The sequence below is a fragment of the Scomber scombrus genome, chromosome 6 (genome assembly GCF_963691925.1).
Source record: "Scomber scombrus chromosome 6, fScoSco1.1, whole genome shotgun sequence".
Taxonomy (NCBI): domain Eukaryota; kingdom Metazoa; phylum Chordata; class Actinopteri; order Scombriformes; family Scombridae; genus Scomber; species Scomber scombrus.
Window position 1 is genome coordinate 5879922 of NC_084975.1, and position 144179 is coordinate 6024100.

General features: G+C 38.9%; 4 protein-coding genes across 6 annotated transcripts in view; 3 read left to right on the plus strand and 1 right to left on the minus strand.

Moving 5' to 3' along the window:
- Window positions 1-13968: 13968 nt before the first annotated feature.
- slc6a15 (solute carrier family 6 member 15) lies at window positions 13969-37622 on the plus strand. Its single transcript, XM_062420265.1, has 11 exons — window positions 13969-14269; window positions 21182-21339; window positions 25068-25194; window positions 25351-25532; window positions 30262-30372; window positions 31903-32144; window positions 32365-32563; window positions 32958-33150; window positions 34652-34811; window positions 35416-35578; window positions 36532-37622. Exons 1-11 carry the CDS (start codon window positions 13969-13971, stop codon window positions 36910-36912), a joined length of 2217 nt encoding a protein of 738 aa, XP_062276249.1. The 3' UTR covers window positions 36913-37622.
- A 1062-nt stretch (window positions 37623-38684) lies between these two features.
- lrrk2 (leucine-rich repeat kinase 2) lies at window positions 38685-74418 on the minus strand. The gene is made up of 52 exons (XM_062420593.1): window positions 74283-74418; window positions 72878-72963; window positions 71672-71781; window positions 70687-70775; window positions 68717-68851; window positions 67274-67408; window positions 65416-65547; window positions 64712-64876; window positions 63913-64073; window positions 63748-63827; window positions 63031-63137; window positions 62645-62774; window positions 62047-62171; window positions 60919-61046; window positions 59668-59812; window positions 58997-59136; window positions 58262-58390; window positions 57585-57755; window positions 56238-56502; window positions 55853-56041; window positions 54896-55008; window positions 54583-54655; window positions 53879-54075; window positions 53535-53785; window positions 52377-52525; window positions 51742-51835; window positions 51422-51608; window positions 51148-51329; window positions 50730-50953; window positions 50285-50412; window positions 49474-49692; window positions 49188-49389; window positions 48520-48608; window positions 47863-48050; window positions 47503-47657; window positions 47243-47389; window positions 46845-47036; window positions 46518-46664; window positions 46266-46378; window positions 45967-46157; window positions 45691-45851; window positions 45259-45429; window positions 44664-44764; window positions 44215-44427; window positions 42916-43109; window positions 42722-42794; window positions 42329-42519; window positions 41738-41890; window positions 40815-41023; window positions 39635-39703; window positions 39400-39532; window positions 38685-38863 (listed from the first exon to the last, which is right to left on the minus strand). Exons 1-51 carry the CDS (start codon window positions 74416-74418, stop codon window positions 39408-39410), a joined length of 7659 nt encoding a protein of 2552 aa, XP_062276577.1. The 3' UTR covers window positions 38685-38863; window positions 39400-39407.
- Window positions 74419-78233: 3815 nt separating this feature from the next.
- LOC133981591 (proton myo-inositol cotransporter-like) lies at window positions 78234-89610 on the plus strand. 3 transcript variants are annotated; one of them, XM_062420364.1, is made up of 11 exons: window positions 78234-78346; window positions 78713-79182; window positions 80457-80616; window positions 82228-82436; window positions 82534-82642; window positions 82809-82972; window positions 83134-83248; window positions 83542-83667; window positions 84548-84666; window positions 85253-85405; window positions 87418-89610. In XM_062420364.1, exons 2-11 carry the CDS (start codon window positions 78741-78743, stop codon window positions 87642-87644), a joined length of 1824 nt encoding a protein of 607 aa, XP_062276348.1. In that variant the 5' UTR covers window positions 78234-78346; window positions 78713-78740; the 3' UTR covers window positions 87645-89610. The 3 variants fall into 3 exon arrangements, with proteins under 3 accessions (XP_062276348.1, XP_062276349.1, XP_062276347.1); XM_062420365.1 differs by having other exon boundaries at window positions 78244-78346; window positions 78716-79182; XM_062420363.1 differs by lacking the exon at window positions 78234-78346 and having other exon boundaries at window positions 78705-79182.
- A 3310-nt stretch (window positions 89611-92920) lies between these two features.
- kif21a (kinesin family member 21A) overlaps window positions 92921-144179 on the plus strand; it is a 60056-nt gene continuing 8797 nt past the window's right edge. Inside the window, exons 1-28 of the mRNA XM_062420807.1 lie at window positions 92921-92964; window positions 120388-120610; window positions 123880-124062; window positions 124654-124794; window positions 125266-125397; window positions 125616-125786; window positions 126615-126730; window positions 127374-127569; window positions 127678-127867; window positions 128052-128118; window positions 128759-128962; window positions 129545-129616; window positions 130774-130861; window positions 131202-131316; window positions 132515-132703; window positions 133252-133451; window positions 133895-134002; window positions 134136-134204; window positions 134531-134670; window positions 135129-135273; window positions 136359-136553; window positions 136941-137042; window positions 137653-137818; window positions 138382-138402; window positions 139227-139284; window positions 139966-140020; window positions 140119-140321; window positions 140972-141097. Of these exons, the coding sequence (XP_062276791.1) occupies window positions 92921-92964; window positions 120388-120610; window positions 123880-124062; window positions 124654-124794; window positions 125266-125397; window positions 125616-125786; window positions 126615-126730; window positions 127374-127569; window positions 127678-127867; window positions 128052-128118; window positions 128759-128962; window positions 129545-129616; window positions 130774-130861; window positions 131202-131316; window positions 132515-132703; window positions 133252-133451; window positions 133895-134002; window positions 134136-134204; window positions 134531-134670; window positions 135129-135273; window positions 136359-136553; window positions 136941-137042; window positions 137653-137818; window positions 138382-138402; window positions 139227-139284; window positions 139966-140020; window positions 140119-140321; window positions 140972-141097 (3719 nt within the window). The remainder of the gene's footprint in view (window positions 92965-120387; window positions 120611-123879; window positions 124063-124653; window positions 124795-125265; window positions 125398-125615; window positions 125787-126614; window positions 126731-127373; window positions 127570-127677; window positions 127868-128051; window positions 128119-128758; window positions 128963-129544; window positions 129617-130773; window positions 130862-131201; window positions 131317-132514; window positions 132704-133251; window positions 133452-133894; window positions 134003-134135; window positions 134205-134530; window positions 134671-135128; window positions 135274-136358; window positions 136554-136940; window positions 137043-137652; window positions 137819-138381; window positions 138403-139226; window positions 139285-139965; window positions 140021-140118; window positions 140322-140971; window positions 141098-144179) is intronic.

Consider the following 144179-nt stretch of genomic DNA (forward strand, 5'->3'; position numbering starts at 1 on the left):
GGTCTGGGAGGGGTAAACTCGTGACGGGAGCATGGCGTCGTGTTACCAAAGTCAGGTTCAGGCCATGAAGAATTCAACAGGTAGGCGAAGTAAGCCGCCATCTGTGACTTGCTCTGTGTTTACCACTGCAAAATCAAAACAACAGCACAGCATGGGGAACACCAGGTTCTTATTAGAGCCTATGAGAAAATCACCTGTTTCATTTCTGTTTCAAAAACCAAGGGTAAAGCTAACCCTAACGCTAACCCTAACCCCAACCTAACCTGGGATGTTTGGGATGTATCAACTTCCCAATAGAAAAAATGTTTAATCAATATGGTGAATTCATTGAAGTCTACGTTTCCGTGCCAACGATTGAGGACAAAAATCAAACCAAAACACCTACTCGCCACCACTTTCTCTAAATTAAGACCCTATTGAATTATAATGCCTCAGTCACCCACTGAGTTGTCACCCAGAGGACTTGATGATGCACAAGCGCCTTCTGAGACACACTGTGTTGTAAAAGGTTTAACCAGCTGGGAAAACACTGACTGAAATAGAGTCTACTATAGAAGATGTGAGGGGAAGAGGACAGCGCTGGAGACGAGGCACAGAAAGAGTCGCAGCGTGGCGAGGGACCACAAAGAAGTATTGAAGAGGTTTGAATGAATACAGGAAGAAAAATACATGTTTTTTAATACATATGTGTGACACTGATGAGATCTAGTTACTGTTAAATCCATAGCACATGATTTACAACCTTTTTCATCAAATCATCCAGTCACCCATCCTGGAAGAGGCCACTCTTGATCACGCTAGCAATGATTCATCACAGGACACAGTAAAGGACAACCACTCCAAATAATGATACATTTGCAGTGACCCTTCCAGCATTCAGGCCTGTACTGTTCTCTTGGTGTACACTACACATGCACAAAGTTGATACTACCATGAAGGACGACTCCCATTTCACCTTTTCCCACATGTGCAGACTAGCGCCTTTTGGTTTTGGCACCACTGAAATCTTCAAAGTGCATTTGCCTTCATAATTAGTCACCTCCTTTTCGTCTTATCTCAATACAACAGCCAGTTTGAGGTTTATTTTTATACATGTTGCAGGGTATAGTGGGATGATAATTTTATAATGAATTATAAGGTATCAGTAGGTTAAGTTGTTGCTTCTCTACTCACCTAATCAGGTTTTTAAAGATTGAAAGGTTTTGAAAAAGAGGCATAAATGTGTTCATAAATACATGAATTAATGAAATAAAGACATTTCTATCACAACCTTCAGACATTTTATGTGAAACTAAGCAACATAAATAACCCTGCCTAGATTATTGAGAGAACTATAAGTTTCTCTCAATAAAAACACAGTAATATGCAATAGCATGCATACAGCATACAGGTTTAATGGCACATTTATCTCCGACTTGATGCCAGTTTGGATTGTAATGATGTTTCATTTATTGATTTAATATCACAAAAGACAGAAAGTTACTGGTTTCAACATTATTCCAGATTTGTCTACTATACTACACCATAATGACCTGGTTTTAGATTATAAAGATTTTTAGTTGCAGTGAAAAATTATTCAATTATTCATTAATTAAGACTGTATTATCAGTATAATCTTTCATAAGCTCTGTTGGCCGTGAATATGTGAACTAATGTGAACTGCCCATTTATCAGGTGTTTCTGTTTGGTGAACTAAAGTAACCTTTCAAGATTAAAAGGTTTTTGTATCACCCCCCTCTTTGTCCTTCAGGCAAAGTGATCTTTTCAGACTTCACACATGGCTGACATCAGTTTGTCTCGTGAGAGTCATAATACTTATACCCCAGGAAGGAGGTTTTCCTCCAGCCAGTGATATCACCGATTCTTAGAAACCTGCACTCACGAGTCAGGACAACATCTATGACATCATTTATGGTGATGATTATGGCTTTTATCAAATCTGTAAGAGTGTGACCAGGAAACTAAAATAAACTAGAAACTAAAGCAGGACAGTCTTTCAGCTTGCTGATTTGAAATATATAATATATATATATACAAGTACATGAATATGAATATCAGCTGGTTGCGCAACAGATGACACAAACAGCCAAAATGATGACCCAAGCTATTAAGAAAAGATCAATCACCAGTGCTGCGAAATTAATCTGTATCCTGCGTTTGTTCAAAATGATAAAACCTTGCTTGGATTTAAGTGTAGGTGTGTAAATACTGAAGTTAGTATCTTACAAATGTTTTCAGCCTATGATGTAAGACAGTGTTATAAAGTACATTTTAATTAGAAATAAAATCATATAACCTTCCCTCTCTACTGGCAGCGTTCAGCAGTGACCATACAGCACACTACTATTAACTTCCTTATCTGTGACACTTGAGCCCCAGCTGATACCATCCAACTCAGAGATTACACTTTCTAGTTACAAGTTTACTTTCAGCAGTGAATGTTTGGGCTAAAAGTTAAATACATTATCTTTTGTAGAGGCAGATATGTGTGCATCATAGTAAAATGTGAGAATGAATGAAGAGAGACGAAAGGTCAATAGTCGTACCAGTTGGGGATGTTGCAACAAGCCTTTTTAAGGAGTTGTTTGTACCATATAGATATGCCCAAATGAGATCAGGGAGCCAACACTTATGAGAAAGTCGTTAGGCTTCCAGAAAACCGAATCTTGGCTGAAACACGCTGGGTCAGGTTGACCTGACACACACACAATAACAAATTACCCCGACACGCCAAACAGTAGTATAAAGAGTGTGAAGGGGGCGTAGGTCGAGGCTGCTCTTCACTGTTTCTTGGATGTTCGTTGTTGGTGTCTGCTATGTTTTCTACATCTTCAATAAAGTCCCAGTTGGCTGTTCGACGACTTCTGTTCTCAGTCTCTTACTTTAAAGGTTACTGAAGTTAAGTAATCAAGTAATTATCTTACACTTTAGGATCATTAGAATAAAGAGCACCATTCATAGAATTAACCAAGACACATAAAAATTGCTGTTTAAATGTAAAACAAAATAAAATACTATGACAATTCTTCATACATTTTGAGAGTTTATTAATTTATTTATTCCTCATACTGTAACTGTGCTTGTACTTAAAAACTATAAAAATAAATATGGGTGCTTAAATTCTTTTAACTTCTGCAATATGGGATCTCCGACAATATTGTTTTAGTTTGTTAAACAAACAAAAAATAATAATAATCCTGCAGAAGTGGGAAAACTAAAATTACCATAAAGAGGCAGATTTGCTCTGCAAGCAGAAATACTTGGAATTTGTTGATGTAAACCTCTAAGGGTGAAGCCAAATAACCAAATAACTACCAATGAGGGATTTTAGAGGGATTCATGATGTTTAAAACTGGAGTAAATAAGGATGGTTACCGCAATCCTGTTTTGAAATTATTATTTTCGGAATTCTATGCCTTCATTCGATAGCTGACAGGAAATGAGCGGAGAAAGAGATTGTGAATGACATGGAACGAAATCCCCAGGCTGGATGCAAACCAAGGATCTGGCAGTTCATGTTAAACTCCCCAGAAGTCCAGGCCTTAATAATTACCCCACTAGAGACACTGTTCTTCTTCTTTGGCTCCATGTGAAATGATTTTGCCTCTGAAGCCGCTCTGCCATTGAGAAATGTTCATAATCACTTAGAGCCACTGCTATCCTATTAGCCAAAGCTGCTGGCTGCTCTTCTCAGCTGCCGCTTTGTGACTTGACAAAAATCCCTTACCACAAAAACCCTGAATCACTCACAACCACCATAATACATAATGCCACAAATCCACCGCATCCAATTCTCAGGCAGTTAACCCGGGCTTGTCAGTTTCGTTGGTCAGCCTCAGCTGCTAGTTCTGCCTGTTCTGTTCCCCCTGTCCACTGCATCTTCAGTTAATATACAGCGAGGACAACCTGCTGTTGTTTGGACCACAGTAAAGGTGTCAGTTTTGGGCTACTGTTGGCAATCCCTGCTCTAACAATATACGTGCTAGACTAACATCCTCTCTCACTTCCCCTTTCCTTGCCCCCTGAAACTACGATCACTGAAAGGTGTTATTTGTCTGTCTGCATGTCATTCAAATTTAGTGAGTCCATATGTTCAAAATAGCATTATTCTTTCTACTGTTTGCAAAATGATTGAAAAGTGACTGTATTGACATTTTCAAGCGGTTTCATTTTCAAGTCCCTCAGTTGGTTGGTTCACCGCTTTGGTCAAATTGAAATGTCTCGACATTTACTGGAGAGATCGACATGAGATTCTGAACAGATATACATGGTCGCCAGAGGATCAAGTCTGCTGATTTTGGCGATACTTCCTGTAGTGCCACCTGCAGTGTCAACGTTTTTTTTATCCTATAAAATATCTCAAGATGTAGACTACTGGAAGGATTGACACATCATTTTGTACAGAACCACACTGTTCCCAAAAATGTATCTTAAAGACTTTGGTGAACCACTGACTTTTCCTTTAGGTTGATTTTTGTGGCTTTGATGTCTTGACAACTACTGGATTGCTATGAAATGTGGTACATGTCACCCCTTAGGATGAATTATAATAACTGTGGTGGTCCCTTAACTTTTCATGTAGCGCAATCATCTGTATAAAATGTTAATGTGTGCAGCGATTTGGTTGATAAAATATCTGCAAAACTAATGACACTTCCATCAGCCTCAGCTCTGCTTTGTGTTTAGTGCTATTTAGCTATAGCATGCTTACCAACTAAACTAAAAGGGTAAACATACCTGTGTAATATCAGCATTGTCATTATGAGCATATTAGCATTACACTGCTTTGCCTAACTTAAGTAAAGCCTAACAGCATCCAAAACATGGTTGTAGACTCTTGATACTTCCTTCTTTTGAAAATCTCATACAGGTTCTATACATGCAAAAATAATGAAACACATATCCCAGCCTAGGAGCGAACCACAGGAGCTCATTTTTTCAGACATACTGATCTGGAATCGGTGTGTCACTAATAGGACTTTTAAGGTATCGACCGATCGATACCAAGAAGGATCGAAACGTCTCCCATCAAACGATACCTGCAATCAATCCTTTTTGCACCCAGAGCTAGAAAATATTACTATTTATATGGACTTGCTCACAGCCAATCAATGCAAACTTTCTTTGATTTAATGCAACATGTGATTGGCCCACTGCCAAAGCAGCTAAGACCCGTCTTTGGTGGTGGCAGGCGGGGAGTTCCGGTCCTCTGAAATGATGCCAATGCAGAAGTAACTTAAAACTGCATTCTATCAAAAGGCCACCAGGGGGCGACCGTTTTGGTGTCAAAAGGACTTCTGTCTCTATACAAGTCAATGGAGAATTCACCAACTTCTAACTTGATTTCTAACCTCAGTAAACGTTTTCAAAATGTGTTTATGGTCTCAATCGCTAGTTTAAAGCCTTCTTCAATGCAGTATGATGTTCATTTGTGAAATTTTGGCCTCCCTGATTTTATATTTGACGATAAAGCAGGGTATGCATTAGGGCGTGGCTACGTCGTGATTGACAGGTTGATTGGTTCACAGGTTCAGGAGGGCGCTGCCCAGATCCGAAACTTTTTGCTTCCAAGCAGCAGTCCACAAACCAATGGGTGACGTCACAGATGTTACGTCCATTTTATATACAGTCTATGGGTGGTGGTGAAGTCGTGGTGAATTTGAGTTACTACGGTTAGCAGTTCAGCAGCCAAGATGCCACCTAAACGCTGTAAAGTGTGGCTACGCTACACGCCTGTTATACCAGGTAAAAGCAAGAGCACTAAATGTGTAATGGGTATCGAATGAAGTACTCAGTTGGTTTCAGTATCACTTTAAGGGTACTTGGATTGGTACTGGTATAGTAATTTTTTAACGATACCCAGCCATAGTCACTGATAGGGGCAAGGAAAGGTGGTAACCAATATCCCCAACCATATTTTTACAGCTTTACTAGTGTTCAACAATCTAGGGTGTAAGCTATTCCCTAAAGAGGTGGTTTAGGAAGTACAACATTATTCCTGGCTGGTGGCAGGTAGCTAAATAATTTACATGTTAACTACAGTGTCATCAGTCAAACAAAATATAAAATAATTAGCATAAGCTTTGGTTTTCTTTCGCTGCTCTCAGGGTTTCTGTGCCGCCCTGCTGATGAGATGGATGCTCTTAGCAGCAATCAATAAGTCTGCTACTTAGGCTGCTCTCACTCTCAGCTCCAGCAGAGAGGAAAAAAACTGCAGCGAGCGGGCAATATCCTGGACATTTTGTACAGTGAGGACAACTGGCTGTGTTCATGTCAAGAGCAGAGAGATGTACAATGTCTGAGATGTCTGAGATATCCGTCAACAGAGGAGTGGTGTAAAGAGCAGTGTTAAATGGCAATGAACTGGAAGTAATAGGATTTGCGTGAGCTTCAAATACACACTTTCTCTCTCTCTCTCACACACATCCACACACACACACACACACACACACACACACACACACACACACACACACACACACACACATACACACATTTCTGCCAGGCAAAGACCTCCTGATGACTACTGTGAGATTTCTGTGAATTATCCAAAAAAAGAATTAAGCACAGATTACCAAAGTACGCTCTTCCTTGGAAACTGGATTAACTTAAAAGAAGTCAAGAGCAAATTTATCATTGTAGATTATTTCTCCTATACTGAAGACAAAACATGTACATTTATCAAGATCATTTTGATAATGAAGTATTGAGAGTGCTCTTCTATCAGTTACTACAACACTTCTTTTAACCATTACATACTATTCAGGCTATTGTGTGTGTGTGTGTGTGTGTGTGTGTGTGTGTGTGTGTGTGTGTGTGTGTGTGTGTGTGTGTGTGTGTGTGTGTGTGTGTGTGTGTGTGTGTGTGTGTTTGTGTTTGTGTGTGTGTGTGTGTCTGTGTGTGTGTGTGTGTGTGTGTGTGTGTGTGTGTGTGTGTGTGTGTGTGTGTGTGTGTGTGTGTGTGTGTGTGTGTGTGTGTGTGTGTGTGTTCTCCTGGACCATAAAAAAGTGATTGTGAATGTCTTTTTTCCATAAGATGAATCAAACGTATTAATGATTGAAGGGGAATTTATAATGTGAAATGGTGTTGAGACTAATAATGAGTCAAAATATGAGCAGTTTGTAAGGGTTAATAGTTGCCTTTTACTTGATTTTATGTAGTTTTTATTATATTTAGTTACTGTTACTTTGTACTATTTGTATTATTATTTTACACTTGTATTACATATTATATTACATTGATGTTTTTTATTTCTTTCCCCCTTATTTCTGTCCTTTTTGGTTGTAAAGTACTTTGAACTGTATTTCTTGTATGAAAGGTGTCACAGTCTGTTCTGCTCTGCTGGTAAAATTCCATTCACCACACCCCTGCTCCGCTCCTGCTAATCAGCCACACCCATCCCATCAGTTAACTCTGTTCACCTGGGCTTCATCAGTAATCACCTTTTCACTCACTCTTGGCCAGATCGTCATTTGCATTTGCTTCATGCTAGACCTTCCAGCATTTATTCACGGACTGATTCCCTGGTTTCGACCCTGCTTGCTTTTGACTTCCTCTTCTCGTGTCTTCCCCGGTAAACGCACCAGCCTTCTGTCCCTGATCTTGAGTATCGCCTTTGTGCTACTGGCATAGTCTTACCTGCTCCCAACTCTGTCTTCGATGACCCTGAGCCCTGCCTGTTGCCCGGCACAATCTGACTATACCTGTTCAGTTACCTTGTGGACTATAAAGTAAAGATCATTTAAAACTGCTCACTGGTGTTCTGTGCTGCAATTGAGTCCTACCACCTCCACCCGTTACAAAAGGTGCTATACACATAAAGTTAGTAGTAGTAGTAGTAAAACTAAGTTTCTTTGTTTGTAACAAGTTAAAGATATGCAAAAGACGAGGAAAACCTAGAATCAGAAAATCATAGAAACAAAGTGAGGTATACATATATTACCTTTTATAGTGTCTCTACGTCCATATTGTCCTTAGATTTATCCAGATCCAGATATAACGGCATCCTCATAGTTTGCGTTAAAAGTGATTGATTTTTTCCCACTATCTACAAAAGCTCCTCAAATTTATCAAATGGAAATTTTACACATGCCACCACAAATGTATCCCTTAGGCTACTGTGTCCGTCTATTATTTAAGTTTGGTAGGTTTTGTGTTACACCAGTTTTTTCTATATTGCATTTTTGCAGGAAACCAGTATATTTTGCCAGATACAGGTCCCTTCTCCATACCAGTTCTCATATCAAACCAAGATACAACATGTTGCTGTCCACATAGGAATCTCATATACAAGGTTTCAATAAAGTTCAATAAGTAAACAAACCTAAACTCATTTTAAAATGCCACACAGTACTTGAAACACTAGTCAGGTGGCTGTATGGACATTAATACTTTTATCTGGCTGTAATCATTCCTCCTGTTCATGCTGATCATTAGAAGAGATTTCTGTATGTAAGGAGGGTTGTGGAGTTTGGACCCCATCACTTACATTGGATTTGTGTTAAGAAGCAGTCTTTTAATGGCCAGTATGAACAGGAGGAATGATTACAGCAATTAAAAAAAGTTAATTTAGGCACTTGACTATTTTATATTCAGATAGACCTTAAAAATGATTGTACACAAAAAGTGAAAGCAGCCTTTTTCTACGGAAGAATTTTGTGAAGGCAGCGCAACACAATAGCAGCTTGACATTGAAAAAGCATTGTGATTAAGGAGGTGAATGAGTCCTTTAACCCATTTCCCTCCACACAACCCAGTGTCAGTACTTTGAGTCATACTAAGATTTCCACTGTGAGATTTTAGTTCCCTTTTTTTTTACTTTACTTGACCAACTACTAACCCACATGTTCTTGTATGTGTCTAAACCTTGACCAAAGTCTGAGCTGTATGAAACTGTAACAGAAGATAAAGTGTGATCCATCATCCTGCTATTATTTCTATCATATAGAAAAATGCATCAGACATTCAAATTCACTCGTCATGGAATTACAAAACTCATCAAGCACCTAAACTGTGTCTTTGATACAGACTTGCACCTTAATGTATTTTTATTGCTGTTATACTCCAACATCGCTCTCATTGCATTGCTGAAGAAAGTATTCAGATTCTTTACTGAGGATGGAAACTGTTGAATGGGCAGCACTTCTATTTGAAGTGCTTTACAATGCGTCTCTCATTCACACACTACCATGGGAAGCATTGAAAGCAGGAGCAGGAGTTTTAGGGTCAGTAAGGACACTGTGAACTGTGACATGTGAACAGGAAGAGCCGGGGATCAAACGTGTGACTAGTGGAAGACCCACTCTGAGCCTCAGCTGTAAGAGCAGCAAGATACTCCACAAGAAGTCCAACAATCAAAGTTTTATACTTAAAATATAAAAAATAAAAGTTTATTATGCAGAAAATGATGAATTGGATTATTATTACTGATGCATTCATGTTCAAGTACAGCATTTTACTGTTTTTTTTTAGTGCATTTTAGTTTTTTTTAAATCTATTTTTTATATTCTGTTAAGTTTTAACATAATATTTATAAAACAATAAGGTTTTTTCATTGAAAGCATAATCTGTATCTAATAGAAGGTTTTCAATAAGTACCATATTTCCCCATGAAATGTAAAGTAGAAGTACAAAGACAGGAAATGGTACAAGTGACTCAAACATTTACTTATACAAGACTTGACTTTAAAAAAGGTGAAGGGGAAAAGACAAAAGCATGCAAAACACAAAAAAAACAAATGTTAAGCCAAAAACTTCTGATGTATCACTACACCTGTACTGTTAAATGGGATGATTCTGCAGGATTGGCAGTGTCGGTTGATTGGTCAGTCAGATGTCTCATCATTTAATGGATGGATTTTGTATAATAACGTTCCCCAGAGGATGAACCTCACTGACTTTCTTGACCTGAAGCGTCACCATGAGGTTGATGTTTTTGTCTTTTTTTTTAAATGTCTTTACAACCACTGCATGGATTGCCTTAATATTTAGTACAGACATCCATGGTGGTCAAATGATGGATCCTAATAACTTTGGAGTTCCCCTGAGTTTCCACGTTTAATGGTTTGGAGAGAAATATCTCAACAAATGTTTTATGGATTGTCATGAAATTTGTTGCACACAATCACGTCCCCCTAAAGATGAACTGTAATAACTTTGGTGATCCCCACAACTTTCCTTCAATGTCATTATGGGATTCAAATGTTCCCTTTGTTGTTGACTCAGCTGTGCTTAGTTCTAATTAACAAATGATAGTACAGTATGCAAACACGCCTTTAACTCCTTTTTTATTTTACTTTTTTTAAATTTCTTCTTCTATGGGTGGGTGTTGCAAATAAACATCCACTATAAACACTGTGATAGTTGCATTGGACAGCTGTCACAGCTTGTCTATGTATATTGTAAATGGTGCAATTAAATAAACCATAAATAAATATGATGATAAGCATGTTAGCTTTGCAATTGTGGCAATATTAGCATGCTGATTAAAACATTTAGCTCAAAGCAGTGCTGTGACTAAGTAAAGCCTCACTGTAGACTTTTAATATTGTTTATCATTAAAATGCGATCATAGTACATGTGATTTTGTCTCTGACGCCTGCCTATGGCCGTATATGCCTATTGCCTATGTGTTGTAGATTTGAACCTTATAGCTTAGATTTAATATGCACTTTAATAATATCAGTCAGATCAAAATGTTTACACTTTACACTTTAGACAGATGTGCCTCCTAAGGGCAATTATGATTTATTTTTGTTTTATAATAACACTTTTTGACAGTCTTTTGGGGCAAGTAGCCACCAGCTTACTGTGTTCTTTGTTTTATTCAAACTGTTGAGCTGACAATGCTTTTATAATATAAAGCTGCAGCTGTATTGTGATTTAATCTCTTTGTTTATGTGTTGTGTATACTATATTCTCCAGAGAGCTGCCAGTTTACACGTGTTTCACTGTATGAAATTGCACTAAACTCACATTTGCATACATGTCTTGACTTAAATAACATTTTTCCATTTATTTATTTTAACATTTATTTAGACTACAATGTTTAGTGGCATAATGGACCGGTGTAGGCTATTGTCTTGAATAAACTGTATGACCTGTATGTAGTCTATTCATAGCTACATTTCTCAGATGTTACATGTTTGAAGACATATCCTGTCTGGGGCTATATGTTAATTTCGTGTGCAATAGCCACAAAAGATTGCGCGATGTGGATGTGGTGCAAAATGCCAACCTTGAGCAAAACTTGACATTTTACATGTTTGAATCCTACATAGAGTCTGTGTTAAGTTCACAAAATGCTGTAAGAAAATATTTAAAAAATAATAATACTAATATACAAATAAATAAATACACAGTGTGTGAAATGAGCGTTTATAAACAGAGGCACATTGCATTCATCCATGAGCCAGCCCATCTCCTTGTTAGGGTTGTAGTAGTGGCGCATACCAAGTGTAACAGCAGGAGGGGGGGTGGATTGTAGAAAACAAAGAGGCAAATACCACGTAAATCATAAATAAACAAACACGTATGGCCCTCATTGTGAGATCATAGGAGCATGTTATATATATTAAGGGAGACTCGCCATGGTTAAGCAGCAGAAAAACGACCAGACACCGGTGCGTTGCAGAAGTTGCTCCCCTATATCTGCGTTTTTGTGCCCGACTGAGAGCTAGAGAAGTCACGGCGTTGGAGTCTGGAGCAGCACACTGGCCGGACTGGTCCACAGAGACGCAAGTGATAATGTCTGCCCCATGCATGTGCTCTCACAATTTTATTCCTTGAGACGAATCATCTCAGAAAAAAAGGACGACTATTACTCCACACCGGTGAGTACCTACTACACTGCATCCTCACTGGGGGCCATTATAGGCTTATTATAATAATGATGATAATAATAATAATAAAGAAGGCATGGCATGATGAATGAGCGTGTGCGTGCGTGTGTAGGCTATGTGCGTGCGTGTGTGTGTATATGTGTGTGTGTGTGGTTGGGCAGTGAATGATGAAATACTTCACACGGATGTCATGAAGACTGGGCGGGAGGGAGATTATTCATTTATGCGCATTAATTAGAGAGCAAATTGCGCACTGATGGAACAACGAGCCACATGGCACCGGTGTGACTTTTTGGGTTTATTTTTATTTATTTAATTATTATTATTTTGTATTATTATCTCCTTCTCCATCCGCGTGTTTTTGTATGGCACATCGTGGGCCCGTTGTTTGATTCATCATTCCTCTGACTCATGTGCAGACAGAGAAAGGAAAAGAAAATGGGAACGCATTTATTGTTTGTGGTTTTTCTTTTCTTCCTCCCCTCACACTTAGTCACCATCATCTTAAAACCCATCCATTACCCCCCACCCTCCCTCATTTCCATACAATAAAATGCCTTTTCGTGTGTCAAGGCTGCTGCAGTGAAGGTTACTCAGCATCAGCGGTCCTCCTTTTGGCTGCTATGTTGCGTTCACTGGATTATGAAACGTCGGCCTTTGCCTCATACAAACCAGGCTAATCTGGAAGCGGTAAAAGGAAATCTATTAATCGCTTTATCCTCTACATGTTGGTGTAAAGCGGGAGGCATATTGTATTTCTGCAACATAGTGGCACGGGTCCGGAATATTTCCTGGATATTTTTACACCGGTTGACACCTTTTTTTTGTCTTTGTTAGGGGAGAAACATTTAAGCGTAAAAAACGTGCGACAATGCAAGACGCCCTAAAGGATGCTGAAATGTGACAGACAGGGATGTTGCGCACCTAAGGATGGAGCGTCCCCACCCTTGAATCGTTTCCAATCCTATTTATAGTAGAAGTAGCAGTAAATATATGATAGTAGCGTCTTATAAAAGGAAAAAAAATAAAACTAGACTAGCATCACATGGCGTGTCCACCTCTTTTGTTTAATTTGTCAGCTTGTCTCCGCATGTCTCCTCGTGTTTATATGTTCATCTTTGAAAGTTGACACGCTTTAATATTTAAGGGCTTTCCCCATGCCGGAGAGCTGCAGAGAAAAAGGACTGTTTGGGTTTGTATGCAAATGGCCTCCTCCCTTTCAATTATTCAGAAGACTAGAAACGTGATATTCTCCATATCTCTCTACCTGTCAGTGTCCCAAGTCACTGTCCACAACCAGGCTAATAAATATAACAAAATGATCTCCATTCATTGATTTTTCTGCTGCATGCTCCCACCATGTGACTTCCATGTGAGAATTAAACCTACATCCCCGGGATAAACCATTATTCTCTATTTATGGATTTGTTTCCAGTCAGATAAAATGGGGAGGAATGAGAGGAGGGATTAAAAATGTGACTTTTTTTTATTTATTTTTTTTTTTAGAATAACCCAAAAACACGATTACAATCAGACAGAAATAGAAAAAAAGTTTGTTGTTCAGTTACTGTTTTGAGATACAGTTTGTAGTTTTAGCAGTTTTCTTGTTTTGTGTAAGGAAGTCGGAGTTTGCCTTTTGATTTGCGTTTCTGATGCAACAATAAGCCAATTTTTATCATCATTTCCTAAAGTTAACAAGATTTGTTTATGCAAAGTTAAGTCAGAGTAAAACCAGTCAGACAGAAACTTATGACAGGAAATTAGAGGCAAAGACGCTAAATGCAAACTGATGACTGGCCCTCTTAGCAACAACTCATCATATTAGTCTTCTCAATAAAAGATGACACAACCTTGTTAAGAAGTTTCACTTTTATGTGCTGTTTACTGACATCAGTATTTCCCTTTTTGTCCCACAGACATTTGGTGATAATGAAGAAATAAATCACTTCCTGATCACTCAACCTCTATAAACTGTTTCAAATCCCAACGGACCCTTGAACCCAAACGCCTTCAAACTCGCAGATTTGCACAGTGAAAGCTCAAAAAACTTTTCACAGACGCCGGCCCTGCCCTTCCAGCCCGCCAACCAAAAAGACGTTCCACCCCTCGACCTTGTTTGCTTTATCAAATGCCCAAAAACAGCAAGGCCGTCAAGAGAGAGCTTGACGACGATGTCACAGAGTCAGTCAAAGACCTGCTTTCCAACGAGGACGCCTGCGACGATTCCTTCAAGAAGAGCTCGCTGATCGTCAACAACCATGAAGGTGAGGGGAAAGAGTGCGACGTGGAGGAAGGGGGTTCGGATGGCGAGGAGGAGGAGCGCCCTGCCTGGAACAACAAGATCCAGTACATCCTGGCTCAGGTGGGCTTCTCTGTAGGCCTGGGCAACGTCTGGAGGTTCCCGTACCTGTGTCAGAAGAACGGAGGGGGTGAGTCACCATCAGCTCTCCTCTTTTACTGTTTCAAAGTGGCCACATCAGCTGGCACCCATACAATATAAATATAATGAAAGTCATAAGACATAGTTTCAGTTTTGGTGGATGACATTATTCATGATTAGAGCAAGATTGCTATTGGACAACAAGAAAATATAACACATTTTAGTAGTTTTCCAGAGTTTTTCCATTGTTTCCTTCAGTTATAATAAAACTGTGATTGCTGACATTGCTACAAGGAATTCCCATTGGGCAATAAGGATGAGCAGTAACCTTGTCAGATTACCTCAGCCACTTTATTTGGACATAAAACTGAACGCGAGCACACCTGAAATGTTGCTATTAACCCATAATTGCACAGGAAAACATGATGCGCACAACTGAGCCAAGTATGCTAGGTACAAGTTTGAACCGATTTGCCTTGAAGCTGTGATTGATATTTAAAACACAGTCTGGCTCCTATTTTTTATTTTATTTTTATCATTCGCTTCCCTTTTCTCTTCTAAATATATTCGACTAATCTGGAGGTTTGTTTGAAACCTGTCTGATCATCTCACTGCTCATTAATTGCCCCATTGGACTTTATTTTTAGCGATGTCACCATTTCCAAGCTCTCAGAAATAGACTTGAGTGTAATGTCATTATTATTACCAGTTGAAATTATGACCAGAAATGACACAAATCAGTAACCTGTGTCGCAATGAATTATCCTTTAAAGTCAATACAGAAGAATAGACTCCATAAATAACAAAATCAGTGACATTAGAAGCAACCTGCAGTAAATTAGAAAAAAAACATGCAGGTAGTTGTCAAACCAAGCGAGCTTAAAATATCATTTCATTTGCATTAAAACAGCACCAAATAAGCTGAAAAACAAAGGATTTCATCAGGATGTCAGACTCATGGGTGGGAGCAGGGATGAAACTAAAAAAAAAGATTAAAAAAGAAGACAGCTTTATATTTGTAGACACCAAAATCTGCATGTTTTATATGTTACTAAAAAGGAAAAATATAAGACTAAAGAAACCTTTCATGTGATATGCTTCTGTGACTGTGTGGAGGTATAGAGCTGGATCTCTTTAATATACACAAAAACACAGACATGTTCCAGGAATAGGAGAGTTCAACAGTAGTATAGTCTTCCTCTTTTTCTTTATTTCTAGCTCTGTAAAGCGTTTATTTGTCGCTCCTAACGTCACAAAATGATCACGCAGTTCTTGTGTGTTTACAATGTTTGGGGAGAAAGAATGTGAAAGTCAAAATTAGACACTATATATAGTCCTGCGTCTCTTGAATAAATATATATATATTTCAAAAATGATGTTATGAAATACATTTTTAAGAAACATTCAAAGATCAGCTACTTCAAAAAGTCTACATTTATCATCTAGTTACACTTTGACTCTCAGCTCTGAAATGTAAATCAACTATTGCATCATTTGTATTAATAATGAGTGCAGTTGGTTCAGTACTACCTGTATAGAGAAACAGGGTTCCTCCTATTATCAACCCGTCTGTCCAAACCAGACGGCTCACTTCACCTTCATCGACACAAGAGTCACATGACCGTCTGTGTCTGTCCCTGCGCTGTCTGCTACATTTCCTAAACATATAGTAGCAGCCGAATAGCTCTGCTGGCACCATACAGGAAATCAGCTCTGAGTGCGCTCGCGTCTAATAATAACAACAACATTGAGCTCACATGCGATCGCATTCAAACCACATTTCCCACAATGCACTGAAATGAGTGCAAGCTTCTCTCTGATTTGGACACGCTGCAGGGTTTATACTCTTAATGTACATGTGCGTCTCAGGAAGGTGATAAGGTGTCACGCTCCCCACCTGGAGATTAGGTAAAGCCATTGATTGCTTTGACAAAGCTGATTAAATGAAACCGTCTCAGACAGGTTGAACAGACAGATAAAACAATTAAAACCAATCTCTTCTTCTCTCAACTTGTTATTATTACATCCTATCACAGCATAGTATAATGATACAGTATTATTTAGGAATTATTTATGTAGGAGTCCAGTGTGTGGTTCTGTATCAAGGAGAGCTGAGCTATAATCCAATATGATCATTTATAGACTTTCAGTGTGTTGTGATTTTCATGTTGTATATCATTTATATAATTTACAACAATAATTCATTAAAAATCATTAAAGTGTTAATAGTTTACATATGGGAAGAGTCTGTAAAGTATAATAGTGGAACACAATTAATACCCTTAATTAGATTATTTTGCATACATCATATTATGATATGTGTCAATATCAGATTTCAACCACATCATTCAGCAGTTTTTAAATACAGTATGAATATCATCTTCCCAAAGTCTTTGTTTATACACTATGTACTGTTATTGTGTGTAACGTAGAGCTGCAGCAATTAGTCTATAAGTGAATTAATTGCCAACTTTTTTGATATTCAAATTTTATAAGGAAAAACAAAAGTCTCTAAAATGTGAATATTTTCTAGTTTCTTTAGTCATCTATGATAATAAACTAGATATCTGTAGGTTATGGATTGTTGGTTGGGACATAAGATGACTTAGGCTTTGGGAAACAGTGATTGGATATTTTATAAACCATTCAACTCATCAAGAAAGAAACTGACAGATTAATCAGTAAGGAAACTAACTTGTTAGTTGTAGCTCTAATCCTAGGTGGGATTGGCCATTTGAATGGTATGTTCACAAAATCTAGTTTAGAAAATACTTTGTTATTGTTTGTCAGGACATTTGCTCATGACAAAAAATGAACAGAAAGTTTTGTCAGTTAGTAGAAATACAAAACACAGTGATTATGGTCACAATGGTTAAATTAAAAAAAAGAGAGTTTCTCTGCACTCTGATTTTCTGCGATATTCCCACCTGCATGGTCTCCAGCAGACAAAGATCCATGTGAACAAAAAGCAAGCTACATTTACAGATAAAACTCCTTCTCATGTACTCTATGCATGTTTATTTTTGATCTACAGTACTAGTATAGCCTGTTTTTCTTGTTCACCTGGATGTTTCCCTGATTTGTAGGTCAAAAAGTTGCATTGATAAAACTTTCAGGAGCTTGCAGGTGTGAAGACAACCTCTCCCTTTTTCTGTTCTGCTACTTGTAACCAACTCATGCTGAATGTGCACACTTAGCCACCTTTTTACCTCATGGATAAATACTAATGTAGTAAAATACATTAAGATGTCTAGTAAAATAGGTCTACTTTCAATAACCGGTTTAACAGAGTTCAAGGGAAATGTGTTCAGTTCAGTTAATGTGGTTTCTTGGCAGATGTGACGTGTCATTGAAGAAGTCATAGTTGGCAGGTTGGTGGAGTGGACTTGGATGTGTTTATTTGCTTGTATTGAGCGTCTGTCATTGGCTATTTCTGGGGATAAATTTAAGACTTAGGATGACCTGTCCAATTGGAGATGAAAGCTGTGTCCTCAATTGGGGAAAAAAGCAGATTTTTTGGGCCAGTGCTCTAGGTTAGAGTAAAGGTTAGACAAGTTAGGTTAGGTTGATTCTCATCAGCTTGGATTCAGCTCCAGTAATGAACTCTCTTTTGACCCTGTCATGTTTTCAGGCCTGTTTTAAACAGCTCTGGTCACCCTGCTGTGTTCAACTGTAATTAGATTAAAACAGCAGCTCTGGGACTTTTGCGTGTGGGTGTGTGTGTGTGTGTGTGGGGGGGTGTGCGGTTGTGTGTGTGCATGCATGAGTGGGTTTTTTCATGTGAGCTTTATCTGCATCTTTTATCCACCCACACAAGGAACCTGTTTGTATCATGTGCTGTGTTTATACATGTGTGTATATACGTCATTGTATTCATCTGCTTGCTATATATTTCCTTTTACAGCTGTGTCAGTAGCACAGATGGGTCCTTTGTGCTCTGACAGCTGCTGTGCCTTTGTATAAGAAAAAAGTTGATTATATCTCTTAATTTGGTGATTACATTCTCGACTAATTTATTAAATGCTTTGTTTATAAAAATGTCAGGATGTAATGAAAAATGCAAAGTGAAAATGTACAATTAATTTCCTAGAGTGACATATTCATAGTTCTTGATTTAATTGTGAAAAACATCTAATCTTCACATTTTGAGAAGTTGGAGCCAGCAAATATATGGTATTTTTACTTAAATATAACGGATAAGTTCAATTTATGTAAGTTTTAAAACCGTTTACTTAAAAATGATGGTGAGGTTTTTAAGTGAATTACTTTTAGGTTACCAATGGAAATATTACAATAGCGCCAAAAACTGTCTGGTAAGCTTTCATTAGATGTCTGGTCACGTTCTCAAAAACCAAGTTGCATTCAAATGAATTAAACTGAATTACATATTTTTAAGTTCATTTGACTTCATTTGAATGCAACCTATGTAGCGTAAACACTGCCATGAAAATAACTGGTACTACACTTTACCTTGTTTTATGATCTGCAGAACCAATCACATTCCCATCAGCCTCAGCTATACTTTGTGTTCAGTGATAATAAGCAAATATTAGCCTGCAACAGTTTGTTTTTTTCTATATAACACACAGTAATGATGAGCACTGAACAATATAAAGGAGAATAGCTGAAAACCCCCTTAAAGGGCTTGCATAATGGCACTCTCCAAACAAACAAGGATAACAAACACACAATTACAATACAAGAATTCATGCAGGTATACAGCACATTATCATTTTCAGACTAAAAACATAGGCCTCCAATAAAAAAAATAGTAAAATAACCAAAAAATAGCAGTCACTTAGCCACCACAGTGTAATCATTAAACCTGCATGTTAGCATGGTGACTTGTTAGCATATTGATGTTAGCATTTAGCTAATTTTTATACTCATTTTGTTTTGTTTTTATCTCATACTTCTTACTTTAGTTTAACTTTCTTTGCCCAACTGATTAGCTAAAATCTTGCTCTGGTATGAAAAAAATGTATCTTCACACCTTCGACTCGCCTCTGCCCTTTAAAGAGTTGGTGAACTTTGTACATTTTAAAGAGCGTGTGTGCCAACATTCAACACCTGAGCCTGCACCTGGAACTTCTGGGCACCATTTTCACACTCAACACAGATTGCGTAACTTCATAAGAAATCTTGTCAGGAACCTGTCAACATTGTTTGTTTTTGTTTAAAAGTTCATTTCAATGACGATAAATCTCTAACAACATTTAAGATAATTGATAAGATTGCATTCTTATTGTAAATCTATATTATACGGGATGCATTAAAAGTCATCTACGCCACTTTTTAACTGTACATGTATTCCCAAAAGACACGGAAATTCTGACCTAGACAGGATAAACCACATATTTACCTTGTGGACTGTAAATGAAGTCGACTGTAAAACTATTTTAAGATGAGATAAAATACATTCTTATCAGGCTGTTTGCTCAGAGTGCCATCAAAGTGTTTGAATGTCCAAGGGAGACTGTCGAGGGTTTTGAAAAGACAATGGAGACCTGACGGGGGTTTTGATGCTGACTGATGTCAAAGCCTCTTCCCAGAATGAACTTTGTACTCAATGAACCAGAATTAGATGATTTAATATTAGAAACTAGTTACACACTTGCTCAAAAAAACAACACAGAGACACACACACACACACACACACACATCTTTACGTCCTGTCCAGTGACCACTCCCATCCAAACCCAAACCTGGGGAGGGACAGCGGGGCTCAGGAAAGGATCTGAATGAACGTCCTGCCAGATGAAACAATAAACGCTGTTGAAACAGGGATGAAACCAAAAACAATACACACATGACGGAAGTTTTGATGCTGTCATCAATGATTCATAGCAAACATTATAGTACGCTGCCCCGCCAGTGTTAACATTTGATGTTGTGGTTTAGCCCGTTTGAGGGGGAAAAAGTCACAAAGAGGGATTTTCATCATAGCATCACTGTTGTTGGAACAAAAGTCGACAGCGAAAAGTGTGTTTTTTAAGAGCGGAGCAGCTGCCTTTTACCTTTTTCTTTTTTTTTTTAAATGATGCAATGGTTTCTGACAGATTTCCACTATTGAGGGTCCCGAAACCTTCACACAGGAACTTTCATTTCATCTTCACACCGCCTCACATGTGTTACAGGAAATAAAAAAAAATATCTGTCGCCACTGAGCACATCTAACCACCGGCCATTTTCTCTGAACAAAGGGTTTTATGGTTCTCTCTTTCTCTTGTAGCCATCATGTGCCTGGTAGTCTCACCGCTCAGGGGTACTCTTGACTGTCACAAGAGATGTGCCCCCCCTGTATTTTATTGCACCACACTATTACAGCCTGTCTTAATGTTAGTCATTCACCCTAAAACCTTAATGCTAGAGAGGAATACCATCCTTGTAATGTGCAGCAAAGTAATCCCACTGTAATTTAGGTAATTTTAGACTTCAGTATCCCTGGTTTCCAGAATTATTTGATTGCACCACAAACACCACAGGAGACGTATTAGATGGAGATACAACTCAGCAGATGTGCATATAGTAATTTGTGTGGGGGTGTGTGTGTGTGTGTGTGTGTGTGTGCGTGTAAAACGGAGATAATGAAGCAGACTCAGGAGGCTGGTGTGTGTGTGTGTGTGTGTGTGTGTGTGTGTGTGTGTGTGTGTGTGTGTGTGTGTGTGTGTGTGTGTGTTTATGTGCTTTTCGACGAATGTGTCACCATCAGAGGGACATTAGGTAAAAGTATACTGTAGTCAAAGTTTAGGAAGCTGCTGGTTTGATTATTAGTGTTAATTTGTGTGCAGCATGAGGCAGATAGAGTGATTAAAACTCTGGTGTGTGTGTGTGTGTCCGTGTGTGTTGAGCCCACGTGGTCGTCTGAAATAGTCTCCCCTGACAGTTACCTGATAACACAGTTTCCCCTCCTTTGTTGACCCTCGTCTAACCTGCTGTCCGTTTTGTTGTGACTGTGCAGGAGCGTACCTGGTGCCCTATCTCATCCTGCTGATATTGATTGGCATCCCGCTGTTCTTCCTGGAGCTCGCCGTGGGACAGCGGATCCGCAGAGGCAGCATCGGGGTGTGGAACTACATCAGCCCTCGGCTGGGGGGCATCGGCTTCGCCAGCTGTATTGTGAGTATGACACTCGGGCCTGCATCTCATGTACCAGTACACAAGTAAAATTTGTATTAGATGTATTAAAATAGGACAACACAGGGTTGAAAGAATAATGAATACATGTGTCAAATAACAGTTACACTAAGATTTTAGGGTTTAATATCATAATATTTTGGGATATCATATTGTTTTCATAATATATCCATCATGGAAAACAGTACCAGTGTTGGCGCCTGGTTATGTTTTGAAATGGGAGAGCAAACTTGGAAAGATATATAATCAGCAGGAGGGTCAGGGGGTCCTTCCCAGAAAAAAAATATAATTTGAAACAAATTTCCTCGATTTCTACACCATCAAACCTCTTGGATGAAGCCAAGAAACAGCCACCTCCAGTAGTCTAGATTAGTTAGACTGAAAGTGCTATGAAAACCAAGAAGCATCAAGAACACTATATTATTGGGTGAATCAGGATAGAAAATGATGATCAGAAGAAGGGCTATTTCATATTTGAAATTTAAAAACATGCAGGTTTCAGGCTAGTAAGCCATCTTTAAGGTCAAACAAGGATAATTTATAAAAAAAAAAAAATAGCCTTACAACACATCACACTATGATTAGTATAATTAAAGCTGGTTAAATAATGTTACACCTGAGGGCTGCTATTCATAATAATCACAAAGCCATTTTAAAAGTCTAATAACTGCAGTACAAACACACTGGTGACTTATTTATTAAACTGGTTCTCGTTGTAGCTATTCCTCTAGCTGATGTAGTTGTAATGTTATACAGGAATCATAACTTCAAAGGCAGATCATTTTAACCAATAATATCAAATCAAGGGCTATTTTACTGCACGACTCAGAAGGTGAGTTTTACTCCTCGAGATTTAAAAGATCCATTTCAGTCAAGGACTCGACCTTACTGTAAAACCACCACTTACCGTAAAGTTGTACTGTATGAGAAAATGAGACAATAATCATAATAATGAAAGGACAGAGCGGAGCGGCTGGATGAAAGGAGAGATCATTGCACAGAGTGATTTTTCCCCCCTTTGATTTAAAAAAAAGTCCATCCAAAGTCTGACTAAAACTGAAAAGTACTCTAGAGAAGTCCAAATAAGTCATTTCCTAGCGATGAACATTTGTTAATTCAGACCAGTGGCAGCTGGTGCCAAAAGATTGAAGAAGAGAGGAGGAAAACCAACCAATGTCATGTTATTTTACACTAGTTAGCTCTTTATCTTTACTTCCTTATGTTTAAGTTGTATTGTTCTTATGTTCAAATGCAGGCTGTGCAGAGACCTTTGGGTGGGTTGGGAGGGGCAGGTGCTCTTGGTTAAAAAGGGGCACATAGACAAGACTTTAAAACAACATATACTTACATAATTTATAGCATAACCCTATATTCAAACAGACACAACAAACTGCATCATATTATATCATTGTCCCCGACCTGATGAAACTGAAAGGTGGCGACAGTTTTATATGCCAATAAAACAATTTGCTCTCAAAACAAAAAAAAAACCTAAGTGGTGAAAAGGCTGCTTCTTTAAAGACATTTAGCACATATTGTCTCTAAATAAAGAAGTGCTCATTTAAGCTCTGGAGGGGTTCAAATGTTTAATTTAACTTCAAATTTGTTACAGGCCTATTGTTCTATTGTGAAAACAGATTTAGTTTGTCACCAAAAACAGATAAGATGTCACATGATTTACGCGTTATGAGACCTAGACAGGATCCGTTGTGTTTTCTTAGTGTACAGAAATATATAAGTATCACAAGGTTTATAATCTGATATAGATCAGCGCTGATCAGAAAGACTGAACATTAAAAACATTCACAGGTCTAAAAGCGTTGTTTCACATCACCAAATATAAATGAGTGTATCAAATATATGACTTAGACACTCTTATCTAAATGTAGTACGTACAAAAAAATAGCCTACGAAGCTAACATGTTAACACTGCTATTACTCTGGCTACTTTTAGTGTTTAAAAAGTCTTAATTCTTGTGACTTCAAGCTTATTACTCAATTTACAGCTCAGCTAAAAAACAAACAAGAATGAGGAAATTCTCACAAGCAAACTTTCTGCACACTCATTCATGAGTCACAGGTGAATAAACAACCACTCATTTAAAAGGTTGATCAATCCCAAATGAGTCAGACTGTTTTCATGTGAGTCCAGACAGCTCAGTGTAATTTTTCAACAGGAAAACTACAAGAAGCACACTATATGATGTCTTTGCTGTGTTCCTGTTAAGGAGATAAAGTCACACAACAGCCACAGAGAGACAATGAATCATCAGAGTAAGAAATTAGCAACCAAAGAGACAGAAAGAGAGAAGCTGTTTGCCGCCGCCTGATGGAGATTTGAGAGCGGCTGTCATAGCTGTCAATCATAATAAACTTAAAAATAATAATAATACACTTTATTTATAGAGCACCTTTCATACAAGGCATGTAGCTCAAAGTGCTTTACAGATAAAAATACAATAATACAACATCAAATAAAAGGAATAAAAAAAGAGAAAGTAAAGTTTAGTAAAATTAGACAATTAAAAAATAAGTTAAAATGACATCAAATTAAATAAATATGTGTTCATCTGTGATTTAAAAATGTTCACAGAGCTCACATCTCTTATAGCTTTGGGTAGACTATTCCATAATTTTGGAGTATAATTAAAGAATACTGTGCCTCCTTTCTTCTTCTGGGCGTAATTGTGTATATTTAAAAACCCAGCTGTGGATGATGTGAGATCACGTGAGGGATTATAGAAAGACAGAGAGTCTGTGAGGTAGGCCGGTCCCAAAACCATTCAGAGCTTTAAAAACAATAAAATCTATTCTAAAAGACACTGGGAGCCAGAGAAGTGCAGCTAAAGCCAGAGTAATATGCTTATTTTTCAGCACAATCATGATACCTCCCTCCTTTTTAGATTGTCAAATAACTATTTAAAAACAAACTTATCAGAAAAAAGGCAATTGGACAAACATCAGCATGATAAAAAAAAACCTAAAATGATAGAAATCATCTTTGTTATTTTTTCAGCGTGTCCCATATACTAACATTGAGGGGGCGGGACTTATGACCTATACTGCAATCAGCCACCAGGGGGCGATCAATATTGTGACAATATTATAGGGATGACTATTGGTGATTTCACAAAATGAGATTTACGGTCATGAGAATTAATACGAGCCATGTCTGGTTTCAGCTAGCACAGAACAAAAAGTGCATTTGGAGAATTAAAACACATCAAATTCTGGGTCTCCGTTATCGTTTTGCAAACAACAAAATACCAAAGCACGATACCTCTGTCCTGAATAACTTCAGCACCAACTTTTAAGCAACTTTTAGCTTGTAAACTGGACGCTGCTTGTTTTAATTTCTCCTTCTAATTTCGTCCTTTTGACATCCTGACTTCCTGCAGGGCTGTAGTGCCCTCTACAGGATCATTTGAAAACTGCAATATTAACCCTACAATCGAATTTAAACATTTGCTGATAAGTTTTTGGGGGTCACATGTACATTGGTCATTCATGGACATTTCTATTATGTGAGTAAGGTGTTGTTTTTACAGTTTTTAAGGCTTCTTTGCAACACCTCGCCAAGAAAAAAGCCAGAAAATATAACATGAGAGAAATCAAGTATGAAAGGCACTGAGAATAGTACCAGAATAATATAATTCTGTGTTTTGGTTTATTTTTTGTGTCTGTAATTAACTTGCCTCTCTTGCCTGTAGGTGTGCTTCTTTGTGGCTCTCTACTACAATGTCATCATCAGCTGGAGTCTCTTCTACTTCTCCCAGTCCTTTCAGCAACCTCTGCCATGGCATGAGTGTCCACTCATCAAGAACAAGACCACCACATGTAAGATACAAACACATTAAGGCACATTTAGGGACCCGATTCATGGATCAAGTCTTTGGATCTGTCTACTGTTAAACCTTTAAATGAAAGGCTTGGATCCTGATTGTTCTATAAACCAGACACTGCTAGATAATTATATCATCGGTTTGTTTACAGATGTGGTGCCAGAGTGTGACAAGAGCTCGGCCACCACCTACTATTGGTACCGCGAGGCCTTGAACATCTCTAACAGCATCGCTGAGGGCGGAGGACTCAACTGGAAGATGACAGTGTGCCTGCTGGTTGCCTGGTCCATGGTGTGCCTCGCCATGATCAAGGGAATCCAGTCTTCTGGGAAGGTAATGAGAATTTAGTTCAAACTCATATAGGCACTGGTGTTTTCAAACTCATAGTTCGTTTGCTGGTACAAATCAGTGGATGAGTTGGGCGTGTGTTTTCCGTCTTGGCTCAGTTTCTTTTCACACAGAGAAAAAAAACAAGCACACCAAAATGTATCACTTCAAATCATGTGGGAATATTCACTCTGCTCATTGGTCAGGTGTCTCTGGACGGGGAGTTAAAACTTAAACACAGGCATAACGTTAATTAGTTGCACTAGTCCATGTCGGATCTCAATTCATTGTCTGGCTGGTTGCTAACAACTGTTGATTTCGTTCATCTGCATCCAAGTATGCAAAGCACTTTTGCCTATGGGAGGGTTAGGGTTATGGTTACTTGCAGAGTACGCTTCGTAGTTGGGTTGGATCATTTTCCCACCACCGATAAACTGCCACATAACACTTTTATGACATACCCAAGACAACATGCTCAAAGAGTCTCAGTCTCTGTTTTGATTTGCACTAGAGTCCGATTCAACCAGACAAAAAAAATGAAGGTCTGAAACGCCCCTCAGTCCCCTCAGTAGTTTCCTCCAGCCATTGCTCTTGCTCCTCAGTAGATTACAAATTGTTGAAATAAATTGGTAAAAAAGATATTTTGAAAAGTAGAAATGAGGCAGAGGAGGAGGAATTCATGAGAGGAAGAAAACAGAGAAAATTGTCTTACTCTAGTTGCCCTGTAATCCTGGCAGCTTGGCCGAAATAGATACTCAAATGTAACAGTTGTACTCTGAAAAATGGGGAACTGTGACAGAAATAAAAGGTCTTTACTTGCCAAGTGTTTTTTGGAAAATCCTCTCACACATAATTAGCTCACTTTAAGATGCAGGCCAACAGAGTGCCAGCTGTATGAATGCTTGGTCTAAAGACACTGATAAGTCAACACTGTAATGTGATTTTTTTCCTAATGATACAGTCTCAGATATGATCCCGGGAGCTGATGATCATGTGACATTGTGGGATTTTTCTGTCTCAGCTTACTTTAGCTTAGTTTAACAAAGCTGACAGTAGCGTGACTAGCATCCGGAAGGATTAGCCCACTGGCTAAAGGTTGGCGTCTGCTTGCAAACTCTCCCCGCTCCTCTCTTTTTTTTTTTTACAGGGAATCCTTATCATTCCACACTTTCGCATAATAACATATGACAAGCATTAGCCAGTGTACACCCGAGGTCAGAGTCAAGCCTGTGCTAATTGGAAAAATGGTCGAACTTTAATCTTCCAGGAGTAGCATAAGCTTTGATGCTGAAGCCATTTTTATTATCCCCACGTCCCATCCAAGGCCTCACTGGCCTACACTGTAAGGGTCAAAATGAACACAGCATATTTCAGTCATCATGTATATGCTGCATATATATATCACCTGACTCGGCTTTACAACACTTTATAGCGAGTTTCAGCTCATTGTTTAGCAGTCCCGGTGTAACTTTACTGTTTTGGTTCACTGTCAGCTCTCTCATAGTGCCATTTTTTAGAGATAAAGCTCTTAAAAGCCCACTGTACACTACCTGCTCAGCATCAAATGGCAGATACAGATACAGTTAGGGACTAGCTGGTAAACATAGTGGAGCATTTAGCAGCTAAGGAGCCACATATTTCCCTTAGTAGTTGGTAGAGACCAAAAACAGAGCTAAAAGAGAGTGAATTATAGCCTTACATTCTCCATGTGGACATAAACATGAATTCAAATGAATAATAATGTTGTACTCTAACTGCTAGATGTGGAAAAAAGCAGCTGTTTGCTAACAAGTTCAGCACATTAGCATAAAAGGTGATGTTGTAATGTTGTATTGACAGGTTAATTAGAATTTAAAATGAGTTAAATCAACATATGAGTTGAAAACTATCTTATTATTTGACTATAATACCTTGTAATGGTGTGGGAAATGTGGCTTACTTTCCCCACCTGTGATTCATACATTGTCCTCAGCTCAAGTCAAGTATCTAAAACAGCTGTGTGCCGTTCGCTTGAATCCACTGAGCCCTCGTCTTTTGTGCCGCGTTTACCACAACCGCCGAAGACAAAACAAGATGGATGCCTTTTAACAACAGAGACCCTTTAATCTAGGTCTGTGCCACAGTGATTTGCAGTGCTAGACAGTCTCATTTCCCCTGTGTGCCACATCTTGCTGTCTGAGAAGAAATGTCACTGATAACCACAATCGTTGTCACTATCGCTGCTGCCACTCTATCAGAGGCGTTATACTGGCACAGATGACGTTCAAGTCCGTATGTTGCTATCAGGAAAATACAATTATTTACTAAAACAAAGATATAATTGTTTATATATAAAAAAAGAAGAAATAACTCATACTTTTTTTTGTGAATGGCTAAACAGAAACCACCCAAGCCACCAGTTAATTGTACAGTTTGAGACAGATGGTTGCCCTCCAACTACCTGGTGTGTCTGGATGGCCCTTTTTTAAAGTTGGCCAGCGTAGGAATGGGCACAAACTTTCCCTCGAAGGGGGCCAGCTCGAAGTGTCTTTGAAGTTTAATCAGCACTGTGCAGCACAAAAGAATATTAATGCCCTCTCTCCACCCATGTTCACAAAAGCCTTTTTTCCAAGGAATATCCCTACCGTGATCTGCATTTCTCCCATTTATGTGTGTGTGGGTGGGCGTGAAAGGGATCAGACCATTTTGGTTACCATGGTTATACGCGCTCTTTTGGCTTGGCTTGATTGTCAAGAGTGTGGCAAAAGAAAGAAGAAAAAAAAAGAGGTGGGGAGCACACTTTTGGCATATGTGGGAGAGAGAGAGGAGTTGTCATGAATTTGGTATAATAAGAAGTGAAATTCATGGAAAGTAGCCAAAGAAAAGCGAACAAATCTCTTATGTCATGATGGAAAAACCAAACTTTTATAAGCTATCAGTTTATAAAGATAACTCAGAACATGACCTTTGCAAAAAGCACTTCCTATCTGCCCTGACACATAAAAGTTCCTTTCTGATAGAACATTAGACGGAGATTGCAAAGCACCAGATATCTGTTCCTCACTAAAAACAATAGCCTGTGTGGCTGAGCGCTGACCGAGGCCACGACTGGGAGATTCAATCAGAAGAGGGATCATAACGACGTCCAGAACCATAGCGAGGCAAACAAAAGAGAGAAAAAGAAATCTTATTTGAATTAAGACTGTTGACAATATCACAGTTTATTTACGGCATGCTGTCATTTTGTAAAATTCAACAAAACTTGCAAAAACTAAATTCTTTACAATGTTAAATTATGTATACTGTAGCCTTAAACAACATTTTCAAAGCTGATGAAATCAAGTTTTACTATTTTATAACTTTGTGCCTGTGCAGTTGTTGTTAGAGATCAAGCTTTAAATCAGTTTCAGTTTCATCTCTTTGATAATAAATATAAGAACTTTGTTTTCAATACAAAGCAGGGACATCCCCAGTCATCCCCAGTCTGAGTTTCTGTGAAGGTGAAACTACAATGTGGGGCAAACTTCTAACATTATATAAAAATGACAAAAGATAATTTGTGTTTATGTGAATCACAGGTTAGAAGTCTTTTTCTGTTTTTTTGGTTGCTTTGCAAATACTGGAAGAAAATCATTAAATTTTACGAACCTTGATTGAATCACCAAACATGAATGAATCTGCTTCAGGGTGAATTATCCCTTTCTCTCTCTTGGATGAGACATTACGCTGTCTTTTTTAAAGCTACATAAAGACCACCATGTAAGAGACGCCTCTGAATCACCAACTTTGCTCATGACTCAACCACAAGCTGTTCCCCTGTGGCTGCACACACACACCCCACTGCCAATCCTGCAAACCCACATGTCACAGCGTAGCGGCTGACTCAGGCCTTCAAGTACTGCTCTTACTCTCTAACTGCCACCTTGTCTACAAGGAGAAGGCCTCCAGTTAATGATGTGTAGTGTTGAACAAAAAAAAAAAAAAAAGACAGGAGGCCCACCGTCTGATTAGCGTTATAATGGGACAAAGGCTCTTGCGCAGGCCCAGCAGCTACCAGTCCTGGCATAGTTCCCTGCAGATAATGGCTACACAACTTTCATTGCACCTTAAAAGTCATCACTACTTTAAAATGTTTAGTCATTTTCACAGTCATGAAGAATGAAAATGCTTAAAATGTGTCTTCAACTTGCCTCTCAGCTGCAAACTTGATTCTTCACCGATATATTAAAGTGTAAATGAAACAACTGACTTTCAACCAAAACAAGATATCAGCAGCATTACACAGAACTGCTCAGCTTTCTACTTTTCTGCACGTTTCCTCTGAAATTATCATAATCAAAAGTGCACAGATAGGCAGACAGGAAGATGATGCTACTAAAGACACACACTTTCATCTGACAAGCATTGTTTTTCAGACAGGAACTGAACAGCAGTTAACTTTATCTCATAACCATAATGTTTCAACTCTGCACAGTAATCTTGAAACCAATAATATGTCTCTGTGAATGAGATTTAGTGTATCAAAAGCGGTCTTCTTAAGTCTGTGCTGGATTTGGTAAACCACAATCTGACTTATGTTGAAACTCGGTCAAAAGCATCAACAAAAAAGCCTCATCTCAATGCATATGTTGCATTTCTAGCATCAGAAACACATTTAGTTCTTATTGCTCTAAATGATCATGATTTAAGCATCTTCTCTAACTCTTCCTGATGGTTCCTGTTGGGAGTAAATAAAGATGTTCTGTTTTTCTTGCAGGTGATGTACTTCAGCTCCTTGTTCCCGTACGTCGTGTTGATTTGCTTCCTGGTTCGCGCTTTGCTCCTGAAGGGCTCCGTGGACGGGATTCGACACATGTTCACCCCCAAGGTACTGCACATTTCTAGTCAGCGTTTCTCTGTTTCGTCGGTTTAAGTACAAATTTAGAGCTTTGATGCTGTTTGGAGTCAAACTGCACCACCAACAAGGAAAAATGTGTTCTAGGTATTTATCCACAGGAGACATATCTTGATTGTAAAAAGATTATTTTCTTTATCAATTTGATGATTCTGTTCATAAAATGTTAGAAAATAGTGAAGAATGCTCAAGGTGATGCCTGCAAATGTCCTGTTTTGTCATCCAAAATATTAAGTTTACTATCATATATGGAAAAAATAGCTTAAGACTGACCAAAATGCTTAATTGATGATCAAAAAAAGTCATTTCTGTCAATAAACGTATCGATTCATTGTTTCAGTTTTACTTGACTGAGCAGTATCTGTCAGAAATGTACTGTAGAAATTCTCTTGAATGCACATTGTGCACTTATCACACAGCCACTGGTGAAATGAATCCATTTGCAGTTTAAAAAAAGGAAAAAAAAGGTGTCTGAACTCAAAAAAATGAATCTGCGCTGTAATAGGCTGACTTCTGAGCAGCAACAGGCCAATGGCTTCTCTGGCCGTGGAATCATGTCGGCAGCAGCCCCGCTCACCATGGAAACAGGAGTTACTGAGGCTTTATGTAACTAACCAGCCAAAGACGCTCATTCAGAGCAGAGTCTGTCTCTGGTGTCTGCTCCGTCTCGTCGGCTGACATCTTACGACTTCAAAACACACGTTCTGCCTCCATCTTCCACCTTGTACCTGCGGACATCAAAGTCCTGCTGCGTGTGTGTTCTGCTTTGTGTTCGGAGCAGGTCGAGACCTGCAAGATAGAAAATTACCACTTGGAAATTGTCAAGATACCAGCTGTCAGTTGGCTGAGAGTCTGCAGAGAAACAGAAATAAGATAGTGTGAAGCATATAAACTGTATAGAAACTGTTAATAAATGGCTCATAACACACGATAATGTAGTTCTCAGCAGATATAGGTGTTTATTAATATATTAACAATTATAACCCTTCCTTTGGGCATTCATTGGTTCAGAGCTGATTAATGAATGATAATATAGTGAAACACAGAAATATAATTAATATAAATAACAGAAATGTGACAGATATAACTTCATACTGCATTATAATATGTTATTAAAACCTTTCTTAAATGTTCGTTAGTGCTTATGATTGCTGTAGGAGGACTTAAAGTGTTACCCAAAAGTTTTTCTTAAAAATAAATATTAACTATCATTAAATCAATCAATTAGTGTCTATAAAATGTCAAAAAAATGTGCAAAATGTACACCAAAATTTTTTGAAAGCCAAAGATGTCATCTTCAAATTGCTTGTTTTATCTAACAAACCTCCATAACATTAAATTTACAATGGTAAAAATGTAGTAAAAAATTCAGCATGACATAAAAATCTTAACTCAAGGTCCACTTACTTGTATTTTCTGATATCCTGTGTATTAGTAGTATAACTTCAGTCATGAATCACACATGTAGACCGTTTTACTAAACTGAAACACATCTGTTTGCAGCTGGAGATCATGTTGGAGGCCAAAGTGTGGCGAGAGGCGGCCACGCAAGTCTTCTTCGCCCTGGGCCTCGGCTTCGGAGGCGTCATCGCCTTCTCCAGCTACAACAAGCGGGACAACAACTGCCACTTCGATGCCGTTTTGGTGTCTTTTATCAATTTCTTCACCTCTGTACTGGCCACGTTGGTGGTGTTTGCTGTGCTGGGCTTCAAAGCCAACATCATGAACAGCAAATGTGTCGCATTGTGAGTACAAGCTTCCTCTTACATTTAGGTACAGACAGCAACTGTGTTTCCTGTAGACCACCAAGTAGTGTTTTTATTATTTACTTAGAGCTGAAAATGATAGAAGGAGAGAAAGTAAATTTGGTCCAATGGGATTGTTTAGACTACTTTACTACTTCCAAAATGTCCAAAACATATTAAAGTTAATCTAATTAGTTTAACTTCTGCACATTTTTTTTAGAAACACCAACAAGATTGTGGATTTATTGGGGAATGGCATTGAAGAGAGCCTGATCCCCCACCACATAAACCTCACTCAGGTCAGTCAGGTTAGCTCTGAGGACTACAATCTGATGACAGAGATCATCAAAAGGGTGAAGGAGGACGATTACCAAAAACTGGGGCTGGAATCCTGCAGCATTGAGGCCGAGCTCAATAAGGTACGTTCAAAAGAACATTAAAAAATGTTATACACATGTACAAATATTATTTCCATTACCATTTCTCTGCCTAGCGCAGTGATTTCCAGGGTTTTACTGTCATCGTACTCTAAGCTAACCAGCTGCTAGTGATAGCCTTATATTTATCAGGCCACTCTAGTGCTTAGCTTTGTGGATTATGCCTGAACTGCTGAGAGGGTTTTAATGTTAAACAGACAGAATTGTTGAGTTTTTTTATGTTACTGCATGATTTTGGGAATTAGAAGTGATAGCTCATAACGTTTCTTAAAGTAGACTGACTCAAATAAAGGCCTTGTTCTCATCTCAGCTGAGGAAATGTTGGTTATTCGCTCATTTTTTAAGCTCTTCTTCTTCTTTTCTCTCCTCCCACCAGGCGGTCCAGGGCACAGGCTTGGCCTTCATTGCCTTCACAGAGGCCATGACCCACTTCCCAGCCTCGCCCTTCTGGTCTGTCATGTTCTTTCTCATGTTGGTGAACCTCGGCCTGGGCAGCATGTTCGGCACCATCGAGGGCATCCTCACTCCACTGATAGACACTTTCAAAGTCCGCAAGGAGTTTCTTACAGGTTAGAGAGACATTAAAGCAACAGGTTGAACCTTTAGCTCCTGGAAGTTAGTAACTAGTTTGCATTTTTAATGTAAGTAGGTCAGTTCTGTGAAAGGAATGGGATCACATGGGCCACAGAGGTCCCAACAAATTATTTTGGGAACAAAATGCGTAGAGAGTGATGCACCCGCCCAAAAGTGGGTGGGTGCAGGATTGCAAAAAACAATCTCCTGCAGACCTTTCTGTTGAATATATTGAGGTTAGTGTAGCTTAATCCCAGGATATTGATCAGGAAATAGACTGTTTAACTTCTCTAGAGATAAATGGGTTGCTTAATTTACATTTACATATTTAAAAAGTTGCTAATTAACATAGAAATTACGTTATAGCACATCAAGCTTCCAACACTGCCATGATACAATAACTGTATATTCCTTTAAAGAGTCAATTTAATGTTACAGTATTATGCTCACACATTTCTGAACAGAAGTGAAGACAGTCAACGTACCTTTACATAGAGGCATTTCAAAAAACACATAAATTAGCTTGTCTGAGTCAAGGTGAGCGTGGTAAAATCCCTAAAAAGTCCCCAAATGGGTGTTATTCCCAGAGGGAGGGGAGGGGATGAAAAGAAATGTGCCATAAAATGATTACAGACAAGCTGGACCAGAAGCAACCACATAACAGGTTTGATTAATGACACTCATGGCTCAGTCGCTGCCACAACGAGGAGCATGCTGTTCATCCTGCTGGTCTCTGGATGCTTTTCAATAGGTTCTGCTCCATTTAAACATCCTCAGTTTTAGTTCACTTTATGTCCACTTCTTTTACTGAGATTTATGCTGTGGAAAATAATTCATAAATCATGGGATGCTGTAGTGGAAGGGACCCCCTTACCCGCTGTATTTAGGAATGATAGAGGAAATGATATAGCAATGCAATATCTATTATCCAACACTGGATGTGACAGTCACTGAAATATATTCTGTCAATGTTTAGATACACAAAAGTCACATTTCTGTGCATTTCTGATTAAAGGACGGCGTCACAATTTTTCAAGTCTTTCTTAAAAACAATAGGCAGGTAACCATAATCATTTATCCTCTTCATATGGACCATTAGAAGAACCCTTCATAATGCATTTACAATGTGAGTGATGGGGGGTAAAAATCCAAAGTCCTCCTTTTGTGTAAAAAAGTATTTAAAATGTAAATGTATGTCCAAATGAGTCAAATCAAGTAGATATCTTTCCAAGTTAGTTTTTTTTAGTGCCAAAGTCCCTCTTTTTGTTACTATTCTTCCACCACAGCTCAACAGGGAAACACAAAGAGCTAATTTGATGCCAAAGCTACTATAAATGTGGCAGATATCCACTTGATATGACTAACTCAGACTGCTGAAGCCTTATTTAGGTACATAACTGTTATTTTAAGACAGACTTGCAAAACTGTGAACCCGTCCTTAAATTAAACAAATCCTGACGTTCAGTTACTAACCAACCGCCTGCTTCTCTCCTGCAGTGGGATGCTGTGTGTTGGCCTTCGCTATCGGTCTCCTGTTTGTCCAGCGCTCAGGGAACTACTTTGTGGCCATGTTCGACGACTATTCGGCTACTTTGCCTCTGCTCATAGTGGTCATACTGGAGAACGTGGCCGTCGCTTGGGTCTATGGGATTGACAAGTAAGAACACGTCATCATCTGCATATTGTCTCAACTTCTTATGAGTTACGTAACACTTATAACTTGTAAAAATGAGTAGATGATGAGTACATGTGCAGAATTTAGCCTTTAAATTGATCATTAAGGCTTTAAGCTGTCTAGAAAAACACTAATAAATCAAGCTTATACAGGAAATATTGTGTCATACAACCAAAATCAATAGTATTTTGACATATATTTTGATTATTGTGTTACAAAAAAAGAAAAAAACTGCAGCCATAGCATTAACATTTTGCATTTTTTGGCAGTTTTGTCTCAAATACCTCAAATATTTCTGTCAAGCACTACATATATAATTGATAGTTTTCACAAAAGAAGAAATTAATGATGTATAAATGCTTTAGAGTTTAGATTAATGCAAATATTGTAACCCCATTGCCACAATGCAGACAAAATGTTGTAATTTGGAACCACTAAGTTGGTATATTTAAACCATACTTTAAACAACAAATAATGGCCATCAGGTTAATGAAGCAGAAATAAAAACTATTGTGAATTCTTTACCACATACATCTGATCTTACCTCCTGCCGTGTCGCTCTGTTTTCACCCCCCAACTATCTCAGATTCTTTGAAGACCTGAAGGACATGCTTGGCTTTACGCCGTACCGTTTCTACTACTACATGTGGAAGTACATCACACCCACCCTGCTGCTGGTCCTCCTTTGCACCAGCTTAGTCCAGCTGACCATGACGCCGCCCAGCTACAGTGCCTGGATTCAGGAAGAGGTGAGTCAACATCTCAGGCTGGTCTCTCTCGGGACAGGGGATCAGTGGAAGTGAAAGTTCTCATACTTGGAACAAATAAAAAGCAGATTAAAGGGTTCAAAGTAAATGAGGCAGTAGATAAAGTTTTTACTGATAAACACATTTAGGGGTCTTTTAACCCTCGGACAATCAACAGGATGTGCGGTCGAAGTCGCAGATGTTTTTTGATCACATCAAGAGAAAAATAGAGCCATTCAAAAAGCTGCAGTAAGTGGAGCAAAGGTCGCTGCATGGTGTCTTTAATTTACCCAGTGAGGCTAATTAGGTTCACCTGCAGCTGACCAAAGCTTCACTCTGAGGTGGATTTAGTTTACCTGAGTAAACAGAATGATTGGCCGTCGTTTTTTCTTCAAGTCTAGTGCATGTAAACAGTTGCATACTACCTGCATATAGTAATGTAATAATGTATTAGTGAGGATGTAGCTGCAACTAATCATTATTTTCATTATCTGATGATTGTTTGACTCAGTTAATAGGTTGTCAATAAAATAAAATTGATAATTGCTAATTGTCAGCTAATTGGCAACAATGTCTCATTTTATCCAAAGTTTCCTGCAGTGTTTTATCACAAAAATTGGCTCCCTCACATGAATCTGACCATTTTTAATGTTTTAAGAAACATGATATTAAATGAATAACTTTGACAGAAGTACATATGCTCATTTTCACACATAGTTTGGGTTTTTTACCTACTAAACAAAAACTACCAAACTGATCTCAGGATGAGATGTGTCATGATGTGGAAGATGTTCCATCTCTGCTAAACACTTTTGTTCCAGGCTAGCTGAACTCTAAATTATCAGCACAAGGACATTCAAAAAGGACATTTCATCATTTAACACCAGTTACTTACTCACCAACGCATCCTTTCATCCTTCTTGGCCTCACTCTGTTTTCTTGTGTGTGTCCTTCAGGCCAAAGAGCAGAGACTAGGTTTCCCTACGTGGGGCATCGTAGTCTGCATCTCCCTGGTGGTGATGGCCATCATGCCTGTGCCTGTGGTCTTCGCCCTGCGCTACTTCAACGTCATTGACGAAAACACCAGTGGCCTTTCCACCGTCTCCTACAAGAAGGGTCGCATCATCAAGGAGACAGCCCGGCCGGGGGAGGATGACGACACCAGCCTGATTCAAGGCAAGTCGCCCAGCGAAGCGCCCTCACCGATGCCTGGCAACAGCATCTACCGCAAGCAGAGCGGCAGCGGCGGTCCTGATGCGGACACCGCACCCAATGGCCGTTACGGTATCGGTTACTTGATGGCCGACATGCCGGACATGCCCGAGTCGGACTTATAGACTGACAGAAATAGTAAGCCCTGCCCGGCCATACCGGCTGGCCACTCCTCCCTTCCACCCCTCTGCGTGCGTTTAGTTGGCCGTATCATCACTGTATATTTTATTGTACTGTATATTCTTTGTAGATATCGTAGCTGCTCTCTTATTTGTCGTCTCTGAACCTTATTTGACTGTCTACCTTAAAAAAAAACAAAAAAACAACAAAGGTGTGGGAATAAACGTCATACTTGTCTACAGCTTCACCCACTTGCTTGGCTGCGTCCCAAACTCATCTCTACCTCCTGCCCTCCGCTGCCTTTGCTCCCTCCTCCTTGTTGATTCCTGCAGGAGAGAAAAGGTGTAAGCAATAAGGTGGACACTCCACCAGGCCTACTTGAACAAGAATCAGCAAAGAGGAGACTGCAAAGAGGGGCGGAGCAGAGGGTCAAGAGATCATGTTGGGACTACACCTGTGTCTGTGCTGTAAAATATGGTAGTGTACTTTATGACCCATAACCGCTGGCCAACAAGTACTGAGATTAGCTGAAGTGTAGCTGCTCCAGATGACGTAACAATGCAAGACTGAATTCATTTTTCTTGTTTAAAGTACAGGTCAAGCCATTTCAAACAGTGAGAGGATGGCCTTGATAACAGCTCCCATGATTGTTTTAGACAAAAGTGTGCCTAAGTAATTTATATTTGTTTATAGAATACACAATGGACATTGTATATTTAAGGTATTCTGTGAATATAATATAAATATTATAAATATATTTATCTTAATAGTTTGGATATCAGATCATGTTTTTAAGGTTCAGACGTACTTCAAATCCTTAACTCCCATCTCTTTACTCCCACCTCATTTTTTTTAAACTAATGTGCTGTCCATGTTTGTGAGGACCGAGTCCTCCTTGTAAATATTTTTTTCCATGAAATGGCTTCAATGCAATGTCTTTTTTTCCCTGTTAAAGGTCAAAATTAAAGGTCAATTATGGTCCAAACCCTGACAATGATGTGTTTATTTTATCAGTTTTTTTTCTTGAGGTTTACTTTTTCTCAGGCCTTTTCTTGGGGGGGTTATTCCTAATTCATATGTTATCATTCCACAGATAAAAATATGGGAATATCTTAATATAAATAATTTAAATAGCCGAGTATTAAACCCCAAATACATAGATCTGATTGTAATTCAGTCATTTGTATTAAAAATAAAAACATAAATCACTATATATTTAATTTTACTCACAAACAGCCATCACACTTCCTCTATCTGTGTCCCTCATGTTGTTCTGTAATGAAAACTCAAACAAGAATGTAAACAGAGACATCAGCTCATAAAATAATATTTACTGACTTGTTCTGTATGACATCATTAACAACAGTAACATTAGGTAACACGACCTACAGACGTGTACAAAGCAGGCATCATACAGTTTGTGAAGTCCTGTGATCTGTTTACGGATGTGGAGTGAATGAGCTCAATGGTAAACACACAAACAAAGACGTGAGAATAAATAATCAAATATACAATTTTTAGAGGCTTCTTTTTTCCTCCTTTGGCTTTTCTTTCCAGTTTCTGGTTTTCTATCAAACTACAGGTAAACACATATCTGTATTCATTAGGAGCAGGAGGCCTTCCTGAACGTCTGAACTGCTCTCAGCCCTGATAAAAACACAAATTAGACCATCTGTGTCCCTTTTAGAATAAAAGTCTCTTAAAGATGTACTAAGATTGTCTTTATCTGGTCAAATATGGCACATTGTTTCATTGGAGTGAATCTTCAAACAATTCTCGATTTCTTGAAGTTTATCATTTCATTGTGACTTGCTCTCCCCTTCAGTTCTTGGTCTCCCAGGGTGGGTGAAATTAAAAAGTATGGCTGTCAGAAAATGAGGTAAAACGTCCCCTTCGATATGTTCTGCGGACATGATGATGATGCTCTGGAGAGTTGATCCCTTTTCGATGTAAATTCTGTAAAACAATATTTTTAAAAAACAGTAATTTTAACACTGTAAACTGTTCAGAAAATGAACTTCAAATTTAAAATGTAATACAATACACTCACATGATAGTTTATAAAGATACATGTGGCTAAAACTAACGGAGACATGCAATAAATCTTACCTTTATGAATGCTAGAAAGTTAAGAATAACCTGTTTAGTCTACTCTAAATGACATAAATGTGGTGAAGAATATATCATTTTACATATTACAGGTAAAACAGTAAGAAACACTTATAGTTAAAATTACCATCCATTCATAAATTGATCAATTTGACCTGGACAGATGTGATCACTATAAGCAGTTTCCTCCTACTACTGCAGGTGGATCAACTACTCATTACACAGTACAATACAATGGACAACTGTCCTGTAGTTTATGAGATGTTTTTTCTACCACTATAATAATATTTGGTGTATTAGGATTCAAGATTAAATAAAAGCCACTGATATGTTTTAAACATGCTTTCAAAGACAACACACATGAATTAAAAAAACAATCAGACCTGCAGGCTCAGTCTTGATGGATCTGCTCTCTCATTTGGGCCGTGATCTGCTCTCTCTTTTCGCAGTGTTTATTCAGGTCTTTGACCTCCATCGGCAGCGTGCTGTTCCACACCATCAGCACCGAATCCTCATCTGAGAGAGCGGAGACAAACCCAAGCTTCAGACGAAACTCACAAAGCAAGACAGCTGTTTTCATTAAAAGGAGTGAGGCACACAATGAAGCATCAGTCTCACCTAACTGATTCCTGTCTTGTGGGAGTCGTCTGCCCAAAACCAGCACCACATTCTTCCAGTTTAGTGTTTCTGTAGATGGAAATAGTGGAATACACTTGAGAGAGTTAATCGGGAAAGACATGCATGGATGGATGCAGCATTTAAACACATCAGACAATGAGAGAACAGAGGGAGAGGACGACATATTGATGGGAAATATGCAGACAAACTGTGAGCAGCATGGGGCGTTTTTTCACACATTTCTTCACACAAACAACCTAACAATGAATCACTGTGACAGAAGACAAAAGAAAAACCCAGCTGCACCATAATACAGTTTTATGTACTGACTCAACATCCTTCTGTTTTGCTTTTATCCATTATTTAAATTCCTAAGTGCTTCCACTGTTGCTACATATCCTTAATTAATCCAGGCTCAAATACTCGAGAAAAGAGGAAAAAATGTGCTGCTTTCTTTAGACAAAATGTTACATTATTCATTTGATCTCAAAGCTGTGATACAAAATGCAAACATAATGACTTAGTGTGTGCTGGAAATGTGTTATCAAGCGGCGCCTGAGCTTCATCATGTTCTGTAATCTTCATCATCACATACTAATCATTAGCACTAGTTTAATAATGTTCATTGTTGCTCTCTGGAAGGAAATACAGGTCCGTGAAAGCTCACACCTCCAGACCATTAAAAGTATAAACTCAATAACTATGCAACAGTGAATACTGTGTGTAATTAAGTCTGCAACTACTGCTCTTATTTATTACTGTAATTTTATATTCTCTTTTTTATTCATACTGTCTTTTTTGTGTCTCATTGTGTGTTGTTTTATGTATATTGTCTTTTGCTCTTTTTATGTGTTATTAGCCACTGGGGACATCATTTGTTGTGTTGCTGCATTGAATTGAATGTTGCATGTTAAAATGTACCTAAGACGGTGCTGTTGCAGTTTCCACCAGTTTTTTATACTTAATATGCAAATTCATGCAACACAATGGCTCAAAATCTGATGAAATCTTTCTTCACAGGGAGCCTGTAGTGTAAGAATGAGGTATCTGTCATAATACTGTAAATATGGGTCCTGAATGTTTCCACACATCGCCTCCAAAACACCTGCACACCTTGCACCACGATGGCAGGACACAGAAATTAAACAAATGAATATATGAGTCAAAGTTGAGCTCTGACCTATAAGTGCAGAAGCGATGCAGCGGATGGAGTCGCAGCGAGGGGCGATGACCTGCAGCGTCTGGTGTTTGGAGAGCTCCAGCAGGAGCAGGTGGCCCCCTCTAGTGCCGATCCAGAGAGTGGCAGCGCTCTGCACCAGCAGGGCCTTCACCCGAGCCCAGGAGGGAGCCGCTTCGGTGGGCAGCTCCACCTCACTGCCCTGCCTGCCTCTGCAGCCAGAGTCATGTCTGCAGGAGGAGGAGTAATTAATAAACTGCTGCTGTCAGACTCTGAAATACTGTAAGACTGAAAGAGCAAACGACAGAATACATTACAAAAAAAATTAATTACACTATTATTGTTCAGCAAAGACACACTCATAGTAATGACTATCCTGTTTGATTTATTTTAACATCATATTGGCAAGTAGTGACTGACTGAGGTGTTTAAGTGTGGTTTCTGCACTTTCCAAAGATAACAGAGTGGGGTTGTACATCTTTCACCTTTGAGTTTCTATTTATATTTACATTTCTGCACGTGGTTCTCTTTTATTCAGCCATAGTAGCTATTTCTGTTTAATATATTTAGACTATCTGGATGTGCTGTTTATTCAGAAGGCTAAAAACAATGTAAAACACATCACTTCCTGTGTGTTTTTGACTGTACATGTGCTTGTTTCATTCTCAGGAAACACCTGAATGTTCACATCAGTAAAATGGATGATTAAATTGGTGAGAGAAAGACCAAGGAAGATTTTTAGAAAGATGACAAACATTTTTACTCTAAAAATAACAAGAGATGATGGTCAATGTGACTTAAAGTTCAACTAGAGAACAAACTTGAATTCACACATCTGTCATCACAAGCAGATGATTGTCAACGGATCAATACCACCTCAAATATTTAACCAATATTCCTCTTTATGTGTGTGTGTGTGTGTGTACCTGATTATCTGAGCACAGTCGATGCAGTCCACCATCCTCTCACTCCTCTTGTCCCAAACCTCGACGGTCGCTGCCCCGACTTTGCTCAGGTACACGTATTGATCCACAACCATACGAGACACACACGCCTCCCCGCTGAGCGAGCGCTGCTGCCTGGAAGACACGAACACACACACACAACCCTGCTGTTATACCAGCAACAGTCATATATTATTTTGCTACTGCTTTCACAAGTTAGCACTCTCCAAAGACCTAATCATCACTTTGTAACTAGGATTCAAAATTAAACCCACACTTTGAGCCTTCACAAGTCCACAAATTATGCAAGGCAAGTTATTAAATTTTTAACAGGCATTTCCTTTATATCTATATTTTATTATCTAAAACTTTTTAAGGCAGGAAAAAAACTTCTGACAAGTAAAATACTCATTTGTCAGCCCCATCCTGCTAAAAGGCATGTAAATTACTTTATTTAATAGATGTGAGAGTTTATGAGGCTACTTTTGTGCGATAACGTTCCCAGGCTTTTTCCAAACCAGATAAACACAAACTTTTAGCTTTTACACATTTCCCTACATGACACGGACTCACTGGAAGATGAGGTTGGGTCTCGTGTCCATGGACTTGCTGACTTCGTAGTCGGCCGAAAAGGAGAGGATCTTGGTCCCGCAGCCGGCCCACAGAGACCTGCTGTCGAGCGAGTGCATGGACTGGCCCAGAAACATGACGGGCGTGTTGACGTTGCCCACGGTGAGAGTTTTGACCGGCTGTCCGTTCTCCAGCTGGAAGGAGAAGAACAAGAGGAAAATGAAGATCTAAACGGTTGCTGCTGCTCGTTTTATAAGAAAATTTGATGGACAGTTACAATTTAAGTCCCATACAATATGAATAACACCTGAAAACATGAATAATAAAAAATGATGACCAAAAAAATCCTTAGAAAGCAAACACACCTTGACCTAAGATTATATATCTTATATTTACCTTCAGTACAGAGTCTTCATAAATAGTGAGAATCCCATCTGCTGTTCCCACCAGCAAATAATTCTTTCTTTGGCTGGAAAGAAATGAAAAAGAGAAAAAGTGAAATATTAATGTCATTAATGCAAAACTATCCTAACCTTACATACTGTATAAAGTATGCACCAGTTTTTAGTGTTTTCAGCTACTGAACTTACGTGCGGCGAGCATGTACATGGAAGTACAGCGAGGTGACAGCATCCGTGACACTCTGCAGGTGGTGCGAAGTCGACTTGTCCAGAGTGCTCATCACCACTAAGGAGCCAGACTGGGTGCCTGCCACCAGCCAATCATGCGTGTCGTTCGGGATTTGGACGGTCAGAAGACACAGGACGGGACTGGTGTCTATCTCCTGTTGGAGGGAGACAGAGAAAAGGACCTGTGAGGTGTTCCTTCTGGTGCGTCTGTCTGATGCCATTTGTGATACTTAGAGGAACAGATATTGCTCCAGCCAGTCTCACAAATGTACTGTGTTTTGTTTGATTAGTCCAAAATCTTTGAGGCAGGTGGTTGCTTACAAGAATTTTGATTAAATCTTTATAATTAGTGATCCTACTGAGAATTAAATCCTCAACATGTACCAGTGATGGAGTGACGGATCAGTGACTCACTCATCTACAATTGAAACCAGTAAACCTAGAACAGCTGATACCATGTTTAACCAGCTCTACATAGAGTTTAAATATATATATAAACTTCTATCAAAGTATTTTTCTGATTGTTTCACTTGCTCCACATGGAAGTGTCTTTTGTCAGACGGATGTAACCGTTTACATAGTTCCCTTTAGTGTTGCTGTTTTCATTCACACCACAGCCATACCAGCATTTCCGTACAATGTTAGCAGGTCTTGAGGTGGGAAATTATTATTATTATTATGCGGTACACATTTTTGAATATTAATCCTTGCTCCCATTCACACATGACCCATTTCAGAGATATAATGCATGTGTGAAATGAGCTTATTATGATAATATATTAATACATCTGTTATTAAACACACTAGAATAGCCATGAAGAGAAGACAATGAACACTTATCTGTAAATATATGTTGCTGTTAGACTTAGATGTGGCCACTATCTACTATACTGCATGCACATCCGCATGGCTCAGAGAATAAATTATTATTTTTTGTGTGAGATTTTTAATACTTTAGACACACTTGTGCAGTTAAAGTCACTTGATTTAAATGTCAGAGAGAGACATGCAGAAGTGAATGTCTTGATGATCTTTTTCAATGAAACTAAAAGTTGTTTCACAGGAAGAGAAGCAAGGAAGTCGTCTAACCAGCTGTCATCTGATAGTTCCTCATACTTACATTACCCAACATAACAAAATGAAACAATGACAAACTACAATCTGGACTGATGCTAACATTAAGATGTGACTGTAACCAGTATGAATAATACAGAAGGTGAAATACAGAGATTATGAGCTACTTTAATTTTGGTTCAGTACCTGTGTAGTGACCACGTTGGTGTCCAGGTCCACAGCTGTGACGGAGCCCGTCCTCTGGCTGTTGCTGCCCCCTCCCAGCCAGGCTTTGTGACTGGATGAGGGGCCGTCGCCGCTACAGGAGCTCACTGTGAAGCAGTCAGCGTTGACCGCTCTGGGAACCACCAGCTCCCTCATCAGACACAACATCTCTCCTGAATTCAGCCTGTCAAACACCTGCACACATTACAGAAGACAGAACACCACTTAAAATGTGCTTGTTTGGGTCTAAAATAATGAAATATGCTCAGTTTAAAGCTGCTGGATGTATTGCTTGATTGGGGTCTGCCTCAGATGCTACCACTAGGGGGCGACCCACCGCAACTTGCTTCTTTGTGTCTTTCTAACTTGCTTAATAAAGATGAAATTAGCAGCACACATTGAACACACATGTAAAGTCTTCAGCTCCTAACCTGAGCAGAGGTGGGTCGATCCTGAGGTCTTTCTCTCAGACAGTCTTTCATCAGCGCTTGGAAGCCAGGCCAAGGTGAGCAGCCGTAGTGTTTTACTGGGTCTGGGAACGGGACAGTGGACATGTAAGTAGATTTGATATATACAGTACAGATAAAAATTCAGTATAACCAAAATCATCAAACTCATTTTCACAAATTCAGCATCAAATCTTTGGCTATCTAAAGAACAGAATTCCTATATTTTATTAATTAATAAGGGAGGTTTAAATATATCTAAATATAATGTTTAAAATAAACACATGAATAAGGTTTTGTCCTTTTATGATGCTATCTAAGGCTCCTACAGCGTTTGTTTAAAATATGAGCAAATGAAAAGTTTGATATCAGTATTTCACGAAAGACCAGCCTCTCATAAAATGATTGTAAGTAAAAGAACATCAGAAATACCACTTGGAAGAATAGTGGCTATCACCAGTTCTTGGTTTGATAAAATTGTCACACCACATTAAAATCATACAACAGAGTCCAGATCAGGTTCTACAGATTTTTAAATACATTCATGGTAATTAAAAAAAATGAATTCTTGAAGGATTACCTGGCAGCTTTCCCTGCACGGCGACCTCATCAAACTCACTGGGGAACTTCATGCCGTCACAGATGCGCTCGCCGCAGGTCAGGAGGTCGTAGAGAAGCAAACCAAAGGAAAACACATCGGCCTGCTGGTTGTAGATCACATTACCGCGGGCAACCTCTGGTGCCCGGAAACCTGCACGATACACAGAAACCAGTTTAGGAGGACACAATGGTAAATGTGGAAAATTGTATAATCTTTTGACCATACTTAATCTTGACAGATCGTTTTGTAAAGAAGCACATATACTGTATAACTTAAACTGAAAAATCTGATTTGTAAGAATAACCTAATCTACAGAATTACACTGGCCTACAGTTTAAGTGGAGGTCAGAAGTTTAATAACTGATAAACAGGATGATAATAAGGATGTGAATGCATTCAGGAAGCACTGACCTGGCGTGCCCTCGGAGCTCCTCACTCCCATGCTGCAGCAGTACTGAGCGATGCCGTAGTCCGTGATCTTGGCGATGATCTCGGAGTCGGTCTTCAGGTTGAACAGGAGGACGTTGTGGGGCTTCAGATCGCGGTAGATGATCATGGCTGAGTGAAGGTACCTGATCACACAGATTAATTGAAAATCTGGATCTCAATTTTGAATTTTGATGTTGAGAAAAAATATAGCTGGACGAACAAGATGACACAAGGATTGTAAATGCTTTATTCCTTTACCTGAGTCCCTCAGCCACATGCAGGGCGATCCTGTGTTGGAGCTTCCTGTTGAGGCTGCCGTTCTCGTGCTCGAAGAGAGAGTCCAGGGAGCCTCGCATAGCCAGCTCCATAACCAGGACCTGTGGAGCTGAGCCGGCTGCCAGCAGACCAACCAGGCTGGGGTGACGGAGACGACCCAACACCGCCAGCTCCTGGAAAAAAATGCCCAGCGAAAGAAAGTCAGTTAAAGATGGTAGCAGTAAAGGAACTACAAAACACACAACTATAAAGAACTTTTAGTTTCTTTTTTCCAGTTGTACCTGTCTAAGGAGCCTGTAGATGTAAAGCTCAGACGCATGCTTGTTGAATATCTTCACAGCCACCTCTTCATTTTTGTAGATGCCTCGATAGACAGTTCCAAAGCCACCGCCCCCTGTAAATAAAATTAATTTAACATAATGCCAACACATCACAAAAACACATGACCGACAAAAGCAGGGGACAAAAACATTCAATCAGTAATTTTAAAAAAGTTAATGAAATTATATTGCATAAAAATAAGATATACTTACCCAGTTGGTTCTCTAAAGATAGATCCACCTCCAGCTCCTCACTGTCCAGTATTGTTCCTCCAGGCTGGTCACTCAGTACCAGGTCAGGAGCGATCTGACTGATAGGAAGAGTGGAGCGATCGTCCTCTGGGTTCTTCAGCAGAAAGTCTGATGATGATAATCAATAATAATAGATAATAATTAAAATTATAGATTTCAGATAACATTTGAAATGCTAAAACTGAGAAAAACCAAACCAAACTCAATGTGTTTTGTGCTTAATTTTTTACAGATTTAACGCTTTGCAGAAATTAGGTGATATTTTTTTAAAGCTTGACATCAATGTACCGTCGTCAAAATGAGTAAAGAGGTCCTCCAACAACATCTTTTTCCTCTCCTGGCCATCCTCAAAGCTGTAATAAGCCCACTTCTTCAGCAGGGCTTCTCCACTGCCGTGCATGTCGGTGTTAAGAAGGCCGGGAAACCATTCCTCCAGCAGGGAGTCGATGTGATCCACCACCTGACCCAGCAACACCCGGCCTGGAGGAGAAGAGACAGAGGTTAACACTGGTGAGATGGAACAAAGAGCTTATATATACTGTAACATTGCATTTCTATTATATATGATCATTGAAAGAAAGGACTTCATTATATGATTGTTCTTCATTTGCTTCAGACTTCTATTATGTCACATGTATGTAGAATGACTTTTAGGGAACTTCTCAAACTCTTTAAAACTGCTTCACCTTTTCTTGAAGAAGGCACAGTTATCCTGACGAAGCAAGAAGGGCTCTCGTCCATTGTGGCAGACTCCACCAGACAGTAGGCCTCAGGAGACCAGCTCAGGTACACACCTCTCCTCCAATAGATCCGGTTTGGTCGAACAACTTTCTCTGTAAAACACAGTGTGAGATCAAATTTATTTATCACTTCTTTTTGCTCGAATCTTTAACTGAGAAATCACAATGATGAAAAAGGGACTCTGTCTACTATATGTCTATGTTACCTCGTCCATAGAGCAAATAAGAAGAGACCTCCAAGAGGCGGCTGATCTGGCGAGACCAGTAATCCATGGGGAAGTAGGGCATCTCGTACAGACGCACAATCACCTCTGAGTTCTCACAGTGAGGAAGCTCTATTATTGGTCTGTGTTTGGGCAAACTGTGGACAAAAAGTCTGATTTTAGTTTTGAATGTAATTAATCACCAATCAACACTTTTAATAGTTTCTATATTGATTTAATGAAATGTATCTTTGTAATCAACATGTACTGGCCGACATATCATAGTTACACACAACTATGATAAACGATTGTTCTTAATTTAACATGTGAGACAGACATCTGTAGCTGAAACTCTGAATATACCTGCTGGGTACGAGCAGCTGGTCCTCGCCAAAGGGTAGAGCGATCTGAAACTTCTCCAGCAGTTTAAAGAACTGCGTCAGGTGACTCTTGGGGAAACATTTGGTCTCAAACAGGAACTTTTCCACCACTGAGCGCTGAACGACTCCCTTAGGATGCTCCCAGAAGCCACCGCTCTTTAATGTCAGTTTCTGCACAGAAGACAGACAACACCTGCATCTGAGACACTCGACACAATCTGATCAAAGTGTTAAAGGGTTTTCAAGAGAATTTTTTTCACTGCTTTATTGAACGTATGGCTGAATATCTCAAAAGGGTAGAACAAACGTAAATGACCTGTGCTGTTGGAGAGTGATGCAGTTTTTTCACTGTAGTTTTGATACATCATCTATTTTGTGTTTGCATCAGCTGATGTTAGCTTGTACACAATCACACTTAACTGCATCATCTTAACAGGCTTTAGAGTTTCATTATCAAATCTTTGAACTTTGACACCATCATCAAAGTCCAAGAAAATCAAGCAAATCAAAAGTAGCAACAATAAATTTCTTAGTTCATATAGCACTGTAAGAGGCTTTCGTATTTTCAGCATCAGCCTCAAGCCTGAAACATGATCTGAAGCTGTTGCTTTGTCTGTGTGGGTGTGTCAGAAAAGGCTACCTGAGAGATGATGTTGCACAGCCACTGTGGGTCGATGAAGTACAGCTCCTGGAGCTGAAGTGCAGGATCATCAAAGTGCAGTAAAACTCCTGCAATGACAAAAACACAGCAAAGTTTGATCAGATATAATTCACACCCACTATATTTAGTGTTGATCCAAAAGGGCAATAACAGTCCTGAACATATTAGATGAATCCAAAACCTTTCAGTGTACTGTATAAGAGGTAAATGCCTTTAATGGAAGGCACAGGAAGATTTCAGTTCATGCAATGCTTAGACTCATCCTGATCTATGCCTGTTTTCTCTGCATACTTTGATTAGGTCAGGCTGTGAGTCAGAGGGAATACAGGTTATATTTAGGGCTGGGCAATTAATTGATACTATATTTATGCTGTAATATGAGACTAGATATTGTCTTAGATTTTGGATATTGTGATATGAAGTACGTGTTTTCTGTTCCTGGTTTTACAGGCTGCATTTAAGTAAAGTGATGTCATTTTCTGAACCAACCACACTGTTCTAGCTGCTTTATTATTTACCCACTTAGTAATTATATCCACATTACTGATGATTATTTATCATAAAATCTCATTGTGTAAATATAAATATACTTCTATGTGTCAGAAACTGGCACCAGCTTCCTTAAACAAGCTCTAACCACGACTGACCGGCTTCACTGAGGAAGTGGATGGCGTGGGGCAGCTCAGCTTCATCCAGCTGCAGCTGACTCTCCTGGATGAGCTGCAGCAGCTCATGGTGCCTGAGGACGGGGAACTCTGGAGGAACTCTGGTCCTCTCCTGGAGAACCCGGCGCTCCAGCTCCACATAGCTATCTGGAACCAGCTGACCCATCACAGGCTGGCCCTGGATCTGTGAGAGGAAGAGGAGGTGAGTTGAGACGTAAAGAAATGAAATGAAAGGAAACATTTAACCTGCTGGTTGTGCTCTGTCCACCTTGAAGCTGGTGACCTCCCTGGCGATGGCCTTGCGGAGCTTGGTCATGGCGTCCGAGTCTTCGAGGACAGAGACCATGTGGTAGTCCCTGATGGCCGGGAAGCCCTGGTGGTTCAACAGCTCCTCTCTGATCTTAGTCATACAGGCCTGCAGCTGCACGTCCTCGCTCACATCTGTGTGGGTTCCCACCAGGATGACCGGGGAGAGCGGAGCTACTGCCTGAAGTAAAGAAAAGTACAAACATCTTTATCATTAAGAAGTTTTTTAAGGATTTTTTTTTGGTTAATTTTTAAGATCTCAAGGATTTTGAACAATAATAAAACAAGTGACAAGGTATGTAGCCCAATGTTGTATCCTAAAATATATTTCTTTAAATGTTTATAACTTTTTTCCTTAAGACATGAAAGTAATACAAATACTACTACTACTACTAATAATAATAATAATAATGATAACTTAGATTAATACAGTGCCTTCCATGAGACCCAAGGATGCTTTACATAGCGGGCAAACACAATAAATATCAAATAAAAAACAGTGTTTTTTAATGTTGCATAATTTTGAGGTAGTTCAGGGTGAATGTGCTGTCTATAAAATGCCAGAAGATGATGCTGAAAACCAAAATGCAACCTTAAAAGTTTTGTTAACATGATTATTAAATAAATATGGTCACTTAGCATCCATTCTTATCTCTTATTTGTCCAAAATAGCAGCCGGCTAGAACTTAATACTTTCAATCCAGAAGCAGTACAGCCACATTTCTGCTGTCACTAAATCCACTAAATCATAACTACATGACTCTATGACTCACTTTGATGTTGAAGAGCCAGGGTTTGAGGGCGTCCACCTGACAGGCTCCTTTACTCAGGTTGTAAACCACCAGGTAGAGAGCTCTGGAAGTCAGGAAGTGAGGGTGAGAGCCACTGAACTCCTCTCCACCTGTGAAGTAAAGCATCAGCTGGGTGTAAAATCAAACCAACACAGCATGATAAATACTTACATGGCTCTCGCAAACACCCCATATACCATTTGCAATGCAACTGTTAAGATATATAAGTTTCAATATGTAAGATTTTCACCTTTAAACACTGAAATATCTGACTTGATAAAAAAAAATCCACAATCCAGTGATAAATTGACAAGAGGTCAAGTTGTCCTTTTAATTTAATTGTCCATTTGTCCATAAAACAAAGTCAACCACACTTGTGTACTTTGCTCTTTTTTTTTTTTTTTAATTCTGACTTTTGCCAACCAACCTGAGAAGTCCCAGACGTTCAGCACCATTTTCTTCTTGTCCCGTTCCCTGATGGTCCAATCCCGCACGTCAATCCCAACAGCGGTCTGCTTGGAGCTCAGCTGGGAGCGCTTCAGTTTCATCAGCTGTTGGATCAGGGTGGTCTTCCCGCTGCCAGCATTCCCTACCACGATGAGCTTCATCCGGTAGTACGGCACTGCTTTCTTCAGCCTCTGCTGCAGGAACCTGGGAGAGCCGGAGGAGAAAAGATGCTGCTTATTTATTTAATAACAATGAGCAGATGTTAGATTTATCCATTCTATTGCCTTTTATCCAAAATCAAAACTGAATGAACATAAATTACAGTGAAAATTGCACAAATTCAATTTGTGACGGGCTGGTATCCAAAGAGCATTTATTACTGAGGCAGAATTACTGACCTGACAATGTCTTTAGTCTTGCTGCCAATCAGTTTGAGGTCCAGCTGGAGTCGAAGGCCGTCCAGTGGCAGGTCCCATAGCCTGCTCAGCTTCCCCATCTCATCGGGGAAGGAGCGCAGGCCAGAATTACGACTCACATCCAGAGATGTCAGGCCTTCCAACAGACCGATCTGAGGAGGGATCTGAACACAGAGGATACAAAACAACCAAAGGGATTAATATGAAAATAGAAACATGTCTCATTTCCTATCAAGTGCTGTGAATTATACTTCACCTCAGTGAGTTTGTTGCCACTCAGGTGGAGTTTCTCTAGTCTGGCCCATTTGTAGATTGATCCACTCAGATCCAGAGTGTTGATACAGTTCTGACTGAACATCAGCTCTCTCAGGTTGCTGGACGCCCAGAAAGCCGGCACAGGCAGAACCGCGATGCTGTTGGTTCTCATATCCACTGATCGTAAGCTGGACAGATAAAAGCAGGAGAATCGTGTTCATATAATACAAGAAGTTACATTATTGCACGGCTAGAAACTTGACATTAAGTATTAGTCGTCAAATTTGTACATATTAAAAAAATCTAAATGTGAAAACTTACTTTGGGAGATCAAGTATCGCCTCTGGAACGTAAGTGAAGTTGTTGTTGGCTAGTTTAACTGTTGTGATCTTGGTTGGCAGATGTGACAGGGAGCCTGGAGAGAATGGTAAATATCCCTTAATGTCAAATTTTAATGCAGAAAATAATTATAAAAATGTAAATACGGTTTACATTTGGGTGAAAAATTCATCACTGACTTTGTAAACTATAAAATTTCAGTCTTCAAAGTTGAAGTGAATTAACGGGTATAATATATAAAGGTAGAGGTAGAAGATTTCTTGTCAATTTTCATTAAAAAATTGAAGAATTATTACACTTTTCCACATGACTGGCTTGTTGGAGGTGCAAGAATTAGATAAACCTTTCTACACTTGAAAAGGCTGTAAATGCTAATATAATCATCTGACTCTGATGTGTTTTGCAGTGATTTTATTTATGTTTAATTCAAATATTTCACATACTTCTTTGAGCATTAATCTTGATATTTTACTTTGTCTATCCGGTTTATCTTATTAAGGGTCATGTGGTGCTTGAGCCTGTCCCAGCAGACATGGTGTGAAAAGCAAGCAGAAGAACAAAGAACAAAGCTCTTTCAGTGCAGACGTTGAACCCAATAATCAATTTTTAATACTCACAGATTTTATTCGTGGATGCATTGAAGGTTTCCAGTTTGGGGCAGCCGGTCAGGAGGTCTGGAGAAATGTTCTCAATGTTGTTCTTGCTCACATCAAGCAGCTTGATCTCCGGCAGACACAGAGGGGTGCAGAGCTCAGTTATACTGTTACTGAAAAGGAAAAAAAAAAAAAGGATTATTATTTATTCATTATTCTGCAATGAGACACAAAATAACACTGGAATGTTTTTACTCATTTGGTATAAAGAATACAACAAACACCCACAGTGTGTTCGTGATTAATCAGCATATTAAAGACTATTCAAAGGGGAATGAGATGCGAATAACAACCGCTAACTTATGAGGTGGCCTTTTTTGTTAGTGAGCAGTATATCTAAAAACATGTTGATAGATGTTCATAAATTGTGTTGAATATTTAGGTCATGGACCAATGATGGAGGACCTTTTTTATGATTGTGAAAAATAGTGAACTTTTTTGCTTTTTTCTCATTCATTACTGCACATAATTTAATTTTTAACAAATCTAGCAAATTTATCCCATGACAACATCAACATTAAACTACAATTACTCTCCTGTCGAATTAACAAAGTTAAAAGATCATGAAGCTCTGGGGTACACTCTGTGGTCCTTGTGTGCGCTTTCTAATAACTTGTTTCAGAACTTATCTAATAGATCTGACCCATACAGAAAGAAGGTGCTGTTTACTATGATTTGGTTTTAAAGCAGCCAATAATCTAATTGTATTTTGTAGCTCAGGTCAGATGTCACAGTTCCAAAACTTCTTCTAGACAATAAAAGCCACTATACAGCGCTTTGTGTGTAGGAAATACCCGTCTAATCAGTGGAGACAAGCCGGACTGCAATAAACTGAGGAAATGAAATGTCAGAGTACAGAAAAATCTTCTTTTGTTGCTTTGTTGTTTTCATGGCAACAAGCCCATTAACAATGATAAGTGCAGCAGGGACAACAGTTTGAGTGCATTCGCCACCTTAATGCAAGGAGACCATTTCTTCTACAAACTGCATACCTAGATGCCTGAATGGGAAACACAAGGCTAAAGTGTGTATAGTTGTATTAAAGTATGAAGGACCTCTTTATTACCTTCACTAACATTTTCTCTGTTCATCATTAATCAACTCCTTTTCCCACAATCCTACCCTTCCATAAACAGCTCCTCCAGCTGATCCATGGCCCGGCCCAGCTCGTGGGGGAATGTGGTGATTTTGTTAAAAGACAGGTTTAGCTGCCGCAGTGAAGGGCAGGTGACAGCGGGGTCGAAGGTCAGCAGCGGGCCCACGCAGTTGCGAGAGACGTTCAGCATGCTCAGCGAGGGAAGAGCCAGCAGCTCCACAGGCAGCGACTGCAGCTGGTTTCCCTGCAGGTCCAGTCGTGTCAGACTCTTCAAATTCTGAGCCAAATAAAAATTAGAAATACTTAGTGAACATTTTGTTTTTGATAACTTTGTCCTCGATAACGTTTTGGCACAGATCAGATTTATTACCTGACACAGTGCAGAGGGAAACTCCAGAAGGCTGTTGTGGCTCAGGTCTAGGCGGAAGAGATGCCCCAGCTGCTGCTGGACAAAAATGTCATCCATCAGACAGGAGAGAGAGTCCAGTTCATTTCCTGACAGGTCCAGCAACCGGATCCTCTCTCTCTCTTTGGGGAGAGCAGCAGAGTTCTCACCAGTTACCAGAACTGAGGTTATACCAAAAAAACAGAAAACACACATCATCAGTCATCATTATTTCATGAAAGGGACGTTTTAATCACTTATTTATCCAAACCAAGCCAACATGTAATTATGAATGCAAAAAAGCTAAAGTTAAATTTATGAAAATTTGGTGACAAGTGCTGAAGTTTCAGTGCAGATCTATGATTCTTTTAAAGGATTCTGAAATTTTGGCAGAAATATAAGCTTAAAGTCTACAGTATACTTATCCTGATGTTTCCTACTACATTCAAAAACATGCCCTGCATTGCACTGCCTGATTAGAATATTATTTATAAAAGCTTTTAATCCATATAATTAAATGTGTATATAAACAGACAGAGAGTCTAAACATGTGGATAGCAGGCAGCAAACTCAGTTAACTGGCTGTCACTGATCAAATCTGTAGGTCATGTTAAATAAAAGCGTGTTTTTTTTTTTGCTGCACAATGTTTGACAGAAAGTTTAAATTGAATTGAGTGTGATGGAGTTACGTTTTTGATTGGAGCCAGTCCTTCCATATCTCTTGTGTACAGGCTCAGTGTGTTCATTCTCAGTTTGACCGCTCTGGAAATAAGAAAAGACACCAGAGAGAAACACTGATATTAAGAGACCAGGCAGACATTTAGACTGAGATTTAAAGTTCTACCATCAAGATAGGAAACTCAATGAGCTGATATTTACAGTAAATGACACCATGTTTTATGATTTTTATTTTAACTTTGTCAAACATTCAGATGAGATAACACTAACATAACACAAAATCTACAACCTGAGCTTGAATTAAGAAATGACAAAAGGTTTTACCTCTGCACTGGCATGTCTGCGACGTCCCTTCCTTTTGAAGGAGCTTCCCCTCAGCTCCTCTGAGGAGTTATTATGAGGCTTCGGAGACAGAGCTCCTGTCAGTGAATCACTCCCTACAAATACATAGAACAAGAGGACAAGTGGTTATTAATGCATCAAATTACAATATTTGGTACAGCTCCAAGACATATATTCTATCATCTTATTTATTTTTTAAATGTATTATTAGAGATATGAATTAATTGATTGATGTAAAATTATTTTCTTTTTTGTTTATTGCAACTCAACTACAAAGACAGATCCGTGTGAGGACGATCAGTGTGCAAACTGAACACTCACACACTCTGCTGTCATGATGGCCACACTCCACGGAAACCATGGAGGCAAATATACTTAATGAGCAAGTCTTTATAGTTACTGATAATTAATATATGTGCACCAAAATGTGTAATCTTAAAGCTACAGTCATTGTGGGATTACCAAAGTTTCACATTGAAGTAAACGGTTACGTGCCAAATGAACAAACTAGTGACTAAAGAAACATCACTTTACTAAATAAGAATAGACTGAAACTAATAATAAGTCAACAACATCTATAGCTAATCAATGTGACTTCTTTGATGTATAAACAGACAATGCACAAAGTTAATATGGATGACGAAAATGATTTGGATGCTAGTGTTTCAGCTATTAAAGGACAATAGACCTACAGTCTGAACTTAGTCTCCTCTGTGTGCACTGTAGTAGACTTACAGTGTTTGTCTGTGGTTCGGGTGTAAAATGTAATAAACTGTCCGCTCCAATTCAAGTCTAAAGTCATTTGCTGCCTGTGTTGGAACTGTGGCCTACATACATTTAATGTGGGTCATTTTTTAATTGAATTTAACTCCTCATTACTGTTTGACCTTTGTGAACATACAGCAGAATGAGGTCTATTCAACATTTCTGAAGCTTTACCGTCACTCTCCATGTCGTCGTTGAGGAACATGCTGTCGTCCATGGAGACGAAGCTGAAGCTGGAGTCGTCGCTCTCGTCAGAAATGTAGCCAGAGGTCAAACACGGGTCACCTAGAGACCTGGGCGGACCACCGGTGCTTTTAGGCCTCTGGAAAGACTGAATGTACTTTGCCAGATTCATACCTCTACCTTGGAGACAAAGAACAGGCATGAGGAAATTAACACAAGGGCTGAAAGCAACAATTCATCACTTTATTTTTTTATTCAGGATTTTTTAAATTAATTGAAATGTCAGAAATATCAAACAATGAAAGGTGACAGCTTCAAATTGCTTGTTCTGCCCAAAATCCAAAAGATATTTAATTAATATTGAGAGCTTCCTCACTGTTGTTGTAACGGAGACTGAATGTTCTGCTTCTTTCAGCCAGCAGGGGGCTGAGCCAAGTAGCTTCAAGACGCCCCAGTCGGAAGCCCCCCAGACAGAGGGCGCTGTTATTGAGGTCCAGACCAAGACGGCCCAGCAGCTGAATGACAGCAGGTCCGTCACCTCGCTTCACGCTCACAGCCAGAGCCCTGCGGAGGTGCTGCTCGTGGGCACCTTTGCTCAGCAGCAGCTCCACCAGTTCTAGTGGTCCTCCTTTCTCACAGACCTGGAAAACACATCACAAAGATCATGATGGACAAACTAAGAAAGATCTGCAACTCACGATTATTGTCACGATCAGTTATTCTATCTATTAACAGTGCAGGGTATTGAATAATTCATTTTTGGAAATGTGTCTGGTTAGATTTGTAATCTTGTTCACTTTTTTTTTGTTAAATCAGAAGATTTATATATTAAAAAAATCTGTCACTAGTAAACTGATTTATTCAGGCAAAATTTGTGTTCAGACATTTAATATCTTTTGGGGGATGAACAAAAGATTTTTTAAGAAAAGCTGAAGTGCAGGACTTTTGTCTCCCCCTTCTGGCAGGGAAAGTAATTACAAAAACACTATTCACACACGCTAACATCATAACCTCCACCATAGCCTACTCCATCCTAAATGTTGTGGCTGTAAAACAGTGAATAAATTGTTGAATGTCACACAACCCCAACAAAATTAGAATCTGATCAATTCTGTCTAATAACATTTGGAAAGTCTAGAAGAGCCTCACAACTGGTTCAACTGGTGGAAGTCTTTAGGGTGCATGCTCTGTCCATAGAGTTTGTGCAGTATCCAGCCAGAGCAGTTTAATATATTTATAATTAACCTGATTATACCATCACCAAAATCTGGGTCGTATCAGCACAAGTATCAAAAAAACATCCAGCCTTAGCTATAAAATGCCTAAGAAATATTGACAATAAAGCAAAACAGGATATTAAGTTTAAAATATAAATAGGGGAAAAGCAGCAAATCCTCACATTTGAGCAGCTGCAACCAGTAAATGTTTCTTTATTTATATGGGCTTGATAAATGAAAAACAACGTAATTCTGATTGAATTAAATTAACTAATTCATTCATCTTTTAATAGTTTCAAAATCACCCTCAAGTATTTAGTTTTAGTGATTCTAAGTATATCATGTGGAGTTAAGTCACATATGTAAACAGCTTGTTTTGACCTTTTCCCCTAAGAGAATTTAAGAGATTTTTGATGATATATAAAGCACCAGATTCAACAGGAATTTAACATGAACGTCTGGATTCTGTCGTTATTCCCGGTCAGTGAAGTTTCATGACCTCTGACCTGATAGATGAGAGAGTTTTTTTGTGTCTTCCTGTTGATATCAGCGCCGAGCTCAATCAGACACTCGGCCATCGTCGTGTCTCCGTCCTTGCAGGCTTTTTCCAGCATGCTGTAGTGTAGCTCGTGGTTGCACCACATTTTAGACAGAGCCAAGCACACCGACTTCCGCAGCTGAGAGAACAAACAGAGAGGGAGACGAAGAGATTAGAGAAGGCGGGAGGGGTCCGATACAAATCTGTTTATTAAATTAGGGTGAAGGTTCCCTGCTTTCTAGTAAGGCATTTTCAAGAAGGCGTTTAACATGTACACAAGTAGCCTAGAAGCTTAATCTGAGCAATTTTCAGGCATGTCTGGTATGTACTGCATGGTCCTTTTGTGCTGCATGTCCCTGTGTGTGTACAGAAATATACCCTGTGTTTCAACATGACTGCATGCTGAAAACTGATATTTCTATGAAGTTACATCATTTTTGAAAAAGAAAGCACATTTATGGCGACACATTACAATAGAAAAGACAATAATAGGATAAAAAAGCAGAGCTGTTTGTTGTTGGTTTTTAAAAAATAGCAATTAGGATGCAAACACTTTTATTTGAACTACAGATTTCATTTTTTAAGGGTGTAGATGATCTCTAAAACGAGGAGGAATTTGTGGTTTGCGTCACATATCTTCTTTACCTGGTTGTTGCTGTGGTCGGGAGTGTCCTCTTTGAGGTGCTGGAAGATCTGCCTGTCAAAGTCTTCTCTCTGCAGTTCAGCAGCTGCTCCTGAACAGGCGTCAAGCATCCTCAACGACACCTGAAAACACTGCAAGACACACACACAAGCAGTGATGGTTCGTGGGTTTAGAAGATCAGAGCTATAACCTGTAACAGTGAAGAGAAGTCAAGTTTTAATTCAAATCAATGTGTCTCAAAGGGTTTCCCTATATTCAAAGAGCACTGTGTTGGACAGAAGTGTGCACTGCCCGAGCTCTCTGGCCAGACTAATACCAATCAATCACATCTGCATTTTGTCTCAGAAGATGCCTGCTAGTTGGACTATTACTGTAAATGTCAAAAGCAAGCAATATGTGCAATATGACTTTTAATTTTGACATAATTTGCATTTGAGATTCTCGGCAGTTAAAGCCTTGTAGTTGGTCACCCTGTCTTACCGTCTGACTCTATAACAATTAAGTTTGTACAGGTTTAAGGGGAGAGTTGTGGTGTCTAGTCATCTACCCGTTGTCAATAATTAAATGCCAGGATAAGCAATTGATGATAAAAGATAAGAAACCAATATTTAACATGTATTGTGTTCTAACAGAAAGAAAAAAAAACTGCAACACTTCTTCTAACCAAAAAAAAGGATGCACTGCAGCAGTTATTACTTTTATTTATCACGCTCTATGAGAGCAACACTCAAGGATACCTTCAGAAGCATCTCAGAGTCTTCTCTGTACTGGATGAGTGAAGTGACTAAAACGGAGGCCAGAACAGGTACGATCATCCGCGACAGTTTCTTCTTGGATACGAGGTAGTTAAGTAGGGTCAGACCCCAATAGTGTATCTCTGGAAGAAGGTAGAGAGTTAGTAAAAGGACAAGCGGCCATCTCTCACAATGAAATCACATGAAATTACTGTTTTTTAAAATTGTTCAGACAGGTATACTAGAAGTGTATATTTAAGTTAGTGTGGAGTTATATAGTTTCATTATTCATTCTGTAAATAATCTGGGCTGAATGTAGGAATGTTCTAATAGCAGTAAAATAGCAGTGATACCAGAGTAAAGAAAGCTAGTAGCTGGTAGAGCACAAAGAGATCATTTCACTTACAGATAAGTAATCAGTAGACAGGGCTCTGAATGTGATAATAAGTCTCTGTTAATTACAATCAAATCTTCTTTTATGGCGTTAATGTAAAGATAGAGAAAAAGTGAAGCAATGACTAATGATATTACTGTTTTATCAGTGACATACTACTACTATACACTAGTCTAAAATCCTGGATTTTTTGTAAATTATGTTAGCTTATCTTTCCTCTACAATGCAACGATAAAATCAATGTCTTTAATTAAATAAAGGGCTGGAAATTACAGTGTACCTCGTTCCTGTGGGAACATCTGTAGTGTATGCAGGACTGTGTCTATCGCCCCCTGCTGGCAGAGCAGGTCCACTGCACCGGAGCAGTCAGCCAGAACAGACAGCACCCTCAAACCACACTTCTGGATGGTTGAGCTGCTGATGAACTACACACAGAGACAAACAACTTCAATGTCACTGATATTACTGGCACATGTAAAACATGAGTAACAGGATTTATTGCAGGGCTGTTGTATTGGAATATATTATCAGTTTTAGATAAATGTACTGAATAAACTGGCAACTGAGTTTATATTAATTGCTAAGTGCTATAAATATTTTTTAAGGATAAAGATTTAGGATCCAGTCTACGTGTCAACCAAGCACACAGCATACTGTAAATCATTGCTACATTAAAAAGTATAGATTTGACCCAGTTACAGCACAAAAACTAACACTGACTTAAAGTATTTAAACCTTGCAAGATAAAGTATGTAAAACAGATAATATTTTAGCTGGAATAAAGACAATGGCAGTAAGACTTCCTCTATCACCTTTAATTATTCTTTAAAGTCATTCATGGCTAATCATAAGCAATTTATGCAAAGCTACATACAGCTTGCTCTACATCATTTAAAATGCTTGTAATGTAGATGTCATAGTTCATGTTAACAGTGTTCTCATTTCTTTTGTTTGGTTTGTATCTCATTTGGGAACAAAACTTTCTGAATGGCAACAAAGGCAGTTTAAAGTTCTACAAAATTATAGTTCATCATTTGGTTTTGACTTCCCCGCTGACACGTCTTTGTTTACTGCTTCTACCATTTTCAGAGGCGGTTTCTGTCAGTGTTTATCAGCCTCCCCTCAGGGTACCAACAAACACATAGGGGGGAAGAAAAAGCAACATGCTCAACCATTCAACAGTAAGTCAATTGACAAATGTAATTACATCCTTCCGATGTTCTGGTCACAGAATACCCTACTGTATCATTTCTACAATGAATGGTTGAACTGTTTAATTTATGAATGTGAACTATACGGGTATTTGTGCACTGTCTGTTCTCTTTGTGTGCAAAAGAAGTCCAGTGGGGTTATTTTTCAAGCTCTACCCTTCTGTAATTCTTTATTTTTTTTATATTATATTAGCCAAATTTAAAATATACTTTCAAAACAAGATTTTTTAAAAAGAGGCTAAAGCAGTGGAATGACTGAAAGAAGATGAGGAGCATGAAAGATACACTTTGATGTTTTGGTAGTTGGGGTGTGTTCGTACCCTGTTGAGAACCTCCAGGTAGAGGGTATGAGCCCCCTCCACCACACACTGGTTCTTCAGGACTTTCAGGGACACGTCGGCCATGTCGGGGTCTGCCACTGAGACGCCATGCTCCCGTAAGCTCCTGTCTGGGAATTCACACACAGAACAAACACAAATGAAGACAAAGAAGCAGGCGAACACGCTGTATACACACAGACACAACTGCTCTGTTATCAGTCACTAATCTAATTAGGAGTGTTACAAGCGCAGTGCTGGGAGCAGAGGCAGAGTACACTATAACCTCATTTTGATAGAAACTTTGAACAAAACAAGCCACCCCACCGAACCAGATCTGCATTACACTGCTGAACAGAGAAAATGACTCTGCTATAGTGAAAGAGGACAGGGTTGAGATCTGAGGGTGTCCACCTGTGTTTGGAAGGTTTGCTGTGCTATATACACACTAAATAGGCTGTCATTATTTGGCATCATGAAGTTATGTCCAAGAACCGCTTATTTACACATTTAACAAACACACAGCAACATTTAAATTCATTCAGGTCCTGTTTATGTCCACTTAATGAATGTCAATCCAATACTCCCTCTTTTTTTTAGCTCTGTTTTGGTCTCCATCCACTCCTTAGAAAAATATTTGTCTTTTAAGTTGAAATATGTTCCACTTTATTCACCAGCTGACTGTTGTTTGATGCTGGGTATGTAGTGTTGTTTGCTGAAAACAGCTGTCTGCTGCAGCTGGAGATATGGCTGATGAGAGTGCTGAGAATAAAGTAGATAATGAGCTAAAAGAGACTAGAAAGCTCCAGAAAGTTGCAAAGCTGGGTGAAAATTATCTTTGACTTTGTCTCTACCAGCGACTCATTTTACATTATCCAGATATGTGACCAATTGATGGAGCCTTTGGCTGGGTGGCAGTGTCTGGTAACTCTTTCTAGAGAATAACAAACATGCAACTTTACATGAGCATAAATAGTCATCAGGAAGTAAAAGAAAATGAGAAGAAGAAGTCACTAAAATAACTAATCAGAAAAATCTTATCTGGCAGGTTACTTCTGGATCGTGCACTACAATAACAACACTAAGTAAAGATGCTGACAGGAATAAATGAGTAAAGACACTTAAATGTACCTGGGCAGAGGAAGACCAGGCTGGCCTGCAAAGCCTCCAGCTGCACCTCCGACTGGAAGTTGTGGACCTTCATGGAGATGAGGATCTGGCTCATGGCCATGGTCAGCTCATCCAGACTGGCCGTCCTACAGAAACAGAAAAGTCAACTTTATCCCAAAATAAATATGAATGTAATTGTCTTTGTATATTGAAATATGCAATTGTTGTACAATGTTTATTACATAATACTGAGAAATGCTTTGAAAAATAAAAACATGGAGGCTCCGCTGCTTGAACAGGAAGGCCACACATTTATTACTCTTCACTTTTCTGCAACAACACATCAATCGCTGCGCATCCACATACACTCACTTCTGTTCTACTTCTTAAAAAATAATGAGAAATAAACTGATGATAGAGCGGTAGAACGGAAGTGAGTGTATGTGGATGCATAGGAATTGACGCGCAATCAGAAAAGTAAAGAGTGAGATAAAAACTTAACTGAAAAGAAAAATACAAAGATTTATCATTTGAAAGAAATAACAAACTGCCCTCTGTCTGCCTGTGTTTCACATTTGGAGTGAATTTTTCTACACTTAGAAACCATGTTTGTCCTAACCTTCCCTGGAAGAGGAGGCCCAGCAGTTTGCAGGCGCTGATGGAAACCTCTTCTGAAGTCGAATGTCTCTTCATCATCTCCACTATGTTGACGTGGAGGCCACTGGACAGCAGCAGGGAACGCATCTTACCTGCAAGCAGAACAAACAGTGACTGCACTAACCAACAACACAGTACTGACAGCTGACTACATGACTTACTATCAAGGAAACATCATCCCTCCTCACTGCACTCTGTCTCTGATCAGTATACATAGTTATTATCAGTGTGCCTATTTTGGGGATTATTATTTTGCAGAAAAACATATTAAAGATGATAAGACTGACTAAATTTAGAGCCTGCTTATGTGAATCATTTCTGTGTGCAGGGATATTGCTGAAGACTCACCATTGTGTGTGATGAGTGTGGCGATGGCACAGGTAGCAGCTTTAAACACACTGGGAGAGGAGGAGTGGAGCAGCATGGCCGCCATTAACTGTCTGTGAACAGGAGTCCTGAAAGCAACCACACAGTATCCACACCATCATTACATTTCCTCATGTGACACTTTGATGCATTTCAGAAACATTCCTCATGACATGCATAGCTCGACATGCAGCATTCATGAATCCTAACATGTCATATTTCCACAGTTTTTTGATTATAAGAGAAGGCATTACCCCATTTGTTTTTCTGCTATGATTTTTATTGATTGCAACAAATTTCCACTAGCAGTGCAAAAAAGTGCTTAAAAGATGCAGTGTGTAGAATATAGTAGCATCTAGCAGAATGGACTTGGCTGACATGGTATATAATATTCATAAGTTTGTTTTAATTTGTGCAAAGTCACCTGAAAATAAAATCATTGGGTTTTTGTTACCTTAGAATGAGCCCATATTATATACAGATGGAGCAGATCTTCCATGGAGGCCCACCATGTTGCACCTCCATGTTTCTACAGTAGCCCAGAATGGACAAACCAAACACTGTATCTAGGAAGGGCTTTTTGCTTTTTTGCATGATTTGCAGTCAATCTGCAACGTCACCACCGGATGCCACTAAATCCTACACACTGCACCTTTAACAGTATTAAATATCTGTAGATAACATTGTTTCATTGTGTACCTCTCATCTTGCTCCTCCTCTGAGTGGTTCACTCCAGCTCCGTGCAGTAACAGATTGTGAATGGCCCAGCTTGCAGCTTCCTGAAGCAGTGACAGAATTTGATTATTCAAACAATACCAGTTAAATATTTGCTGTAGCTGGATGACTAGAAGAAGTTTGACTGACCTGAACTGCTGGCTCAGCAGCGTGGAGCTCCAGTGCTATACAGCAAATCTCCATCCAGCCGAGGCCCATGTCCTCCACTTCCTCTTTACCCCTATTCTCCTCCGCCTCTCCTTCTTCCAGACCCTGCTCGGCCACTGCTTTGTTCTGCACTATGGTTGCAGCTGATAGAGGGAGACAATATCATGTCATTACAAGACCTAATCTAACCTTTAAAAGCATTTCAGATGATGTTATGTGGGCTACATAAGGTGACTGTCAACTACTCACTGCATTTCTAAAACCACAATCATTGCTACCTCAATGATGCATTGATTGTGTGTGTAAGTATGTTATTGTTTAATATTGTAATATTGTTTATTACTGATCCATATGACAGCTAACAAAGTTTGCTTTGTTTTCTTGGTGACAAAGTCAAAAACTGAAAGTTTACACATTTTAAAACCACATCTTGATTCTGTCGAATGTGCAAATGTCCTATGTGGTGCCCCCCTGTGGTCACAGATAAAAAGACACTGTGTGAAAGATAATGTAATCACAGTAAAAGTTCAACACATAGGAGTGGGTTGAGTGAGTCGAGGCAATCAATCAACAAGTATGTTTAGTCTCTATACATAGATAATGTGCTGTTTTAGTAACCCAATATAATCTATCTTCTTGTGTATAATATTGCCATGTGTCGATGATAAGGTCAAGCCATTGTTCTGTTGTCTCTATCACTAATCCATCTGTGTGGACATAAATAAATTAGTTAAATATAGCATGTGTGAGTGTGTGCGTGTGTGTGTGTGTGTGTTCTCACTGAGGTCAGCCAGGCAGGACAGAGCGGCAGCTTGCAGCGTGGCGTTGTCGGGGAATGTCTGACAGGCCCTGACCGCAACCCTCTGGACGCCGTTCAACACCAGGATGTTGTAGTAGCTCTCTGCATGATGACACAAAACGAGCGCACCCTCATTCATACTGACCTCTTCAATCTCAATCTGTCAACACGTTAGCTTATCAGAAGGGATAAAACCCAAACATTAATGCATTGATAGTGAGGATTCATCGATTCCGCAAACAGTGTTATCATCTCTGACTGTCAATGAGTGAACTCCAAAGTTATTCATTGATATGAGGGTGCATTTGAGAGTTTTTACACTGGTTCTACTGAAGTAAACTAAAGAAATAGGTAACCAAAACATAATTTTGAATACTTAAACATTTTTAAGTATGACGTCTTGATACATACAACTTAAAACTTTAGATTGACCACCAAACCATGATCACTTCAACTTAAAACTTGCCTGCCAATTTATTGAATAACAAGTTAACTACAAGGAAATGCTGGGAAGAATTTTTTGGTATCGTGTAACCTTTTGATTGGTGGGAGAAACTCAATTTATCTACAAACAACACCACTGAATAATTATATTATTGCATTACATTGTAAAGTTGAATTAAGGTATTGAAATAGGCCATAAATATAACTATTTGTTGTCAGAAGAATGGACATCTGAGTCTGACCTGATGTAAACCTCTTGAACAGGCAGCAGGCCGTTTCCTGCAGCTCCTCCACCTCCGGGAAGGCGTCCATGGCTGTGATGAGTACGCTGTAGCACCGAGCGCCTCCCGACATCAAAATCTCCACGTTACTGCCTGAAGGAGAAAAGCTTATAAGCTCAAAGCAGCACAAGTTGGATTTGCATTTCAAATTCTCATCTTAATATTTTGGTTTAATCATTTTAGTCAGAAATCAAAGTATTCGCTGATATTTCAAGATTGTACATATCTAGAAATGTAAAAACGTATAGTCTGAATTACATAACGATCATAAGAATGGATGAGCAGCACAAACATACTTTTTCAGTGTCCTTAAATCAACAAAGAATAGGTGTTGGGGACAAAATAAAAAATAAAAAAGGGAAAATCTGCTTTTAAAAAAGGAAGAAAATCAGGAGGTCAGAGAAAGTCCTTCACAAATGAACGAGATTGATATCTCCAAATAGCCTGGAATCCCCCCATGACCGTGAGAAATCGTACATCTGTGAAAAAAAGGGCTTAAAGTGGAAAAAATGTTCATGACTGAAACTTAGTCATGTCCACTTTTCCACTTCTTCTTCATCTACAGCTCGGCTTTTCATGCATACATTCTCCAACTCATTAGAATTTCAGTGCTGGGCAAAGTGTCTGTTTCATCTGAAGAATTTTTTTTGTACCATCGTCATCATCATCATATGTCGGCACATCTTTCCTTGAAAAAATGTATGGTCTGATGTCTGATGTTGTGTAAGTGTGACAAGCTAAAATGGAAGATATGAGAGTTTAGAGCATTTAAAACTAATCTAATCTGTTAATCTGTCAGAATGCATCATCCAACCATAAAATTATTGATAAGTGATTGTGTTTCTCTCCACAGAAAACAAGGCTGCTGTTTTTAATGGGGCTAAACATATTTTTGTGGAAAGTAGCTGATACTTTCAAACTTTATTTTATGTGCGTAAGGCCACCAGTGACAAGAAAAGCAGTACAGAAATAACAAAAAAAGCATGGACATTTGTTTACTATCCTACTGTAAAATTTCCCGCTCACATATTTTGGACACATTTGGACTAAAACCCAAAGTAGGGGCCTTCCTGCGCTCTGATAATTGAATTTGTATTTCAAAAAATTTAAGATAAGAATAAATGTTCCTGGAAATGTTAGCGACTTCAACCCAATTATCTATTACATAACAATGTATTTGGATATCAAATACACAGTTATTCACTCATCAAGAGGGTATTTCAATGGAGATTTTACTATTTTCAACAAGCACACAAATAAATGCTCTGACACTGCAGCTGCCCGACTTTACACGTATTTGTTGCAGTTCAAATTATAATCTGATTTACATCAAGACTGTTTCAAAAAGGGTTACACTGACGTCAGGTTCTGGTAGCGAGGCTAGAAATAGACCATGTGAAATGGGGAGAAGGGTTGATGTTTAATCGGCTTCCTTCATGATCAGTGTGTAGCAATTATGAGTCTTTATATTATGAAGTTTTGATCCATGGAGGTTTTATATGTATAAAACCTTCCTCAAGCCAAGAAAAGTGATTTAAAAATCGGTGGCATCATCACACTGTAAAGTCTATGGGCTGACTGGGAACTCACAGGTGTGGCCAGCAGGGGAAACACCATTTTGCATATTCAGCGGGCTGCATAATGCAGAAGTAAACCTGGAAGCTACAAACTTTTTTTGGCATAAGTGACACCTAAGCAGTTCTCATAGGACTGAATGGAGGCCATTTTTGGGCCAGCTCTTATAATCCATGTATCAATAGTGCTCCAGTTCCTCTTTAGACTTCATATGTTTACTGGGGTGTTAATTGTTAATTCATACCAGGGCAAGCCAGTGGAAGCAGCACTTTCATGGCTTGCAGGAGCAGATCCGGACTGTCCGGGAAACTCTGGAGAGCCGTGAGAACCACAGCATGGTCCTGGTTCTCCACAAACTCTACGAGGTGGTCATCGCTCACTACACACACAGTAGACACAAGAAAGGACATTCAGCTACAGAAGTGTATGGTAACGTTCAAGTAAACCGATATAAAATGCTAAATGTTATACTAATAAATACTATTAATGTAATACTGATAAATGTTATACTACCGTTAGCATGAAATCGTGTCAGCGTGTTAATTTTCTGCACTTTTTAACACCAATATTAATGCAAACTGTGAAAAAGCTAGCATCCTCTCTTCTGAGTGTACACTGCTGGCCATTTGTGATAATGTAAAAGTTATGACTATTATATATTTATTTCATATATTGTATTTTTAAGCACTGTTAATATATGGTTTGTTAACTAAAGCTAATCTGATAAATTGCTGTTTGCTAGCAGGCTACATGCTAATGTTACATATAAAGAGAAGATAGCTACCTACAGTATATTTTGAGTTTGACCAAATTGATGGTGTCCTTTCATCATGTAATTATATGTAATCTTTATGCCAATGTGCACTTTCTCTTACTCGAGAACCACAAAGATTCAGGGCACAAAAAAGGCTTCAAATCAAGCAGTTTACAGAGTAGTGCATAATTGTAGGTGTATTATAGGTCACCATATAATAAGCCTGAAATACTCTCTCAGCTCAGTTTAGAGCAGACCTGAGCCTGAGAACAGTTTAAGTCAGTATCATAGATCACACATTTTCCAAAATCTGTACAGCAACAGAACCTCCTCTATGCTAAGACTCTCGATCCCAAAGTGTTATCAAACAGATACGACCTGAGCCACACGACCAGATTTGTCTAGACTAATCAAAGTTGATACATGTCTGATGATGTAGAGCTGACGCTGACAAATTTAATCCAAGATGTCCTAAAATGACCACAGTGCAAAGGAGAAGCCATTTTTGCTTGGAGTAACAACGTGGCCTTTTTCCTACTGCTGTTCTCAGGCCAAACTTAATATGTTTGGCTTGTATTGTACATTACAGCCCCTCAGGACCTATAAACTGTTATATACGTATTATACTAAAAGTCAGACAGTGCATGTGTGCCATAATTAAAATAAGTTTCATAGTTTGTGATGATGCAACTATAGAGAGCTAGAAGCATCTCAAATACACTGCTACACAACAGGGAATGCCTACAGTAGCATATTCAGACACGGACAGTACATAAGATAATATAAGATAAGATAAGATAATCCTTTATTAGTCGCACGATAAGGAAATTTACAGCGTCACAGCAGCAAAGTGAATAGTAAAAAATAACAACAAACATGTAATATACATATTACATGTTAGTATGCAGGAGGTTAGAGTGTGTATGTGATCACCTGTCTCCAGGAGTAACTGCAGAGCGCCACAGCCTTGGAACTGCACTTCTTCACTGGTGGGGAATGTCTTCATCGCCTGCACCACCAGGCCAAACACATCCTCCTCCTCCTCCAGCACCAGCAGAGGAACATTGTCTATGTGACAACGTACAAAAAATCAAAACAATGCAAACCATTGACTTGATCCAAGTTCTGATAAAAATCACTTATTTGAGCCTCACATCGAGGAATTGTAATTTTAGAGTCAACAAAGGAAAAGAGATGAAGAACAGAGCCACAAACTAATTATTATTTTCAACATATCCAATAACCATTTTGTCACATATAGATTACCTTCTGTATATTATCTTCAAACTTTTAGTTTAGTTTAGTTTTACAACTTCATATATGATAAGCATTGAATATCTCTTAACAAATGCAGATATGATTAATCAATCAATCAGTCAATCAATCAATCAATCAATCCCTTTTTATATAGCGCCAAATCACAACAAAAGTAATCTTTACACATAGAGCAGGTCTAGACTGTATTCTTAATTTAATTGAAATAGACCCAACATTCCCACATGAGCAAGCACTTTAGGTAAATTAGGTAAATATTTCTTCTGAATTATTGGCCACTGACATTGTACTTTAACAGACAAATTAGGGCAGTTTTCAAAGTATGTGATGCAGGGATGGGACCAAAAAGGAAAAAAAAGACATTGCAAAATCTCACAATATTTCCACTTGCAAACCATTATCAATACGCTGTCACCAAGTATCAATACATTTTTTAAATCATTGGACCACTCAGAGTTGACTCAGCTACTTTGGCGTACCACTACCAGAGCATCACTATCCTCCGCCTCCTTGTGGAGACGCTGAACAGACTGGTGACGATAAGATGAATGGCAATTGTATGTAACAACGGAGAAGAAATGCAAGCGAAATGACCATCAATGAGCAGCTGTTGTAAGATTCTCCATGTCCACACTGGACAAACAGAATCTGCTGAAGTTTTGACAGTCACTACAAAAAGATTCATGACCCTCTGTACAAGTTTCTGTGTGGTGCTTGTGTTGTAGTTGACCTAGCGGATCTACAACAAAAGGCTCTTCGGGGTGTGTGTGTGTGTGTGTGTCTGTGGGCGAGTGACGTAGCGGCTGCTCTTTATCTTGTTAATGTTTAGTCCACTGTCGTCACCCGTCAGCCCTGAATTTCTTGTAAACGAGCTCTGAAATATAGTAAGCAGTTAATTATCAGTGGGTCATGCGTTGTGGTTACTGCCATAATAAAGGAATAAATCTTTGGGTTATTAGCTTGACGTCACCTCTGCGTCTCTTTTAAGACATTTAAATGCTACCAGCAACTCTGTGTGAGGCACAAACTGATTTCCTGCCCTTTGAAATAATTGATATATTGTAAATTATTTCTTAGTGATATATCGTGTATAGCAGAATCGCATTTGTTGTGATGTATTGTAATCATAGGAAGAATATTGTGATAGTATAATGAGTTCATCTGTAAATCCCTCCCATAAGATACATGGCTTAGTTAAACTTTGCCCTTCTCAGAAGTTATACATCACAGCAAGCATCATGAAAAAATAGGTCATCACACCGGAGATCATAAATGAGAATAACCCCAGAGAGTACTTAAGGAAACAGATTGAAATGTTGGTCAAAAAATAAACTTCAGACAGACAGCTGCCTTTAAAAGGGGAACCCCCACTAACCAGACATGGAAAATAGAGCAGCATAAACTTATACGCATGGGCTGCAGTTCTTCTTGTTTTTTTGGCTTGATTTAATACATTTTTTTCTTTTACATTGATTTAATAGCAAAAAAAAAAGTAATCACATACACCTTTCTGTGGTTCTGCTGCCCTGATCAAATATTTCAAACTTATTTCACTCATTCCAGCATTATATCTTTTGCAAGAGTGATACATTTGTGCTTTATAACATAGCTCCTGTGTAGCAGTGTACCTGATCTTAGCAGGAGAGCCAGGGCTCGGAGTCCAACCATGGTCACTCTGCAGTCAGTCCTGAACTGAGACAATACCTTCAGGATCTGCCTGGAAAACACATCAGTACAAGCAAAAAAATCAACCACAGCTGTAGTCTGGACTAAGATCCAAGTGAAAGTTTTCCTGTCTGAGTACACACTGTACATAGCAAGTCTGACTATTTCAAACTTAAGGAAATGTAATTATGTGTTATATTTACATGTATATAATTAGTTACAGATTCTGATTTAGTAGCCTGCATTTTTATCATGTATATTATTTATTTAAACCAGTCAAAGCACTATCAGAAACTAGATACAGGTGTGAGTTGGGCTTTAGTAGAGAACTGAATAAACCAAATGGCATTATTGAATACAAAGTGCTTTGGACAAGATAAAGGAACTGAAAATGTGATAGGGAAAAGAAATGTTAAACTGACAATGCGTGAAACCACAATATAACCAGAACTGCTCCTGTTAATGAACAGGAAGTGATAACTGAAAACGAGAGCAGGCAAAATGATGCAGTACCACGTAAGAACCGAAATCTATTAAACAGAAAAACAGACTCTTTAAATTGAACCGTACTTTGTCCAAGTACAAAAAAGATTTTCCCATGTCCAACTCAAATGTGAAATGATGCTTTTGCATCTAGAAATTCTGAGCATGAGGATTGCAACTGGATTATATCCACTCTATATAAAGCTCATATTACACAAATTCACACAAATTATATTATAACCCCAGTTAGGGCCAAAATATGTGTCAAAGGTTTTAATGACATATATATGTGCATATATGTACATACTGAACGACTTCATGGCTTCTTTTGAACTTGAATGCCATGTAATCTGGATGACTATGTTGGTGTGATTATGTCATGTAACTTCATGTGACACAAGTCACTAGGGTGGTGTGACATAGTGCATTAAACGTAAAGCACCAAACAAGTAGGTCTTTACTTACTGGTGCACTCCCAGTACTTCCCAGTCCTTCGCGTCTTTCAGAGGTTTGGCCAGCTGGTCGAGCGTACCGGGGCATATTTCAATCAGCCGACACAGCAGCGACCAACCCACCTGTAGAAAGAAAGTTTGATATTAAACACTCAGTTAGATAGTTAGATAAAAGAAGAAAACATACAGAGCAAAGACACAGGCGCCATATCTTCTAAATGCTTTTGCAATTTTCACCTTAATATGCCAGAGATAATTTTCCATGCAACTTGCCCTGACTGCTGACCCAGAAATTAAATCACTTGACTCAGCTGAAAAGCATTCATCTTTCTCCACCAAAATGTTATGTAGCAGAAGAAAGATCAACTGACAAATACAAAGCACCCTATTGATCCTATCAGATCTTTGCTGTGATGCTTAAAAACAAATAAATTACTTGTATGCAGCTGTATTCATTATTTTAGTAGCATTATTTTAAAATATGTCATGACATATTTGACGTGGCAAATCGGGCTGTTTATTCAACATTAAAAAAAACACTGTTTTACCCAGATAACTGAGCTCAGCAATATCACAATTAAGTGGAAACCATTCTGATAAGCCAGAATGTCAAAAGTTCACTGGTTGTATATCCTCAAATGTGAGACTTTGCTGCTACTTTGTGACTTTAAACAATAATAAACTGAATATTGTGCTGACATATGGCGTAATGTAAGTCATCATAATGCCCAACCCATACATTATACTGCCTAGACTCCCAAAAAAACAAAAGCGAAAGCAAATGTTCAGAATATTTAGGATCAGATTTGTTTTATCTTTCAAACCAGTCTGTTATGGCTGAGCCTGATCCGAGTCTCACAATATGACTTTCAGTTTGGTGCTCTGCTGCAGCTTCACCTTTGATAAGCGGCAGTACAGAGCAGTCACGAGACATGATAAACATGCTGGATCAGGCATTGGCATGTCAGCTGTGAATGACTTTGAAACTACACAGAGCACAAACTGTCTTAGCAGGTGATGCTGTCGTACACACTGAAACATCTGTGTGACTAGTCTCCATTAACATCCAGCACCATGAAATCTGATGCTACAACAACTGTCAGTGAAGTGTTCTTTCTCTAATTCAGCACAGAGTTGAAGATGGTACATTTCCGACTGCTGTATGAAAAGAAGAAACAAACAAACTACACAATGAAGGGGTCCTAATGTCTTGCGGTACCTGCTGGACTCCTCTGCTGCTGATGTAGGATGAGAGCACCACCATGAGGGGGCTGTGGACATCTTTGTCCTCAAACAGTTCAGCTGCTGCAACAAAGAGCAATAGACATGACATGACTGGACAAGTTTGTTTTGAAGAAGGGGAGATGCATGCTTTCACACTTAATAACAAGGATCCCATTGTCAGTCTGGTTGTCTTTTGTTTGAACGCTGCTCATTCACAACAGTGATGAGACAACAGGATGATAAAAGTATGAGAAGAATTCAAATTATGGAAACTTGAACTGATAAATCTGTGCAGGTGAGAAAACAAACAGGAAGTATTCAAATCAAGCAAGACCACAATGTAAAAAAACTAAACTTCAAGCAGCGCTGTCTTATCACTTGAAGATTAGTTTCTTAATCAAGCTATAAGATGTCAGAAATAGTGGAGAAAAAGGCAAAAGTAATGTCATCAAATTGCCTGTTTTGTATGATCAACAGCCTTTGCCCTGCTTTCAAATTTTCAATTACATAGTAATCCATTAGTATAAGAGAAATTGAGTACAAAAAGTAAACAATGCATGATGATAGGTTAAATGTACTGTGTTAATACTATAAGTAATATTGTAAGTGCTATTAGGTGGTTTAAACTACAGTAATACATCAGTTTTCATACCATCATACTATGTCTTTACCAGCCAACTCTAACTACAGCAAGCTGACACATCTAGTGAAATGCACAATATGAAAGTATGACATTGCACAAAGTGAAAATAGTTAATGGTTAATTTCTAAAAAAAGTCCCTTACATAAGGAACCCGAGTTGATGAGTAAAAGCTTCTCTATTTTACAGTAAAAACCAAGTTACTCTAAAGCAGTAAAGTATATTTACTGTGTTGAAGTCTTCTACTTTACACAATACTACACTTTACTTAAGTGTACTCAAGATTAAAGTTGACATAGTTTGGTGTTTCTTCATACTTTTACTCCAATATATATTTCAGAGGGAAATACTCTACTTTCTACTCCTACTGTACATTTATCTGACATTGATTTTCATATAAAATAACCTACATGATCAGTCCCTTAAGTTAAGCTACCTTACCTACCTAGTTATAATTAAAAGGTAGTAATCAATAATAACAATGTAAAGTACAAACATAGTACTTATGATAAGTTTAGGAACACATATTAATACAATGAATGCAGCATTTTTAACTTGTAATAGAGTAGTTTATACTGTACATTAGCTAAAGGATTTCACTATTTCTTCCACCCACTACCAGTTATTAATACATGCCAACAGGAAAAGGGTTTATGAACTACAGCATCATGCACACACACACACACACACACACACACACACACACACACACACACACACACACACACACACACACACACAGGAACAATGTGTTTCCTACCACAGTCTGCGTGAGCCAGGAAAAGCAGGTCCTGGATGATTTGGATCAGCGTGCACAGTTGTCTGTCTTCCTGTGGGGTTTTCAGCCTCACCAGCAGCTTCTTCAGCCTTTCTTCTAATTCCTCTTGGTTAACCATGATCTTTGAAATACTGTTTTCCAGCTGACGACTTGACGTGCATTTATGGGTCAGTCAGTACACAGTCCTCTCAGAACCGACGAAAGGTTAGCCACACAGGAGAAGCAGCAGTAGAAGCAGCATGGGGGGAGACGAGTAGTGCTACTGTAACAACTAATAACATTACAACACATTATTAAACATTACTTATATGTCACCATGACTCACTGAGCTACATTACATCAAAGTGTCTGTGCTGTCAAAGCTGCCAGTGTGGCAGTTTCGGCTCTGTTTACATCACCCCAGTGCGCAGCAGCTTAAGCTAACTAACTTTCTCCTCTGACTCACAAACGTTCCTCTTTGTGGGAGTCGGTGGCTTTTTTTAGTTGTTTCTGTTTTGTGGTGAGGAGCAGCAGATCCCTCTCTGACAAGTCGTGTTCCTCCTTCCTTACAATCACATCATATGACTCCGGTCAGAGAGAGAGAGAGGGAAAAAAAGGAAAAGAAAAACACTCCTCGTTTGGCTGAAGAGGAAACAGGACACAGACACGCTGCGTTGGGTGGGAAGTTGTCATGGAGATTCAGACGTTATAGTAGAAAGTTGGTTAAATCGCTGAAATATTGTGTTTTTTAAAGCCCTAATTAGCATCTGTAGTGATTGATTTGAGCTGTAGAGTGAAATCTGTGCACTTCATAAACTCCCTCCCTCCCTCCCTCCCTCCTCTGGTGTCTCTGATGGCAGCCGATTTATAAAACATCGGGATTGACCCGGAATGGCGGCGCCGTATTTCATCCGAAAGATCAACACTTAAACATTTGTTAGCGAATAGAAAAGTGTAATTAACATGTAGATCAAATATTAAAACTTCTAGCCATTTCTTGAAAGGCATTTTTCAATTCGGCATGCATACATTTACACAAAACTACTAATAACTCAATAATATCTCAACTTTTTTTTCGGTTTATCCTGCTATGAGCGCAACCATATTTGTTTTGGGCTGCGCATCTATCGGTGTAACTACGGTATTTATTATTGACAGTATATGGCAGGGGGAGTCAAACTCATTTTAGTTTAAGGACCACATACAGCTATATTTAATCTCATGTCTCAAATCCACTGCATAATAACCTATAAATAATACGTAATATATAAAAAATGTACTATGACTTTTTTTATAATAAAACATCTATTAACAAAACAGATGAACAGGCCTTGAGGTGCCTTAAGAAAGAGGAGATAATTCGTCCCAAACATGTACAATTTTTTTGCAGACAGGGCTGGAAAGAGATATTGATAAATGTGTCCCTTAAATATGAATCAGGTTGCAAGGCCATTATCTGAAGTTTAATGTCCACAGGAAGATCAGAAGACTTGACTGAGAATGGCGAGCAAAAATAAGCCAGAATAGCAGTGTGTTTTAATGAAAATTTGGACTTAAAGTATTCTGTAATTTTAATACTTTGCAAAGTTATCCAGTGGGCCGGAGTGGATCCTTTGGTATATGTGTGACACACCTGGTATGGTATTTACAGTCAATGTGGAGGGTGGTTTTGCTATTACTTATTCATTTTCCATTCGGTAATAACAGTAGCAATGGTTTAATTACGTGTACAAATAATAAACTGAGTCAGATTTACACTCATATATTTGTGTGCATACTTGTATCTTATTAATCACTGCAAGAAAGTGATTTTTTTTTTGTTGAATGAAATTATGCTCTCAACTTGTCATTCAAATGAAGATTTGATATGTAAATGCATTGAGATAGATTACTCATACTGTCCATATTCTGACTCATAATTAGTCTTTACACAAGTTCACATTCATAAATTCACCATCAGTCATTAATAAATGGTTTATTAATCTTATGGAAAAAAGACATTCACAATCAGTATTTTATGGTGCAGGGGAACATTTTATAGAATATGATGAATACAACATGTTTGAATGCTGATTTAGATTTCTTTAAATAAACACAGGTAAAATTGTACATTTACATATATAAAAATGTGTATCAGCTGCATACATATGTTTTTAAATGCATTTAATTTCTATTTTTGTATAATTCTGTATACTGTGGACCACATTGGGAAAAGTCTGTCTAAAAAGAAATATGTATAGGGTGTTTTTACAGCTGTAAAATGGGAAAAGGGGTTAAACTTGACCCTGAACAGTATGTAAGGCTTAATGTCTGTTTAAAGTTTTGCATATTCCTGCTGTAGAACAAGACTGATAAGGTAAACTTAGTCTGCTGGGGAAGGCTTAATGGAGAGGTGAGGTGTGCATGTGGGCGTGTCCCTGCTTTCTAGCGGCAGTGTGTGTCATATGATCCATGAATGACAAACTTCCCGTTTATTGAAGAGAGGATACTAAACAGCAGCACAGCTCCAGAACAAGCTTTTTTAAAGAGGTACAGTTTGAGTTAAGCACAGGTAATGTCTGTTAGGTAATGCTTTTGTGTGTCGTTTTATGTTTAATACATTTTATGTGCGAGTGTTGAGTCGTATGATCAAACCTACCTCACAGCTGCAGCTCATATTTGCCTGTCAGCAGTTTTTTTAATGTGCATTTGAGGTTACGTGGCTATGTTTTTTTTTTTTTTGTCCTTTATATTCAATAACATGCTCTTACATATTTAACATTTGCCGAGGATTCACAAAATGCTGCAGATTTTGAACGGAGTTTGGTGCTGTGTTCTAGACAAATGTTAAGGTATCTTATACAGTTTAGATGCTCAAAATATATTTCTAAAAAAACTGATAAATTATTGATATACATCATATTTATTATGCTGTGTTATACATAAGGTCATTGTTTTCACATTACAAATCGTGGGCAGGACTTTCTTTTGGTTACACTATTGAAAACAGTTCTACAGTCAAATTAAAAACATATTTAACAAGTATGAAGAACAAAAGGAGGAAGCTTTTGCATGCAATAAAAACAAATTAATACATATGAGGTATAGGTCAAATACATAAACATAGGGGTACAGATTAAAAAACAAGACGTTTTAAAAGTTTTTAACAACATTTTCTAAATAGTTGGATTAAAAAGCAAACATTCGTGTCTATTTTTCTAATACATTAAATACTACTACCACAAGGTGTGAACATGTGACTAGTTCTTCTCCATAGAAAGTCTTTAATATAAATCCAAAATACATACAATGGGAACATAAGAGAGCAATTGTTTCTTTGTTTTAGACCACATCAACCACAGGAACATTTAATATCCAGTCTAAACCCTCCCAGAACAAGCTTTACATATAAAATGATGTTGTTATTTATTATTAATTACAATATAATCTGTAAATTGTAGATGAATTGCTTTCATTTTTATTTGGTTGATGCTGCATTCACGTGCTCCTCGGATGGTCCCGTTTCCCAAATTGGTATGTCAGCTCGGTATGTTCATAAGCTTTTAAGTCAAAAGTGGAAACAACATGGACGCTACAAAGAAGATGTTTTTATATTTTGACCCACACTTGTTGCTGGATGCACCACTGCATTCCTTAAAACAACAAAAAAATATCGCATTACCTGACTTAGTATCAGCCTTTTCTAACTAATCTAATCACTTAGCAGCAGCAACTAACGGTGACAACAACCTAATATCATATTACAAATGTATTAATAAAAATGGATTAATAAAAATGTTCTTGCCATTTATGACGTCAACTTTCTGCAAATTGTGTCCCCAAAAATGTTCACCGACCACCGAAGGTATTTCCCAGCCGGGCGGGGGGTATATCATTTTTCCGATTATTCCAACAACACATGAACGCCACAACATTTCCAGCTGGGCTGTTGAGTGACGTCACGTAAACATGGCCGCACGCTGGGCAGAATGATTGTGTTTGTGTCGCACTGAAGTAAATAATCCATTTAAAGCGGTTTAAACGCACCATTTAGGCATATTTTTGATGACATGACATTAAAAGCCGCTGTGAGTAACTAAAACGCGTATTTTTACACGTACAGCTGTTTAAAAAGACCTCGACGTGTTGTTGTTTTTCACTTGTTGAATTTTTCGAGCTGCTCTTTTTGAACACATTGGGGTCAGCTGGACAGTAATTGGATGTCTGATACTGAAAAGAATGCAACATCAATATCTCCTTTTGTTTAGACCCACTTATCTTCAACTCTGCCTTGTTTTGGGGGCGTTGCACCACGTATGACTGTATCTATGACACCATGCTGAAGGTGTCATGTGTCACCTTTAGAGTAAAAGAAATACCTGCTGCAAGAAGCTGCTGTCTTGTCACCTGACTGACTTCTGGTGAGCCTAACTCTTGCTTTCCCCTATGTCCAGCAGCCACGATGAGTACAGCTTGAAGCACATGGGCAACCTCATGAGCAGCAGGAGGCAGAAAGATGGAGAGGAGAGTCTCATTGGGCCCTCATCATCTGGGGATGCTGCCTCCAGTGAGGACATCCTGGATCGAGATCCCCCCACTCCGGTGTTCGTCTACGTGTTGGCGTTCTTCTCTGCCCTGGGAGGATTCCTCTTTGGGTATGACACTGGGGTGGTCTCGGGGGCTATGCTGCTCCTGAAGAAGGAGATGAACTTGAACACTTTGTGGCAGGAGCTGCTAGTTTCCAGCACGGTGGGAGCCGCCGCGCTCTCTGCCCTGAGCGGCGGCTCACTGAACGGATGGCTGGGACGCAAGATCTGCATCCTCATAGCCAGCTTCATTTTCAGTATTGGTGGTATTATCCTGAGTTTAGCTCCAGACAAGGTGGTCCTTCTGGTGGGCCGAGTCACAGTTGGTTTGGGTATAGGTGAGTAGGTGTCATGTTTTGAAGCTTCAGCCGCCCAAATGTGTCAAATCAAGTAGATATCTTTCATTGTTACAGTTTTTTTAGTGACTAAGTCGCTCTTTTTGTTACTATACTTCCACCACAGCTCAACAGGGAAACACAAAGAGGGGATCTGATGCTAAAAAGACTGTAAATGTGGCTGATATCCACTTGATATGACTAACTCAGATGCTGAAGCCTCATGTAAGCTTCACATCAACTTTAAATACATTTCTGAACAAAATGACTATGGATTTTGGCCCCCATCATATTCAATGAAAGCACATTTCAAAGGGATATTTTAACAGTCAGCATGAACAGGAGGAATGATAACAATTCTCTCTCACTGTTCGTATGGACACCTGACTGTTGTTTTAAGACAGACTTGGAAAAAATGTGTAACTGTCTTTTAATATGTCTCCAATTTGCCTGTAAATTCAGACCAGACCAATCGCCAATATTCTACTTTTCCTGTAGATTACAAATTCCTGCCATTTTAACATTCATGAAAATCATTGATAAGCAGATACAAAGTTCACTCCAAAGCAACCTCTGACCTGATCTGACCTGACCTTACCTGACCTGCTTTTCCAGTAAAACTATTGGCTGGTCTTTTCCTGAATGAAACAAAGGGCAGTGGATCATGTAAAAGAAAGACATTAGAAGTTTTTGCCCTGAGGTTGAAGGGTGTTTGCAAAGGAAGAAAATGTAAATGTTTTTGCTCGTACTCCAATTGGAGTTTCCTTGTTGTCTGCATTCAGTTAAATATGTTATTTTCACAACAAAAGGCAGAAAATATATTTTCTATCTTTAGGACATCTAATATCTAATGTGAAAGACTGTCTGTAGAATAGGTGTTAATAAGAAAGCTGTACAATGGGTAAGACTGTTGGTCAAAATCCCTGTTCTGTGTGTGTGTGTGTGTGTGTGTGTGTGTGTGTGTGTGTGTGTGTGTGTAATAAGCAGACTGGCTTGTAGGAGATTAGATGTGTTTTTAAAATTGATAATAATATGAATTCAACAGTAACAAGAAGCTGTTTTTGCATTGTGTCCATGCTTACAAAATCATTATGCTGTAGTTAAATTTACATGACAGTTAGAAAGCACTTTTAGTTTTGATTACATGGTTTGAAATTTGACATTATCAGTCAACCTAGCTGTACTTTCAAGCTATTGAATCATAATCTTAAAAAAACAAAACAGACTGTGTTTTTTTGTGTTATAGAAATATGACAACCTTTATGTTTTTTCCTCAGGTATTGCCTCTATGACGGTTCCTGTATACATCGCAGAGGTTTCCCCGTCTCACATGAGAGGTCAGCTGGTCACCATAAACTCCCTCTTCATCACTGGTGGCCAGTTCATTGCCAGTGTGATCGACGGAGCTTTCAGCTACATGAGCCACGACGGCTGGAGGTACGTGTTAGTTTTACACTGTCTTAAATGTGACAATGTTTATTTTAGTTCTGTTTGTCTAATGAATGAATGAATGCATTTACTTGTTCACATACAATTAAATTTGCTGTCTCTCATAAAAGAAACCTGTTTCCATTCACTCTGCTCAAACACACACTCACATACACACACACACACACACACACACACACACACACACACATACACACACACACACACACATTATAAGAATGATTGTTAAATAAGGTAAAATATAATAAAAAAGCGCATCAGTCCATGGTGATGCAATTAAGATTACTGTGGTGGTAGTGGGGGAAGGAGGAGGATTGATGGGTGAGAGTACAGTTTGTTCCTCAGTTTGGAGGTGCGGCATTTCAGGGCCCTGTAGCGTTTTATCTCGTTCTCTGTTTGTTTGTTTTTTAGGGGAAACCAGCAGAAGATGTTCCTCACTAATTAACTGAGGAAATTGAATCACTAAGCTGTAAAAGTTATCTATAAATACTGTGTATTAATGAAATCATCCCAGCAACAAATCAGCAGCTGCTCTTCAGAGATGCTGTTGTCCAACCTTTTGTTTGTGTGTGTTTCAGCTGTGGTGGGGCAGCTGCTCCATAAAACACCGCGTCAAACCCCCTGTTGCTATCAACAGAGGAAACTATGGGATAGAAATGTCAAAGATATACTTGAGGTCATTGAGAAACAGTGTTGCCATTATGTAGTTTGTCCACTGGAGGGCACTGGAGAGCTGATTTTTCTACAGTGTGATTTCAGTAATAACCACATGTAATGATCCTCATTAACAGGCCCACATTGAATCTGCGCCAACAGATTTCTGATGACACGTCCGCAGATTTTCCACCAAAAAAGACGTTACTTTTAAAACTCAAAAGTTTAAGGCTTGGTAAAAAGGAAAATTACTTTTCCCCACTTTTAATCCTGTGTCCATGTGTTAATTGCTTATTTATCTCTTATTATATGCCAAATGCGATAAAATCAGTATTTTTTACATTATTATGCCTTTTGCTGTAAAATAGTCTCAAATGTTTGTTCATAATGTGCTCAGACGCATTTACAAAAGTTCACCCAATCAAATGTGACTATGTGTAAGTAGCTGATCACACTTGACATATAAAACCGCACGTCACTATTTGTGAGTCATAGTAGCTATAATAGAGCAATTTGAACAAAGACAGGAAGAGATGTGTTTTGATATCAATGACAAAAAAACAATGTGGCTGAGCTCTAATTCACTTAAATCAATCTCTCTTATCTTAAATGAATGTTATCTATCGAATTACAAGCAAAGAAACGTAATGCAGGATTCTGCAGATTTTCATTCTGGATCATCACTGAAAACTAGAAAAAAAAGTCTGCAGATTAGGTCTGGGTCTGCTCATTAATAATGCTTGTTTATGTTAAAAATGTCAGGATTGGAGCCTAAAATCTAGACTTCAGTCCTGATCCTGCAGGTTGGCTCTAGACGTCCTTACTCATGTGTCTGTGCTGCCCCCATTTGTGATTTAATTTGTACAATGATGATGCAGCTTCAGCAATTACTCCGTGAATTCCCCAGTTTCCATTTTAAGAGTATTTCCTCATTTCGTACTATAGGTACATGCTGGGTCTGTCCGTTGTCCCGGCTGCACTGCAGTTTGTGGGCTTCTTCTTCCTGCCAGAGAGCCCCCGCTGGCTTCTTCAAAAGGGCCGGAGCCAAGAGGCCCGTCAGGTTCTCAGCAGGATCAGAGGAGGCCAGAATGTCGACGAGGAATACGACACCATCAGAACCAGCATCGAGGAAGAGGAGAAAGAGGCGGGTGGAGGTGAAACACTTGAGTGAAAACAGAAACAAGGTGAATGAGTAGTCAAACATTAGAGATTTAGGTTATTATTAAAGGTTTGGTTTTTTCCACCTTGTAGGAGGCGTTGTTATTCTACGCATCCTCAAGCATGGTCCGACTCGCAGGGCTCTCGTCGTTGGCTGTGGCCTCCAGATGTTTCAGCAGCTGTCTGGGATTAACACCGTCATGTAAGTCATCTATTAGTCTTGTAACAGTCTCCTCACAATTATCACTCACCTGTGATAAATCCATCTGTGTTTTTTGACCTATATAACTATAACAAAAAGCTTGTTATCCCAGAGTGATTTGTTGAGGTCTTGAAATTTAAATGAATTCCTCCTCGTCTATATCCAGGTACTACAGTGCAACCATTCTGCAGATGGCGGGTGTGAGGGATGACAAACAGGCAATCTGGTTGGCCGCTGCAACCTCTGCCACCAACTTTGTGTTCACCTTAGTCGGAGTCTGGCTTGTGGAGCGAGTCGGCCGCAGGAAGCTGACACTGGGCAGCCTTATAGGTTTGTGTTTTTGCAACACTGTTCTTGAGAATGATAGGATCTTTCATTTCCCTTTTTCCCCTGGTCTGTACAAGCTTCTTTTTTTATTAATCCTTATGCCAACAACACCTTTTTTTTCTTTATCAGAGCTTTATTCAGTGTGTTTATTTTCTCTGATGCAGGTACTGCTCTGAGTCTGTCTGTGTTGGCAGTCGGCTTCTTGCTTTCAGCCCAGAACTCACCATCCATTACCCTCCATCCGGTCGACCCTCACAACTCAACCTGCAGGCTATACGAGTAAGAAATGGCACATCAGCTACATACAGTCATTTTAACTTGTGTAGCTGCAGTTTATGATATTAATGACAAAAGCTGCTATAAAATGAATGTTTCAGATTCAAGAAGTCCCCAAATAGAGAGCCTGCATTAGTGAACATTGTTTTCATTCTTCATTATCTTCATTTTTATAAAAGGCTTCATTTACCACTGCTGACAAAATGCTATGTGTGCCTGTCTGCTGCTTAGTAAATAGTGTGTGAGTGTGTGTGACCTGCTGTGTGAGATGTTTTACATTCTGCTTTGCTCTTCAGATCCTGCGAATTCTGCATGCTGGACCCAGATTGTGGATTTTGTTATCGTGAAAACGGCACCAGAGTGTACGAGTCCTCCTGCATCTCCGTCAGTCAAGAGTCCATAGATCACGCAGCATGGGGAAGGTCAGATACTCGTTTTCTGCATGGTTGTGTGACGCAGAGTAAATAAGATATGTTAATGTCACATTACAAAATCCCCACATATCATCATCATCATCACATTTGCCTCTTATAAAATGTAGTCACAGTAAAAGCACAAGCGACACTTCTGTGCAGTGTAGTTAGATTATATCAAAAAAAAAATGTTTTAAAGAAGTGAAAGACACGTTCTCACTGTCAGTAACATTAACACTAAATAAGTAACATTTGCTTTGTTTTGACTGCAAACCAGATAATTTTTGCTGAAGTATTAAGAAAGAAATGATAAACAGATGGGGGATAAATGAAGGAGGAAATAAAAGAGTGGAAAAACATATCAAATGCAGATGCTTCAAGGGCTCTCTGAAAATGATGACAGTCACCAGTTCTCAACCCAATTGAAGACCTGTGTAGGATTTTGGACCAACATGTAAGATAATACTCACCACCACCATCTCCATAAGACCAAAATATATATAAACTTTCATCTTCAAATCTATTTAGTGATGTCTTTGATCATCTCAGATGCGGTATGTCCTTTTTTTGTGTCTAGCTATGTCTGTTTTTCTTTTGATCTGCCATACTCAGGTGTCACTTGCAAAATAGGTCTTGATCTCAATGAGATTAGCTGATTAAATAAACGTTGTGTATATATCTTGTGGAGAAATGGTGTTCATCACTTAAGTAGAGCACCACAGACTTGGTAAGGAAGCACTGAAGCTGCTCGCAGTGGCCTGACTCTACACTAAGACACTTCATGTTGATATTTCCTTTTAATTACTCACCCATCTGTGTGTTCATTAGCAAAACCTGAAGAGAAATGTGGGCTTCAGTTTCTCGCCTTTTTTTTTTTTATATCATCCAGGTGTTCCAACCTGACAGAGGCAGCAGGCGGCCCAATCTGGGCTTACAACTACTGTCCCACAACCTACTCCTGGATCGTCATGATGGGTCTCATCCTCTATCTGGCTTTTTTTGCTCCAGGTCTGAAACTACACTTTTTCATTTGTTTATATGATCTTATACATATTTTCTCATTTCCTTTAAATTGTAAATGAGTCATAATTTTAGATATTATGATAGAAACCATCTGTCATGGTTCTGATTAAACCTCCTGGGAAGGAAGGGAGGAAGAAGGAAGGAAGGAAGGAAGGGAGGAAGGAAAGGAGGAAGAAGGAAGGAAAGGAGGGAGGGAGGAAGCAAGGAAGAAGGAAGGAAGGAAGGAAAGGAGGGAGGAATGAAGGGAGGAAAGGAAAGAAGGAAGGACGGAGGAAATAAGGAAGGAAGGTCGGAGGGAGGGAGGAAAGAAGGAAGTAGGGAGGGAGAAAGGAAAAGAGGAAGGGAGGCAGGAAGGAAAGAAGGACAGAGGAAAGAAGGAAGGTAGGGGGGAGGACAGAAAGAGAGAAGGAGGGAGCGAGAAAGGACAGACGGAAGGAAGGAAGGGAGGAAGGAAAGAAGGAACAATGAAAACAGACAGGACCCGGGAGGACAACAGGAGGGTTAAAAATGTAATTAGTATCTGATGTTAAAAGATGATTACAAATTAACAAATGCCTCCTCTGCTGGTTAGGTATGGGAACCATGCCTTGGACAGTGAATTCAGAGATCTACCCACTTTGGGCACGCAGCACCGGCAACGCCTGTTCAGCCGGGGTCAACTGGAGTTTCAACGTCCTGGTGTCTCTGACCTTCCTTCACGTCACAGAGTATCTGACTTATTACGGTAAGACTTCATCAGGAGGTCAGATGATGGTAAATGCTTCAGATCGTAATGTGGTTTTACATGCGAGGTGTTTCAGTGACACCTTAAAACTTGCTCATAGCTGGTTTATCAGCTCATTTTTGGCTGATTTTTAAGTCTGGTTCTGCCATGTAATGTTTATGTATTTATTTCAACACAGAATTTAAGCAGTATATTTTAAGACATGGAATATGCAACACTGCTGGCTTCATATTCATCATTCTACTGCCTGTTTGGTAATATCCAACAGTGCACAAGCATCAAATCACAGGATCTTAAGTTCCTGTTTGCTTATATATTGTATTTGAAGTGATTTGCTGGATATTAATCAATTATTCTGCTGCTCAGATTATTATCTTGATTTCTGGAGGGTTTTTTTTAACCTCCTTTGGCGCGGTCACACCACAAGGGGAACGTAGTCTTTATAGACTCATTTGAATTGTCTCTTCCACTTTGTTTCATGGTGTATTAAACCGATTTTACAGTTTTACATAAATGTTACCAGGTCTGACCTTTGCATATAAGTAACGTAGCTTTTACAGTATTTAGACATGAGACTAAGATGTTAATTAATGCCACAAGATTAACGTAATGGGTACTTATCTTCAAGCAGCTATATAAAGCATCTTGTTCATAATCAAAGGGGAGTCCTCTTCTTTAGTCTGATCCTAAAATGTTGTTTTTTTACTCTTTATATAACCAGGCGTGGTCACTATAAACACCATCTTGTTTATAGCAACAGGACAGTGGAGAGAGAGAGATGAGATGCAAACGGTTCAATAAAGAAACCACTGTAGAGTTCAGCTCAGTCGAGGTATGCTTTTAATAGACCGGTGCGAAACTAAGTCAAAGCACATGAACACAGAATATGAAACAAAATATGTTTAATCACTCGGATTCAGTCGTTCAAACTGGAACATAAACTGTAGGTGTCAACTTGATGTGTGGGAAGGTGACTCCGAGGTCTCCGACAAATGTGTGTCAACAAATGCTACTGAGAAACACTCTGTTATTGTGTGTATGATCAGTATAGAAGTTCAAGGCTGTCAGTATCTAAAAAAAAGAAAAGCAGCGATTTAGTGTCATACTTCCACAAAGTTGGGACACATTTTTAAAAGAATAGTTAAATTAGATTCCTTAGAATATGAAATATCTTTCAATCTGAAGATAGATTTGTAGTTTTAAGTGGGCCTTGCTAATAATTATAAGAATAAGAATAAAAACTATAGGAATAGGAAAATATAGGGTACTTTTAAAAAAAAAGTTTCACAGCACTTCACAAGTTAACAAAATGCACAAATTGTAAAATAATAATGTTTTAAATGAGAGCAAATAAAAACTATTTGATGAGTAAAAAATATTTCAGTGTAGAAAAAAAGCAAGAATAGACAAACCATATTTAGTGGAGATTAAAGCAAGTCAAGGAAAAGTCAAATTCGAATGAAATCAGAAAGGCTCTCCGATAAAAGTATGTTTTAAAAAGGGACTTAAAAGAGATTACTGATTCAGCCGACCTGATTTCCTCGACTTCACTTAACATGCCATGTAAATGCCAATATTTCAAACTCCACACCTCAGTTTGTTATTCTACCTTTCTCTTAAAACCCCTCAGTCTCATCATAGCCCGAGCAGAGATAACTCTAACGACACCATTAATTTTCTTAAACCTTCGAGTAGCATTTGCCGGACAAATGAACTTCATGTGTAAAATTGTTCCATTTAAGAAAAAAAAAAAAGCAATATAGTCAAAAAGAAATTCAATTTGACTCTTTTAGTTAAAAAAAGCCCAGAGAAAGCATGTGCAGGTAAGGAAAAAAAGCCCAATTTGATGAACTACCCCAATTTCCCTCATACAGGGCAGACATGGCAACCATTGGAAAAGAAACCCAAACAGTTGTTGAATGTGCTCCGACATGACTCAGCCATTGGCAGCCCTGAACTTCCGTAACTCAGACCCTTTTTATAATAACAATGTCCACGTGTATCTCTTCCAGGTGCGTTCTTCATGTACACGGGTCTAGTGGTGTTGGGTATCCTTTTCGTCCAGGGCTGCCTGCCAGAGACGCAGGGTCTGCAGCTGGAAGACATCGAGAACCTGTTCACCGGTCCGCTCTGCTCTTGCGGAGCCTCTTCACCCAACGACAGTCGCCACGTCCATTACATCCGGGTAAAAGGCAGCAACTACCTCCCTTCTGACAACGATGCCTCCGATGTAGAGTAGTCCGGGAAGATTCTGTCCTTCCACTCTGTCTTTTTGGGTTTCATGACTTTTGACTGAGGAGTGGGAAGACTGGTGATGTGGAGAGGAGAAGTCTTTGGTGGTTGAGATCCAAAATGAGCAAAAAGTGATGTCTTGTGTGATGGATTGTAAGTGGCACTTTCCCCTCACTCAGGCGACTCTTTTCCTTCCTACCTGTCTCTCACTTTGGTTTGGTTTGGAGTTGGTTTGGTCTGCTTCTTCTCATTTCCAATCATCTTGTCTGTCATCATAAAAGGAAACATTGGAGTGAGACTTTCCAGGATGTGACTGAACAGTGGTGCTGGGATAATTACCGTCCGTAACTGGTAAAATGATAATATCACATGATGGTAATCTTTTAAAGGGAATTCCATTTAACAAAAGGATCATGTTTACTTTAAGGACATTTACTGATGAACTTTTTTTCCATTTCTTCATATCTAGCATTTTAAAGTTTTTAATCCACTGAGTTCAGAATCAGGGCGACCAGGTTCCTGACTCAGCATTTCTTCAGCCTTTCCAAACTGTCATGATAATTTTATTTCCATATTTAAAAAAAAAAAAAAAAAGACCTCTTTGCAGGATATATAAGCATACTCATCTACAAATTAACTATACCAGCAAGTCAGTGTTTGTATACAGGCCTTAATGTTCTGTAATTCATGAAGATGTCAGAAATAAGGGATCTACAATGCGGAGAAAAGACAGTTTCAGACACTTTCCCTGGGTTTTTTACCTTCTCTGGACATTAACATATGAGTACCTTTGGTAGTGGGTTAGACTCTTTCCAACACATTCCTGTCAAAATCACTACCATGGGTTTTAAATTTGACTCTGTGCTGGTGTAAAACAAATCAGTGGGTTGTGATTTGCTGCTATTGTGTACACAGTGGGAGATATTGCACTTTAAAAACCAAAAAGGTGTCTTTTTTTTTCTCAGAGAGATATTTATACAAATATGAGATTGTTATAACTAGCTACTCAAATCTGTACATTTTTTTTTAGCAAAGTTCAGAATCAAACTACGGAGCGATGGGGTCGGACAATGCCATAGCCTTTATAACTGTGAGTACTGCATTAAGGTAGTGTGCCAGTAACTTGTCTGCTCTGCTATATTGCTGAATATGCCTTTTGTTATTGTTCAATATAATGTCCTTGTTTCCACAGCTGAGATAATGGTGACCAACTAGCCCTGAACAACTTTGTACAGAGCACATTTCTGACACACTTTGACTATGTGCCAATTAGCTTTACAGTGACACATTCGGCATCTAAAACCGTAAGATATTAACTGTACTTATTAACAGTTTTTTAATGCTGTCTTTTTGCACATTTGCAGTTCCTTGTAATTGATTAGTGTTCATTTTTTGTAGGAGTGTTGTATTTAAGAACAAAATGTCTTGTTTCTAATAATGTAAGATTCCCACAAACATCAGGGAATGCCTCAACTCAATAGTTTTCTGATGTATGAAATGTTTAGAAATTGCACAAAAAAAACCTACATGATCCTGGAAACAAAATGAATCGGTGTGTATAACAATATTTTGTAGTTACAGATCCATTATAATTATCTAAGTAGTACTGTATATGTTGTGGAAAAACAGCAGTATGTGAGTAGTGATACCATCCAGCCACTAATCATGTAAATCATGCTCATTTTCAGCCTATTTGTGTAGTTTTGGAAAATATACAGTATAATCTTGGTGATGTATTCAAAATATTGAACATGGCACTGTCATATAAAAGGGTTTGATTTACACACAATTGGTCAGTAATGTCAAAGATATTCATAAGGATAATAAACAATCCATTTGATCCATTTTAACTTGATGATAAATGAGGTACTGTCATTTTCAGTTTATATATGAAATGTTTGTGATGTATATGAAGTTACAATCCATGTCTCTTTGATCATGTTGTGTTCATTGATCTGATCTTTAGGAAATAAACATGCAGACATTGAAGCAATCACATGGTGCCTGTTTGTATTAATGATGCAACACTTGTAGAGTTTGTTTGATGCAATGTTTAAATTCACTCAGTAGTTAAATTTAATAATGTACAAGCATAAGAGCGAACAGTAGTGAAATGGAAATATAACTCCCATGTTGGGTGTGCTGTGAGGTGATGATGATGATGATGATGATGATTAGTTTTTAAAGGTTTAGTTCACCCAAATTACAAAAAAACCCATTAGTGCTGCAACTAACTGTTACTTTCATGATCAAATTAATCTGCAATTTATTTGACCAATTAATTGATTCATATAATATTTTTGAATGAAATGTCAAAGTATTGCAAAAGTGAGTTATACTGTAATTTAAGGTGACGTCTTAAAATTGCTTGTTTTATCTGACCAACAAGATATTCAAGAAGAAGACAAGAGAAGTTTCAAATCCTAACGTGAGGAGTTTGAAAAAGGTAAATAAAACAATGAAATATCAAATGAATTCTCAGTTGGAGCGCTTCGGTGGCCGAGTGGTTACTGTGCATGCCACATAATCGCAGCATCCTTGGTTAGACTCCGGCAAGGGATGCTGCATGTCATTCCTCTCTCTCTCTCTCTCTTTCTCTCTCCCTGTTTCCTGTCGGCCTCTATGCCATGTGCTTTCAAATAAAGGCAAAAAAATAAAAAATTCCCAGTTAAATTTTTGTTGATTAACTAATCAACTAATCACTAATCAAGCCGATCAACTCAGCGCATAAGACTATATATAGGTTGGTGTTCAAAGAGAGCTTTATATCAGTAGATGCAGTCTATATGATTTAAAGTATAAATATAAATGCAGTTGCAAACCAAGACTTCAGCCAACAAGGAGGCTTTCTGACCACGAGGAGAAAAAAAACTGCTTTGATCATAATCATATTATTTAGGGTCGTTTTTATTTTCAGTGTGGATGTACATATTCTAACAACCTCTCCCAGTCAAAGTCACAGCCAGTGGAGCGTCTGTCTGTAGTGAAACCACCACACAGTCTTTGCCCAGTTTCACTATAAAATGAACTGACATGTGCCTAGTCATTAGTGGGCTTGCATGTGTTTTGCAATGCCTTCCTGTCCCAGTAACGTGATAGGCTTGTAACAGGACCCCTGTATTCATGGTGTTATAGCCCAGCAGGATGTGGTAGGGTGGAGTACAGGAGCTTTTTACACATAAACCAAATTCAAATATGTAGCTTCAGGAAAACTGAGTCCTGGCTTGTTCCGCTCTGTTACCTTTGGCTGTTGGATTGAAGAGACATGCCTGGCAGTTTTTGCCCTGGCAGGTTATAGTCACAGTACACCAGCTTACTTATATCAGATAAAACTGTATTTATGTGTAATCAGAGAAGCGTGATACCTCTGCTCTGTACATTCAGAACAAAACTGCCTTGTTCACACCTCAGACGCGTCTTCCCAAAAAGTCAGTTGTTTCCTGTACTTGAGATACAGAAGCAGCTGTCACAACACTTTATCATCCTCTGTAGACCTCTCCAATGCCCTCACACTATATCATGATGATTTATGACCACAAGGTGGCACTAATAGTTCACTTAAATGAGTCATTTGTGAAGGAGCATCATTTACTGAGGCCCATTGCTTCATATTATTGAACTAACCTGCAGATGTTTGTTCCAGTGGGCAACATGAGCAGATCCACTGCATCTTTTAACCCTCACATACTGTTCATATTCTAACCTGTCACAGTATTTCCTCTTAATTAGTCTCTATACTAAACTTCTGAGCCATAAATTAATCATAAAGATCTCATCAGGCACAAATAAACATGATTAATCCTTAATGAAGCTTTCAGGGAGAAGGGAAAGTTTATTTTTGTAGTTTTTTTTTTTAGAAAGAAACTATTAAAAAAACACAATATTATGGTCCAAAACAGGAGAACAAAACTATTTCAAATTATATTAAATGTGAAGAATGAACATTTATGAATGATGACTTTTGATTTGTTTGATAAATATGGGTCAAACGCACTGCAGTTCCTGTTTTGTATGTTCTGTGTCACATTAAGGGAAGCCATCACATTTCAGAAGAAAAAAGTATTTTTCCAGCTCTCAGATATAAAAATGGGTAAAATTTTGCCCTGAACAGTCTGTAAGGGTAAAGTTGTCACATGCACTTTATAGCAACTCCTGAGACCATATATTACTTTTGGCTGTGCAGTTTTCATATTAGACATAATAGAGTTTTTTTGTTTTGTTTGTATTTTACTGCTTCCAAACACATCTTTATAATGAGAAAATGTAACAATAATTATGATTCATGTGTGTGGGATGTGCCTCAGTATTTATCAAACTAATTATTGATTAATGACATTTGACGATTACACCAAAATCACAGTAACAGTCTGATTGAATGGTGTCATCTGCTCTAAATCTGTCCAAAGTGTAAACTAAACTAAAAGTACGTTTTTAAAATAGTAATACAAAAATGATGCCAAATAATGACTAAGTATATTAATAATATAATATTTTAAAAAGTGCTATTGAGACCTTATGTTACATTTAGTAGTACAATTTTCATATTAGACACATTAGACCGAAAAAAAACCTTGAAATAAAGACATATTAGACTGGAGTTTTTTTTTTTTTTTTTTTTTTTTTACTGCTTTCAAAAACAACTTTATAATGAAAAAAATAAACAATAATTATGATTCATGTATGTGGAATGTGCCAATGACATTTGATGATTACACCAAAATGAAGTATCTCTGTCCAATGCATAATGAATGGTGTCATCTGCCCTAAATCTGTCCCAAAACATCAGACTATTTTACTGTAATGTTTATTTATTTATTTTATTTACAAAATGTTCATTACCTTTTTGTCATGACGTCATCTCGCCGTCGTTTTCCAATGAGAGGGCGTGGCTTGCTGACGCATTGCGGCTCCCTCCCCGGTCCGTAAACGGAGCAAGGAGAGAGAGAGAGAGAGAGGCACAGTGCACGGTATAATGAATGTGTGTGTGCGTGTGCGTGTCCATGGCTCACCTAGCAGCAGCAGCAGCAGCAGCAGAAGCAGCAGCGTCAGTCTGCATGTGGGACAATTTTTTAGTGTTTGTTTTGAAATGGCGTCTCTGAAGGCGAGGTGAGCAGCTCCGTGGCTCGGTCCAGCTCGCCTGCCGGTGGGGTAGTCACATTACGCACTTTGTTTCCTCGCTGTTTTACCAAGGCAAGCTGCCAAAACAGAGAAATCCTGCTTTTTTTCCCTTCCTGGGTTTTTTTTTTTTTTTTTTTTAATATATCGATTATTGCATGAGGAATCATGATGATGGGACAGGATGAAAGCTCAGTCCGTGTGGCTCTGAGGTAAGTCTCCTAAAAATGTTCCTTTAATTCTCCATCCACCGGTAAATGCGTAGCTGCGTCTTAATTGCCCCGGTGCCACCTGTCAGTCTGTGCAGCGGGCCTAGCAAACACCTGCGGGTCCACAGCAGCATCTGCCCAGACACACACACACACACACACACACACACACACACACACACACACACACACACACACACACACAGTTCCTATAAATTATCAGCCTCATTTCATTTCAACACGCCGGTGACCCGTATCAGCCGAGCACCTCTCCATAGCTGCTGCGGGCTTTTCTGCACACATCCTCGGGTCTGTTTGTGGTGCACTTATGCAAAAAAAAAAAAAAAAAAAAGACCAGTTTTGCAATGTGTGATGTTCAATGTGTGTGCCTGGACATAGCTGGGGGGGAAAAACACATAGAGAGCATCACGCCCATTGCACAGGTGCGCACACATGGTGCTGGTTTTCTGCACACTGTGGCATGCTTCAGGAGGGATGATATCATCTATTGTAATGGCTGAGGTATCAGAGAAAGAAAGAGAGAAAGACAGCAAGAGAGGAGGGTGGGAGACAGACAATCAGCCTGTGTTTCTCTCTCTCTCTCTTTCTCTCTCTCTCTCCCAAAGCCAGGCCTCTTCCTCAAAGCCTCCTGCAGAAAGACAGCAAATCGATGAAAGGAGAGCTTCACTGACAGCCAGGTTTTCAAGGAAAGGACAGTGGAGCGTTCAGTGCAAGCTTCTGTAACACTGTCAAGTCTGCTCTTTGTAAGTTTGGACACATCAGTCTTAGCTCTTAATGATTCAAGCTTGTTATACTATCAATTCAGGCTTGTTAGCTTTTTTTTTCTTAGCAAAGAAGAGACAGAATTGGTCCTCCTTCAGTCCATACACTTAATGTGTGCCATTGTGCTGAAGTAGGCCGCTCCCACCCAGCTGGTGAGGTGGCACAGTGACAGTGGCATAATGGAAAAAAACAAAACATCCGTCACAGTTGTCTCTCCTCTCATCCAAAATGTCATTCAAGGCCATTTGCAGATCTTTTCTGATGGAAAATGACAGATAATGACTGTACTGTTGCACTCATCCTGTTTCTTTCCTCTAAAGTCTGTGTTTTCCATCTTTTTCATGCATGCATTTGCTCATATGTCCCTAATACTAATACTCACCATCATGTGCACTTGTTCACAAAAGTGCATCATCATTGTTTGTCCAGAGCTTCCTGATTCCATCTTTTGTTTGGTAGAGGGGAAAATCCATATTGTGATGCTGTTTTTAAAAAATACATATTGGTGATGACGAGTCAGGCATTTTTGGGGCTGCTTTATTGCTTGGTGGTGCATCTTTTTGTTGCTTCTAAAGAATAGTTGTTGAGACTTTTAGAGCAGAAAATGCTTATCTGAGGCAAATATAATTTAGAAATGCCAGATTTTGGTGTCATGTGTTAATAATTTAAGAGCCATGGCTTCTTCTTTTTAGAGATTTTGTCCCTTCAGTGAGGGAGAAATAATCAGAATCATCTTTAATGGCCAGGTTTGTCCAGACATACATGGATTTTGTCTCCAGTTTTGTGGCTCTTAATGTACTTATACAGAATCACTATGCTCTATAAGAGACAGAGGCACTAATTTTGACACTGACAATGTCAATAGATGTCCGTCTCTGTTTTGAGAAAAGGCCAAACATCTTCCTGGGAACTCTACAGAGTCAACAGGCCTGGAGCAGAGTAGAACATGCATGTTGAGGGAAGGTAATCCAAAGTGAATTACAGCAGCACTTAATTTGCAAATAAAGGTTCCCCCGAGGCAACCTGCACATCACAGATCAATTATATCTACCAGTGTAACTGAGTATCTAAAGGGAGGTTTAACTGAGCAGTAGTGTGCCTGTGCCTTTATGTTCAGTCCCTGTAAAACTGCACAGTAGGTGGAAAAAGCCTGCTGCAAGTTGATATACTGAGTGACCAGAAAAATAGAAACACCTGTACCAATGCAATGAATTGGCACTACAATGATAAAAGATACTGTTTTTGGGTAATTTGGAATGATTTGAGGCTTCATAGTGTTGTTGAACTCCACTGGATTGTAGAATATAATGTAGTTCAATACAACCTTAAAGCTGACAATGGAGCTGAGTCAACATCTGTTTCATTTGCTAATTTAATAAGTCTTGAGCCTGTGTTAAGTATTACAATTGGCATGTAAGTTTCCCATCATTATTTCCATTCAGGACGCCTGCTGTGAAGTTAAATTCCAAACTTTAATTATGGCCACTGATCTTGAAAAGTCATGCAAATGCATGCTTCCCCAAATTAGATGTAACCATGTGTTTTAAAATGAATGGCACTTCCTGAAAGAATGCAAATTGCAGTAAAAGTGAGGATGGCTTTCATCCAGTGAGAGATGAATGTTGGTTCTTGTTCCAGGAACTTAAAATACAACACTGACTTTAGCACGCTCTATTTTACTCTGTCATATTAAAACCACTTCATTTTCTAAAAGATACTCAGGAAATCACTCTCACTCATTTTCCCAATGAAATGCTGGTTTAATTGAAGCTTTAGACTTCTACCAGTCTAATCTAAAGTGATGAATGAATCAGGATATAAGGATATTTAAAGTCAGTGTTGTTTTATTGTAACTGAAACTGAATGCTGTTTACTTGTCGACACGTTGCTTTTAGGACGAGCCCTCGTGATGTGTTTGCCGCAGCGTGTTTCAACTACTACCAACTGGCAAAATAGTTTGACAAGACTGTTGACAAGTCTCACCACGCACGTGCATGGGCCAGCTCAAATTGGGTGTGACAGTCCCCTTCCCTCTCAGCTGCTTAAAGCTTCACTACACAGAAACGCTAGTGAGTCAACAAAATTCCTGAAATGTAAATTCAATGGAAAGAAAAAAAAGTGTCGAGCTTATCTTGGAAAACCAGTAACTCCACAAGGTGCTGTTTAAGCTTTACTGCCTGATCCATGATTGCATACTGCTTTAAGAAAGGGGTTTCTTTAAGGGGCCGAGGGGTCCGTTTGAGGTTGTTTGATCGCTTTTAAGACCCCACAGCTTCTCTGGACAAAGACCCTCCTGTTCATTCAAACTCCTGCAAAAGAACTCAAATCATTTGTTTTCAACGTGCATATGCGTCCGTCGTGCGTGTTTACTCAAGCGCAGAAAGGTTCAGCATTGAAAGAGTCACACAGTACACTTCCCCAGACTACAGTATATAGATTGTGCGCCGCTGTTGGTTTATTTGCACAGCGCAAGACGTCACAATAGTTCGTCTTAACATTGAGGGGAAGGGCTCATGTGGAAGTGAGGACTTGTTGAACCTGCCCGCTGAGGCGATTAAAGGCAATACCACAAACTAAAAAGCATCTATCATTTATTTTAAACAGTGGTGACAGATGAGCAGCGCGGATCAAAGTGAGAAGGAGTGACGCCGACTGTTTATTCCTGCTGTAATAAGTTTGTGGGCTGTAGTTTAGCTTCTGTTGCCAAGCTAATTAACTAACTTGCTAACAGGAAGTAGCCCACAAAATCCAAAGATGCATCCAATCAAGGAAAATCCACCTTTATTTTTATTTATTTGCCCCCCTGTAAAGGTTTCATGATGCTCAGCTGAGGGGCATAACACTGATAATGAAATTAAATAGGTCCCTAAACCTCTTAAGGCTTAAGTTACACGCATACTTTAATCTAATGACATAGAGGCATGCAGGAACTGGTATAAGTGGTCTAAGTCTAAAGCCCCGACTGTAGAGGCAGGGTTAACAGTGGTAGGAAGAAAAGGAAAAAAAAAAGCTTGTTATAATGAGCTGCAAGATTAGAGCAGATATTTACTATTATTACTTAATGACCAGACCAGACTGTAACTCAGCTGACGAGAGACAACAGCTGACAATAGCCGTTGGGGGTTTACAGTGCAAAAAGAAAGGCTGGGGGCCCTCTCGGCTGAAAGATCCGCTCTTTGGCCCTCAGCCAAAGAGCGGATAAGTGAGGTGCAGAGACTGAATGGTTAGAAAACTGCAGGAAAAACAGTTGTGAATAGAAAGTTAATTATGAAACATGAATGAGTTGTGTGCTAGAAGCAGTATTCAGCTAAGTATCCAGCATGTAGTGTGTTTATTAAGTGTTAAATGAAGACAAAAGCATCCTGCAAACAAATTACGTAGATGTTTTTCCAAAGTCTTTGCTAGGATTTATATTCAAAAGCTAGTCAGTTTGGTCGTATTTAGGGCAGAAAGTACCTAACAGGGGCAGGGTTAGTAGAGGACTGGCAGAGGACCAGTGGGAGCTCAGATATGGGACGTTCAGATGCGTTTTCGTCGCCCATAGCAGCACCATGCAAACACAAAAGCCCCGCCGGGTCTAAAGCCCTCTCCAGACTTTGTGCTTTGTTCACATCCACTGAGCCAAGTCAGTCTGTCAGGAGTCAGCCACTGACCCATAGTGCTGTGTGTGTGTGTGTGTGTGTGTGTGTTGCTGTATCAGTGTGTGTCGGTCACTAGCCGTTCTCCGTTCCCGGGCCACTCTCTCCACTGTAACTCTCAGCGGAGTGTAATTTTTATACCCGTCTGTATGTCATACTTTCACACTTTCACGCTTCTTTAACCCAGAATGCTTTGTGGGGAGGGTTTTCATGTCAGTCCATATGAAACACAATACACACAATACATGCAGTGGAGGAAAAAGTCAGAATGAATCTATGTATCACTGCATATCACTTGGAGGTTTTCCCAGAATTCCTGGGTTAGATAGTGAAGTTATATTTGAGAAAAGAAAAAAAAAAAAAAAAAAGTAGGCTATTACATATTTTCTGCATGACTGTCTGTTCATAGTTTGAGGGTGAAGGTATGTATTTAACACTTTATGCTGGCGTTACTTTGGAAGTGGAATGATATTAGGGCATGTTGGTACAGCAGCACTGTGTCAGTCTTTTAGGAAAGCTCTCTAACTACAAGATGAAGACTTGATTTGAGACTAAATCAATCCCTGATTACTATATAGAATGCTGTATTTACTTTCTGCCTTTTTATTTGAGCGTCTGAATTCAGAGTGTTTAAACTGATCAACTAGTGGCGTCAAAAAAATCCAACGATAGAACAAAAAAAGTGTCTTGTGTACCGCTTTCTGTTAGGAATCCGACAATCCAGTGCAGTGCAATTCATGGATGCTAAAATGACGAGGACGGTTAGCGACTGTCCAAAATTGCAGCTCAGTTTTTTAATAAACCGTTTATAATATAGGAAGTGATGTCGGACATGAACAGAGACTCTATGTAAGCAGCTTTTGTGAGGCTGTACTTACACACAGCAGTGCTTTGAGCTAAATGTGAAGTAGGTTTAGTAATGATAGACTCACAGGTCAGTCTCTCAATGCTTCACTCATTCATGTTCATACTGGGGCGGTTACATGCGGTTCTCTATAGAGGAGAGTGAAGAGGGGGGAAGCATCATTTCCGGTGAGCTGGGTCTTTAACAAAATGCACCGAGGCGTAGGTTTGTGAGCGGCTGTTCTTGCTGCTGTTCAAGTAACTACCGTGATCTTTGAAATCTGGTATCACGAGGCTATAGCAGGTATAATGTTTGCCATGTTTACTAAATATCACTAAACACAAAGTATAGCTGGTGAGAGGAGGTTATGTGGCTCAGGTTTGATTGGCAACACCTGGAAGTTGTCTGACATCCTCCTGATCATGATCCTCATACGTGCTATGACTCTATATATCCAGTTTTTGTTTTATAATAATAGATATTTATCATCATTAAATAGTCATTTTGTCACAGCGTAGTGATGGAAATGGGTCACTTCAGCTTGGAAAAATCTGTTTTTGATGCAGCCTGACTGTACTGTGAGGAAATAGTGTATTTTCTACTCTTAAAATGTCTTTCACAGCCACCGGGGAGTCTGGGTTATTCTTTGTTGCTTTGTCTGGAGCGTTGAGTTTTGGCTATAACTTTTGTGGTTTCCATACTAGATCTGCATCCTCGTGCCATGATCCACATTCTTTCATAAGAGAAACAGCCTGAAGGAAGCTCGCATTGTGTCGTATTACTTCTCCGCACTTGCTGTTTGTCTTTTTAAGTGATAGCCAAAGTGTTAAAGTGCTAGCCAAGTTACCCAAACGGAAGCTATGAATAACACCTCCTTTGCCTGCAGCACTAGCTGAACGAGGAGTGTATGTTTCCAACAAGGGAGCTGAAGCTCAGCAGAGGCTGGCTTTGAATAGACTCAGCTCATTACAGGGTAACATAACTGACCTGGCATCACTTTGTATTTTATGGTACTATAAGGGTTGCATTCAGGCTGCCAGCAAATGGGCTTTTATAGTGTTGCTATTAGATTAAAGTTGCTTATTGTGATCAACTTGCTCTTTACCTGTAATCAAGATGATGCTATCATAACAGCTTATAGTCCAACAGTCTAAAAAATGTTTAAACAATGTCCCTTTACAAGTTTCCTGTGCCCACCTTAATAATGATTGTATTGTTCAGGCAACATTATCATTATATTCAATTAACAGAAAAGTGATATAAAACAGATAAAAGCAGTAAATCCTAACTTTTCAGACGCAGGAGCCAATTAATGTATAAGATTCCTACTTGAAATGACTGAATGATACAAAATTGTCTAATTAACTGAATAATTAACCATTTTTTTCCCAGCTGTCTTAAGACATTAACTAGTAATTGAGGAAACTTTGTTAAGACTAAATAGTTAAAAAAGTGCTTCATAATGAGAAAATCATTAGTTTTGTGGTTGAGTTGTAGATAGATCTGCAGCAGCACTACAGACTTTCCCTCTCTCCTTTTCCCTGCAGCAGGAGTCCAATTATCAGATATTCAAATGATCTTTAGTAACTGACTTTGTTATGGTGACAGGCTGCATTGCAACACTGCACTGTAATTAGAGTGAAACCCAGATACATTTTCAGTGTTTCGCCGCCTTGACCCTCTTTCTAGACGGAAGGCTCCTCCATTCCAAGGCGACACTAAGCATAGCCTACACTTAGACTTAACTTGACCCAAAATAGCCTCCCGACCGGCCGCAGCATTGCTGGAAGACCTCAGTTATCTATATCACAACCTCTAAGGAGTCAGCACATTTCTGCCAGAAGCATCTGTACCGATGCAGAGTGTCTTCAACCGTGGAGCCACACGCACCACATGTGGACATGCTTATGACCCCCCCACACCCCCACCCCATTATATAGCACATAGAAACTTAGCTGGTCATGCAAAATAAATTGGATGTAATTATAGAGTGGCTAACATGTATACCACACCCATGCAGATATGTTGTTCACTCTGCTTCTGCTGGCTTTGTCTTCCCCCGGTACATTTTACTTCTTCTTCCTCATTGCTTCAGTCTTCACTCGAGTCTCCAACACGGCTCCGCTTGATGCCGGCCGTTTCCTCGCTGCGCAGATCTGTCCAGTTAAGGGCTCAGCTAAAATGGTTAAGGTCTAAATGTGGGACCGGTACTACAAATAGGATGTGGATGTAACTTAACTTCCATCATCAAACTGCCAGCAGTACGTCACAAATAGGACGTAGACAGTCACAAATAGCTCTGTTTGCATAGTGAGATGCCACCTTGTTATTTATGTCAAGAGGCTGTCTCTACAGTTAATAGGGAGGGATGTGTTTTCTCTGTAAAGTGAGCCACTGACTTTATAAATCAGACTGTGTCTCTCTGTCTGTCAAGTGATTGTGATTAAATGTGATATGTAAGGTTATATCTGTGATGATGACATCATTGGTGGTGATGGTGCATCTTTAGATTTCAATGAAATGTTTTCTATACCAAATGGAAACGGTAGAAAAACAGCAAATCCTCAAATTTGAGATGCTGGGACAAACAATCAAGCAGCATCTTTACTTGACAAATTAATTAAATTGTTAAATAATTAACAACATTTTGGCAGAGGGATTTTCTGTCAATAAGCTTATAATTTCAGCACTAATCTCAAATACCAATGACTCAATTTTTGGAAGAAATCTGGAGAAATGTTGGCACCATATTAGTGTTTGATGTGTTGAGCCATACTAGCAGCTCTGTGAGGCTGTGCTTAGTCACAGCACTGGTTTGAGCTAAATGCTAACATGCACACAGTGAAAAGATGGATAGTATTTAATAATTATAATTTAGGTATATATTCATTCAGGTAATAGTTACCAGGTTCATCATCTTAGTTTTACATGTAAGCATGCTAGCGTTTGTGTATTTGCTTTAGTACAGCTGAGGGTAAAGAAAATGTCATGAGATTTTCAGTGATCTGGCCATAAACCAAAGTATTGGATAAACGGAAATTTTGACCTCAGGATGAGCCAAATGGAAAGTTAGGGATCACCTAAGTTATTAGAATTATCCTCTAGAGACGTTGAATGTTTATAGCAAATGTCATATAATAGCGATCCGTCCAATAGTTGAGACATTTGGCTCTTAACCAGTTGAATGAAACCATCCCACCTGTAAGAGCCATAATATCAGTTGTGTCATTCACCATAAATTTGGCAAGTTGCTTTTCAAATGAGACTGGGTTTATGACTTTAATCAGAAGCTTTGAACGGTAGCCTTTTCATTTTGGGTACATTATTTTTGGGCTCGTGCACAAAAATATGGGGTTGCCTAGTAACGTGAAGCCACTTGGGGCTGCAGAGGAAAAGTCAGGGCATAACCAAAGTTATAGGAATGCATCATCTGCCAACCATGAATGCCTGTTCCAAATCTTGTGCCAATTCTTTGAAAATCTATCAGAAATTTCACAGGAATTCATTGAATAGATGTTGAGATATCTTAGTCTGAAACACAAATATCAACCTTGTGGAGGTGCTTGATATTAGAATAATAAATACCAATATTTCTGAGAAAGCACAGTCTGGACCAAAGTGGTGGACCAACCAACAAACTGACATTGCTATCCAACCATTCAGTTTTAATGAAACTTGGAGGGATGATGCTTTATGATACAATAGTGCACCTTTTTCACAGCAAGAAAAGCAAACGTTGGAACGATTAACATGAATGAATACTAGCGAAACATCACACACTACACCATAGTCATTGATTTGGTAAGACTAGTGGAGATTCTGCCATCATTAATGTTATTAATTACACCTGTGTGCCAAAAAATGGTCTGCTGACTCCTCTATTGGCTTGATTTCTGGAGGGCATGAACAACACTTGCAGATAAAGTCATGATCAATATTGTAGTACAGCAGCCTCTTCACACAGAGTAAAGTCGTCACACCTTCCTTCGTCAGACAGTCTCGCACCTAACTTGCAGGCTTGGATTAAACAGCGCTGAAGGCAGCATATGCAAATGAACCATCACCACCTGCAGTGTAGCAGCTGTCTTGAATCTGCATATTCATGAGGCGTTCGAGGAATTGGAATTTTTTTAGCTGCAGGTGTGAATGCTCGACGTGGGCGGTATCTTTGTTAAACCGTTGCGGTGTTGATTGGCCGCCCGCTGGCAAATAATGGTAAAAAAACCCCTAAAATCATATGTCTGATAGAAATGCAAATGGTTCAACTGCAGAGCCGAGCTGACTTCCACTCGTCCTTGGCGTGCGTGTTTACCTAACCTATTATCTGCTATCTGGTTGCCTTGAAAGCTACAGATGGCGGCTGGCTGATGTGCCCCCCCCACACACACACACACTCTCTCCACATTTCCAGCTCGCTTTTGTGTCGCTGGCCGGTGGTTGACACAGAGATGGGACTCCTGTGTCAACACCACATGGTTGAATGACACTGCAGTCCGGGCTTGACTCTGCGGTACGAGCAGTGAAGTTTATTTTCAATGGAAATTCCAGCAATGCACCCGAATACGTCAAACTTTTATTCTTTTCTCTACTTTTCTTTATCAAGGGGGGATGTTGTCGTTTAGTTTGGTGCGACCCATGTGGTCTTTTGTTCCTATATTTGAAGGTTTAAGATACAGTAACTTGATATCATTGTGTGGATGTATAGACTAAGGTCAGTGAACCAGCAGCATATTATAATAATACCCTTGTGGTTTGAGATTGTTATCTGTGCCACAGTACAAATAAAAAGTTGACTGGTTGTGGTTTCTGAAGGGGCCCCTTTACAATTTTTGTTATAACATGATATATATATATATATATATATTATTCAGAAACCACAACCAGTCAACTTTTTATTTAGATATTTTGTGGCAATTTTTCTGTTTTCAATCTTTACATTTCTACCTTCCTCTCCTAGAAACAGTTTTTTTGGGAGCTTTAGAAAACTTTTACAATACAGGGTTAAGAGTGCTGAGTAGGGGATGGAGGTTATCGACCCATCTATTCAACAGCAGTGGTGACCTAAAGGTTAGAGAAGCGAGCTTGTGACTGGAGGGTTGTTTGCCTTGATATCAGACAGAATTTGAACCTTCTTACACTCTATTTCCATCTTCAGTCTGACATTGGCTCCACTGTTACTGATTTCCATGTGATGGTGGTTGGGGGGGAATCGTTTTTCCACTAACAAATCACGAGAGACCAACATATCTGCCGGAAACTTACGTCATTTTAAGTCGACACTGATGGGTATCTATGACAACGTAAAACTAACTACGAGCAATTCTGGGTGATATTGAGACAACCTGCTGTCCATGTAAAACTAATGTGTTAATTTAGGGGGTTTTATTGAATTTAAGAATAATATTCAGCAGCCCAAACGTGACAGAGAGGCCATTAAGTGAACGTTTCCGAGATGTCGAGGTAATTCTTCCTCATAGGCACGGTGTCTGTTCTGTTAGGGTTTGCATCAGCTGGACTTGGTGCAGTGAGCAGATTCAAAAGTCTCAACACAGCCAAGAGAGTCGATCCCCAAACCAGCAGCATAACTCTGGGTGTGGATAGTGAAGTGCCTCCCTTCATTACCACCACTGAGGTGCCCTTGAGCCAAGGCCCTTAAGTATACTACTCCAGTGGCTGGAAGATCAGACTGTGGTTGTACTGGGCAGTTTGGAAGCTACCCAGTAAAACCACAGAGAGGCAGAAAGAGAGGCTTCCACTCAGTGTAACTTTCCTGAATGAATAAATAAAAGTAAAATATAATATAATAAAAAACAGCAGGTACATGATGCTTTTAAATGCTGAAGTAGTATACAAAACATACTGGAAAACATAATGAAGATGATGTACCATGATGAGAAAATGACATTTACAGACTGTGTTTTTGTTTCTGTTGTCTGAGAGGAATCAGTCATGAATGATATAGTTGGAAGATTTATGAAATATCATGAATGGGCAAACAAGAATATCTTGTTGTTTCCCTGAAAGTGCCCAGATGAATGTTAAAATATCACCTTCACACCAGCAGCAAAACCAACATCTGGATTGCTGTCGGTGGCGATGCAGTCTTTACAAAATATGATTTTCATAACATAAGAACACAAAACCATCGCAAAATCCAACATCTGCTAGAAATGATTTTAGTCATAATAAACATGTTGCTGTTTAATTTTCCTGCAGCATCAGCATCACTTTTTAATGTGCACAGATGAATCACCAGTAAGGAGTCACACAGGGATGTTTACCACTTTAAATGGTGACCACTGCTGGCTGTTGTTTTTAGGCTCTGCTGTTACATGAGATGCTTGACATCATTACATTGATAGATCTATATTAGTGGTGCCAGATAACTATAACGTTACAGTTTATTTGTTGGTCTAGATGATCCAGATTTAATTACACACCTCTGGTATTAGATATAACCTGCGTATGGATGGTGTGATTCCACTCCCAAAAAGGATGTAGCTTTCATAGCACACTCGTGTGTCCACAAATAAAGTTTGTACCAATTTTCATGGAAATCTGATGAAGACGGGTTTACAAAGAATCAATTTGTTTTTCAGAGTTTTATTCCATGTACACATACAGGACTCTAAATCTGGATTAGGCAGAGAGTCAAGGAGTGACGTCAAACACTCAGATATATAGTCACAGCCACACTCGTTATAGACCGTCACAGAGCACTGTGGACCCTCAGATTTTACAACCTTGGTAGTTAATTGGTTCAACAGTTGGTCTTTTATTCATTATCACTTATCAGTGTGTCTTCACAGAGGATCTCTGCCTCCACATCTGTCCGCTGAGAACTTGACAGATGCAGGTCGGATCACACAGTTTGCCTCTAATAACATTTCTGCTCATTCTCACACCAGGTTTATTCAAGTAAGAAGTTTCTATTGTACCTGCAAATATAAGTATAAAGCATTAATCATTTAATAGTATATAATTAAGAGTAAAAAGTTCTATTACACTATCGAGTTTGAAAAAGAAAGGATAATGAAGTGAGTCAGATCTGCTGTGTTTTCACACCAGGCATGTTCAGAGCTGTTGAATCAAACTCAGGGACGGTTTGTTCTTCAGTGTCATTTGTTTTGGCAGGTGTGAACAGTGATTTTAAATTAAACAACAGTGAGGTGACTGAAGATTTTAGTTCTTGATTATCTTCCAAGTCAGCTGAAGAGATGTGATTAGTTTTTTTAGTTTTTTTGACTCTTTGCCCGAAAGACTGCTCTCCTGCCAAATGATAAGCGCGTGTGATTGTGTTTTATTGTTGGTACAAAACCAAAGCAATAAGAAGCAAAGTTCTCCTTTGAGAAATTTAATATATTTAATAGAAGTGTACAATGCAGCCTCACTTTTTTTTAACTTTCTGGCATGATAAAAATACATAACTGGAAGGGCGTATGTTTGGTTTTAACTTTTGGTATGGACATTTTTTTGTCGGGCGGCCAAAATAATTGTGTAAGAGTTCCTGCTGTCTATCACTCTCTCCCCCTCTTAGGCTCATGTATGCACACACACACATACACACACACACACACACATACACACACACACACACACACACACACACACACATACACACACACACACACACACACACACACACACACACACACACACACACACATACACACATAAAAAGCCTGACTCTGCTAAATGTTGACTTTACTGATTATGTATTTGCTGACTTGCCTGAAACTGGACTCGTGAGTATCATGAGTTTTTCTCTGATTTCTTTTACATTTTAATGTTATTGAATAAATATGGCAGTACAATAAATGCATAGATATCTGCAGGTAATGTGCTGCTCTGTAATTCACTGCTGTAACATGTTTAAACCTCACCTGAGATTCAACACAACTTAAGAGTTTCATGACAGGGCCACAGTGATCATCTCCTAAACTTATATTTGTATTATTTTTCATTCGACTCCTGAACTGATGGTTAGATCCTTTATCACAACATCAAAGCTCACCTGAGAGGCTGCAGCTCACCTGTCTGTGTGTCTCTCTGCTGCTTAAATTATTACTGATAGTCACAAACAGTTCATTTTGTCAAATTATGGGTAATTTAACTTATAAATAATGTTCATCTCTAAATGATACATATGCAATCATAACTCTGCTCTTGGAAAAAGGGAAGAAATGGTATTAAATTGTAAATATTTATCTTACTAATTCCAAAGATTCATGTTTGGATTAAGATCAAAACATTCTTATTAACCAAGCTCAACTCTTACTGTCACTTTAGCTCTTTTAATAAGATCAGATGTCCTAATTTAACTGTAGTTAAGTAGTTGTTTAATTAAGCAGCATGTCAACAATCAAGAAATAGCAAACAACACGTAACACCTGAAGCTAAATATAAGATTGAATGAACTTAGTGTCCAGTGAAGTCATTTTCAGCGCTGTGACATTTGAAAATGTTTAAACTATAAATACTGACTGCTCCAAATTCTCCACCTCACCGACTCCGCTGCTGCTGCTGCTAGTCAACAATGTGTAGAGCTTCAAGTTGAGATTTGCCATATCATCAGGTGGATTATCTCCAATATCCTGCTCTTTCACTCTTTATCTTAATAGCATGCTTTTTTGCAGAAAACACACAAACCTGGCAACTCTGCAGATATCACTATGTTAAGATTATGTGGAGTTAAAGCAGCTACATTGTTTGAAATCTGTAAAAAAAAAAATATTGATAGGGGCAATCCATCAACACCTTGATAATAGTTGGGACATGTTTCTACCATTCATACCCAAATCTGTGCCCATGATTGACTGATCAGTTTCCAGTCTGTTGAGAGAACCACGATTTTACATTTAAAAACACAACCGGCTGTTAAATCTGCAGCTTCTCAAGACTTCCACACCTCCAAAAGTCACCAAAAGATGAGTTTCATCTGTTTTGAAAACTACTTTTTTAAATCCGTGTGCACACATGCCACTGAGAAGAGGAAGGGGTCCACGTTCCCTCTGACACTGACCCTGTCCTCTTCATGTTGACAGCTACATACGATCCCTCGCTGACACGAACCTCCTGCTGCCAAACCTTACCCTCCCTTCTACTACGCCCCCCCTGATAATGAAGGGGTGGTCTGCTCCCCGACCCTTGACCCCGCAGGAAGCAGTAAAGCCGTTATCAGCGTGCCACAGGGACTCGGCGCGGCCTTGTTTGTTTGCAAAGCACATTTTTCCAAACAGCTCACGTGCTGTAGGATCAGTGGGATATCCATGCATATCCAAGGCTTTATTAGAGGAAGATGAACCAGTGAGCTCAGGTCAGCAGCAGGGTAGTGTCAACCCTCCATGAGCCTGGCGTGCAGATTAAAAATGTGCCCTGGCAGAGCTTTGGGTGTGTGCCTTGTTTTTGTAAGCTCTGGCCTCATGTTAAAATATGTGATTTATTTACTCTCTTAACTGTTGCTCTGTTAACACACCTAGTAACACACTAGGTAACGGACACATTTTCATAAATAAATCTGACTCAGTGCAAAGTTATGTTCAGTTCCACATTTCACAACTGAGCTGAACATTGAAATAAATGGATATTCCACATTTATACTAGATGAACAAAGTAGTTGCTTCGGGTATGAACATTTTTCAACACTAGTGCAAATATGACGTCTGAGTTTTTTCTATTGGTAATAAATCGGTAACCTTTTTTATAGCTTTAATTGATGACATTTTTTTTTTTTTAATCTAACAAAAGCTTCACATTTGAATGTTGTCTCAATGCAAGCATTCATAAGAGAACTTTGCTTAGAATAAGCAAGATAAGAAGAATAAGCAAATAAGACAACACATTATTTTATAAAACTGTTATTTGGATGTCATAGGCTGAGACTGGGTAGCAAAAAAAGTACCGAGATATGATACTCAGTCTCATTCTTGCTATTACTTTCCAGAGTTTATATGTTTTGGGTGAAAGCTCTTTTAAAGTCACAAGTCCACAAGTGCTAGGTCTCTAAAGTCTTTGATTGCTGACTAATAATTTGTTATTTGAACCTTTTTTTCTTTCATAGCTTTTAATTGTTTGTTTGTTTGTTTTTACATATCTGACATCAAGTTGTTTCATTGCAGAGAAGCCTAATAAGTTTCAGCTTGTGTGGCTGTGCATGGCTTGCCTGTGTTAGTGCTGTATTTGTTGATTGTTACCAGGTCAAAATGTAAGTTTTGAATGGTTTTGCTGTTGTATTTACATTTCCTCCACATAAAGTACTTCTTAATTTTTTTGAAAGTTTTAAAGCTGCTACAATTAGTCGATTAATCAATCAATTGATCGATAAAATGAAACTGCAATTTTTTTGATGATCAATAAATCATTTTACTCGTTCTTTTGAAATTTCAACTTCTCAAATGTGATGATTTAAAACTTTTCCTTGTTATACATGATAGTAAAGTGAATATTTAGGGAGTAAAGATGGACAAAACAGGACGTTTGAAGATGTCACCTTTGACTCTGGGACAATATTTTTTGACATTTCATAGACAAAATGATTAACTGGTGTTATTATTCCTAAAGCAGTCACATCTCATTTCCTCTTTTTTTGATAATTTAGTTTGAGGGAAAGCTTGACAAAGTTTTAATGTGAAGGCATAAAACATTGATTTACTCTGTTCTTGTAATGTGCTCTAGGCTTGTCATTTTGAGTGATTTAATAAGAGCATTAATACTGATGTCTGTTTCTCAGTATGATCATATTTCTGTGCAGAAACAACAGCCGTTCTTAACCTTTGCTGGGAGGTTTTAAGAGTCAGGGTTTGGTTTCCTCTCACTCTCGAGAGTGGCGAGCTTCTACCTGTTGGAGGATTAAGTTGTGCACTGATGTCAGATTGTGAGGTCTGTTGCCAAAACAACCTATAAATGTTAAAGTGATTAGAAAAAAAAATTAAGATGTTTGACATTTTGAAATGTGTATTTATTTTTCTTTCACATTTGAATGGAGAGACTGAGGATAGAGTGTCATATGTTGTTCAGATTGTAAAGCCCTCTAAGACAAACTCATTATTTTGGGCTTTATTGAGTTAACCCTTTAATAACCACTTGTCACTTTGATGTTAAAACCTATATTTTTTGCCAGTTTTCATAAAACTTCTCTTGGCTCTTTTGAAAGTGGTAAATATCTTATTAAATGTGTTGCTGACATTGATTTAAACTCTAAAATATGCTGCATTAAAAGAGAAGAAGGTCTCTGCACTTGAACCGAGGCCATCTCTATTTTCTAACTCAGCTTTTGGACTAATAAATAATTTATAACTACTAAACCGAAGTCTGACTTTTAACCCAAACTGCATCTGTGGGCTTTTTTTATGTGTGGAATTAATAGAGTGTATAACTACAGCCCAGCTAAGTGGCTACACTTGAAAAAGACATAAAATTATCCCTGTGGGTTAAAAATAATTATATGATAAAGCTTTTCTGCTGCCCAGGCTTCAGTCACGTGGACAGAAGCACTGAGAGACGGTCGTCGGTGAATTAACCTCATCATGAAGTCTGTGACGGGCGGCGGGACGCTGAGCGAGCTGCCGTGCTCCACTGTCTCCTGTGCCCCTCCTCTTGGCATCCTTTTAGTCAGCCAGACCGGCATTATATATCCCGCTGGGATCGGATTATGACTTTAATTCTTCGCTTCCATTACCGGTCACCATGGCAACCCCATCCTTTTTATGCCACGCAGAGTACAGAGCGTTTCACAGAGCGGCACAGACATACAGAAGACACATTGATACACTATTGGAGTGATGTTGAATCTCAACAGATATGAAGTCAAAGCTTTTATCAGTGATAGATTTGTGTGTGTGACTGTGGCACAGATTTTTTTTTTTTCCAGTTCGTCTGCAGCCAAATGTTGAGTCACAGTAGACAGCGCGCTGAGCTCTTTGTCTGGGTACAGTAGGTGGTCCTGTCTGGCTGAATGAGCAGAGCATGAAACCACATCTAGCAGGGGTGTGTGATACTATAAATGTACCTTATCATTGGGCATATATAAAAGCATCCACCAAATAGAAGCTGCAGTGGACTCAAGAGTTCTTTTTTTTTTAAGGTTGTGTAGGTTGTGGCATGTGGTTGATTTTTTTTTTTTTTAGGGAGAAACCAAAGTGCAGTAGTCAGCAGCACACATGTAGTGAAACCTGCCTCTGCACAGTGAGGATACACACATGTTAAGTCTTTGACAGTTGTGTGAGCCTTTCTCTGTAAACCTGCACACAATCCCCTCTCTGCATGCACCGTTCCTGAGCTGTGTTGCTCTAATCCCCGGACTGCAGGGGTGATCACATGCAGTGTAATATGCAACCTGCCAGCATGCAATATTTTTTGTATGAAGGGCAGTTAGTATATAAAGAATAGTACAATTATCATTCGGTAACAACTCCTGTATGAGATATCATTAGTTTGTGTTGTGTGAAGCTGCTCTGAGAGTATTTAAAATGAATCACAAAGATGTAAAGAAAGGAGAAAAAACATCAACAACAAGCTGTACAGTATTTCACTGAATAGTTATTATTCATATTTTACAGAAGCTAAGGAAAGAAAAAAGGTTTTAAGAAGCAACCAAAGAGGTTATTCTTCTTCTTTCAAAACAGGAAATATGATAGCACATTTTAAAAGGCATTCTTTAGTGTTCAAATAATAAGTTTTATTCCATTTAATGTTTTTAGACCAAGTTTTAATGTAATTTAATAGCATTTGATGTAATAGTGATACTGTTATAGTGACACTCTCTGGCGTACTGAAGTGTAACTGTAAAAAGATAGGGCAGGCGTTGCCGTGGTAACAACTAATGGGGATCTGAATAAACATTAAGGCCAATTAAATACAATGGAGTGGCAACCATGCATTGAAGATGGGTGTTAATGGTCCCATTTTGAGCAGTGACAGTTTTGGTGAAAGTGTTACCAGTAAAATCTTTAAGTCTGAGCTCTGACTGGTCGTTATACTGTGTATACTTCTTCAATTAATGCAGTTTTTACAGTAATTAAAACGTGGGGCACTGACCGTCATATACAGCTGCTATAAAAAGGTGTGTAAACATGTGGTGGGTTTGGTGTATTCTTGTGTTCATGTTATGGAGCGTCATTTCTTTATCTTTATCTTTTTATGAAGGGTTTGGAAACTTCCTTCCTTTTTGGATTCATAAGGTCTCCATTGTGGTATTTTAGGCAACGTCAGATAAAGACTTCCACAGACCTGAGACGAGTTGTGTTTTGGTCTCACGCAGGGACTCTGTGACGTTCGGACAGGGTTTGATGTTTCAAAGCAGCGTCTGACAGGAAGATTACACCAAATGACAGGAAAGAGCTGCAAAGACAATTAAGAACAAGTTTCTGTAGTTTAAAACTTACCTGACCAGTTCTGAACTTTCCTGATGTGGTAAACTCAAAAAAGGGTTAACTCCTCCTCCTCTGGCGTTTTTATGCCTTGTTAAAATTTCTGAGGTGTTGTATAGTGGATGAGAGGTGAGAAAGGAAGCAGAATTACGCTGACCGCCTTAGAGCAACTCACCTGCACCATTAAAACCAACGTTTCCCCCGCTGCCTCGCTTTGATTACGACCACAAGGAGACATGCAGACACCAGCCTGCAGTGTCTGGCTTCAAGCCAAGTGTGAGGCATACACTTCTCTCTTATTACTGCTTCACTCCTCTTTGCACACTCTCTCTCTCTCTCTCTCTCTTTCTCTCTCTCTGTCCTTCACACAGACATAATTGTCTGCTCTACTGAAGGATGGAGGAGACGTTCTGCTTGAAGTTGAGCGGACAGCCCAGTGGCAGGTGACATCATCCCAAGCAAGCCGAACTGCTGCTCTCAGCAAATCTCCACATAAAGATCTGTCCTGTTTACTCTCCTCCGGTCTGCAGCGACCACTGGGAGCAGAGCTTTTAGTGGCTTTGAGTTTTGTCTGTGTGTGCATGAACAACGGTTGCTTTCTGTCTCTTCCTCTCTATCTGAACACTGGCTGGAGTCTCTGCAGTGAATCTGTCTCTTAACAAACATCAGAGTAAATCACAGCACAAACTGAAATCACTGGGAATGGAGTACAGCTTCAGGAGTGATGTTTCGATTGTCCCATTGTGACCAGATTTCAGATACAATCATTTGAAATAGAGCTGTGATGACTAGTCGATTAATAAGTCAAAGGAAAATGCATCTGTTTTGATAATTTTATCATTTTTAAATAATTTTAAAGCTAAAATCCAAAACAGCTGATTCAAGGCTTTTAAATATGAGAATTTGTTGCTTTTCTTGGTCTTTCATTATTGTAGATGTAATATTTTGGGGCTTTAAACTGCTGATTAGATGATAATAAGACACTTGAGGACATGGATCAACTAAGACTCCAGGATGTTGTAATGGTCATCACCATTTCTCCATTCATCTGATGTTTTACTGGCCAAATGATTAATTGTTCAAAATAATCTTCAGATTCATTGATACAAATAGCTGTTAGTTTCAGACTAATTTAAAATAAGGAATGGAAACAATCAGCAGATCTGTTTATAGGCTTTGCATAGGTTAGTGTAGTGTGTAGTGGTAAGTGTAGGAGGTGGCACAGCCTCCAAAAAAGATACTGATACTGATAACTTGTTTTTGTTTTAAACTCAGTAATGGCATTTTCTTGGTGCCCTAATCCTTTCAGTTATTTTTTTGCATTTTTCAATAATCAGATTTTTTTTACTTGACGACTGTAAAGAAGTGCAACGCTGCAGATAAAACTGAAAGGACTCACTCTCACACTTCTATATCCTTCACCCCTCCCTCATAGAAATATGCTGCACCCTTAATGATTTATTGAGTGTGGTGAAGAGGTGGTTTGACAGTGTTGGGGGGGGGGGGGGGGGGGGGGGGGGGGGGTTGGGGGTGTTAACAGGTTTGGGCGTGCTTCAGTGTTCACAGCTGAGCACAAGCAGCTCAGAAACAAGCTGTGAAAGTTTAAAGGCTTAAAAAGTGCAAATAGAAAAATGCAGAATCTAATAAATGTTTCTAATGGTCATAAACAAAGAAGATGAAATGTTTTGTCTAGATTGTATTTATAAAGGGGGAAAACTGAGATTGAGATAGATTGTTGCAGCTTAAATCATACAGACTCCTCAATGTCAGTTTTTTCTTGTTTCACACCTTCTGTGTTTGTATCTGAATCAGTTACCTGCTGACGTGAAGCAGACAGCTGGTCTTAGCAGTGTAGCCTTCATCACCTTTTGACCCTGACCTCCTGACCTCTCACCTCGGCTCCTCCCCTCCCCACACTCCAAATCCAGAGCCGCTGAAATAGACGAGTGACCACAACTGTTTTTTTTATGTCCTCAGTATTGATACAGTGAGGCTCAGTTTACATTTTATATATAACTGCTGTAAGACCACTTTAACTTGAGTCATTATTGATGATGCATTAGAGCTATTAATCTAAAATACTGCGTCATCTCCTTCAATTAATAATGTACATGAAGATTTACATGCTCGGCCATCTGTAGTAAAACATCTGTATATTAATATAAACCACCCACGCAGTAATGTTACATCAGTGCCTCCAGATATGTGGTTTTGTGACCAAAGTGCTGAAGTTAATGCAAATTCAGCCTCATAAAGCTTTCACATTTTCAATCCAAATCAACGGAGCTCTTGTCATTTGGTTCAGTGTTTTTACATTTTTACATAATATTATAATATTATTATTATATATTATCAATCAGGACCCAACCAATACTGGATTTTTGGGGCCAATACTGATATTAGGGAGTAAAACAAGTCTGATATCGATGCATCGGCCGATAATCTTACATATACAGAATATATGTATAAACACATTTTTCGCAATGATCCCTCAAATGTGGTTATCAAACACTTTTGACAAAGATATGTATTTTAGTTTAACCATAAACGTTATTGTAGAAGATTACAACAGTGCACTGAAACAATAAACTTCACTTGGAATTTAATATTTATAAATAAATATAAATAAAAAACCTATAGAACATAAAAAACATTAAACTTGAATTAAGAACAAGGATCAAATATACACAAGATGCTGCCTATATAACTTTAAATAAATATATTGATGCATATCGGACAACATTTATATGCAGATACTAATATGATATCAGCCAATATCAGCTGACCGATATACTGTTGAGGCTCTATTATCAGTATCTGCTCTTTCATGCTAAAGTATAATCAATGAATTCATCTTAAAGCTTAACATAATAACAATATGTCTGTTTATTTATAATAAATGTAAAGGTTAGTTTCCAGTAGTGCGTTATTACCATAGACCGATATCACAGGTGATTATTGCAGGAAGTGAATTAAATATCATTTTCTGAGTGCTAATTTTGTCTTTACTCGATATTTTTCTACAATTTCACTGCTCTGCAAAAAAATGGCAATATTTTACTATTTGCATTATAATTTTAGAGTTTTCTGAGTTTATGCTAGAAACTTTTTTATAATGGTTTCTTCTATATGCAAAGGAGATTATTTAAAGTGTATATGAAGTGTATGTATATAAAGGAATCCCTACCCATTACTTATCCCTAATGGAGGTTGACATGTTGGGTTTGGGGGGGGGGGGGGGTAAGGCTGTTTGACTAAATGAGATAAAGATAATGATGATACTCCTCAGACGAAAAGAGAGCAAATTTGGGAATGCCATCAGATTCCTGTGTGGGAAAGTATTGTGGGAGAGTGTTGAAACAGACAGGATTACACGCCCAATTAGAGAGTTAAATCGTCTGAAACAAAGACCCCCCCCCCCCCCCCTTGTGGTTACGGGAAAGGATTAGATTTATAGAGCATTCTTACGGGCCCCGGAAACATGTCATCGATTAAATACGGTGAATTCGACACAGAAGCTAATTGATTTTCTAACTGGGATCACGTTTATTGTGCGTTACAACAGCCTCACGAGATCCAAACAATAGAACGTCAAGCTCTGCAGTCTGGTTAAGGAGGCTCAACGGGAACGTTTGTTTTGGGTCGTGTTGGGAGCATGTTTGAGTCTTTTCCTGACGAGGAGAGCTGCTCAGTGCTGTGACAGATTCCTGCTTTTCCAGCACTTGATTTGCTCACAGAGCCTCGGAGACATCTTGAAAAGGGAAACGGTTTAAGTGAGAGTTATTCTTGTGTGTGAAGGGTTTGGTTGTAGCAACGGAGGAGCACTCTGGATACTCCCAACGCTCATGTGCACCCCCTCAAAAATGTAACCAAACATCAGCGCTGTGGCAATACCTCAATATGATAGATGACGAGAACTGTGGTTAGTCAGCTGTGGTTTTCTCCTACATGTTTCAGATGCCAGTAAAAATTGTTGATATTGAAGAAAACCCCAAGCAAGTTGGAAAAAAAGCTTGAGTTTCTCCCTCTCAGTGACTATGGACAGTTTTGTTTATCTTGCAAAGTTGTTTTAACTCTTATGTGTTGTAATTAGAGCTAGGCAATATATCAATATATATCGATATCGTGATATGAGACTAGATATCGTCTTAGATTTAGGTTATCGTAATATCGTGATGTCATTAGTGTTGTCTTTTCCTGCTTTTAAATGTTGCATTACTGTAAAAATGTGTAATTTTCTGAACTTACCAGACTGTTCTAGCTTTTACCTTTTAGCCACTTTGTCATTATAACCACATTACCGATGATTATTTATCAAACATTTCATCGTGTAAATATTTTGTGAAAGCATCAAGAATCATATCTACATTATCGTTGCAATATCGATATCGAGGTATTAGGTCAAATATATCCTGATACTTGATTTTTTCCATATCGCCCAGCCCTCGTTGTAATCATATGTAAGATGGTTTAAATATTTTATCATTATTGGTTTTGTATGTAATATCTGTCTTTTAAAAGCCTAACTAGGGACAGGAGATGGGAACTAACAATAGCTATAATCTCTATATGCAGAACATCAGTTGTACTATGTTATCGATTGCAGGTATCGTTTGACGGGAGACGTTTCCATACTACTAGGTATTGATTTATTTCGTTTGAGAACTTAAAGGTATTGAGTACAGATATCCAGCCCTAACGAACAGTGTAAAAGATTTAGGACTGCACTAACTAAAACCTATTGTCATTATCGATCAATCTGTGGATCATTTTTTTTAAATGAACTGTTTTGTCTAGCATACCATCACATTTTAGAAGTTAAAGCAAGAACATTTATATTGTGGTACTTTTACTCATAAAATGACTAAAATAGTTATTCAGTTAAATAGTTGTAGATCAATAGTTGCTGATTAATTTTCTGTTGATTGACTAATCATTGAAGCTTTTAAAAGACTGAAGGACTTAATTAGAGATGTGACAACTATTTGCAGCTGTATTCCAGCTACAGTAGAGTAACACATCTGTACTGAAGATTTGATCTGTCAGTTTCATCCCAGACACCTGGAGCTCAGATAATAAAGAAAATAACGTCTAATATAACCAGATGTATTGGGTTGGTTGATATTATATTTCTAAGATTTAATAACTTAGTTTGGTGAGCTATGTACTAAATTTTCAAAGATCATTAAACATCTTTATTAGCTTGTGTGAAATAAGGTTGCAGGGAATAAGAACATTTTATAAATGGTTCAGCTTCACCCAAACTGCAATAAAGCCCTGCAGGCTGCAGCTTTACAGCTCTACTGACTAATAGGTACTAAAAATGTAAATTTTGCCCTTACAAATCCCAATATCATATCAAATGCACTGGCAAAAACAATATCAAGGAAAAAGGCACACGGACAATGAATAGATACACTTAAAAAGCCGAGCCTCACAAAACATTAATTCCAAATACATGTTGCATATCAATAAATAGTGTACAATCAAATGGTTCAATCCTTTAGATGCAGCTGTGCATTTAACATCTAACTGTGGTTAAAACTAGCTAACCTAAGCAAAAGCTCCCGCAGGTGACTGTGTATGGTTACCTTTTTAAAGCAGCTGCAGGATGTGCTGAGTGTGCTCATTTCTGCAGCAGTCTTTATCAATGCAATATGGTGCAGTGTGCTCACATGTTTCTACTTTTTAAAGCAGCTTTTAAGCCTGTAAAAAGCATGTTTTACAATGAGGTTGCCCGGTAATAACCTTAAAAATATTTGGCTTGAGCGGCTTTAAACTTGATGTTTGTACTCTAACATTAAAAGCAACCAGTCGTCAAGTGTCAGAGGTTCACCAGCCTGAAAATGAAAGCGTGCCACAAACACCCTGAGACGTCGAAGTATAACGGCATTACAGGATAACGTCTGGTGAAGGAATCAGTCGGAAAGTTTGTGTGTGCCATCTTTCATTCTGCGACCGTTACCTCTCCTCCCACTCCTCCGTCCGGCCGGCCGTGTAATCCTGCAGCCGTGGCGTTGGTGTCAGCGCTGGGATCCAGTGTCACACAGACGGACACAATGGTCGCACTGTATTTCTCTCACTGCATTGTTCTGTCTGAACTCGGAGGCACAATGAGACCCTTATCCACACAGGACACGGAGACTGGCAGGCCCGCTGTCAGGTGCTTTTCTTCCAAGCTTGTTTGTGAACTGAACCCATCAGGAGAGGTAGTTTAAAGCGGGGCATTTAACCATTGAGTGAGGAGAACATAGATGCTGAAATGATTCATTTGCAGCTGTGTAGATGGGGACATCAGTGCATCAAACTAATGAATTAACTGACATGTTAACTAACTTGAATGCAAGAATAGAGTGCAGAAATCCCCTTTTTCCTAACCTGCTAAAAGCAAGATAAGCACCTTTTTTATTAGAGCTAAATTAATATTGATGCAAAAAAACACCCTTTCAACATTCATTTATATCATAAAACGGCCCATTTTGGCAGAATCCCATTAAAAAGATGACATTGATTGACTGATAAGTGTAATAAACTGTTCTGTTGCAATTATTCACATCAGACGTATGTTTAAAACTTGAATAAATCATTTTGTTTGTTATTATTTACAGTGGTAAATACAATTTCCCCAAAATGATTCATGTAAATAACAAAAGCTGCATAAAACTACATAATATGATTCTGGAAATATTTAATAAAAGATCAAATTGAAACATTTGCAACCCTACTTTTTATCTGTAAAGTGTTTGTGGTGGTTTTATATGAACTGTTATAATATCATGAATGGTAATCACTGTAATATAACTATAGCTACATTCATTATTACCTTCACCATATTTGGATAGAGTTTATTTTCACCCTGTACTGTGAGTAAAATATCTCAAAATGTGACTCATTTGGGTGAAAATTGACAGAAAGCCCGAGGCACCTTCTTTTCTTCTAGTGTTTTTTTTTTCTCATTTGTCTAACCTTCAGACTGACATTCAAAAAGTGTTTTCTCTCCTGCTTTCTTTGTCCTTGAGCACAGACGTCCCCGACTGCCGTCGTAGTGTCTGTTCCTCCATCTTTCTTTTCTTTCACTAAAAAACTCCCATAAATGCTCACTTCCACTGCAAAATGAACCCACTTCTATCTCTCTCACATCCACGTGAAATCAGTTAATCCCCCGTCAGATTACATTTGTCCAACATTTGAGAGAACATCTCTAACATTCAGCATTGCAGCGTTGTCACACACGCTAAAGTATTAACCCAGTTGGGTCAGAGTAGAAGTAGATGACCTTGTCCCTGTCGTACAAAAAACACTCTGCATCTGTAGGGAGTGAAAATATATAAATTCATATATTAGTGGTGGTGCTTTTGTGATTTTTTGATCAATATTTCAAAAGACGTACCCCTTTTGTGTTTTAATTGGCCTTTTGAAAAGACTTTTCTTTGTGCAAATAATAAGAAAAAATTTGATTATTACTGCACAGTCGATTCTGTGTTGTAGTTTCCCTTAGAAGTGCTTGTTTAAACACTGTGTAAAGTAAGAATAAATATTCTGAATTTGAATGATTAAAAAAATCGACAAATATATGAAATTAGGCTTCAAAGTTGTGTAAAAATCAACCTTTTTCTCTGCTCCCAAACGCTGTGGGAGTGCCCGCCGAGTTTGCTGAAACCCCGCCCCCTACCAAGTGTCACCTGTCAATCAAAGTCACCACTTCTACCAGAAACATGGACGCTATGTCTGAGAGCTTTCGGCCGCTAACTCAGCTGTTGGCTCGGCGGCTAATTCGGCATCTAGCTTGGCGGCTAATTCAGCGGCTAACTCAACTAACTGGCTAACTGTAGACTGTAGTAGTAGTGTGTGCTGAATGTATTTATACCTCTACAGCAGCAGGGGTGGGTTTATGCGATTTTCAGACCGGCCCATTAAATCCAGACACAGAAATCTTGAAACACAGTTTGTGAAGCCTAGCACAATTACAATCTAAATGGTTGAAATGCGTTTTACACCTTTTTTAGAAATACATGTATGACCTATTTAATGTGTTTAGAAGAAAATGTCTGAATTCACTTTACACAGTCTTTAAGACCAAATGACTGTAATGAAAATGGTCTCTTTTTTTTTGGCAGCTTCACTTAAGTGTACACCGGACCTAACTTCTTAAAGGTTATATGCAAGGTTACCACTGTAGTTATGGTGAGGTTTTTTGTCAATATTGCACAATACTTTACTTGCAATAATTGGATGTTTTCAAATAACTACAGGATTTATACCACTCGGATTTGGCAGCAGACCTTTATCAATTCATCATCTTATCATTGTATCGATACTTTTATGTTTTTATTTGTCTCGGTGGTTTTGGGTGCGGTTGAAATTTCAATCCAGTGCTGTGCTGCTGTGTGGTGCCAACAGTTTTTACTGCTTTGGGTTGCAGTTTTCTCTCATTTACAGTAAAAAAACCCTCCTCATTTTTATTTTCTCAGAATGCAAAGCCACAGGTCAGCTCTCACGAATCAATTCTGGTGGCCTGCAAGAGACAGCGGTTTAGTTTTCCTGTAACAAATGGTGTGACAGATGTTTCTGATTACTCTGGGAATTTGTTTTCTTTTGTGTTTGTTTTTGTGTTTTTTTAATTTGTGGATCATTCATGAGGCTTGAAGGTGGTTTTTGCTTGAAGCCTCTATAACTTTCAAAACCACAGTGTGTACAAGACAAAAAAATCTTAACACATGTCTAACATCTTTGCACATTGTGTACATTAGCAAAATCTCATATCTTTGTTCTTTTTTCTGTGTATTTTCTGCAGGATTCGTCCTCAGCTGGCCCGCGAGAAGATCGAAGGATGTCACATCTGTACGTATGTGATGCCCGGGGAGCCTCAGGTGATCCTGGGCAAAGACAAGTCCTTCACCTACGACTACGTGTTCGACATGGACTCCCAGCAGGACAGCATCTTCTCCACCTGCACGGAGAAGCTGATCGACGGCTGCTTCGAGGGCTACAACGCCACCGTCTTCGCATACGGACAGGCGAGTCTTTGTGTGCTCGGCATCACAGCTGCAGTGCTGACGGGGCTTTATTAGAGAAGTGGATGAAGCGAACTGGTCTGTGTGTGTGTGTGTGTGTGAGTGTGTGTGTGTTAGAGGAGAAAGAGAGGAGGGGCGTGTTTGAGAGGTGGGAAGTGTTGACGGTTGGGAAAAGGACACAGGAGGAGACTTCTGTTGGAGGAATTTAAACCTAGGTGACCTTGTACCACCTCACAGTATTTATAAGAATATTTACTGATATGGTGGTATGTGTACTTTATTTTTTCAGCCCAAAATCTCAGAGGACTATAATATATCCAGCATACAACACCCTCTATTCTTAGACTCTCAAATCAGAACAGTACTGTAACAATTAAATGATTTAATTGACCAATTTGCAACTATTTCATTGTCAAATAATAGTTTGAGCCACTTTTTAAGGAAAAATACCAAACATGTACTGGTTGCAACTTCTTAAATATGAGGATTTAAAGTAGTAAACTGATTATCTTTGAATTTAGGACTGTTGATTGGACCAAACAAGACATTTGATTACATCTGAACTTTTTCTAGACCAAATGATTAATCGAGAAAATTACCCTCATATTAACCAATAAATAAAATAATAGTCAGTTGCAGCTCTACTTTGGAAAAGGAAACAGAAACAAAAGGCAGAAACACTTTTTCTTCTAGGTTGAACAGACTTGCAATAAGTCCAATATGTTGATTATATGTAGAGGCAGAAGTCAACCAAAATTATATATAAATTAAATCTATATTTTAATCGCTTTAAACTGCAGTGTAGTTGTAATTATTCATTGAGACAACATAAATATGTTAAAGGACAGTATACTGATAGCACATGATTTCAGTTTAAAGTTAATGGAGAAATGACACAGTATGAAGTATCATGCAGCCGTAGTTCGTGTGGCTGAAGTCCTGTTTGTTAATTTATGTATGCACTAAATGTTTGCAGTCATGTAAAGCTGTATGTGAAGTCACGAGGAGCTCAGGCTTTATAATCCTACAAATTCCAGAGAAATAACTGTCTCCTCTGCACACACACTGACTTGTACTCATTTATTAGTGACGCCACACACACACACACACACACACACACACACACACACACACACACACACACCATACCTTGAAGGGCAATTTAAGGATTAACTTGTGGTATTAATGGCATTACTGGCAGTGAGCCTGCTATTGCAAGATGTACAGAGCTTAAGGTTGTTTTTTTTAACAATGTCAGTTAGGAAACCAAACCAGTGTTGTATCATCACAGCTCGGATGTAAATATCTGAATTAAATACAGGAATATGTGAAAATTAATAAAATGAAAATAGATGTGACCAAAATATTATATTTATAACAGCAATACCAAGAAACATGACAGAAAAAAAAGACAAAAACCATCAAAACTTTTCATATTACAGCTTGCAGTTTTTCTTTGATTGATGTATATGATAGTAAAATTAATATTTATGCATTTTGAACTCTTGTTTGAACAAAGAGAAAAAGTTACATGTGTCATAATGGGCTCTTTACCTACTTTTTTCCGCACTTAATGGATAAAATAAACAATTAATTAGTCTAGAAAGTCATGAAAATAATTGCTAGTTGTTAGTTGCAGCCCACTCCTCTTCTCTTTTTCTCCGGTTACTGCTCCTTCTCTTCCACTTCCCTCTCCCGCTTTGTTTTCCTCCACATGGAAATGACATGCAAGTCTGGGCCTCCGTCACCTCCCTCACCTCCCTCACCTCCCCTACTGCTCAGGTTGCCTGGCGACCGAGTCCCCTGCTGTACGGCACTCACATGAGTCAAAGTGAAGTGAAGTGCGTACACACCTCTTAGACAGCTGCAGTATACATCTTTAATGGGTGTCCACATTAACCCATATCTCCCCAGTAACTGCCTCTGAAAGCACACACATACACACACACACACACACACACACACACACACACACACACACACACACACACACACACACACACACACACACACACACACACACACACACACACACACACACACACAGGCAGTGGTCGGTTTTGCCTGGATCAGACCTGTTTAGGAGACTAATCTAGATTTAGAGCGACCCACTCGGCTGCATCACAAGAACTCTTCCCGGTTGGGTTGCAGATATAAACAGTAATGATCAGGAGAGCAGAGAGTAAATCTTCTGTCATATAAAAAGGATGCTGAGCTGTTTAAAGCCCGGGTTTATTTTATTTTAAGCAAGAGGTGCCACTGATATTCTGGTACTAATATATCGAGTGACAGCATCCTCATTTGAACAGTGTGAACGCAGCCACAACAAGAAAAACTTGCTCTACAGCTCCATGTGTTGCCCCCAGGCGAAAGTAATGAGTTAATAGTTCATTGCCCATTTTCCAGGGAATGTCTGGAGGCATTACTGACGCTGATGTCAGTGAAAAATATACAACAAAAGTAAATTACAGCTCTAAATAACAGCATGTAATGACAATAAGAATTTGTGTAGCACTTAACATCTCATATCCTGCTCGGGGCTGCTTCTCTTGCATTGTGCTTCAGATCCAATTTGGGAGAAAAAAGCTACAGCAATGATATATTTTGAAATGCTGTCCCTCCAAATTTGTTGCCCTTTCCTGTTTTAACACGACATCGCCCCTGTGCACGAGTCACGAGGCCAAATCCAGTAAGAAATGATTATCCCAATTTGTTGTGGAAGAGCTTGACTGGCCCACACAGAGCTCTGATCTGCCTAACATCAGCGGTCGACCTCCTGAATACTAATGTGGCTCAGTGATAAATGAGCAAATCCCTCACAGCCAGGTTTCAACATGCTGTGGGAAGCCTTCCCAAAAAAACACTGGAGGCTGTTATAGCAGCTGATTAATGCGGTTAATGTGGTTTTGGAATTAGATGTTGAACAATCCTGTAATTTTGAGATGTTAGTAGTTAATAGTAGTAGTGTAAAACCTACCATTCAAACAGGATTAAACTCGGACACAATAGTAGATCATGGTGTGTCTCATGGCCTATAATTACCATTAAAACAACATTAATAGGTTAAAAATAAAACAAACTATCAGAATAATTATGTAAATACAAATTTTAGCAAGTTACAAAGTCTGATATTGAGATTTAAAGCTTATTTTCTCCTTAGTGGCAAAGATGTGGTCAACCTGAGCTTTTAGATTTAATTTATTTCTCATTAAAAGCTTAAACTGTTGTTCTGTTTTAGTTCTTCTTTATGACATTTTCTCCTCTCCATCCAGACGGGTTCGGGGAAGACCTACACCATGGGAACGGGCTTTGACGTCAACATCTCAGACGACGAGCTGGGTATCATTCCTCGTGCCGTCCACCATCTCTTCAAGGGCATCGAGGAGCGCAGACAGGCCGCTCAGGAGCAGGGACGGCCTGTACCTGAGTTTAAAATCAACGCCCAGTTCCTCGAGGTACCCGTCCACTCTTTCTTGTTTTACCAAGAAGTAATTAAACCAAGTTAAAGAAACATAATATAATCTCTCTCTCTCACACACATTAGGACAGGCATTTACAGAGATGTCATGGGTTAGGTTTATGTTGTTGACACTGCTCGTTTAACAAGCTTTAACACCAGCTCTCCATCACTTGAAAATATCCACACTGACAATTGAACTGCAGCAGCTGTCATCGTGGGGTTAGGAGGTGTTTGGGGGGGGGGGGGGGGGGGGGAATGATAGTTAACAGGAATGATGTGAATTGACAGTTGTGCTGATCCTTCAGACTGCGACAGTGTTAAAATTCCTGGAGACGACCTGGAATTGGAGAGAGATGGATGAAATGGATGAGTTATGGCGAAGAAATAAGGACATACACAGAAATTGAATACTTGGGCAGATACTGATACTTACTGGGCAGTTGTCCATTATTTATATTTCCTGTATTCAGTTAACTCTGTCTGTGCATGTGCGAGACAGATAACATCCAGTATTATACACTGTGTCTGGCGGTCAGGAAGAGCTTATTATATAAATATATGTTTCTTGTGTTTTGCATCTGTGCAGCTTTACAATGAGGAAGTTCTGGACCTGTTCGACTCCGTAAGAGACATGAAGCAGAAATCTCACATCAAGATTCACGAGGACGCCAACGGAGGAATCTACACAGTGGGAGTGACCACACGGACCGTTTCCTCTGAGGCAGAGGTACAGGAGTGTGTGTGTGTGTGTTTGGCCAACATTAATACAATGGAGTCTGAATATGCTCTGGACACAGCGCTGCATCTAAACTGTTAATTCAAATCCAGTAATTCAGAAGCTAACTAGGTTGTCAGACCGTAGAATGTTGTTTTTTATTTTTTTTATTAATAATAATATTGTATACAGTATTGTTTTCTTGGTGTAAAAAAGCAGAAACTAATAGATATGTTCTGAAATCAAAGGACCAGTCTGTAGGATTTAGTGGCATCTAGTGGTGAGCTTGCAGATTGCAACCAACCGCACTAATGTTTATTTTTGTATACGCCAGAGGATATTTGTGTTTTATATCCAGTTACATCAACATGAATTGGACCAGTGTGTTAATCTTTAAAGCTCTCTCTCTCTCTCTCTGTCTCTCTCTCTCTCTCTCTCTCTCTCTCTCTCTCTCTCTCTCTCTCTCTGTGTGTGTGTGTTCAGATGATGCAGTGCCTGAAGCTGGGAGCTCTGTCTCGCACCACAGCCAGCACTCAGATGAACGTCCAGAGTTCTCGATCCCACGCCATCTTCACCATCCACCTGTGCCAAGTCCGCGTCTGTGCCTCCGACAATGTTCGTACATTATCACACTGAACAACATCTGAACTGCCAGAAAGTTCCCAATAGTTTTTGTTTTTTTCCCAAAGCTCTTAACTGAACTACATGCATCAAATACATTCAGTAGAAGATCAAACTAATAAAACTTATATCATCTGCATGTGTATACATATACTGGGTTAGATAAGGATAAAATAAAAACAGTGTTTTGTTTTTGTCATTGTCACTCACAGCAAGACAATGAGACTGATAACAGAGTGTCCAACGGCAACTCTGAGATGGACGAGTACGAGACGCTGTCAGCCAAGTTTCACTTTGTTGACCTCGCCGGTTCAGAGAGGCTGAAGAGAACCGGAGCGACGGGTGATCGAGCCAAAGAGGGCATCTCCATCAACTGTGGACTGGTGAGCTTCTCTCCCTCAAGCAAAGTGTGTGAGGAGAGTCAAGGGAGAATTGATATTATAGGGTTTGACTGCCATCTAGTGGCTAAATTTAATAAAAGACAAGAATACAGCAGAGAGGGGCATACATCTGTAAATATATCATCATTGAAGCAAAAGGTGGTAGTATTGACAGCTTAAAAATCAAAAAAATAAACTTGATATTTGCAGTTTTATCTACAAAATTACAGCTTTAGACAGCACTATAATCAGTAATTGGTAGATTTAATGAAAATTCAGATGCAGTTTAAGTGTTCTTCTTTTCTAAAATAATCACAAATGCAAAGCCTTTATTAATGGGAATTAATGTATTTTTTTTGTTATAACTGTTTTTATGGATTCTTTCTGTTTATTTAAAGCTTTTCAGATTATTTTGAGGGGTTTTCCAGACAGAGGAAGTTGACATGTTTGATAAAATTGGTGGTAAAAGCAGGAAAATTCTCAAAATTTCCACAGAAAGAACACAAGGAAAATGTAAAATTAGACTGAAATAAGATCATACACAATAATCACCTACAAATCCCCTAACTGACACATAAACCATAACTGCTAACCAGCCTTAGAAACTTGAAGACTTAACAAAATCATAATGATTGAAATGCCCTTTAAAACGTCAATGAAAAGACAGAAATGTTTGAAATAAATTAAATACAATGTCACACCCATGCTATGAGCCCTGTTTAGGTGACACGTTTACAATGTATTTATCTTGTGACATATTTCATACTAACAAAGATGAAGTCAGCTGTTTAAATATATTGTCTCCTCTCTGCTCCCGGTCTGTTCCTGCAGCTCGCTCTGGGGAATGTAATCAGTGCTTTGGGCGACCGGAGCAAACGCTCCTCACACGTGCCTTACAGAGACTCCAAACTCACCCGACTTCTACAGGACTCTTTAGGAGGAAACAGGTCGGTGGGCAGATGTTTTCACAATTTTTTCCTCAAGTGTTATTAGTCAAAGATTACAAATGGAAATCGGCAAACAAGCATCACAAGATTGTCCTTTTCTGTAAATGATACATCAGATGTAAACCCAGCAATTCATTCCTTGTGAGGATGTAAATACAGGAATGAATTGGAGAATAAAAGGAGTGTGATTAGCATTAGATGTCCATTAATCTACCAACAGCATTTTTAACAAAGCATATATAAGACGGTAGGTTAAATATATAATATCGGACAATGATACATGCAAGCTGGTGATATATGACTTCTGTTTAGAAATAAGGAAAGTATTCAGAATTGAAAAATGTGGACAGTCATTTAAGAGTGTACTTTTAAATCAAAGTAATATCACAGATGCTTTCAAATGAGAATGTTTTATCAGCATTAAACGTCAATTTTCCTCACCAAAGCATTCAAGCTGAGAAATATTTCCGCCTAGATTAAATCTGCTTGTATTTTTGGCTGTGGGGTCGTGGATCAACGCTATTGTTCATATAAATATCTGGACATGTTATCAGCAATAATAAATCACAGTGTGAGTCTTTATGAGAAATGTGCAGCTGAACCATACACTAACATCCATCTCCTTCTCTTCTTCTCGCCTCAGCCAAACAGTGATGATCGCATGCATCAGCCCGTCTGACCGTGACTTCATGGAGACGCTGAACACGCTGAAGTACGCCAACAGAGCCAGGAACATCAAGAACAAGGTGATGGTGAACCAGGACAAGGCCAGCCAGCAGATCAGCGCTCTCAGGACGGAGATAGCTCGACTGCAGATAGAGCTGATGGAGTACAAGTCGGTGAGGAGAGAGGAAGAAGTTTAAAGGGCAGGGAGAGCAATGAAAAAAAAATGAATCTACCAGTCATATTAGATGAGTTTTATGTATATATCATTCTCCTCTGTGCAGGGTAAACGCTTGGCGGGCGAGGACGGCATGGAGAGCTTCAGCGACATGTTCCATGAGAATGCAATCCTGCAGACGGAGAACAGCAACCTGAGAGTGAGGGTGAAGGCCATGCAGGAGACCATCGATGCCCAGAGAGGGCGGCTCACCCAGCTGATCAGTGACCAAGCAAACCAGGCTCTCGCCAGGGCAGGTAGGAGGAACCTGCAGACTCACACTATTAGATTAGTTTAGGCAAAGACTTTTTCAGCAAGCTCATGTTGGGTTTTTTAATGCTTTCGTCTTCATTTTTGCTCTGTCATTGCCATTACAGTGAAAACATGATGCAGTTCTTTTTTATTTCTCTCATTTTAAATCTATTCTGTTTCTTTTTCCAGGTGAAGGAGGCACTGAGGAGATTGGCAACATGATTCAGGGTTACATCAAAGAGATTGAAGAGCTCAGGTAAATATCTCTCATTGTAAAATGATGTGATTGATTAAATTGCTCAGGTGCATGATGACTTTAAAGCAAACAAACGACAGGTGTGAAGTCATAAATGTTTCTTTTTATTTGATTTAAAAGATCAGTTTGTCCAAATAACAAAAGGACCTATTTTTATCATCATGTGTCGGCCTGGAAGGAAATCATGCCTTTGGTCATGTGTGTGTCCTTATGAGCCTGAAGTAAAGCTTTGATCTTTTCATCAATCCTCGCTATTTTACAACATGCTGTACGACATAGCAAAAGGCATTTCCAGCTAAAGGCAAACAAACCTTATATAATCTGCTGCAGGCCACATTCTGACCTTTGTTGTGGCTCAACAACAGACAATCATAGAAAAGGACATGAGCACAGTGGCTAATATGAAGTGTATGTTGACAGTGTAAAACAAAACAAGACATTTAAAGTTGTATTTTAGGTTTTTGGAAACAGTTACCAACATTTTTCACTGTTTTCTGAAATTAAATAGGCCAAATAACTAATCAATTAATCACCTAAATCAATAGATTCATCGATTATAAAAAATAATCCTTAATTGCAGCCCTAGTGGGTGTATCCTGTGTATCCTGAGTATATCCTGTCTGATGTCTGCGTTCCTCAGAGCCAAACTCTTAGAGAGCGAGGCTGTGAATGAGAACCTGAGGAAGAATTTGTCCCGTGCCTCCAACCGTCAGTCGTTCTACGGAGGGCCCGGATCTTTCTCCACGCCGCTGCTGGCCCCCGAGAAGGAGACTTCTGACATCATCGAGCTCGCCAAGAAAGACCTGGAGAAACTGAAGAAGCGAGAAAAAAAGAAAAAGAAAAGGTAACGAGAGTGTAGTAGACAACTTAGATTATTTGGATTGGCTGTTATGTGTCTTTGCATATTTAGCTGTGTTCACATCTGGATCAGCACTTCTTTTTATCCCAAAACTATGCCCCTTTTTAAAAAATGAATTTTGTACCCTGATGTCAGTTTGGCTTGTTATAGACTTAAAGTAGAACAATTTGGTACAATACAATTAACATTTGGTGCAATAGACACATGCACAAGGCTTGTAGTCATGACGTCACATAGCGGATAGACGATATCAGGCAATCAATAATGTTTAAATATAATGTGTTTTAATAGAGATCAAAGTTATTATGTGACAGTATCACAGTGCTGATAGACACAACAATTGGACTGCAAGAAATTCCTGATGAGAAATCAACAACAGCATGAACAGCTGATCTCAGGCTCCAGGTTTGAAATGGTCAGAGTCGTGCTGAGCGGCACTATAGGTGGGATAAAAGGTGGGATTTTCAGTGCAGAGCTTCCTCTGACCATTCTTCCCTCCATTCTTCCCTTCCTCCGTTCATCTCTTGCTTCCTTCTCTCGTTTGACCCCCTTCACCCCTCCCTGAAGACTCCAGCTGCTGTTGGATGAGAGAGAGAGGGAGCAAAGGGAGGAGGTGGTGGAAGAGGTTGAGGACGCCAGGTTTGTCAGAGCTTCCACCCTCCTGTTGCTATTCTCATCCTTTGCTTCCCCTAATGCACCATTTTTTTTATTAATTTGTGTATTTTCAGCAGGTTTGCCCCCCACCTGGAGTGAAACTGATATAGCTGCATATAAAAATCAATTTTCATTATTATAATACATGATAATAAGCCTTAAATCTTTCTTTAGAGCTGTGTGATCCCCTTAGCTCACCCACTGACTCATCATGCTACAACCCTGCTTTCTACTGCATCGTTTTTTTTCAAATTTTTCTGACTTTTTCATATGCATTCAAGACAGTCTGGAAGTAGAAAGTGGTTATTTTTTATTCAAAATGGTCATGGTGGTTCATGAATACTGTAGCATAGTTTATGAAAACATTCAGACTATTATTGTTGAATGTTTGAAAGTTTAAAAAAGGTTTTAAAAGTGTTGATCACATGTACAGGAAATGATCTTTTTTTTTTTATTTTAGACTGCTATCAGCATTTGTTTAAAAATCTATATTTCAATGTAAAATTGGGTGATTTTTTTCTTTTTTTATTATTTTTTCTTTTTCTTTGCAGTCAGTCTAGTCATACGGTTTAGTGCAAAACACAACACGCGTATTCCCTACATGCTTTCTTTCTTTCTTTCTTTCTTTTTTGCTTTTGCTGGACTCTGGTGAGATTCCTTCCTTTTGTTAAAGAAAACATACTGTCTTTTTCACAAGCAAGCTCATGAGCAACACAAGTCTCTGTTTTCAACTTAACAGTAAAAGGCTCTTTCTGTATGTTTTACAGTACATGCAAACAACATTATCTCATAATAAAAAACATGCATTGTCTACAAATATAAACTCAATGGTTCCATCAAATCCATCAAAAAGCTTATTTGCCAGAAAGATAGTGTGATAATTTAATAATAATGGAGCTTTGTGTGCGTTATTAATAAAAAAAAAAGTGTGCAGAGCCAACTAAAACAATGAAGAGATGTCCTAATTACCAACAGATGTTGAATGAATGATGAATATGATGTTACAGTTCCTGTGAAGATGCACATGCAATCCACATGCATGTGTTCTGCTCAGGAAATATTCATGTGTTCCTTTTATAAGATGGAAAAGTAACAGCTGATAGATGACGTCTTTGACTCTCGTCCCTTTCTGAATCTTTCAGCGCCAACAAGGAGGAAGTTCCTGACAACGACCAAGAGAAGGGAACCGAGAAGGAAATGGCCGAGAGAGTCATCGAGGAGGCAGAAATGGTACGATGGACTGCATCTTGTTTCATATATACACTGAATCATCTCTGATAATCAGTTAAAAGCTTGATAACCCTTTATCTTACAAGTCTTAGGAAAATGTGTAATTGTAAAATTGTAATTGCTTTACTTAACTTTACTTTTTGAGACATTTGTTTACATATGATGATTTTTTGCTTGCTTTTAACCAAATTTATGTATTTATTTATTTAGTATGTGTGATTTAAATGTACTGAGTATAACAACTGAGCACTTTTTCTTAAGATAAGTCCCCAAATTATATTTCAATTCCAGGAACTGCTTGAAAAGCAAAGACCTGTAATAGTTTGTGTTTGTCTTGTAGGAGGTCCAAGAAGGCAGCGACCACGAGGAGGCAGAAGAAGATGACGAGGAGGACGAAGAGGAGATGGATGTAGAGGAGAGCTCTGATGATTCTGACTCTGAGTCGGATGAAAAAGGTATGAGGAACAGCGTCTGCTCTCTTTTCTCTCTCTAACGCACTCCTGCAGATCCACCACATGTGGGAGCTGTTCAGTCACCGTCAGCCCAGATTTAAACACTCATTTAGAGAGATGAGTGCTTCTGACTGTAACTGTAAGAACCAAAGAAAGGGTTGTGACATGAGACAAAGGAGCAGCTGGATTTGGGGGAGGTCTGGATGAGATGGTCCTACCATTGATGTAGATCCCCAAAATGGAATAAAATCAGTCATGGAGATGAAGGGGCACAATGTTGTTTGAATAGGAGGGTTTAACTGAATACAATACACAAAGTCCACTCGCAATACTCTTACAGATTAGTACATCCTCTTTGACAGATGGCTGTGTGTTGTTAGTGGAAATTATCCTAAATGTTGAGTCTGACTCAAGACTGAAATTAAAGTAAAAGGACATAAACACTTTGTGCTTCCTGAGAACTGGTAGCTGTTACAGGCACGAGTACTTCATATGTTTTCATTCAATTTAGGGAAACAACCATCATGCATTTGTGTGTGATGATAATAACAACAATAATAATATTGATAACATTAATAATAATAATACTAACAATAGTGATAAACTTTATTTATAGAGCACCTTTCATGCAAGGGGTCTAGCTCAAAATGCCTAACAGAGAAAAATTAAAAATACAATACAGTAAAACAACAGCAAATAAACAAATAGAAATTAAATTAGACACTTTGTAAAAATAAGTAGAAATGACACTAAATGAAAGCCACATAAATCCCTTTGCAGGTGTCGTTTAAAAATGTTTAGGTTGAGTATTTCATAATTTTGGAGCATAATTAAAGAAAGCTGCACTTCCTAGTTTCTTATTTGCATAATTGTGTGTATTTAACAAACCATAGTAGACAATCTGAGAACTTGTGAAGGATTGTAAAACAATAGAGTCTGTGATGTAGGCCGGTCCTAAACCAATTAGAGCTTTTAAAAAAAGTAAAAGAAGCTTAAAAGTGTAGCTAAAACTGGGGTAATATGCTCACTAGCAGCACGATGTTGAATTAGTTGTAATTTTTCAAAAGATTCTTCAAGTAAGAGTAAGTCAATCAAAGGGGGCGTGTCCTCTTACACCAAAAACAAGAAATACTGTAATTTTGTGACTGCAATATCACTGTGGATGTGAATACTCAATCTTATTAAGTCTGTGACCCGTCAGAGAACTTCCAGGCAGATCTGGCCAACATCACCTGCGAGATCGCCATCAAGCAGAAGCTGATCGACGAGCTGGAGAACAGCCAGCGGCGTCTGCACACGCTCAAACAGCAGTACGAGCAGAAGCTGATGATGCTGCAGTGCAAGATCAGGGACACCCAGCTGGAGAGGGACCGCGTGCTCCATAACATGAGTAAGGACATGGGGACGGTGTTGGCCAGCAGGGGGAGTCATGTATCACTCAGTGGGAAGATCATGGCATGCTGAGATGTAGATGAAGATGTAGATGTTTTTTTTTAAATGTCTGTGCCTTTGATCAATTTATTTCAGTCTCAAAGTGAATTATATTTTAGTTCGTGCTGGTCCTACTATTTGTAAGAATTTATATTTAACCCTACATTTTTGATCTCAGTTTTTTGGCTTTTAGTGATATAAAAAAAAAAAACCTCAAACTTCAGCAAATCCTTTAAAGTCAGCTATGAATTCTCTCTCAGCAGCCAGATAGTGACAGATACATTTAAGCCTATCAGCACTAATGGATCAAAGCTGATGCATTTTGATGGAGATTTTAAAAGCACAGAGGAGTTTTGAGCTTGTTTTAATTAGAAAATGATACAAGAGACTTTTTGACATCTAAAGATCAAGGACTCTATGAACCGTAAGAGAAAAATACTTTATTACTTCTCTACTCTGTGAAGCTTATCACTGCGATATCTCATTCTGGTTTGTATGTATTTTCAGCTTCAGTGGAAACCGGCACGGAGGACAAGGCTCGCAAGATCAAGGCTGAATATGAGAAGAAGCTGGGCCTCATGAACAAGGAGCTTCAGAAGCTGCAGTCTGCTCAGAAGGAGCACGCCCGCCTGCTGAAGAACCAATCACAGTACGAGAAACAGCTGAAAAAGCTTCAGCTGGATGTGGCGGAAATGAAAAAAACCAAGGTATATTTGAAAATACTGTATTTCTTTTATTATAATGTTATTCTCTTGAGGCCAGTTCTGTTATTTTTCTCGGGTTGCATGCGCTTAGTAGGATTTGCTTTCATTGAGATTAAAATGGATTTAACAAAAACAGTTAATGGAGCATGTGAAGTGTTGACAGGCTAATTTTTCACATCATCTAGTCAAGTTTGTTTTTATTCTGTATCTTTCTCTCTAGTATCTTAATTTATTTCCACCTCTTTGTTTACATGGAGGAAAACTTATGAAAATGCACTGTGGGACAGTAGCCAACAAGCAATATTTCAAAATGAAATCCCAAATAAACAGGGAGGATGAGAGAAATGATAAATGTGTCATAAATCTTATGGAACATTCAGAAGATAATAATGGCTTTTCATGCTAAAACTTATCAATATATTGTCTGTTTAATGTGATTGTCCCAGGTTCGTCTCATGAAGCAGATGAAGGAGCAGCAGGAGAAGAACAGGATGAACGAGTCTCGCAGAAACCGAGAAATTGCGACTTTGAAGAAAGACCAGCGCAAGCAAGAGGTGAGTGACAGGGATGTGCTCTGCCCCCGCTTCACTAATCCGCTAATTACATCTCCATCAATCTGGGCCTCAGTGTTTCAACCCTTTCTTTTAACTAGTGTTGGTGATACTGTTATTTTGTTTACCTCTTCAGCATCAACTGAGGCTACTGGAGGCTCAGAAAAGACAGCAGGAGCTTATTCTGAGGAGAAAGACGGAGGAGGTGAGCTGTTGTACTTTCATTTTTAAACTAGAAATTACACTTGACATATGGCAACAGCAAAGGTAAAATGTGCATCATCAAGAGCTGCATTTTGCTGTGTTGTTGTTTAGTCATAGGTAGGATTTATTTCATTTACTCTGGTGATTTAGATGCAAACGAATCAAGGTAATTAAATCCTCTCCTGCACCCTCATGGGTCCTGCTTACGTACTAGTTTCCCTTAATGCCTGTAAAGGGTGTAATCTGAATTATGGGTATATAGAAAAATGCATGTGGTATGCTTCTAATGTTCACGTGTTCAATTTTTCTGCTTGCCATGTGTGTCAGGTGACAGCTCTAAGGAGGCAGGCCAGACCCACCTCAGGGAAGATCATCAGGAAACTCCCAGAACTGAGCCAGGACTCCTCTCACCGCCCTCCCTCTGGGCGCCTGTACTCCTCCGGCAACGCCGCTCCTAACGGCACTCGGTGAGTCTGCATGCGTGTGTGTGCACAGGTGTTTTCGGATGCACGTTCATCTAGTTCCCAGAGATGAAAAACGAGGAAAGCGGCTAAATATAGATACTTTTTTAGAGCCAAAATAGGCCACGTTTCATCCTTACAACATCAAAAGCTGTATGTGGAAGTAGCGACGCCTGCTCCATCATAGTAAGTGATCCTAGAAAAGAAACATCCTTTAAATCATTTAAAGTGTAACATAGCTCTATTTTTGGACATTGCAATTTTCCATTATAATGTTGGATTTTATTACATAATCCTGAACCGGCTCTCACACAGGTTTATGAGTTTATTTACAACATCCCTGAATGTGTATACCATAAAAGTGTTAAATACATTCAGTCAATCAAATACCATAAATTGACTGACTGTGTGTGTGTGTGTGTGTGTGTGTGTGTGTGTGTGTGTGTGTGCGTGCGTGTGTGCAGGTCTTCCTACAGGCGTACAGTAGGTATTTACTCCACCAGGATCGCCCGTAATAAATGGTCGTCTCTTGAGCGACGGATAAGCGACGTCATCATGCAGAGGATGACCATCTCCAACATGGAGGCCGACATGAACCGCCTCCTCAAGGTGAAATCCTACAGCAGCGCTTGTAAAATTATATTATATGGTTTTATGGAAGTGGTTGATTTTATTCAGTGGTTGCTACAGTCCAGGATAGTAAATTATTCCACCAGCTGGGAAAACATAAATCTACGACGGTGTATGAGGGCCATATATGGTTTTTTTTTATGTTGACCAGGCAAAATGCACGACAAGCGACGTCTCCCCAGTGTTGCAAAGTGAGGCTATGTGATTGCTTGGCAGAATAAAACACCTTTTTTTCCGGGGTTTTTTTTTTTTTTTTTTGGTAAATTTGCAACTTTATAATGTCGGAGAATATCTGACTTTTTTTCATGTAATTTACGACTTTAATCTCCAACATCAACACTGTTAAGCACCAGGAAGTGATATTTAACTGCTTTGAAAGAGCGTCAGTGCTCAACAGTCAAAGCTTTCTCAGACTCGGCATCTCTGAGGTTGTAATGAATGTGACTCTATGCATGACTCTTAACTTAGAGCAATAAACTCTCAATTTACCTTTTATTTAGTTCAGTTTAATCAACTAAAATAACAATAAGTACAGTTAATAAATACAAATGATAAAACAAATCAATAAAAATAAGTATATAGATAATAAAAGGTACAAGATATTAAAAAAATAATAATTAAAACAAGTACAAACAGGATTTAAGTGGTGATCATAGATTTCAAGATGTCCAAGAATTACTAAAGTATTGAGTTTTCCTGGTGAGTCTGTTCAGAAACTTTGGTTGATTTGTACATTTTGGAGCCAGACAGGTTCATCACAAGCTGTGTAGACATTAAAAAATGAGTTAGGTTATCAAATTCTGACCTTGGAAGGAGTCTCAGTTACTGCTACATCATTTAGTTTCTGCATGATTCATCATCAGTGGGCTGCAAAGCAAAACAAAGCTCTCATAATCTGGATGAGTGAATCTGCTCCTTCCTGGTTTTCATTTTTCATAATCATCTTAAGCATTGCTTTGTCTCTGCTTTCCCTTTCTGTGCTGCTGCAACATTCATAACAACACACAGACATGAATCTGTTCAAACTTAAATCTTCATTTCCTGTCCTTTCTGTCTTTTCCTAGCAACGGGAGGAGTTGACTAAGCGTAAGGAGAAGGTCATCAGGAAGAGAGGCCGGCTGGACATAGAAGGACCAGAATTGGAGAAGGCGATGCTTCCCCTGAACGAGGAAGTGGATGCATTAACCGCTAACATTGACTACATTAACGACAGCATCGCAGACTGTCAGGCCAACATCATGCAGATGGAGGAGGCAAAGGTGAGAAAGCTGGGTGACTTTAGGAATAGATAGCCCTAGGGTTAGATGTATTTAACAGTTTATTTAGTTGTATTGACTTGCTGACGTGGATGTTTTCAGTTAAATGGATGGAGAAAGTCAATGAGCTTTTTCTTACACCTGCTTTTAAACTCTCAACAGCTCAAGTAGAGTTTCTAAATGGCAAGACTTTAATATAACAAAAGGTAGAAAACAAAATTAGCACCAGCCACCAGCAAAATGTTGGAAAAATATGCAAGTGGCCTCTTTTTTAACAAAAACAACAATAATCTATTGAGTGGCTTGTAAAATGTGAACATCCACTATCAGTAATTCACTGAGAAATTGAGAGTTAGAGAGAATTTAGGAAGTGACTGTGTTTGTTTGCAGGAGGACGGAGACACAGTGGACGTCTCTGCTGTGATTACTTCCTGCACGCTGGCAGAAGCTCGTTTCCTGCTGGATCACTTCATGTCAATGGCTATAAACAAGGTACCAGAATTAATGATGATGAGATATCTGTCTAAAAATGTCTATCTAAAAAAAAAAAACCAACAAAATTAATAGATATTAAAAGAGCTGATTCTCAGATAGATTTGTTGAGTTTTTTGTGTAGTTTTTTCCTTTTTTTAACATATTTATCGGTTTAATTAATTATTATACATTTTACTTATAAGGTCTTTTTCATAGCTTTTTTATGGTTAGAACATATTTATATATTTTACATTTTTATAGTACATTTCTTGACTTGTGATAATTGTTACTTGTTAGTTGTTTATTGGCATTTGTACATATTGATTGTTATTCACAACAATAAAAAAGACAAATTCCTTGCATTTGCAAACCTACTCGGGAATAAACTTGTTGATTGATTTGTGACATTCAAGATCAACCTTTACCGTTGTTTTTATGCCTACTTGTGCAGGAAGATTTTACAAAGTAAAAGGCTCCATTTAATGTAGTGTGCAGATAAATTTGATCATGTTTATGTAGTTGCAATAGAAAAGTAAAGTATTGTAACGTGTGTCATTATGAGTATTGTATGATATCTGTGAGTGAACACAAACACTGTGTAACATACTCTGCGGTCTGATCTCTTCAGGGTCTGCAGGCGGCCCAGAAGGAGTCTCAGGTGAAGGTGATGGAGGGCAGGCTGAAGCAGACGGAGATCACCAGCGCCACACAGAACCAGCTGCTCTTTCACATGCTGAAGGAGAAGGCCGAGTTCAACCCGGAGCTGGACGCGCTGCTGGGAAACGCTCTGCAAGGTAACGACAGCAGCTGTTTGTGCTGAGATTGTAAAACACACACACACACCAGACTTCTGGTTTAACCCAGCCCACCTCCTGAAAGTGTCATTAATATCACATTAAGTTTGAATTTGAAACAAAACTTCTAATTTAGTTGTCCTGAATTCATTCTGAAAAATATAAAATTGTCCCTAAATATTTGGCCTTTCAGGACGTGGTATGGGTGACTGGTGAGTTGCATGATTGGGCCTGTTGAGAGGCTCTTGCCTGTCGCCTGCTGCTGAATATAAGCTGGCCTAAAAAAATGTCTGCTACTGAGATAATATTTGATCTAATTACCTAAAACATATAAATGTGGTTGCAGAGCTACCTCATTTTACAGACTTATTATTGCAATTGGTGCATTGTTGCCGGCCTCTGTTCAGTAGGACGCTCTGTTTACTGTAGTTGCACTTCATTTTCTTTCGTTGTTTTATTTTTTTAGAATTTCGGGGGACTGTGGATTTGATTTGTGCATTGCCTTTTTTCTGTTCCCCCACGTTTTTCTTTTTCTTTTTTGTTTCTTTTTTATGTTTTTACAGAGCTAGGTAACATCCCGGCTGGTAAGTGAAACCATATTAGACTCATATCTGTGTTATGAATGCATGGTTCCTTCCCTTTGCACTTTGAAACTAACTAAACATAACATGAACAGGTGCATGAGGTGCAATGCAACCAGGCTTCCCTCCATCTGTCTGTTGACTCCCCTGTTTCCCCTCATCTGGAGACACTTTTCCTCCTCCTCTTCCTCCTCCTCCTCCTCCTCCTCCTCCTCCTCCTCCTCCTCCTCCTCCTCCTCTTCCTCCTCCTAGCTCTCCATGTGCTACAGCCTCCATGCTTTAGCACCCTGCTAACCCCAGGCCCCTCCACAGGAAGCATACAACATGGATAGTGTGACTCTGACTGACCCCCACAGGAGCAACAGACTAATGATTCCTTCCACTCTACAACCTAAATGTCTCATATTGGGTCTTTTGCCTTCACCTGAACCCACCCACACACCTCTTTTTTATAACCCCTTCCTCACCTGGCCGCTCTTTGACCTCTGACCTCTCACCTTTTCAACCCATCTGAACCCATTAAAGCTCCCTGAGGACCAACTTTCTGTTTGTGGATAAAACGGCATGGTGCTGCGCTGACATCGCCCTCATCTGCTTCCCTTGTTCATCCTTCCTAAATCCATTTTGAGCAACTAGCTAGTATCTAGTAACTTTTAAAAAAGAAGAAAAAGAGAGAATATAGTTGCGTAAGAGGATATATTATTTAGTGTCAGACGAGGTGTACGTGCTAGAAAACATTTCAGATAGTCATTAAGCTGTCATGTCAGTTATTTCAGTCAAAAACAGATTTACTAACTTTAATATTACTTATTGATCCTATTTGACAGAAAACGGGGATGATAGCAGCAGTGATGAGTCAGCCCAGAGCCCTTCTGCAGAGGGAAGGTAAGTTTATGTCATGTTTCTGTTGTGTTAATGTTACGGCTGCAACTAATGAGTCACTTTGTCTGTAAAATGTCAAAACAAAAGTAACATGTCGATCACAGTTTCCCAAAGGTGTAAAATGCAACATAAACTGTTTTTTCCTATCTAGAAGTCCACTACCCAACGATATTCAGTTTATCACAGAGGGATGAATAAATAAATTAATGAATATTCACATTTAAGAAACTAAAACAAGAGAATTTGGTTGTTTTATTTTATTTTAAAATGACTCAAAGGATTAGTCAATTATCAATGGAGTTCAGGCGATTCATTTTCTGACCCACTAATTGATTAATTGACTAATAGTTGCAGCTGTAGTTAATTTATTGTGGTGTTTGTGTCATGTTTCTGTCATATGTTCATATTGTGTTAATACCAAGTTATGTAAATTGATGTTTTATTGTGTTTTGTTAAAGTTTATGTCAATTTTTATATTATATTGTGTTTAAAAATGTGATTATTTGTATATTTTGTGTTATGTTGCTGTGCTAATGCTGTGAATTTGTTATTATGTTGTTACGTTTTATTACAGTTATACTTTTATATTTGATGTTTCATTAAAAACATTATACAGAAGATTATGTATATTAATACTCTTTTCTTTTCTTTTTTTTTTTTCTTTTTTTTTTCCCTTTACTTTAGCACCTTGACATCAGATCTTATGAAACTTTGTGGAGACACCAAAACAAGAAATAAGGTATTTAGTTTATTGTTGTTTACGCATCATTTCCTGCATAAACTCCAGCTTTTCCTTGATTACTTCCTGTCTAATTTACACTGATCTGTGCTCTACAGGCTCGTAGGAGGACCACCACTCAGATGGAGCTACTGTATGCAAGCAGTGACTCCGCCCCCGACGCGCCCACCGCAGACTTCTCCGGTCCGATGTTACCGTTAGCTGAAACGCCAGATGGAGGAGGAGACACGGAATCATCAGGCTCAGCAGTCAGGGACTACACCGCTCTCTCTCCCGGCTTTTCCTCTAAAATGGGCAGCATGTAAGTCCAGGCCCGGCACTCTTTGATAACACATTAATTACTATTCCCCCCCCCCCTCCTTCCTGCATGTTTGATGTTGCTGCTACCTCCTCTGCATTATTTAGCTTATTGGACATTTTATTCCTGAGCCTCCTTACGTCATATTGCCATACCTTCCTCCAGCTGATAAGTCCTTGAAGGTAAAAGCATGTCGAGAGAGGAGCGAATATTAACACATGTATGGCTTATTTATTACTGTACCCTGCAAATACCGCCACTCTAATTCCTTTATTACAGCTTAGTTACACACTGAAAGCAAATGTACTAACCAGACCGCTTTGACTGGCTTGTGAAAGACAATGCTTCGTACTTAGTACACTGTGACTTTTAAGGCAATTAGTAAATAGAATAATGGAGGTATATTTTGGGATGCTGTAGTATAGCACCAAATCTACAGTGTCCTCATTAATTAAACGTGAGCTTGACGAAGAACCACCACTGTTATGGGACTTAAAATGATCAGGTAACTGTTTTTGGTGTGTATTGCATGCCCATCTCCTCATTGTTGCCATTATTTTGTGTTGATTTCGCATCTTTCAGTTGTTTCATTTTTTGTTTTCTATACTGTCTTTGTGTTGTTTGTGGATTACTATATCAAACTGAACGATCAGTTCTGGCCCCAGAACTCCGTCAGGGGTGGAAAAGCGAGCGCCGGAGCCTTCCCCGCTCTCTCGCAGGAAGACGTATGACAAGGCACAACAAGCAGCCGACAGGGCAAAGGTCAAGGAGATTAAACAGTAAGAGACCGTTGCCAACACTGTGGCTGTAAAGCCGGGAAAAAAAAAAAAAAAAAGCAAAATAACTTCCCTTCAACTTTACTAATACTCCTCTCAGTTTCCTGCTTTGGAGAAGCATGTGGTTTTCAGTAAATCAGAAATGCTCTCTGCCTGGTTCGACAACTTCTGACCTGTCAAGTTCTATGCTGAATTTAAAGTCATATTTTTCCTTCCTACCTTGGATATCATGTCTCTTTGAGCCATAACGGTAGTGATAGCTCTCCTTTTTTCCCTGCTCCTGTGTTTGACTCAAATTCAGTGTTCAACTTGCTTATCAATCCCTCTGCTGCTGATCTAGCTATGATTAGCATTTCACATACTTAGGTAATCACTGGCACTTTTTCCCTGTTTTTTGCCTTTTCAGTAAATTATTTTACCTTGCGAAGCAGCTGGATTCACAATATCACAAGATCATTGCAGCCTCACACGCTAGCCTGGCTATAATTAGATTTAAACTGCTGATAAAAGATACTTTGATATCAGCTGCATTATGCCAGTATTTTGTTCTCTTTATATCAATTTTATACCCAAAAATTGCAGTGTTTGCTCAATAGTTTTTTTTCTTGTCTTGCCACGTTGAAAAGCCTCTAAAAAAAAAAACTTCTGTGTGTTTTACAGTTAAGTGTTTTGCTGACGTTTGTTGAAACTCTCCTCTGAAACCAGGCTACAAAAAACTCTGGGCTATATTAGACCTTCAAATTAAACACTTTGAAAATAGTAAAACATTAATGGCTGTAAAACATACAAAAGAAATGTATTTGTGAAGCTCTGTTGAGGCAGAAACCTTCATGACTGAATGCCATCTTGACAGGTTAATATTTGCCTGACATAACCACAAACTGATGCATCGTTCTAAAGATAGCTGGCTGTAAACCACAGTGTGCAGAAAGCTAAAAAGTAATGTTATCTTGATGGCTTCAGAGAAGTCTGAATATGTGAATGTTTCCCGTCAAGCCATCCTGACAGTTTATCCTATATGACGTAAATGCAGCATATGCATCTCCCTTCTGTCTTCATGCAGTCCTCCCACACTCCTGCCTGTAGTGTATAAACAGCTTAGCACACACTTTAATTATGCCGCAGCTTAACTGGCAGCCCCGCTGTCTTCCTTCGCAGCCCAGTCATCAAGAACCTGAAGAGCAGCCCACCATTTCCTCTCTCCCCTACTGCTCGTCCCAGTAACCACGTCGGCGTGTTTAGCTGTGCGACAGGGTATCTGGGGCGTTCTGCAAACGTCCTGCAGGATAAGTAAGGAACAGAGATAAGTAAAATTGACACGATCCTGCCAGAGATTCAGATTAGAGTCAGGGAAAGATGCTGAAGATGATCATTGACACATGTTGCACTCCAAAATCTGTCAGGTTTGACATGCTGGCCAATTCCTAATCAGATATTTCCTTTTAATGTAATAATAATACCTTTATTTATATAGTATTGTTCAAAACAAGCTGCCTAGTGATTTACATACAATTAAAAACACAATAAGCTAGCAGTTACCAGAGGATCTCAGGTTGCATTCAGGCTCGTAGGAAGTCAGGAGGTCAGCTATATATTCTGGTGTTAAGTGTGATAAAAATCACAAGTGGGTTTAAAACCGGTGTGATGTGTTTTCTCCTGTTGGACCAGGTTATGAGTCCGGCTTTGAATCAGCTGATGTTTATTGAGGTTTTGTTGTGTGAGGCAAGGAAAATACTAAAGATCCAAAAAGGGATCCCTGTGGAACTCCATATTTTAGTGGTACTAAAGCTGATTGATAATTCCCAGTTTCCACACATGATGACTTCTCTGAAAGATAAGAACAGAAACAATCTAAAACCTAACCGGATGTTCCCACACAATTTTTAAGACATCCACTTAAAATACTACGATCAACGTTGTCAAAAGCCGCAGAAGGATCCAACAGGAGTAAAACAATGTGTTGACCACAGTCAGCTGCTTAAAAAAGATCATATAAAACACTAAAGAGTGCAGTTTCTGTACTATGACCTGCCTTAAAACCCAAGTAAACTTTCTCAAAGAAACCATCACCATTCATGAAAGTACCTGAGCCTAGTGTTGTTTTTTTTAAGGAGAGGTTGGACTACTGAACAGGGCCAGATGAGAGTGAAAAGTTGAACAAATTAGCCATAAATGGACAGGCTGTGACAAAGGTTTCTTTAAGGGATTAGGTAGGAATGGTATCAAGAGAGCAGGTGGGATTCTTCAGTTTGGAAAAAGGTTTAAGCTCAAAGTTTTCAATATTAAGATCTGGAGAAGCACAAACGTTTTGGAGTGTGATGTTGCTGTGTCATAATAAAATAGATAACTTTTCAAGGTAGTAACTCTTATTTGTAGAAATAATAGAAAACATATGTAAGGTACTGTACGCTTTGGAAGACGGCCGGCAGTAATGAAAAATGAATGATTTGTAGCTAAAATGTGAAAACCAATGGTATGGTCCTTTTAAGAAGTTATGCTACTGAATATTATGGTTTTATTAGTAAAATAAAGGAACATGGTTTAAAATAGGAAATCAGTGGAAATTAAACTCTCTTGCCCTCCAGGATGGATGGACGCCTCCACCATTCCTCCAGCATCCTCCGTTTTGTTTCCCCTCCTCTCTCCGATCCACCCAAGTACATTTTCTTTTTTATTTGTCATATATCTCACTCGGGTGCCAGGCAAAGGTGAATCTTAAATCTCGTGGTGTAGATCTCAGCCTTTTATCATCACGACCCGCACTGTTTTGAGCACGATTATTGGTCAGCAGAGCTCTAGTTCATCACACTGTCCTGTAACCATGGCGTCTCAGGGGTTTCATCACATGACGCTGCTGTGTCCTTGTGCAAGAACAATTAATGATTAATATCCTAACCCCAATGTCATCTTCCTAAGCTCATTACTGCTATTGAGTCTGAACACTCAGTGATCCTTTATATTCATTAGCCTTTTCTCATTCCAGCTAGGCTTTTACATGCCACATTAGAGGCCCCTTTTAAACCTCAATCATTCCCAACTCCTCAATATCGACGTCTGGATCTGTGGTACACCATCAGCTCTCACC

What these genes read in the sequence shown, in the direction of transcription:
- slc6a15 (XM_062420265.1), top strand. Translation starts at nt 13,969, where the DNA reads ATGCCCAAAAACAGCAAGGCCGTCAAGAGAGAGCTTGACGACGATGTC. An exon ending in TCGGCTTCGCCAGCTGTATT is followed by an intron (nt 21,340 to 25,067) that starts GTGAGTATGACA and finishes TCTTGCCTGTAG; the next exon opens with GTGTGCTTCTTTGTGGCTCT. An exon ending in GAATCCAGTCTTCTGGGAAG is followed by an intron (nt 25,533 to 30,261) that starts GTAATGAGAATT and finishes TTTTTCTTGCAG; the next exon opens with GTGATGTACTTCAGCTCCTT.
- lrrk2 (XM_062420593.1), bottom strand. Translation starts at nt 74,418, where the DNA reads ATGGTTAACCAAGAGGAATTAGAAGAAAGGCTGAAGAAGCTGCTGGTG. An exon ending in GTGGCAACAAACTCACTGAG is followed by an intron (nt 51,330 to 51,421) that starts GTGAAGTATAAT and finishes CTCTGTGTTCAG; the next exon opens with ATCCCTCCTCAGATCGGTCT. An exon ending in AAGACTAAAGACATTGTCAG is followed by an intron (nt 50,954 to 51,147) that starts GTCAGTAATTCT and finishes CGGCTCTCCCAG; the next exon opens with GTTCCTGCAGCAGAGGCTGA.
- LOC133981591 (XM_062420363.1), top strand. Translation starts at nt 78,705, where the DNA reads ATGTCCAGCAGCCACGATGAGTACAGCTTGAAGCACATGGGCAACCTC. An exon ending in TCAACCTGCAGGCTATACGA is followed by an intron (nt 83,249 to 83,541) that starts GTAAGAAATGGC and finishes TTTGCTCTTCAG; the next exon opens with ATCCTGCGAATTCTGCATGC. An exon ending in GATCACGCAGCATGGGGAAG is followed by an intron (nt 83,668 to 84,547) that starts GTCAGATACTCG and finishes TATATCATCCAG; the next exon opens with GTGTTCCAACCTGACAGAGG.